Below are 117,982 nucleotides of genomic sequence, written 5' to 3' on the forward strand. Positions count from 1 at the left end.
ACCTCCTGCAATTTCCCCTTCCTTTCCACACTGGGAAGAGAAAAAAACTAAAGGAAATCGGGAAGAAAAAACAAACGAAAAAAAAGCCCCACCGAGTTCACGAAAGTTCACATCGAATTTCGGCTCCATTTTTCCACCCAAGCATGAGCGTGGTGGTGTTTTGTGTGTGTGTGTTTGTGCGCGTGTTCTGTGTCGGAGAGTGGGTCGGAAAATTCACGCCAAATTCCTCGGTGGCTTGAGTGGGTGGGCTCGGGCTAGGGGTTGCCGTAAACGTGAAAATCGATTGCATCTGTGCGTGTGCGGAGCGGTTAGGGACTGCTGGTCGCTCGGAAAAACGAAACGGCCGAAAGTGAGAGAAAGCGGGACGATAAAGCACAGGACATGCAGCTCCAAAGCAAAACTAAAGGCCATTTTCTCCGAAAGTGGAAACCGTAGGGAAATTTGAGCCGTGAGAAAGCGTAGCCTTGCGGGAGGAGACAAATTCGATTGTTTACTTGGCTCTTCGGAGAAAAGAAAAACATAATTCAGACGCTGCGATAGGGGGTTTCCGTTTGTTTTGTAAATTTGTTCCACTGCATTTAGATAGTTTAAAATTGTACTCAAAATAATTCGATTCAAATATGTTATCGAAGGGCTATAACTAAACAATGGAGAAGGAAAATGCCTTCGCGGAAAGTCTTCCTGGGGAAGCGTTCGACTCCTGCGAGATTCCTTTCCGGAGAAACGTACGAGTGAGAACACGAGAGCGTAGAAGTGAGAAGTGAGATGATGCTGTGGAAAGTCTACTTTCCCCATTGCCGGTGCATTGATTCCTTAATGTTGCATTGATTCCCCCATTTTCCATCGTTGTTATTATAACTTTGTTTTAAAAGATGCACTTTTTTGGGAGGAATTTAGTCGGGCTTCCTTTCAATGTGGAGGTAATAATAATAATATTTGTTTTCCAAAGGACGTGCAATCTAAAAGTCATCTGGTCATTGTGTGTATGAAGTGCGTCGTGAAACAAGCAGTGGCTGAGTGAAAATGTGTCCTTAAAAAAGGCATCCTAGATTAGCGTTTTGTGCGCTGAAGTGCTGGCGAGCCATCAATGAGTACTAGTGAGCGCAGTGAGAAGGAAGAAATGTGAGCATTTATATCCTGGTGAGTGTTGAAGGCAGGAGGTGTTGGAGTTGTTCTTCGTGTTTTTCGTGTTTCCCGCGGGTGATACTCGGCGTCGGTTAGTGCCTCTCCGGTTTGACAGTTACATCAGTGGCCACGCTAATAGGATTAGACGGGCGAGGGAGACCGTAGCGGGTGGGGAAAAGTCTTCGGCTGGTGTTTCCACTTTTCCGCCTCTGCACGTGTTTTCGGACGCGCCGTGACGAAGCCGAAGCGAGTAAGTAAAACAACACTGTTTTCTTTGGTGAACTAATGGGATTTTAACGCACCGGAAAAACTGAAGGAATGTCGCGCGAAGCAAACTGTTTGTAGGAGAGTTTCTAACATTCTTTTAAAAAGATTACCAGTAGGCTGTTTATATCTTTATTTTACGAAGCCAACGCGTTACGAAGGATCATGGTAAGGAGTTAAAATATATTATACACCAAGGTAGTAAAGCGTAACCGAATACTCCTAAGCAAAACAAAGGCTTTGTGGGTTGTGTTGTGGAAAAATTGGAAGGAAAACATTTGGAATCCAAACGAATTTTGAACGGCATAATGTTGGGACCATTCGTTTCGGTTATTTGTTTGGTATTTTTTCTTGTTTCCTAGACGGATGTATGTTTTAAACTGTTGTTTAAGGAGAGGGTCAAACGAACCTGGAGAAACGGGTGGAAAAACGATGTACAAAAAAATAATCGGGTTGTAAAAAGCATCCCATCGATCCATCCCATTCCTGGGGTGGCCGGGGTAGGCTGAGGAAAAAGTGTAACTTATAACGAAACACGTGGAAAACCCTCGGACTGCTGACGGATGACGCTCCGGTCAGACCAAAAAAGGTTTTCCTGTTCAGCCTTGATATTTTTTTTCTTCTTGTCCTTATCCTGCTCCCGCTGATTTGTTTCTCTTGCTTTGTGTGTGTGTTCATCTGTGTTTTGTTTGTTTTTCTCTGCTCCATATTCCTCGATGGGTTCGTGTGTTAGGGTTTTAGCTCTCGCTTGGGAGGAAAAAGCTTTTACCTTAAAATTTTCCTACCGTGTACAACGGATCGTAAAATGGGAAAAGTTTTTCGCTATGCTTTGCACTTGGTCGATCGAACCGCTTCCAGAGGGCTTGGGATGGAAACGAGACAAGCTCAGCTGGGATTAGCAATGTAGCGTGAATGTAGTTACTTCCGGTGTGTTCGTTTCCTATGGCGATCTATCATTGTAGTAATCGTTGTTGAAATTTACTTTGAATAAAAACATAAGAATGTAAAATGAAAAGATAAAATATATTCAATGTAGTGAAATCAGTTACAATTATGGAATAAATTATAAACAACTTCATCCAATCAGTGGCCTCTAAACAAAGTCATTAATTATTATGTTCTATCCACTTGGTTCGTTATAATTTTCACCTCCCAATTTGAAGGCCATCGTATTCCAGGAACATCGATTTCCACAAGAAGAACCAACCTTTGGGTTCTCCTCAGCCATACTAACTTCCGGGAAGGTCAACATTTCTAATATTGGCCACCGCTGGATCATTGTTTGTTGTGCCCAACGAATCTCCGTATCCTCGCACTCGCCTAAGAGGAAAAGTTCCATTTTGCGCCAAAACAGCGCCCTAATGTTTATAGGCAGAGCCATTTTTCCAGAAAAAATGCCGAGCTCGAGATCGACCCATAGGGTCAATATTCGTTTATGGTTGTGCCAACACCGGGACGGGGGGCCAATCAACTTTAGCTGGGAGGTGGGTTTCTATTGCACAAATTTCAAGCTCGAATGAGTTGGCTTAATTTGCGTGATGCGTAAACAAGGGTGTTTTCTGGGTCGCTCTATGAAAAGATTTTCTCGGTAACCGAAGGCGGCAAAAATAATTCCAATTTGGTTGAGTGAATATTTTTATGGCGAAAATAATATAGTATTTACTGTGTTATTTTTACCGTGCGGCTCGTTTTAAGCACGTTGTTTTCGGAGTTTTATTTCTTTTAATTATTATTTTACGACTTTCTAATTTTGATTTATTCGAAATAGCATATTTAAATATCCTTTTACGAGATGGTTATGCTTTAAATGCCATCAAACCAATACTCGGTCAAATCTACATCCGGTCGTAACGACCTTCCTTCTTCGTTCCTGTCCTTGGCGTCCTTGTTGCAATCTATCTTTCTGTTATTATTTGTCCTACCTTACTCCCTACTCCCCGTCAGGCGATCCTGGTGGACTTAATAGGAGCCTGTTAAACGCCCTGATGGACTCTACCCTTAATTAACTAAATCAATAAACTGCCACGTGCCGCATAAATGGGGTCCCGCTTTGGGAAAGGGAAAACCCAAAAATGAGCGATCGTAAACAGACATAATTCTTGCCTGTTTCGCAGTTTCCGACACCGAGATATACACAAATGCGCGAAAGGGAGAAATAAAACTCGAAGCGAATCTCACACGCGCGAAACAATGTGTCGGGAAAAGGGAAAAGCGCACGAAAACGCACCGAAACACACACCGACTGCACCAACATCCATCCTGGCCAATCAAGGAGTATTATCAAGATTAATGGGGCCGAAAGAGGATGGTGCTTTATTTTGGCTTCATTCTCGTTTCGCGGCTGCATCTTTCGTGTATACTATTTTCGAGGATTTTTCCCCCTACATTTTCCACTTGAAAGAGGAAGAAGAGTGGAACATTGCCTGAAGGCTGAAGGCCTGTCCTTCCCTCCTTTGCGGCTTCTGGCGGTGGCGGCTTCTTTTCCTACTCATTGGCCGGAAATGATAATAAAATTTATGATTTATACGCGGTGCTACTTTGCGAGCAGCAACTCAACCGGCCACTTTTCCCGAATTTTCCCGCAATTCGCAGCGCAACCTATCCGAATCCTCGGTTGGCTAGGTTTGTTTTTCCGCCATCCGCGCGTCATAGATTTACTGCAGCTTTTATACGAACGACGGGAGGAGAAAGGTATGTGAGTTCGAATTTTCCGAATTACCTTCAACACCGGTATACATGCGGTTCGATGGAATTTTTGTGAAAACGAATCAAATCTTCGTCGAAGCAAAAAACAAACCTAAAAGGACATTCGAATTTTACGAGCTTCCCATTCGTTTGGTTTTCTGCAACGGGACGCGGCGATCCCGTTGCGTTGCATTTGTGTGGTTTTAAAAAATTGTATTTTCAACTCCCGGCCCGGCTCCCGGCTCTAAGCTTTTTCTTCGTTACGGTGCCGCTCGTTCGGCCTTGAGCATGAAGAAAACCCCAAAATAAGAATTAAATGAACAAACATTGATCAAGGGGACGAAATGAAAAACAAACACGAACGCTGATTTGAGATTCGCAGCGTTCCCGGAGTGTTTAGCCGCAGGCGGGTTTCGCGATTTCATTCGTTTTTATCGTCGATAGCACCGAAGTTATCGAACATCGATCGGTGGAAAAGACAAGCTCGCTTCGAATAGGAGAGTCGCAAAAGTTCCACTAGTTTCGATACAGGATTGGAGAATTTCCCTTTTCAAAATGCGCTAAAAATGCAGTCGCAATTAAAGTTTAAAATAAACCAAAGTTTAAAAGTGCTTTAGAAGCATAAAGGTGCGTTGAACTGAACCATTTCTTTCAGTATAATGAGAAACAGTAGCTCGAAATTTGGCAACTCTACTGTTTGGCCGGAAAACACTTTGTTAAACCTTGCATACCGGACCTGTAACCTAAAAGTTGATGTGCTCCGGCGCTGATGTCGATGTTGTGTTGAGAAGCTACTCTGGCCCGAAAAAAAACTTAACGATGTACATAAGAACAACAGCGCCCCACTTGTAACACAACCAATAAATTGCACCGTTTACATGGCAAGGCACACCCGTTAGCGAGGTGGCATGACCCGGCCCGGCACGGCGTGGGACGCTTGATTGAGAGGGGGTTTTCCAAATTTATTTCTCCCCGTTGCATGGTTGCAGTTGACTTTTAGCTGCCGCTATGCAATCTTCTTGCGAGTGCTGCATGATATTGGGTTGTTTTTTACTCGTTATAAATTGCTTAAACAAGTATCGTGCAGTTCACCGTGCCTTATCTAGCGAACGTTTGATTTTGTTGATTTTTGCTGGAAAATTATGGATAACAGTCAAGTTATTTGTTCGACAGAACGGAACTGAAAAACTACATAGAAAGGAATCTTTGGTATTTTTAAAGCAATATAACAAAATAAGATATGCATACGAAAGAAGCATAAAGATAGTCAAAGGATTTTATTCTAAAAATATTCGGGACGAGTCAATGAGAATGTTTACTTGACAAACTTTGTCGAACACAAAGAAAGTCCTCTAGATTCAAAATTTAAGCGGTTGAAAGCTTCACCGCGTTTTTGTATAGACGTATGTTTAGTTAGTTGATTTCATTCCTATTGACTTTCTGTACCAGTTTCTTGTTTTTACTGTTGTCAATACCACTTTTTCCGAAGTTTTCGTATAAAGCATAAATACAATGCTTGCCCGAAAAGCGAGTTTCTTCCCAATGCACCGCATTGCACCGGACGGATGCAATTTATATGCGAGAATTTTATTTTGTGTTTTGCCAACCCTTACTCCCATCGTTCATTTGGTTCATTTTTCAGACAGTTTCCACGAGGCGTTGCATTGCGCCAGAAAAAGGGGTTTTCCTTTGCGACCAGTGTGTTTGCAAAAAGCGCCGGAAAACCCTCGTCGACGGCATTCGATCGCTAGAGAAAGGTATTTTGCTTTACAAAACGTTTCACGTTGTCCACCCGCAACGGGAACGAGCTTTTTTCATAACTCACTTGTTTAAAAGTTAAAAGAAAGAATAAAAAACAACAACACACTAACCGAACAACATGTCCACGTGTCCAAGAGAGTGTGTGTAGGTTAAAAAAAGGTTGATTTTCACTTGGTACCAGGACGAATTGGCAGCCGGGAAAAGTTTCGCCGATTGTCCGCTCGAGGAAGTTGAGTTTTTTGTTTCCGAAAACAGCGTAAGGGCAGTTGATGTTTGTGTTGTCCAAACATTTTGCACATGTTTGATTTGATGTGCTGGTCATTTTTGTCATTGAGGGAAAAGTATGCATGTTTCCTTAAAAATAATTCCAATTAACTTTAGAAAGAATCTTGTAATAATCTATTCAATTTCCCATTTAACTGATGCTGTATTTCACTTTACCTTATCTTTATTTCCAAATAAATTTACAAAGGATATTGCTTTAGAACTATCGAGTTTAATTAATATGCAGTGTACAGAGTTTCACAATAACCATCGCATGTACCAGCTTTGGTTTTCCATTTTAAATATTCCACAATTCACACAAATCTCATCCGAAGCTATGCGTACAGGAAAGCAACGGTCATTTTCTGAAACTACCCTCCGTTTTTTTTGTAGGAAAATACCGGCCAACAGCAAAGAAGGGAAAAAATTAGGTTTCATAAATTTTCCACTCGCCTCCAGAGCACCCGAGAATGGTTTTGCAGGCGAAAATTCGAACCACACTCCCGAGGGAAGCGAGCGCCGGAACCCTCCACCGCTGAGAATTTGGTTTGCGATTTTCAATGAATCGCGAATTACAAACGAAGCGAAGAAAAAACATGATTATGTCTTTGGTGGGCTAACGTAATTAGCATAAAGTTGTATAAAACTGTGTAAAGTTGTGTAGCTTCACTTATTTTCCGACCAGCGCGGAGGTCCGTGCGTCCTTCGCCAGCGGAAGTATTTTGCACGGTGGTTTTCTCGGTCGGGTGGCTCGATCCGATTTCCCACCCGCATGCCCAGGGAAAAACTACGCGCTAAACAATCCAGCTCGGGCCGCCGTGTTTCGGTCCACCATCTGGTACGATAAATTTAGTCATTTGCATATTTCTCGACAACTCGAAGTACACAATTTGGACTGCGTTCGGCTCCTTCAGTTGACACACGGTGCTTCCTTCTTCTACCATTGTTTTTTGCAGTCGTTGACGTGGTTTTCCCCCCGAGATAGTGATCGTTTAATTTCCTACAGTAACAAACCGAACGCCCAAAATGATCTCGGATACTCTGGAGGACCGTCTCGACACATTCGGATCCACTAGGGAACTCTTCTTCTTGATGTATTATTTATGGGCAAGTTAATTTTGTTTTTCAAAATATATACACACATACACACAGACACCATCGCGATGGCCGACACTGAAAGGCACTCGGCAACATCCTCCATGATCAAAGGCGGATATGGTGATGGAATTCTTTCTCCTTCTCGCCGGTCGACATTTGAATTACAAAGTGTTGTAAAACTTTTTGGTGAGTTGCTGCGATGGTGTTGTGTTCGTTTCCCGTTTTGCTGCGGCAATTTTTTTTACATGTTTCACATTGTTCTTTTTCCTGACACTAATCCCGTCGATTGGATGTGGCTTTCGTTGCATCGGTGAAAATGGTCAACTATGATCAAAAGGTGAATATGATCAAAAAGAATATTCTTCAATCGGTTATATATTGTCTAGATGTCTGTTATTGCCTTCGAAGTAAAAATACTTTGGAGAAATTAGCTGTTATTTTTAATCAATCTATTTCGTTAGTCAAAATGATTCTTCAGTCGAAATGTTGTAAAAATCCCCCTGTTTAATTTGTATGGACCACTTTTTATTGGACTCTACCGGTTCCAGAGCTAGTTGAGTGTACAATCTTCACCTCACAACACACATGTGTTATGTGTTTGCAAAGTGAATCAAATTAACGAAAATGACAAAATAATATCGTTGCCAACGGTGCAATTATGGAAGCACACAAATAATCTGAAGAGAGTGACGGAGATAGAGAGACGTTAAAAGTGGAGCCGAGAATGGATGAAATTCGATCGAAACTCGGTTATGAATATTTTAAGCTAATAATGTGCCACCCGGGCGAGAGTGGATCGTTGAAAAATGATTTTCTCGTGCGCGTCAGTCGGTGCCGGTGGAAGCGCGGTGGAGCCTGGGGTGAAGCGAATTAATAAAATAATAAACTTATTATGGCCGAGGTATCCAGCTGACTGGGTGTGGATGGCCAGCTAGTGTGTACGCCAGTAGGGATGTTTTAAGTTTTTTGTTATATCTGTTGTCTTTTATTTTGACTTTTATTGGACGAGCTTATCCATGAACGCCGAATGAAGATATTTGGATGCTCGGTAAAGATCGGTGCTCTTTTCAAATTCAGCGAAAAATAAAAGCGTAAGAAACTGTTGATGAGCTCGATGTAGTAGCGCTCAAAGGAGAGTTGTAACAATATTAACATTCAAACGGTGTTCACATTGATCACACTAGACCGAAACCCAATTTTAAATGTTTTGTTTGACAAGTGTTTAAAATTGTGTCGATCGATACGCCATGCTGTATATTTTCTTGCTAATTTCAAAGCCAATTTTGAGCGGCTTCTCCGATGAAATTTTAATAAAGCAATTGAAAGGAGTTAAGTTGCCATTGCTTCATGGTAAAAATCAATTCGTAGGGAAGCAGATCTGTTGCCTTTTCTGAACAAATTATATTGTTCTACTGTTTTGACAGGATTTCATGATATTGCTTTCAAAACCAACAAAAATTAACACCGCAAATTTGAAAGTAATTGGACCGTTGTCCATCACAACCTAAAATGAGCGAAACTATGAAAAGAGATACAAATTTCACTGAAATACTGCATAAAACAAAGTTGAAGAGAAAATCTGATAACCAGAGCAACTTAAAGACGTCCACTTTAAACAAAAACGGTTTTGTTAATTTTGGTTTGTTTTTGATATAAACTTTTATAAAGGAAGTAACATGAAGTTGGTATCATGCACTTTTGTTTGAACATCTTTTGACCGGCACTGACTTTACATTGCAATATTTTATTTAATCTCGCTCCTTGGTTCTCGGCGAGATGATGCATTGAGTGCGCTTCCATCACGCTTGTTCGAGCACGAGAGAGTTCTTGTCAAAAACCCGAATGTGCAAAGCAATCAAACTGTATGCACTCTAAAGAGTTCTCATGAAAAATATGAGGATCCCATAGACGCCACATACAGCACATGAGTGCGGGATGATTTTGAAGAATTTAAATAAAAATAAAGGATGTAAGATGTCTTCCTCGGTTGTCGGTGTTGACGGAGACGGACGTACGGCCATCTCGCTGGTCTCCGCGACGGAAAAGTGCGCGCGAGCAAGTTTTCACGCAATCCCCCCGTAGGGAATAGGAGGAAGGTGGTCCAACCCGGAGGGGGGGCGCAACTTTTCCGAGCGTATGACAAATGGAAGCGAAGCTTTGCGCACAGTTCCGCGGGAAAGATTTATTGCCGTGGAGACGCCGCCGGATTTCCATTTCCTTTCCGTTTTACAATTTCATCCTTTTATTTGCACCCAGAAAAGGCTTATTTCACATCCGTTCGTTTCTTTTCGTACTCTCGCGCTTCTGACAGCCGGCTTCGGGGTGGGGGGAATAAATTGAGATTTTTCTCCCTTTTGTGTCTTCCTGTTGGCGGGAGAAATAGGGGTTTTCCATGTATAATGCAACGGGCGCGTGTGCATATTCCCGCAACAACAACTGTACATTGTGATTCATTTTTGGACTGACGTAAATTGAGTAATGAATTGCATTACTGGGCGTGGCGGAAAAAAAGGGAGAGGCAACAATGGTAGCAGGTCGTCGGCAAGCACATTCAAGGAGAGTGTTTACTGTGTCAAATTGCAATCGGAAAATCATCGCAATAAATGTCGGAATTCTGGTTTGAAAAAAAAAACGCAAGCGAAAGAAAACGAAAGGTGAACGGAACGAAAGCGAACGAAACGGATTCCGCATGGTTTCCCCCCTCGAGCGAAAGATATGAACCGCATGCAGAACAAGGCACTTTGCAAACGCTGCACGCAAAGTATCCTCCGACATCAATGTCACGGTGACTTCGTGAACTTAATTTGGAGTCCGGGCTCGAGGAGATAAAGTGACACGTCACCCGGCGGGGCATAAATTCCGGCGCCGGATCTAATCGAGTCCGAACCGCCTTCCGGGGGGGACGCTGGTCATTTGGACCGGTTGGTGGAGAGGGATGATAGAACTGGGTCATCCATCAAAGAGCTGAGGTAGAGCTGGGACGGATGGCAGTCGTGACTCGTTCGGGAGCGTGCGAAAATGCACGAGAATATCTATCCATATCCTTCCATTCTCCGGGAAGGATTTCTCGAGTTTGGGAAATTGGTTCGGAACTGGGAATGTTTGTGCCATACTCTATTTTTCTATTGTGACCGTTCTTTTGTGCATGGAACGCTGAAGCATTCCGACCCGAATGAATAGAATCATCTTCAGCTCGCAGCCCGGGAAGTCGTTTCGGCGACACGATCGGAATTGCTAATGAACGAAACGGTGTCGTTCCGGTCGCCAAACCGGAACGGAGGACCCGCGTGATGGCTCTGTTTAGTGCCGTTCCGGTCCGACCTCGACCGCTGGAGGTCAGTATCGAGCTGTGGGTGACATTTTCCTTTCTCTGTTCCACCAACGAACGGTTCCCGCAAGGACACATTTGTTTTAAGGAAACTTCTGCCATAATCAACAAGAATATTTAACAATGGCGTAAAAGTGGCGAGTTTAGAGGTTGTAAAAATGCGGCGAACACGGGAGGAACGCGCTGGGTAGCGTCTTATCTTAACAGGAGTACATAAAAACCTTCCCAGAAAGAACCGACTGGACTGGCTTTTGTGGACACTCTTGGGCCGACGTTCCCGACGACGAAACCGCGATCGTTTTAGCGGATCCCGTTGTTTTACGATCGGCGGGTGCTTTCGGTTATTAAAACGTTGTTTTTCATTTCCATCTGGCAAACGGAACCGGCGGATGGTGGTGGTAATGAGGTGGTGAACGTTTTACGAACCAAATCCGCCCTTCCATCCACCCCTTTTTCCGTAATCCCCGTTCGATTGGGGAAGGGTGTCATTTGAAATCCTTCTTTTCTGGCTGAGGGTTGATGAAGGATGCGAAGTGATTAGTTTCTGCCGGGTACTATCCTAGTTCGCCGGGTACTATCCGGGTAATTAATCTGGTGTTTATGGAGAGCCCGCCCGTTTTGAAGATATCTGGATTCTGGCCAGATCAGTTTGGAAGTAGTTTCGGTTTTATGAACTTCATTTCACGGTGGGATATAACGCTTTAAGTTCTCCACCGCATTAAACTTTGTTAGCCAGCCAAAGGATGTCGTGTTCGGCGGGGAAGAGAAAAACTGAAAGTGTCGAATAAATCGTTGGTAAATGCAAGATAAAAATAACCATGATTGATGTTTCATATTTTATAATGTATATAAAATATGTTTAAGTTGGTGGTAAAAGATTTTATAACGCGATAATTGTTTTCAAAGATTTAAGAACACAACGCGAAGTGCAAACACAGAATTGTAAGCTTTAAAATGTTCTGTCATTCTGAACTAGCTTAAATATCTGTCTATTTCGTCTGTCAAAACAATTTGCGGTAGAGAAATGATAAAAGTGTTGTATTTGTTGGTTTTTGTATTTATAACACTGTTTTTTTTTATGAATGACTAATAAAGCTACAAAACCCGATAAGAATGCGCACTGCAACTAAATAATGCTGGAAATAAAGATAACATTGCCCATATTTGTTTGCACTTCTTCTTCTTCTTCTTGGCGTAACGACCTCTTGGTCATGCCTGCCCGTTAAGGGCTTACGAGACTTGTTTCCCTGTTGTAGTACGTGGATAGTCAGTCCTCTCGTACAGGGGAGGGTCCGGTCTCGGTTGGGATTCGAACCCACGCCGTCGAGGTGGTGAGCCCCGGCGCTCATGAGCCGATTTTCTAACCGGCGCTACCGCTCGGCTGTCGCGGACCCCCAATTTGTTTGCACATTAGGTGTTAATAGTTTATGCTGTTACCCAAAAATGATAAGTACCAATTTGACTTTTATCATATGCAATTGTTCATTTATCAAAGGTAAAATATTTCGCTTGGGATAAAAGTAGTTACCACACAGAAATGAGTTTCCTTTTGAATCGTATTCTTGCTTTCCCTTTTACGACGTATGCAAAGATCAACCTCTTTAAAATCTCTCTTAATCACATTCATAAGAGGCCACTTATCTTATCGCAAAGCTGTTGGTGGCACGATGTTTGCGAAATCGGGATGTAAATTTTCGCGTTCCTGCGATGTCACCTTTCCACTGGTCATTCTCTGTGGCAGGTGTTGCGTACACTCGCCCGTAAAGATAACCCCTGAGAGAAACACCTTAAGAACCGGATACAAATGACAGCCGACAGCGCGACAGGAGTCTCTGATTGTGGGCTTCACTTTGGGGGATATTTTTATTTGTTTAATCAGATTTGACTTTCGATACATGACCATTCACCTTTCGGTTGGCTTGATCGGTTAAAGCTAGAGGTTCTTGGTAAAGTGCTATCGTTAAAAGTAATTTATACGCAAAACAAAAAATAATTCCCAATTCCTTTCCATTTTTGCAGTCAGGTGATGGCATAAATTTATTTTTTAATTTCACCCACCGCAAAGCCTCTATATTTTCACAGTTGTCTTATTGTCATCCTCCATGAAACTTGTCTGAAGGGAGACTTTGACGTGTTTTGATTACTTTTGTGTTTTATTTTTTGTTTCGGTCAGTTTGCAAACAGTCGCAGATAGTTCCTATCCCCCGGTTTATCATTTTCATCTGGTGACGTACGGCTTCGGTGCGGGCAACAACGGCGAAGCAACAAGTAGGACGCGTCTCGATTATTGTCGCGCTGATTTCCTTTTAAAGGCACCGTCTTCTGGACGGGGGGGGGGGGGGGGGGGGGGGGGGGAATCGGGGGCGCACCAGGTTGGCGTTTCCTTTCCTGGCTCGTCTGTCAACGTTATTTCTTGTGCCATCTTTTTTTTTTATTCATTATTGAAGCGATAGCAAAAATCACGATCGCCATCGGAATCGAACTTCACACCGGTTTCCCCTTCCCTTAGTTACCTGTGTACTTGTTTTTCCTTCTTCGAAATGCAATGGCACGGCATGTGCACGTGCAGCAGAGCTTCGTCAGCTTCGATAGCGACGAAGATGCGCGAAAGCGGATGAATTCAAGAGAAAAACGACGCACACACCAGTGCGACTGCTGTAAAAAAAAAATTCCACCAGCTTCCGGCGGCGTCCAGCGATTTTTAATCGCCAGGGTGGAATCTTAAGAAGTTTCCAGCCGCCGGACGACGGCGTCTTCCAACGACGAGCGGTGGTCGAGCCACCTACCCTACCGACTTTAAAAGACGCTCATGCCGAAACGTGTAACGAACTGTGAAGGTGGTTTCCTTTGCTGCTTTATGGGAAATGTTCAAGTTAAAAAAAGAAACAAGTAAAAAATTAAGATGGAATATAAAATATTTCCCCAACACAGAATTATTCGATTTTATTTCGCATGTTCAACAAATCACGCCAATCGGGTTTTTATGAGTCCTTTCGGTAACATTGAGGTCCGAGCTTTTTGGTTCGAACACAGCAAGTGGAAAAAAAAGTTCATAAAACCAGCTTGATGCCTTTTTTTATCCCCACATTCCTGCCAACGATCAGCAGTTTATGCTTATTCACATTCGGGTTTGAAGTTGTCGCACGGACCTCTTTTTCTCCCCCAACAGCCCTCCCCCGCTTGCCGTGGTCTGTTTTCAATCGATAAAAAGAGATTTGATTTCAAGTTACGAGATCGAAAAAACGTGAACTGCCGATTAAGGCGAGCTGGTTTTCGGCTGGCCAGACGACACCGTCGAAACCCGGTTTGGAATGATACTTTTCAGTGTTGTTTTTCGAGAAAACGTCAACAAAACCCCAACATCACATTTTGAGAGGATCTTTGGTACTGTTGGGTAAGGATGGTGGAAAACAAGAAGATGCTTTAAAATCATAAATCAGCATCGACAATTTTACATTCCACTGCAGGGGAGAGACAAATACACGAAAAGACACACACGCACACAAGCAGCGATCCACTCGGATCAACATTATGCTAATCACGCTCGTCCTAGCTAGATGGCTCAATATGTGTTTGTGTGTGGTTTTCCTGTTTTTTTTTCATTCTGTTTTTTCCGGTTAGTATTTTGTTAGTCCCCGGGGAGCCTCGAGCAGGCCGGCCGGCTTTAATTGATTTATTTCAGCCAACGGCTTTCGTTTAGCGTGATTAATGGACCGGCCGAATGGTTGCATAGATAATTTAATTCGAACAATGAAGTGTTAATTTTGTTTAGAGTGCAAATTTTCAAGCGTCAAGTAGGAAGATTTAGTTTCGTTGGTTCAACAGGTGCGGTGGGACGCTTGGTTTTTTTAAATCGTCGCAAGATGGGGTACCGGTTTTTTTTTTTAATTTAGTCATTCGGATGTTATATGTTTGAAGTAACTAAGAAATAAAAGAGTTTTTTTAGACACGTTTTAGAGATATCAGTAAAATATGTAAAATTGATAAAACAAGCAATACTTTGGGGTTTTTTTCAAAAATAAGTAACATGTGAAATCACTAGAATTAAGTGTTCTGAATTTAATTTTGATTCTTGTTTATTTATTTTGTGTTGTTTATACAACACGTTTTTTCTCCAAACAACATACTCCTATAATTGAATTACTACATATTCAGTTTAATTTATGCAAAGTTCAGTAACATACAAAAACAACATTTCGTCAGAACAAATTTATACTTAGCGAGTAAAAACGAGTCCCAATCCGTTTAATAAATCAGTAAAGATGATATCTAATTAAATTAGTTTTCGGAAATGGTACAACAATCAAAATGGTTTATCAATTAGGTTGTAGCGCATTAAATTCCCCATTTGTTTGTTATTCTATCGATACGATTCGATGCAATTAAATCCACCAAATTATGCTTGTTTAAAGCGCAATCGATTCCGGGCATAAATTATTCTTCGCCCGCTGAACCGACGTTATAAAATCATAAAACTTGTGCATCGCTTGCCGGCTCTGCGGCGCATGTTAATTTCGAACGACATGAATAAATTATCGCCCAGCTGTGCGCGCGGGGCTCTCGGGTTTCGCTCTTCAATTTCTTTCTATTTGCGCTCCCCACCGTCGATCGTGCCCGGCAGTATTAATCAATCAGATCGAACCGCCCGGGACGCGGGATGGCGACGAGATTGGTCGGGCTGGTCGGGGTTTCGGGTTTGGTTGTACATTAAATTTACACCATTTCGAGTGCTAACATTTCAATCGCCGATAAAGCTGCCCATCGGTGCGGGAGATTAATTGCAATCGATTGGCTTTCGCGTGTTCGCTCGTTACTGGCCTTTGCGAGATGGCTGCACGTTAGATAATTCCCCGTTTCAGGGATGCTGCCGTGATGTTTCCACTCTCGGTAGGTCTATCGATCTTCCCCAGGTCGAAACGGACGGATTACAAAAGGGCCCTCGAAGCTGCTCGATCTAATCAACGCTGATCGCTTCGGTTGATCAGGTTCGGGGGTTCTGACCTTGAAGGCCATATTGTTCCGTTCGGTCCGGAGTTGCCGCGCGAGTCGGTTGCTATTTGTAGGCAGCGGAAATTAAAATGCAAACGAACCGGTTTTCGAGCTCGGGCGACCCGACCGTGGATTACAGCAAAATGGACCTTTGTTGGTAGGGCCTGTTTGGAGTGCCTGTTGTCGGCTTGGGACAAAGTGGAATGCAACAGTTTGACACTGTGGACTAGAAGTGGTGGGCTACCTGTCGCCATTAGCGACCGATGTCAAAGTGTCAATTGCATGAAGTGAAGCCGCCATGAAGGGATGACCGTTCAGGTCTGGTTTGGTACGCAAACGATAAAATTCGAAAAGCTTTTTACCAACGAAACTGAATATTTAAGAGTAACTTTTTCATTTCACAGTGTGCAGCAAAAAAGGAACACAAATATTATTCGTTGAAAAAATTAAGTACTAAAACTTAACATCTTACTATAGGCCTAGCCCATGGAACTGATTGAAATCTCCCAATTAAGAGCTAAAACATGTGTAGTGGTGTTAAAAGATCCCTCGATACAGATAGGTTCTGACAGCTGATGGTCAGGGCACGACATGAATTCCCGGGCTAATTCTAACTTGGAACTATCCAATTGATGTTTGAACCCCGCCGAGACAGCAGACACGTTCATATCCACAGCTGACAGACAATTTTGTTTGCCATACAGGACTTACAAAGGGCACTCTAGGTTAGTAACGATACTGCGGCACGCAATGGTGGCCGATTCTAGGAATTCGAAAAAAATCTGAGTTGCTCTTAAGAGAAATGGCTCTGTTATACACAGATTCTACAGTTGGCTTGAAATACGTTTGGTTGTGCTTGCTTTGTGTTTGGCTTATTTTAATCATCTAAGAAGTAAGTTTTAGGCATGTTATATTTTTTCGCAATGTTTGGTATGCTTTTACACCTACCGGTTGCACAGTTTTTAACGTGGGAACGAAAAATAGCGCGCAGCTCCCACAATGCTAAATGGCGAGCAAATTGCTTTTGAAATACTCAAGAGCAAGTTTTTCATCATGGGCGACGGTTACGTGGGTAGCGTTCCACGCCACATCTTCGACTACGCTTCACCTTCTGGGCGGATTAGGGACCACTCCACAAATCCACTGTAGAAAAAGAATCGATTAGTAAACGCTTGCGTAGCACAGGCTGAAGCGGTTTGACATTTGTAGGTTTGTTTACCTACAGTCACCAGCGAGTGTCAGAAAGGGAGGGGCGTACAAAGTGCGTAGGGTTGTATGAGTCGCAGATGATCAACTTATTTTTCACCACGCGTGGGACATCGCTGTGGCTTTGTACTTGCTCGTCATTGTTGGCATTTCAATTTTACAGTGACATCTGGTTTCGTAGGACGAGCTTCCATCAGTACTTTCAACCAAAAATGTCGTTCTCCTGTCGGGAGGGAGGAGAAATAAAACAAGGACACATATTGCTGACCCAAAGATTTTCGTTGTTAATTATTCATAAGTAACCCGTTTTCAGCACCCTTTGCACTTCGGCTTTTGCAGGATTAGTGTGTCTCTGTGTGTCTTTGCAAGTTTCGGAAGTGGGTCATACACTATTGCCAGCGTTTCAGGCCAAATCTGCGGTAGTTTTTTTATGGACGACATTTGGCGCAAGTCCGTTAGAAAAAAAGTTCGCCAAGGCACATTCGCCCAATTTAATACTATTCACTCCCCTAGCATTTCACTGCGGCTTTGATGCATAGTTTATCCCGAGTTCCAGACATAGAGTGAGAACGAAAAATGCCAGCGAAGGCAAACTATAATCCCTTTCGCGAGGGAACTGCATGGAAATTCGCTTAGATCCAACCTATGGCTTTAATTTTATGCACTGAATTGATGAATATGTTAAAGAGAATCTCGGTCAGCCACAAATATGGTATGAACATTTTTCCAGTGGCCTTGACTTCTTTGAATGTTTGCATTTTTAATGTCTAACCGTTTTTATTATGTTGAAATTTAAATGTCGACAGCTTTAGTGGGTTGGCTTTGGTGTTCCGTCTTACCATGTCATATTGGAATTTTTTTTTTTTTTTTTTTATGTGGCACGACATCCCCTAGTGGGACAAGGCCTCTCTCCGAAGAGAGTTTGTGTGACCGAAAGACGGTATATTATAGATCGGTGGTCAGCCGTTCGTAATACCGGAGGGTGCCAGACTCGAGATTCGATCCCACACCTGTGGTGTGGTGTTTCCTCGCGCTACCGCTGCGCCATGGGCACCCCCAACGAAATTACGAGAAATAAAATCCAGGACAAGCTTGTTGCCTACCATTGGCTGCAATAACACATTGATTAGACCAAAACAGGCCTCCCAGTAAGATTCAACGTTAGAGGATCCAGGATTTCAGAGAAAGTTCAGTTTCCTTATGTGAAGCCAGTCGAAAGCAACGCTGTTCGATCGATGGCAATGCCTTATTCCAAGCAATTGGTTTTGTACGACTTCAAGCGCCGTTTTCTCCGCCACAATCGTCAGAGAGAAGCCTCATTATCCCGGCGTCCATTATCGCATCAACGCATCGGCAACTGCCGTCCGGCAACACACATTCGTCTGCCATTCTGCGCCGTTACTTTCGTTTGAATCATTATCATCACCATCGGCAGCAATCGAAAGTAATCTTTACATCGGAGACTACCGACGCACAAGACAGTACCAACATGCGATAAATCATTTTCGCACCGACCTTCCCAGTTTTCCCACCTGGGCGTACTGGGTTAGGTGCAGAGGTTAAACCGGTCGGGTTGGATTCCGCCAGTTCATGGTAAAGTAGTTAGCGTTTTTCCTCGCCATAGGAGATCCTAAAAGAGGGAAGGAAAGAGAGACTTGTGCGAAAATAAGTGCTGATCCTAATTGCGTTTGTGGCGCGTCATTGTTTGATGTTTGGCACACTTTGGCTTAACCTTCTATCGCCAGGAGTTAGCTAGAGATGAGATAAAATTATTTGTAAATTGTCGATGTTAGCAGGGGCATCACATTTTGAGCGATTTCGGTCGTCACAATGTTGAAATATAAGATCTTTTCGTACTATATTATGAAGGACAGAAGTATTATTCCTTACCGTGAGATAACTCATTGCACAAGAATTATGAAAGAATATAACTATGCTTCAGGAGTTCAGCTAAGATTGAATCATTGTTATCATTCCTTTTCGTTATGAGTTAGCTTTAATATTAAGAGATAAAGCTCCAAATTTTAATGGCTTAAGTATAGCCGAGTAGAAATATAAGCATCTTCTGAAATCTGCTCGAACCATAAAAATGTTTTTCGTTTTTTGCCTTACCCTCTTTCCCGTGAAGGTTGACAAGCACAATACGGTTTTCAGTGTACCAACGTCGTCCATCTTGATTTTCATGTCTGACTTTGTTTGTTTATTTCCTTCTTTGTTGGCGAAAAAATAACGACAACCTACTGTGAGCTGATTGCCGGACGTGTAGGCCGTCTGATGAGGAAAGGTGTCACGCGCATGGTCAAGTGTTGTCGCTGACTGTTCCGGTCCCGCATCGGGGAGGAGGAATTTGTTTATTTTCTGCAACGGTAAATTTGCAACAACAGCTGCAAGCGAAAACACACAATTTTACTTCACTTTGGAACGCCGCGGATCGGTGTTGGTGGTGGTGTTCAGAAACAAAATCAACTCGCGATGGTGAATGCTGAAGCCGGTGCATCCATCTGAATTTCCCGGCATTCTGGCCGGAACGAAATGGGTAATAAAATTTCTAAATTAATTTCTCATCTTTTTTTCACGAAAATGCCAACGAAGTGAACCGTTAAGTGCATGATCAAGTGAGATCGAGAGAAAAAACACAGCTTGCCGGAGCATCGCATGGTAGAAAAATAACATCGCACCGAAATGTAAATAGTAGACGGCAGAGGTAGGGACGGGTGTAAGGGCAAGCGACAACAACAACCGCGGGGGGAAAGGGCAGAAAGGAACAAAAAAACAAAATCGATGGAAGCGAGAGAGTAGTTTACTTTGAAGTTGTCCGAACAACGGCACGGCATGATGGCGTCCAACAGCTGGGTTGGTGAAAGGCCGCAGCTAAAGGCCGTTGCTGGCGCGCTCTTGACCTTGGTCCGAGTGGTTGTGAAAGGTGCGGAGGGGGAAGGGCTGAAGTAGCCAACCAGCGCCGGGTTGTGGTATGCTTGTGTGGGCGAAAATGCTTCTGCGCTGCGTACCATCGTCTGCGTCTTCGTCGTTGGTGCTGTTGTTGGGGCAAGCTGTTGACCCGGTTTTTCCAACGAAACCGACGGAAGATGGTTGTTTCGCGCGCCGTTCCGTTGACCCAACGGGCCCCCACCGGTGGAGCTCGGAGTAGTTTCGATCGCTCCGGTGCCCGCCAAAATGGCGGAGTTAATGTCATTAAATGTCACCACACTCGGGACCGAAGGGTCGTAGCCGAAAGCAATTTTCCGTGACGGAAAATAAATATGTTCGTGTTTTCCTTCACCAAGTGCCTTGCGATCAATTCAATTACATGTTGATGGCTTGTTGTCGAGCGAAATGGTCGTGTACGTGAAAATTAGGTTAGGCATAGAAGGAGAAAAAAATGTGTTCAGTTTGTATCTTTACTGAAAGTATTTGAAATTGTACAACAAAATTCATTTGTTAACATTTTCTGTAGGTTAAATAAAACCGTCAACCTGATTCATCCACTTTTCCCAACAAACAACATAATTCAAACGACAACGGGTCGATGCGTAGCGCGTAAAAGATGCAGAACAAAAAAAGGCCCTCGTCATGACATCATCTTCAGCATTCACCCACCCAAGATAAATCGTATCGCGGATTTCCTCCCTCTACCCATAACTGATTCCCCTTGCTGCACCTTAGTCCATTCCTCAGTTGACAACTTTTCTTTGATTAATTGCAATTTATTTGTGCGATTTCGGTCACCGGTCCCGCGCCTCAAAGAAAGGTCAGAAAGTCAATTGCCCCGGCAGAGGCGATGTTAGCAAATCGCAAAACGCAGGTCTTGAAGAAGTATAAAAACTCATTAATTAATTGACGTGACCGGAGGATATCAGGGAACCGGCGGGAGGAAAGGGGAAATTAATCCTTTAAATAAGATTAGAATTAATGGCCTGATGAAGAAAGGAAGTAGAACAGAAAACTGATGAACTAGTTTTCGTTTGCTGATTCTAATTGTCTGTGAAAAATGCTATTTCGTTTTGATACATTAATTTTTCGAATAACTTTCACTAAGAGTAGTTGTTAAACAAGTAAAATTTTATATCTTTTTGAACAAAAAGCTAGTCAAGTTGTACAGACATGAGCACCCGGTACTTAAATTCTAGGAATATTCGTTGCGTAATAGTATTATTGATTTATATCTGCTCGCCATGCGAACTGGTTCACAAAGTTTCCATTTAACGACCACCTCCACGTTCCATGTCGATGATGCGATCAATATTGAAACCCTTGCCAGGGCTCCCTTCAATAATCGGCACAAGAAACGATGAGTTGCTGTGCGGCGAATATTTTTGCTGCATAATTTATCCTTCTTTGGCTTCTGGTGGACTTTCTTTCCGTTTTCTTCCCGCAATTTCAAGCAGGCGTAGTTGAGGAGTTAGTGTAAATTTGAAGCGCGAAATTCGATTAAACGGATAAAGACGTGCACATCTTCTTCTTCGCCCGCCTGCGAGAGTTTGGTTGCGAGACATTGGGATTTCTCGCCACTTTTTCGCCCCGGGTCGTCCTTGCCGGCCTTCATTATGGCGCTGACAAATGGGATGATCCGTCAGTTTTAATGAATTTTCAAGTGGAAATAGCGGTGCGGTTCATTTCCTTGCTTCGGCCGAACACTTGCCCTGCCTTCTCCGGGTTTTCTATCGACTCAAAATCGTCAAGATTTTGAACCGACACACACACGCACGCACACGTCATCGCACACTTGATCACGGTCGCTTGTTTGCGTTCCTTTTCGGTAGTGCGCCACGGGCCACGAATAAATACAATCAGCGGAACAATTTTGGCATTAATTATCCATCGGGAGGAGCCGTGAAAACGTTTTGCGCAAATGCTCCAAGAAGCGCGACCAGATGAAGCGGATGACGGACGATGAAAGACGACGACGATGAGGATGATGCCGCTGGTGCTTCATTCTTCTGTGGCGATGCTTTGTGGCCGGGGTTTTGGCGGCGGCGTCCGTTCAAGTGGAGGACGAAATTAACACTTCACTTTCGAGCCTGGCATCGAATCGCACTCGATGACGAATCGCACATTTTAAGCCCCGGGTATGCTGGTGGAATGCTGCAAAGGCGGGCGGACATTCGGAGAGCAGTGTTCAACCCGATTCAAAATCCCCAAGTGGACAGCGTAATCATGTTTCTTTTATTCGCAAGTAGTACATCAATCATGCCGAGCGGGACTAAAGGACGGAGCTTCTCTTATTTCTTAATCTTCCTTCGAGGCGGTCACAATACATTTCATTTGATTCAATAAACCGCCTATTTCTATATAGCCGCTTCCCGGACATGGATTGTGAGATGGTATACCCGAACCGTGGTTTAATATTTAATGCTTGATTATTATTTCCATCGGATGCGGTCGGGGTTCCTTCTCGGTTCCGCCGCCATAAATTGGCTGCTAATTCGTCCGACGCAATAAATATGCCGTTCAATATGGAGCTGGTTCGAAAAGCTTTTAGCCCAACCAGACGCCACCCGGTGTTGGTTGCCAAATTAGATTTGTCTCTGGCAAAATCCGTTTGGTTCTACGAACGCTCCGGAGAGCAGGGCGTGCCGAGTGTCGGCTTCAACTTGAAGCTTCAATCCAATGGTCGGTGGCGTTCCCCTTAGGTACTCCAAGTCTGGTCCATGTTGGCGGCTCCGAAGCAATGTTTGGTGGAGGCTACCGCTTTCGAACGAGCAAAAAGAGGAAGGTTTTGCTTTCCGCAAGCGTAGGTATCTTGTTATTAATAAATACGGGCTCGAAATCGAGTTTGTCGCCGACGAGGAGTAGACGCCTCCATCCGTCTGTTTTCCTTTCCGTGGGAAGTTTTCATTTTTCTGAAAATAGGAAGATGTCCTGGGCTTGAACCGTGCCGATCGCTGCAGGGGGAAAAATGGGCTTCCTGCCGGTTCGAATGCAGGCCAGCATGGGATACGTTGGGGTCGTTTGTTTGCTTTTCGTCGGCAGCGTTATCTGCCGGCTCGAATCGACTCTTTTCCTCAGCCTTGTTTTTGTTGCTACCACCTTGAGCAGTTCTTGGACTTGGGGTATTATTTATTCATGATCGCGATCTTACGATTTCCTTTCCTACGAAAAACCTTTTGGGCCGGCATATTGTCGCGCTCTCGGGGTTCGTATGTTTATTCTCTAGCCGGGGAAAAATGGCCCTAGCAAAGCAGGTCCCGGGGTGTAGTATTCTTTATCTTTTCCGGATCCCCAAACGATCGTCTTTGTCTAGGGTCGAATGCCGGCGAAGGCGTCCATTAGCAGCTGGCCGCCAGCTCCGAAGGCTCCGGGTGACAATCTTGAGTACTAATTTATTAATTTAGGACTCGGTGAAAATGGTCCCGCCGGCTGCCATACGAACCCGGTCCGGTTTATTGTCTTTTCATTCACCGAAAGCGTACCGTAACAAATCGGTTTTTGCTCTGTCTCCTGTCTTCGTGGGCCGAGTCGTACGGGCATTTAATTTTTTCCCGCTATTTCTCCGTGATAACACGATAAGGGAGCGTCCTGTCGTGGGGTGAATCCCATCTTCCATCCCCAGAAAACGTGGAATATATCTGCATTTGTTTCTGCTTCCTCTCCCATCGATTAATCGTCCGCCGGCACTTCGACCGATGTTGCTGCAAATTTATTCAAAGAGAAAGTTAATTAGGGACGATATTTACTGCATTTAATTAGGAAGATGATGTTGTTAATGGCGAGCAGCGCCGAGATGAACGTGCGAGATAGCTTTATCTGCGCGTGGGGCCGGTTTAGTTCTTTTCCGCCCATTTTTTTTCCCGACCTTAATACTTAAACGGACCACCGAATGGTAGTGAACTTTGATACCCGAAAATGCTACAATGGGACTGATTTTGAGACAACTTTGGGTAAACATTGAATAATCGATAAATAATATTTAATATTTCCGTTCGTCTTGTTCCAAAATCGGATTAAAAAGCCTTTTTTCTTTTTATTCTTCACCATGTATAGTTTTTATTTAACATTTCCAAATTTAGACTCTGTTTGTTTCAAAGTCACCTCCTTTCTGTGCCACTATGTTGCTATTTTAATTTTGACAGCTTGCCAACGCTGTAAACAACCCACACGTCAATCTCATGTGGCACCATTTGTTGGGATTGGCCCAATCGATTCGGCCCCATTTCATCCGCCGTACGGTGTTGTCAGAAACAACGTCTTCTGGTGTTTTTATAGCTCTGCATCTGCTCCAGTCCGGTGGTTTGTTGGCTCAGTTTCACATTACCACCTCGAACGCAGCGACGAACACGAAATGACATTAAAAGTATGACATCCATACACTGGGTGCCACTCGGTTGCCTATAAATAGCACCTTGGCTCAGTGCTTCGCTTACTCCTTTTAGTACCCCTAGCAAACAACGCTTTCGCTTTCAGCACAATCATTAATATGTAAAGTAAGTCACAGTGCAACCTCCTCAGCCTCAAACCAAGTTCCAGACAAACTGGGTGCCACTACCCACTCCACTTGGAAAGGTTGTAATGATGTTGTTGATGTCGCCGCTCGTTACACTACAACAGTGCATCCATGTTCCCATTGTAGTGGTGTTCTGCAGTAAACTTCCAACTACGGGGTCATTTAGGACAGTAGTGGAGTTGATAGTTCATGCTCTAAAATGGGTTTCTTAGAGTTTTTCGAACCTCGTTCCATGGGCATCCAATCCTTCCGTCCATCCTGGTCCAGAATTCATGTGACATAATGGTACAACACGCCGGTCGTGCGGTGCAGTTATTCTTAGCGTTAATCATTCCGCATCGGTGCCATAAATCTAGCCTTCCGGTGCGCCATAAAGTACGACTCGTTAGAGTTCGCACGCCGGCTGTGCGCGCATCGCTTTCTTGTTGTCTTTACGCTTTTCGCCGGTGGAAGAAGGGAAAAAAAGATCCACTTTGCGCTCTTCTTGGATTTCCCACATCGATTTCCTATACTCCGGGTCTCAGTTCGCTCACCGAGAACTACCCCGGGAGGAAGCCATCAATGGTTTCCGATGGGTTGATAAAGATTTATATCGCATCGTTAAAACTGTCACCGGCCACCAGTAATGGCCGCAAGGTGTGGCCGGCGTGTAAGGGCGAGTCGGTCCCGCCGTAACTTCACCCCGGGTCGAACTCGTTAAGGCCCGTAACGATGCGGATGTGTACCGGTTGGAAGACAATTTTATATCGCCTGTCAATCGCTTCGCAGCGTGTAGGTTTGCACCTCGCAAACCTTCTCTCGCTGTCAAAATGGAACGAATGGGGGTTTTTGAGGTTGCCCGCCGGTCGGGAAGCCATTGCGGGTTTTACTTTCTTGGATCCGTCAACAACACATGTGACTTGTGACCTTCGCGAAACCGGGTTAGGAGACAGGTCTTAAACCCTCCTGAAGATGTCAGCACTGTCCGTGTGTCATTCAACGTCTACGCTCCTGAAGAGGTGCACTCGACAGGGGTGATAAGCGTTGGTGCATGTAAATCTGTCCTTCCATGCCATTACACCTGCTGCGGACAAAACTAGATCACACCCTAGAGTATCATTAATTTGTGTTTCTGTGTGCACGGCGGATGAAGGCGCCGGCGATAACACGGGTCTACTAAAGCGAATGACACCTGCTGTCAAAGGTCCGCACGGGGTTACGGAACCTTGTCGCGAACGTTACCATTATGCAGCGTTACTGCTGCAACGGGTTCTCACGTCAGCCTTGTGTGGATCGATGCTGGACGACGGAATGCACCGTTTTCGTTGCTACGAGCTCGAAATTTCTTGGCCCGGCCTTGTGGGAGAAAATTATTGGCTTCCAGTAATTGGGTTCGCGGTGGTAACGGCGAAGGACCGACCCGACAGCGTTGTTATATGGTGGCGGTGCTCCAGGTTCTGATTTTACATTCAAATTCTGACATACTCGGTGTGCGGCAGTGTACCGATTGCATGTTGAATTGTGTCACGATGTTCCAAATAACCTCTGCTCCACGTTCGCTGTTTATACGTGGGTCCATTTGTGAATATATTGGGTCGTGTACCATCGCCTCTTATGGACGAAAGCGTCATAAAAAACGACAGCACATTTAACGACGGTAGATGTAAGACGATACATTACTCTATCGTAGCGCAGTGTAAGGAGCCATGTTTTAGCGGAGAAGATGAACGACCGGCTGCACGCCTTCCTTCACTCTTGACTCTCCCCCATTTGTGTGCTTTGGGGCGATCGAGAGGAAACAGCCCGTTTCTGCACAACCAACCGTTGTCCAGCGGAATGCAATTCCGAAGAAAATAAAATGTAATTAATATCACATCTCCTCCAGTTTTGCCGTTTCAAGCCACCGAGGAGTTTGTTTGCTTTGGGGATGCAAATTATTTCCCGATGAGAGCCCCAACACCCGGGTGAGCGCCTGGGACAAATATGCACTCGTAGGGACGAACGGATTTATGGCGCACGGAGGAAGGCGTAACGGCTTCGGGGACTGGCGGGTTGTAATGGCGATTTATTTTCTCCTAAACCGCAACCATATACACCGAACTACCGAACCGAGTGTAATGGGTTGTAGGCGCTGCCTCGAGAAGACTCTGTCCCGGGGAGGTCGGTTTCGGAAGCTAGGTAATTGAATCGCGGGGTCTCCGGCGGAAAGCGAACAACCGTTTGTGGCAACAAACATGCAAACAGAAGCAAAAGTTTGATCTGCGGAACGGGGAGGTAGTTCCCGGGTTTCGGTTTTGCCTCATTAGCGCTTGAAATACGGTTGGACAACGCGCGTGATATGTGTTTGTTTGCGGTCGGCACTTGGAGGCGTTGTTTTATGACACACGATGCCTATCCTCCCCGAAGGAGAGTATTTTAGTGATGAAATATACTTCAACGATCATTCGATATTACCATCATTATCAACAGTCAAGACGTTTTTAAACAAACCAAGGAGTTTGTTTGGCGTTACAACTGTATCTGATTCACCTTCACCTCACAACAAAACGTTCAACATCCCGTCCAAGGGTTGAAAGCTGGGCCATTCATTTCATCATAGATAAATTGTGGGTTGCTTCCATGGATTGTTTGAACGTTCTCCATAATTAACACTCAACTTTATTAGGAAAAACCTTTGTGTGCTTTGTCCCTAGCCTAAGAGTTCGTTTGAAGATGCGACGAGGCTCCCAAATTCCCGAACATCTTGATTAATGTAACCGATATGCAAATTGAGGTCAGGTGCACGCACCCATGTTGCTCCAATAATGCGGTGACTATCGGAGGGTACCTTACCCTCTGAGGCCCGAGAACTCAGCTGCATCGTTACGTCCTGCTGGAGCGCTGGAGCATTTGGTGCAAATATTTCGAGGATCCATTTTCATTCAGCACTCCACAAACACGATGTTGAGAAAGAGAGCGGGTTGGATGGAGGGTCCTGCATTGTTAGGGGGGAGGGTTTTTCCAGCCAATGCAAACGGGCAAACATATTCATTAGACAGTGTCAATATTTGCCAGGGTCACCAATCCATACTTGCACGCATAAATGTATGTGAAAGCCGAAACGTACACGCACCGAAAGCCGGGGTTTGCTGGCACTTTGGGGAAGTATACTGGCATGTTCTGGCTGGTCGGCGAAGGGAGCGGTGGTTCCGGTATCCTTTGTAGTGGCTGCAGGTAGGATGCTATGCCCGTTTTCCCCAGAGGATGGTACGATTCGACTCGTTCGTTCGTCCTTCCTCCAACCGGCAGCACTAAATAGGACCTAAAGCCGAACGTTGGTCGATGCCACCGGTCGCCCTGGATACTCTTTGGCCTCGTTTACGGTGACTCCGGTCATAAAGCGTTCTCAGTCAGCCAGACCCATCGCCGGCGTCGGAGCTCCTCGTACCGGGGAGTTTGAGTAAACGTGTTTGACTGTCTGCTTTGTTTACGTAGGCACGAGGACCTAGGAGGCATCCTAGGAGTGTTGGCCCTGTTGTGCCCGCAATACTATTTGATCAAAGTGATGGAGTAGTTTTCTGGGGTTTTGGGGCCGGACGGTGTCGATCCGGTGCCGGTAGAAAGATTCTCGACAGCTGACAAAACGGGTCTCCCTCCCTCTGACCCGCAACTCCGGATCACCTTCTCCGGACCTGTCGACGAACCTGCCGAGAGCCCGACGGAACATCTCTATTCATGGGCGGGCGAGCGTAATCATGGCACCGAAAATGAAATTATGGTCAAATAGGTCGTGTCAGACCGGAGAAGCTGCTGAGTGGGAGTTGGGGCCGAGGGCTGGAAATAGACAACAAAAACCATAACAGGCAACCATAGCCGTAAAAACAGGAACCATCAGTCGTTGTGGTGAAGACTTTTGCGGTCGGAACTGCACGGATATACGGAGTTCACAACTTCTGGTCACAGCTGGAAGAGCGGGCGGTGAGGTCTCAACTGAAGTAGGGTGGAAATAAAAATAGAGTTCTGACGGAAGAAAAAATGGAAGAAGGTAAGCACTGGTGAGTATTCACCCTCACCTGCGTTGGAGGTTCCGTTCACTGGGCAATGGGCCAACTAAATCATATCCCCAAGAATCGGTGCGGAAAATCAGCACAAACCCTCGGGTGGGAGTACTTCTTCTAGGACACAGTACTTCTTCCGAACTGCCCTCAGCACCGTGCATCATTCCAAAGTGGCTCTGTCATGTAGGACGTCATGTTAAAGTTGTGCTTTTATTTCGCCCCATTTCCGTCCCCCCCACTGACGCATCTTCGACGCGGACGAGAAACCGACCGTGTAAGAACTTTCATCATCGCCATCATCATAGTGGCCACCAACGCCGCCATCGGTAGTCGGTCGATCCTGTTGTCCGTTTGGGGCACGAGGTAAAATCAACCTGCATAAAGCTGGTACTCAGCAATCAGAAAGCATGTCACATCAGCGAGCAATAGCCGAAGAATAGGGAAACAGGGCGGTAGGGCGGTGTGTTGAGAAAGATTGGTGACGCTTCTTGGTACGACACTGTCACCCGTGCTATGTTCCACAACCGTAGGGCCAGTGGTTCGTGCTGTACGGTTGACGATTTCCGGCGCACGTAGAATATAATAAAATAAAGATAACGAGCAACGCGGTGAAGCAGGCCAGAGGAGAAACGGGAAGGAGTAAACACATAACACGAGCTAGATGAGGCCTGCAACATCTACGGAACGCCGGAGGCAATCGAAGGTGAGTCAGAGAGTCGCAGGCGTGATGAATGAGTCCGCCATACGAGCTACACGTGTTACGGTGGGCACATCGATGGAAAAAAGTAGTGTCTCTTATTGTGTGGCACTAGTTGGATTTGTTGACCACTATCGAAGCGGCACATGGTGCTACCCGGGACAACGATAAGAACTGGAGGGAGAGAGGGATGGACCGGTGATTTAGATGCACTGTGGTTAAATCGGTGGGAAAACAACTAAGTCTTTATGCAAATTCAAGCTTACAAGACTACCGTAACGAACCACATATTCTTCATATTGTAAATTTTAAGGGAAACGGGTTACTTCGGAATCGTCGTCATATTCAATATGTGCTTCTTGCATTACAGTATGTCCCATAAAAAATGCGAAAATTTTCAATGCTTATTTTTGGGTAGCTTTAAACGTTATTTTTACCGTGGTCATGTGTGTGTGTAATCATCTGGTCGTATACTATGAGATGATGTAATCAAAAGAGTGATTCTCGAGCAGTAAAGTTGATAAAACTGTACGTTAAGGAGATTGTGACTAGTTTACTGCTCGCCCAAAAGCCCGTAAAACAAATTGTATCGATCGCGGGATGCCACCTGGCTACTGTTTACCGTATCCAACGATCACTTCTTGATGGACCACATCCCACAAAGCCAGGAAGTGGCCATCCACGGTCCACTCGCACGCCGAAGGTCATTAGATCAATGAGAGGATGAGTGAGACAAAATCGTAGCAGATCGATCCGGAAATTGGCTAAGGAAGCCGATATTTCAAAATCTACCATGCATGGGTTGATCAAACACGACTTGAAATGCTCGTCTAGAGTCAAAGTAAACCGTCATCTTGCACCAGACCAAATCAAACAAGTACGGCTGTAGTTCTCGACACGTTTGGTGTCAACATCAAAACGAAAGAATACCGTCATCATATTCTTTGATGAAAAAAAAAATTATTTGAAGGGTAGGAAAAATGAGCTTTTCAAGCAAAAAACATTCATTTCTAGTTTTCTGAAAATTTCACAGATCAATTTTGCTGATTCCAAAAAGTTCTACAGTGTATTGAAATGTATTGAATCGTCACTTAACCTTAAATCGCTACATTGTTACGAAATTTTTAAGAACACTCTTATCCTCGAGTTTTTTAAGGTGTAGGACAGAACTATGAGATGAGCGAGTTCAGTCTTACACCAGGGACCTGGAGAATCAATAATCAGATTCTGTTCAGTAGTCGTTCACTAACATATTGAGATACTTGATGAATGTTTCCTTGATGGCAACATCTCGTATCAACGCTTGTTATTTTTACGATGGTCGTTGAAATCTTCCATATTGTCAAGTTGATTATTTTATAAAGTTTTGTCTCCGTTGTCAATAAAGTGAAGTCAAGACAAATCCGATGTAGTTTGGTTCGAAAAATCCACAATATCTTTAGAAAAACTTTAAAATAAAGACGTAGGTCTAGTTTAAGTATACATTTCCAAAGTTTTTCAAACATCTTTAATCCAACCTTGAAAATTTTCCGGCACGGTTGGGCACTTTTTTCTATCTTTTCCTATACGTTGTGTGTTTCACATGGCCTCGAAGGATTAATTTAATGTGACGAGCAATTGCAACATTTTATGACTCTTTTTCAAGTCATATTCTGTACCACTGTGCGACAGTGTAATGGAGCAGGCAACAATGTCGTTTTGCCTTCTTTTTTTACTGCGCTTCGGTCAAAGAATGCCGAGCCAGTCGCGATTCACTTCCGGCGCTTCCGTCGCCAGCAGTACAATAGAGTCAATCGGTAGCAACAATTTCCCTGCCCATCGCCGTAGCCCTATGTAAGGTGCAACAATGTCCCCCGAGGCCATCTTAAGCTCTCCGCCACCGTACCCTGCAGCTCCGCATTCAGCTGTCCGAACTGATTGGACGCACCTCGGGCACCTCGAGCATTACGTAAGCACCGGAGTGTAAAGAAATAATTTCATACCATCTCCACCCCCAGGCTTCACTGCCGCCCCCCTTCTGTCCTGACGACATCCCCACGCGCCGTGTCACGCTTATCGCCTCCGGTTAAAGTTCTTACTGGTGGCGCGCGCGCGAAGGTAGAAAGCGAAACGGTTTACTGGACGACGATTCCGGTTGGTTGTTGGTTGGATGTTTCTTGTTTTGCTTTTTCCTTTAACGTCTCATTCTCAACTCAATGTTCTCAACGGGTTACTCGTTCGGTCCGTTTACCTTCCCCGGCCTGCTCTTCGGGGAGAACACCAGCCAGCTTTTCCAGCCGGTAGGTTTATCCCCGGCGGAGCTTCCCCGAGAGGAACTTCCAGAGGATGGCAGAAGGTAATTATCAGCAACCGCCGTGGGACTGCAGTCGACACGATGTTATTTCTGCGACGCTCGCTTCGTCGGCGGAGTTCGTAATCTGCCAAGCTCACGGCCGTCCGCGAATGTTCGAGCCGTGAACATTGTTTCACGACATTGGCAAGATGTTCCGCTTCGCAAACAGGTTTAGCTACGGACCATTTCGCATTGCGCGAAAGTGGTTTTTAATTGAAGCCTCGGATGTCGTTCAATTTGTTTTGATGGCTCTGTTTGCGTCGCTCGCTGCGAGAACGTGCGACCTTCTTGCCTGCCTCCGGGAATCTTGTCCCGGGAAAACTGTCCCTGTCGCTGGACGCATGATTTATGCCAACCGATCCGGTTTAATTGTCGCCTTCGGTCAGTATGCGCTCCTTCCTTGCCCTCCCGTCGGTTGAAACATCTTCTTTCTCTCCCTGAAAAGGTAATTTGTATGATTATTTATGGATAAGCTAATTTTTCAACCAACGAAATGTGCCGCCCGAGCGGTATCTGTCATGTTCTTAAGTGGCGTAATAATTTTTCCTAATGACTTTAATGTCGCTTTCATGCGTTCCCAATGTTCCTGGATGAAGTCCTTCGAAGGGCAAAAGGTTATCTTCTTGTCACCAAGAAAAAAAACCGGTGGTCAGTGTTTGTAGATCGTCGATAAACCTACCTAACCCGCTAAGATTCTTTTCTTGTGGTAGTAAATTTCGAAAAATAACCAAAAAATAAGGTAGCTGCTCGGACTGGACCAATAGGACTCCCGGGGTACGCAATCTCGGAGCTTAACCGGCAATCACGGGGTGCGATAATCGACGGTTTGCGGGTTCGCCGGTTTATTATTGAACGCCACCGGGGACCGAAATCCACGTCTTGTGGACCTTGGAAGGTTTTCCGTCGCCACCTTCAAGGTTTGGTTAACGAAAGCACTAGTGAGTGCTTGGGCGGTGCTAGCGGTGGAGTGTATAGAATTACTTTAGAAGGCAACCTTGCTCGAGGAGACCTTTTACGATTGTCCTCGAATTTCGAGATATGGTTTGAGGCATGGAAAGTATGTGAAGGTTGTTTTTTAAATTATACTTAAACCAATTTCAACCATTTCAAACGCCACCCACTTACGTTTATTTCACTTTACACTCTAGTTTGGTAAATTGTTGTGTTGCTCTGGCATTTTTGACACCACAGAACTATTTTGATTCTCAGAAAAATTTTCTGTTTTGCTGTTGTATTGTGTTTTTATGATAGTTTTCAGATATTTTTGATTACCTCTGATTATTTTCTAGTATGCTTGAGTTTAACTGAAACTAAATTAGGAAAGTATGTTGCTAGCTTACTTGAGAAATTTATAGCCCAGAAATAAAGCCCAATGCAACTAAGCTGCATGAAAAAAACCAATTAGTGAAAGTTGCCATAATTTAAGATTTTATAGACCACCTGTTTGTGAACAAGTTTTTTTATTAAAAAAAAATAGTTTTAAATATGAAAATAATTTACCTTCAATCGTTTTATGAAATTTTAAGCACAGTGTATCTCAGATGATTGGAAAATACCAATTAATGAAATTTTCCATCATTTATGTTTTTATAAACAATTTGTTTATGAACAAGTATTTATATTTTTAAATAGATATAAATCTTTTTTTAATTTTATCAATTCATCTTCATTTTTTTAAATAAATATAAACATAAAAACAATTCTCTTTTGATTGTTTTATTAACCTTACTTATAAATTTATCAGTTACTTTGTTCTAATGACCACAGCCATACAAGATGGAAAAGTTTAGCCTGCTCAAGTGCGTGATTTTCGCTGCTTTTATAATCTGTACCATGACATTTTAACACGCTGATATGATAGTAAAACGTACGACCCATCGATGTACGCCTTAACACTATCGCAAAACATAACGCTGTTAGATGTGATGGGTGAATTTCATGGACCCTTTAAAGACGGCATGTCAAACCGGGGTGACAAACCCCGGGCGTACTTAGCGCTCCGTTCCGAAGAGATCAAATTCAATCCACGAAACCGAAAGGAGGCCGACGGTAAGGTGTCATCGTCGCTCGTAAACGTAAGGTAGGTGGCGTAGCCATTTTCGCGTGAGTTGTGCCACCCAGCAGGGTCACGCGGGAGTAAAAGGTTGATTGCGTGCCGTTCGCCCACTTTTACGCCCTCAACCCGGGCGACCTCATCGAACCGGGCCCGTCAAAAGCCCGTCGGCAGCGTTCATATTGATGGATGTGTAAATGAGTGTTGGCTACGGGAGAGAGATTCAAACGTCTTCCGTTCCAACCCGCGAGAAAGCCGAGGGTGTTGTTGTGGAGGAGTGAAGTTATTGTTTTCCCCCCCTTTCCCAAATCCCATCCCATGTGTGTAGTGTTCACCCTTCATTTTTTTAACGACCAATCCATATTCGGCCTAAGCAAAGCCGGAATATCGTTTGACTAACCCGGTCAAACTATCACTTTGCCGGCGAAAGGAGCGCGCGGATGAGATTGATTATGTTGGCGCACGTGAAGTTCACGCGTTTTAACGGCTGAATAAACGGTAACGATCAACGGACGCGTCGCTGCAAATCACAGGTTAACGAGACGTTTACGTTCGGTGAACATTTTCGTGCGGAGTTGGTACAAACATAAATCTATCTTTTCATTAGAAACGCCGCGCAGTCTCGGCAGTGTAAGTGAATATTGTTATGGGCGCATGAGGCGCGAACCACTTTCCGCCACACAGATTATGCCAAGTCCGACGTTATAGTCTGGTGCTGAAGTTAATAACATCCTTCCGTTGGGATAGGAACAAATTGTGACACGAACTTTAATCATAACCTTCTATCGAGCAGAATTCGTTATCAAGTTTCAGCTGAACGGGGATAAAAACTAAGAGTCAATTGAAATCCTGAGCATTGAAATCCTGAATAATTAAAGTAATCCTTAGGAGCAGCTTACATCATATTTCAGTTGTATGTAGATGAAGGTTTATTTATTAGGGTTTAAAATTGGTAAGAATTAAAAATAGAATAAAATGGAAATTTAATTGTGCCATGATAAAAGAGACTTTAACTGTTTTTAGATTATTTTTCAACAATATGTACCGTAAGATATGTAGTTGCAAATTGATTTTAAGTTCATGTTGATCTATGGATATTTCGATGGGAGTTACTTCTAGTCATATAACAAAAACCAAACGTTTTGTACTTTAGCTTAATAAAGTAATATTTCAATACGTGGCTAAACAAAAATAATATTGATCTTTTCTATAAAAATCAACAAAATAGTAATGAATTTTATACAGAACATATAAATCGACGGATAATCATTTTGTCTAAATGATTTACACAAATCTCGATCCATAAGAGATTGCGCTTTCCCAGAATCCCCACTAGAAGGTAGAGAAATGCACGCATTTTCCACGCATCGATTAACATCGTTTAATCGAAATTGATTGAACGTGAAACCGATGCGCACGCCATTTTGTTTGATGTTCCCGGCGATGGCGTTGATAAGCCGCGGCACGAACGTTGTGTGTTCCGGCGCCGTCTCCCGTTATTTGCATCTACACAAATAATTATTAATTTGGAATTGTTATTAGCGCCCGATGGGAGCCCGTGGAACGGAGGGAGGAGAGTAGGAGGACCTCGGTGGAGAGAAATTATGTTAACTCGGACAGGTCGCTCGGCTTGAAGGGAGAAATTATTCCACCCAGAATCAGCCTTTCCAGTTGAACATCAACGCCGAACGCGATCGCGTGTGTCCGTGTGTGCGTAAATTACCCTCGTACACCCAAGGATCGGAACGGGGAGCAAGGGTGAAGGAAGCACTGGCATGCTCGTACAATTCATAATTGATAAATGACACACTCCGCGGATCCCCGGAGGGTCCAAAACCGTTCAAATGGGGCCACATTAGCGCACGAAGCAGATACTTTTTGGTGTATCAAAACTATCAATTAACGTCCGCCGGTTTCGGAAAGCCCTTGACGGCTCGCGCTGATTTTCGGGGAGGTTAGAGCACGCAGTTTTACTTTCCTCGTTTCAGCTGAAGACCCTCATCAACTGTTGCGTTAAATTGTGCCCCACGGGAGAAACGTTTTTAAGGCTTCTTCTGTGATTAACTTGCGTTAACTATTTCTTAGCGTAAAATTAAAGTGCGATTAATCTTTATCACTGTCAAACATAGACAACAAGGGAGATTAATTTGTTGTTTGTTATTTGCAACTATAGATTGACTCTAAATAAAAGTTTTAAAATCAAGAGGTTTATATCTCATGACATTCAATTTAATATTAAAAGCAAACATTTTAAATAAAATACAATTCCATGGATTAATGCAAAATTCACATTCGGAATGTTAAATCCGTTGACTGCATCGCATTGTCACACCGACGACGGCCACGTGCCATTTCATAAACGTCTTGCACACTTACGCGTCGTTTACACATGCTCCTAATACGCGGTACGGATGGCATCAGCTTCTCCCCGGTGTGCAATTTATGCTGACTAATGCGAATCCAGGTGAGCGGAATCGCGTCCCCGATTTGCATCTGCATCCTCCGCGTCAGCCGAATGTCACGAGAGAATAAACCGACCCGCAGATGGCGAGTGCTGCCATGGCCAGAGCATAATGTTGTGCAACGCGAAACGGCCCAACGCCCCCCCCTCCCAGGTTCGGTGTGGCGAGTATGAATATTGCACACCTCCATTAAAAGCTGCATACATTCACACCGAGCGCGGCGGCGGGTGCATCTCGTTGCAACACTAAACTTCGCGACAAGGTACAGCATTTTGCAGCGCATCCGCTTTGGCGTCCGATTTTCCACACAGGCAACCGGCGCTGCCGACGGGGTTTTCGGGAAAAGTGTAACGGAGTTCGTACGGTGCGCCATCCGGAGCTGCATGCAAGCACACCTTTTAGCGGGAGAGAGTGAGCGAGAAAGCTTGATGTTGTGGTGCGGCCAACATGCCGTTTACATTTTGAGCGTTTTCACTTCTGGTCAAATGTGTAATAAATTGATAAACCCGGCCCAGCGTGTGGTGCTGATGAATTTTTCCCTCGGGTTCGGGGCGCCACTTGTGCTGATTATGCGAAACGCTGCGGGGATTATTTGACAAGCACGTGAAATACAGGTGGCACATATTTAGGGATTTTAATTATACCGTAGCAGAAAAAGCATGCCAGAACACTGGAAATATAAAATGATTGGTCTATGTTCATTGATATATTCATGAGGAATTATCTTATGAGTTTAAATTATAAAATGTTGAGTTTTTGGTTCTTGAATTTGTTCGATTTTGAATTTTTGATTCTATTTAATCTTGCATATTTTCTATCCACGTTTCAAGTTAGAGTTTAAATTAAGACATTTAAAAAAAATTAGGATGATCGAACAAATGATTAACTAAAGCAAGCAAAAATGCGCTGAGGAAGAAATGAACTAATGTAACAATTTGACTCATAGAATGTCAATTTCAAACATCTTATTTACATAAAAAATCACGCAAGAGGATAATCGGGAATAGGTAGACATTTCATTCAATTTTCTGATCAATTAGTTTGAATTTGTTGTTCACTAGTACAAAAATACTAGCAGTAAAATACCACTTGTTTAAGTGCCAGTTGAAGCCGGTTTCAAATATCTGATTTTCGAATATTTTCCTAATACCTATAAATTTAATTATAGCAATATTCACTATAAGGTAACATTAAATAATCTAGGTTATAGTCGACTAACGTTTCTTAACGCTGATTCTTCATACTCTACATGGTATTTACTACATTTACACTTCAATTCAACTGAAAGCTTCAGATATAACAACTTATATAAGCAAATATATATGGAAAACTTTAAAAATATAGAATAGAAGAGCAGTACAATACTTTTTTTTAAATAAAAAACGAATGCTAATGCTTGAAGCAATCTAATGAGGAGATATCACAATCAAATACCGTGAAACGTTATATTTAATCAAACTAGAAGGTTAAGTGAAATAAATATGGCTGTTTTAAAACATTTCAAATTACATTACAAATTATTATTACTACACAAAACGGTAGCTTGCGTTTAAAAGTGCTAGTTTAAAGCTCAACTAGCAGTTGGCAGGTAGAGTTAAGTGGAATTAGCTGTTAAACAACAGCTTGGCTTTGAGAAATAAAAAATAATGGGACTGTATCGGTTGATCATTATTATTTTCTTCTATTATCCGAAGCTTGAGAAAAATTCTCCAAAGTGAAGATCGTTAATTTTCCTGGTTGCCTCGCTTGTTAGGGTGCATATTTCAACCGCAGCAAGAAAACGAATTTCCCAGCGACTACCAACGACACCTCGGGGCCAGGTAACAATGCCCTCCCGTCGGCCCATTAGTGGTTTACAATTTACGGCGTATCGACGCGCGCCCCTCCCGGCCCCCAACGGCAAAATAAACAAGCAACCGATGATACAACACGCGCGAGGAAGGAAAAACTGTTCCAACAAACCATCCCTCATCATAATCCCAATTATCTGCTCGCCGGGACAGTTGGGGTCGGTGTTTTGGAACAGCAAAGATTTTCCTCGTGCCCGGCAACTCCGTAAGCCACAACGCAAGGAGGTTGTTATTCTTCTAAACACTCCCCGCCTCCGACAAGGAGCTCGGCTCGGTGGCTTGTTACCTGTCAGCGGAAAAGAAATGAGATCGAGCAAAAATATGATGTACACGAGCGCGTGTTTTCCTGCTGCACAATCTCGTCGCGTCGCGAGAAAGTGTGTGCTGCGTGTCAATCCCGGGGAAAATGGGTTTCCCCGTACCATCGTGACACGCGCGACTTTGTAATACGCTCTCTCTCTAGTGCTATTGACGCGTTATTTATAGTTCATCCTTTTCCACCGGCCTGAAGATTGTTCACGAAAAGGAAGATTAAAGAAGCCGGGAGTGCCGATATGAAGGAACATTTTTCACCAGTTCATTTCTGCCTGTCGGTTACAATCGTACGTCAGTAGAGCGCAATGGAAACTCTGCTGAATTCCAGAAGCCTGCGGTAATGTTACTTAACCCCGGTTGAAACAAATGGCCGCGGTTTGGCTCCTGCCATCCCTCCGTTACCCGCGCCGCATGCCACAGAAAACAATGGCCCGCGAATACAGGATCAGCGAAATGCGTATTATTGATTGTGGCATCGAGTCCAACGGCGCGTGTAACAATCGCTAAATCAACTGTCATCGGTATTGTTCACGGATCGTCGCCGGTCCGGAATGCGGCGACGCTGGCGATTATGCCTTAATTTCGGCAAACATAAACGGCGGGAAAACGGGGGGAGGGAGTTCCCTCCCGCTTTGCGCGGGTGCAATGGCCGGAATGTGATGTGATCAGCACGCAATTCCTCAAATTGGCATCGATATTCGCGGAATGTTAAGCAACAACTGGCACGATTTCGATGTGGCACGGTGGTTGAGCTTTGCCGGTGCGCGGCGGGAAAATCAATTTCCACCTTGGTGCCATTCATTCATTGGGAATAAATCATAGATTGATAGATTGTAATTTTCGACGATTTAGCCGAACTGCTAAGTGGCGTTTTGTATGCCCGTAATATAAACAAACAGAATGATTTGTACAGTGTCAAGAAAAATAAAAGAGATAATAAAGCGGAAGCAATACAGTTTACTTTATTAGTGAAGTAAGCAGAAGCGGCTAAGAGTATAACTTGAAGCTCGTAGTCTAATTCATGAACCGTAGAATCGATCCGGAAGGTAATAACATTGTAAACAGTAGACAGTACAGTAACTACAGTAAAAAGTAACCGGATATACTGTGGCCTAACATTGACCAGCCGACAAGAAAAAAGAGAAGAAAATATGACATTTACAACTCACAAGTCTTGATAATTTTTTCTTTATTTTCTTTAACATTGTGGAAATGTTTTATCTGAGCGGCAGAGTCAAAAAGTAGCTTTTCTATCAAATCGATGTCTATTTTACATACTATCGACAAGTGATTATTTTTCAAGGATGTCCTTATATTCATTCATTTTTTCATTTTTTTGTTGTTTTTCATGCAAGTTTGATTGCTTTTTGGAATTTTTGAAAAATTTAACTTTTACACTGTTTTACTTACCACCGACAACTGATTATTTTTCAAGGTTGTTCTTTTCTTCATTATTTTTTTTTATTTTGTTGTTGTTTTTCATGCGAGTTTGATTTTTTTTAGTTACTTCAGTATGTTTCGTATTGATTAATTATTTCTTGTTGTTTTCGAGATTCTTATTCTCTATACACTAAAGTTTCAACAAAGAAAAGGTGCGACAAACGCAATTAAGTAATACATTGATATTCACGAAATTTGTTCAAAAGTGGGTGCTTTTCAACAGGAAAACAATCACATTACTTAATTAGTTAAAGAAACTTGATGTTAGTCTTTATTAATTTGTATTATCAGTGGAATGGATTTGATAAAAGCTAGGCAAAAAAGGGTTGTTTGTAAATGCTTTTATTGGGCCTGTTCAAGTTTTCCTTTTCTTTCCATAAAGACCAGGAAATCCCCGGGTGGCTTAATCAATGCAACAATTGTAGTGTGCTTTGATGCATTATCCCGGACAGCTGCCGCCTGGCCGAGGGAAATGCGGAAAGCTACAAGTTATCAAAACATCGATGAAGCATCATCCGGCGTGTTTTGGGTGCAGCTGGTGTAAAATGCGTACGTGTGAAGCTTGCGGTTTGAAGCAAGTGCGGGAAGTCCGGCGTCAAAGAAAGTGCATTTACAAAAGTGCACCACGACGCACCAGACGAGGCAGTGGGGCCCCGGGACGGAGGATGGGTGGGAAACCCGCAGTTATGCAAGCACTTTCCCTGCGTCAGATGGTGCAGGTTTTCGTTGCAGATTATGCTGCAAGGATGCAGAATTTTAACACACCCTCTGCCTCCCCGGTCATCCCTTTCTCCTTAAAACATCCTGCTAAATTTTACGCCAGTGTTTGGTGGAATTCGTGTACGTGTCAGTATTTCCTTCCCATATCGGCCCGCTCCCCCCTCCACTTTGCGTTCCGAGGGATAAATAATTTGCATCTGTCGAAAGGCACGGGGCGCATCAAACGCGGCATTTTCCACCCGAACCCCGGGATTGCCGGAACGGCATTTTAGATGAGCAGGGGTTAACACATTTAACTGCGCCACTAAGCCCGACCCCGGAACGGTCAACCCTAGGCTTCTCCCCATCCCCCAAAAGGATGCAATTGCACTTGGTAGAAGCGATGCGGGATAGAGTTTTCGCACCCCGCGCGAGTCGGGATGGTTTATGATTAATCTAGAGTACTGCACGCTGTCGTGCTGCGTGGCGTGGATGGATTTGGAACGCTTTTCCAGGGACTCGAAATTCTTGCACACCCTTCCCCCGTCCCCCTCACGACACGCGCGCCACGCTGCAAATGCTGCCTGGGAGTGTTTGTGACATCAAAAGAATGTCAACGTCAGCCAACTGTTAGGACGGATGGGACCGTGTGTGTGTGAGTGTGTATGCAACGTTGGAAAAGCGAATATTCAAAGCACTTCCCTTCATCCGGTTGCCTTCAGGAACACACTGCCGGTGTTGTGTACTTCCCTCTTCACGTTAACGTGTTTTTCCGAGCGTCATCATCTGAGCTGTCGACGCGGCGGTTTCTGTGTGTGTGTGTTTTTTTCGCTTCTTCTGAATTGCGATGCAGCATAAAATCGTTTTTCTCGCAAACATTTTAGTTTGACTTTTGCACCAGGACGGGGGGAGGGGGAGGGGTCTGCATAGAGCGACGAAGGCGCGTAGTATTTTGAGCGTTTTCTTTTGCTTGTTTAATGGATTTGGTTCAGAATTAATTTTGAAAGCTGTTAATTTATCAACATTTTTTTTTTCGTCGGTATAAAAGGAAGAAAATGTTGGAAAAAATCGATTGATATAATCATTACTCCAAAAGAATTAATTTGGAATGTCTTCCGTTCTGAACAAAGCTTACTATTCGAGGTAACACGAAAATTATGTTGTTTTGATAAATAAGAACAGTTTGCTCGCTTGCATGAAAGTCGTTCCGCTTTGATGTTTGACATTTGATTCAAGCAGAAAAAATTACCCGAACCGGTTGGAAAAGCGCTCGTTCACCGAAATCGGTTTGCTCGAGGGATTAAAGGCCCTTTGTGGGTGTTTTTTTCTTCTTCATTCTTTGAGCCATAACTAATCATACGTGGTGCTGGAGGAAAAAGTCCTAAGCTACCATCCTTTTTTGTCCGGGGGTTGGGCCCAATTAATCATCGAGCAAGGCATTTTCCATTGCTGGATGTAACTCACTCCGTAATGCCCCTTGGTTTAGGTGGGAAATAGTTGAAACTATCATTTTGTGCACCCCCTTATGATCTATGTGGTGTGATTGCCTTCGGTTGAAACGAGAGATAACGGGTGAGATAAAAAAAGGACTCGTTCGCTCTAATCTAGACAAATTTTATTCTAAAACGAAGGCGTCCGAGCTGAGCGGAGGGATTTGGTTACCAAAATGGATGAACTGAACGCTGCAGTACCTTTTGCACACACTGACCTCGCCCCCTTAGCTAGCCTATCAGTTTTGTGGTGTTTTATTTTCGATGGCTGTGAATGTTATCCAACATCGTCCGGGTTTTTGCTTCAAATGGGATTTTTGTTTTTCCTACGAACGGATTATTGCCCCACAGATTGGCTTCAATTTGAACCCGGTATTAAAAAGTATTTTGAATCAGCAATAAAACTGTCAGATTTCCACCGCACATCACGGAATGGAGATGGCGTCCGGAAAGGGCCGCACCCTAGCGGTTTGATTTTCCTTGCGGAGGCTGACGAAAAGGTCACCCGTACTTGGGAAATGTATAGGAAAAAGATTTTCATCTTTTTTGGCCTGGAGCGTGTTTTCCGGCCCAATGCCGCAGCGAAATCGCATTGGCGACAAATATTTAACCGTGCGCGTTTTGTAAACACTTATTTTCATTTTCCCAGGATAAACAACGCCGTGACACGTTTCGAAGTCGTTAAATAAATAAGAAGCGTGAGTTAAAGTTAAATTAAAGTAGCCTGAAGAAAATGGTTGTATTGTTAACGTTTGCCTTAACTGTTTTTAAATGGAGTACGACTCTCGCTAAAGCTGTTAATTGACATGGTTAATAAAGTTTATTTAGAAGTATTTAAAGTGTGAAATCATCCAGAAAGTAAAGTATAAATTGACAGTACATCATAAAATATCTTTTAAAAAGTAGAACACTTTGCAAAACATTTATGCAAATCAAGAAACGGAACGTGAACGCTGTTAATTTTTGCTTTCAAAATGTATTCTTGTTTTCTCCTTAGGAAAATTAGTTTAATTGAAATTAAAAAGATTTTTTATTGATCTACTTTTTTTGTTGATCTATTGATTTTTTTCTATGTGGTTTTGTTCTCAATTATAGACTAACAAATAAACTAACTGAACAATTTGAATTCTGTTTTCACGAACGAATCTTAAACGCCTAAAAGTATGCAAAGAATAGTTTCAATAAATTAAATTCAAATAAAACACACAGTAACGGGTTTAAGGACTTCGGAAGCACTAAAAATCGGACAGCAAAAATACACCTTAAAAGATATTCCGGTTTCCGGTAGCCAGTAACAGTTTTTTCCCTCGGAAGGTCACCGTTTTTCCAAACCCTGATGTCCTCGTTCCGGTGACTTACTGTCGAGAGCGTAAGCACTAACATCACTCCCTCGTGCTCGTGGCCGGGAAGGTGTGGTTTTTGCTGGTTTTCTTTCTGGTACCGCACTCGTTTGTCATTTTCTCCCAGTGGAAAATCAACCACCCGGTCATCCCGAGCCCGCTGCTAGCTCTGTGGGACGTATGCAAATCCCTTCGGGTGAAGGAAGAAGTTATAATTCGATATAAAAGTGTGAACAACGCTTCGGCCTACCGGAAAGCGGCACCGGGGAAAGAAGTGCAGAATGCGCAATATTCGCGTCCGAATATTTTCCAGGCGATACCCTGTGGACAACGGAAAACATCGTGTCCTGAGCACCCACCAGCATTGTTTGGACACTGTTTTAAAAACTTTACTGTTTCCTCGGCGCTACGCTGGGTGGATGAAACGTGAAGTGGGTAGTTTATATTCTCTCGTTCCAGGAAAACGATTTGTTTCCGCAGTCACTTGCGCCAGGCGGTAGCTTTTTGGAGGATGTTCCGGAAGGATTTCTCAGTAGTGTGTTGTGGTTTCCGTGTACGATCAAAGCGCCAGTAATCTCCAGCTTTTCGGTGAAAGGCAAATTTCGTTTTTGCCTTAGCTACCAGTTCCGGGAAACACGTTTTGGGGAAAATTTCAAACGAAAACAACACAGCCAACCGTTTCCCGTTTTGACACCTGTAGGGGGAGAGATGGCGCCCGCTTCCGGGTCGCACCGGTTAAGGAAAGGACGAAACTGGTCGTAAATAGTGCAAACTGGTCCGCTCCCGAAGTGCTCTCTAATCCCAGTTTAATTAAAAAAAGGAGAGGCATTTTTAACGCGCTTTTACCGCGCGACACCATTTCCGGGGGAGGCTTGGTTTTCTTCCGGAATGAGCGAAGCGTGCGAAATGGTGCGGTTTCCGCCCCACTGGTAAGCGTAGTTTAACGACACTAAATAACCAACGCTTCTGGTTGGCGGTTTGCGAAACTGTTGTCCCCTTCGACGGGGAGAGTGAGATGTGCACCATCAAACTTTTCCAAAAGTCCACTTTCCGAGTTTGTGCCGATATAATGGAACCCGTTGGTCGTTTTCGGCGAACCGAGCCGACAGGTGAGTTATATTATGTCCCCTGAGGGTTGCCTTTTTTTTCTGCAGACAACTTCAACAACTTCCAGTGCAATGAAGGAGTTTTAAGCTGTATGCGGCACTGCCACAGGCAAATATTGTTTTGATGTCGACTCGGTTTTTGTTGTGTGTATAATGTAACACTTTCAAATTTTTATTATTTTTCAGGAATGTGAAACCTAGGGCGTTGATAATTTCCCGAACGCTTCATGCATTCTTCTCGAAGGTCCATAATTTTTGGAATTTAATATATTCACCCGCATGATAAATCACGTATGAAACCTCCATCCCGAAAACCCTGTTTTCCATGCAGATTTTGAGAAACCAACAAGCGTTCAGTAATTGTTGCTTGAGATCCCAATTTCTTGCAGCTCTCCAAGGAACGTTAATCTTTCCGTAGGTGCCGGATGCAACACTGAACGATTTTCCACCGCGGTTTCGCGAAAATACGTGTGGAGTTCGTTCGAGAAGCTGTCAGCGATACGGTGCTTTTTGTCACCGAAACGAAGCACATCAGCTTATCGCCGTTGGAGAACTTTTCCGGCACACACGGCGCGCGAGTTTGAGCGATGGATGACGGAATGCAGCAATGAAAACTTTTTCCCATCCGCTGGCTCGGGAAATTAATCTTCTTGCCAAATTGCACAGGGAGAGGGCGTTTTGGAAAAGATGTAGAGATGTTTTCGCTCGGTTTCGTTACATTGAAGAAAGGATGTTTTGATGAAAGCTGATGACGATGATGAGGATGATGAAAGAAGGGAAAGGGGAAGAGAGAGAGGGAAGAAAATAACTTCAGATACATGAGATGTATCTGACTCCGTTTCGAGAAGGGTGGGTTTTGGAAAACTTTTCAACAAACAAATCCAGCCAAGAAAAAAAAACACGCACATAAACACACAGAGGCAGAGACTGAAGTCAACTGGGAAAACCATCGTGAAAAGCTCCACCGGCTCCGGGGTTGCAGCACGGAAACACGATGATCGTCTGATGAGAATTTAATGACGGCGTAAGACAATTTTGCCGCTCCGAAAAGTATCGGAGCATTTTCCTTTTTTTCCGGAGTAATGTTACCGCTCGAAAAGGAAAACAAAAGCAAATACCTGCTCTCACGTTGCCTCGGGGTGGGGAAAAACTTGAGATCAAAGGGAGGTATCGCGCGCTGGGAAAATGCAGGTGGAAAAAGAAACATCGCCAGGCAGGCAGCGCGAAACGCGCGGAATAATGCGGAAGTAATAGGTATTTGCAAAATATTATGCGAGCTTTTCAGCGATTTCCCGAATGGGGCGGAGGTTCTTTTACATTGTTTTTCGTGGTTATGTATCGGTATTATTAGCAGAATGTTTCGTTTAAATTTAAATTCCAAATTTTGATCCACAAACAATGACCTGTTACTCTATTTCTTTACAAATCAGAAAATGAAAATGTGTGTACATGGAAAATGTATTTTAATGGTACCATAGAGATCTCGTTTCGGTGGATTGAATAAAACATGCACCCGCAAATAAATCAAACAAAGGATAAATTTGATCGAAAGTCGATAATCAAATTGTTACAAAACTAATTTCCATCGAACAAACCTCAATGAAACAACACATAATGACATGGAGGAAAAATAAACCTTTCCCGGCCCCATTGAAGGCGCTATCGTTCCCATCGGGTGTGGAGCATAGTTTTCACGTTTAGCATGCTTTCCAACAATGGGACGGTGAATTCGAAAACGGGTTCAAACGGGTGGAGCTAGCAACAGCATTCCACCGATGTCGTGTGTTCAGATGCGGGGAAATCAAAATCCAGCTGAAAGTCGGGATGATTGTTCGATGACATTGCACGTGTGGTTGAATTTTCCCCTTAAAAAACCCCTTCCACTCACCCGACGCACGGGCTATCGAGCATCGATCAGTGGGGGTGGGGGGAAAATGCAAAGGGACATTCCTTTTCGAACGTGGCGTCACCCGGACATGAAAGGACTTCTGCTCGAACAATGCAACCGTTGGACGGAACTTTCCCGGCGCTCAAATTCTGTTCGCATGTTTTTGAGGGTCGGTTTTAGGGATGCTAAATTCCCCCCCCTCCCCCCCTCCTCTTCCAGTGGGAAAAGCCATCAGTTAAAGCTGATGCACGGGCCTGTATGTGTGTGTGTACTTGATTTGCGAAATCAAACCATACCGTAGTCCTGAATAAACACCCGAGTCCATTAACGGGTTACATCGTGGCCGTAAGAAAAAAAAACGGATAACATTCAGCAGCAAGTAGGAGAGGAAAAACTACATTCACCGACATATTTCACCGGCACGCCGGCAATGGCAAACATTTTGCTCGGGAAAAACGAACAACACAGCCGGGGAGCCGGAATGGATACGGAAAAACCCCGACGTAGAGAGAGATCGGTACTTCTGTAATCAAGTTTTCCTCTGCCAAAAAAGGAACCCCGAATAAGTGGGGTTTGGTGCCGTATGTGTGCCGGTGGATGGATATCTCCCGAGCGTTAATGGAAATGGGCCTCAGTCAACGTTTATTGAAGACAAATTAAGGGCCGAGATGAAAAATGTAAGCTTAGGCGGAAAATTTGTACGGAGGGCAGTAGCAGATCGTTTTTGGCTGCGTGGGGGTGTCCGGTTTTTCCCAACCCCCTCGTGTGTTTAAATATCATTAGTTAAATGTTGAAGGGAAAATGAAAAATTGTTACTCATTACTTTGCGGCTTTGATAAGGGATGTCGGTGGCGTTCGCTTTCCGCTAGCGTTCTTTCGCTCAAACATGGGCATTTTGTAACACATTTTGAGAAAATATTGTGTTATCCACGCCGGGTTACCTGCGGCGGAGGAAATTTTAACCGGCTTGGTCGATTACGAGCAACAAAATTACGTTAATAAAATGTTTGAAAATTAGTAAAACTTGCAGAGCAAACTATTCAAAGAGCGAAATTAAAGGATTGCTTTCTAAAGGAGGAAAAGTGCCCTCAAAAGAAACAAATTTCATTTTCGTTATTTTTTCCACTGTTTCTGAGGGGAATTTTCCACTTGGAAAGGATTGCATGTCCTTCAATGCTTTGGATCGCGTTTTGTTCTGTAGTCAACCGTTCGTGTCTCATCTGTTGATGTCAGTCCCGGGAGGTTTCCTCTTGCTTGGAAAAACCCCTTTCTAGCAAACCACTTCACGTAGTAACGCGAAAGCAAAGTGCGCTAGTGCGCGCGGCAAAGGTGAAAAGTTCTCCGCTCATCTTCGCGCGGAAAACTTCGAAAGCACGAGCTGTCCTTGACACAGACTCAGCTCAGCATTTCCCGTCCGGGGCCCAGAGCCACTTGGAGTGGCTGAATTCATCCTTGAAGTGGCTCCAGCACGCTCTCGGGCGCTCGTGGAACAACGCATCCCTTCTCCTAGCTCGCCATCTTGCTTTTCGCGACGGGTTTTCCCGGTGCCGTACGGCTGAAAGTTTCAATTATCATAATTTTATATTACCTTTTCGGCGTTTTTGGGCTCCGTGTGGCGCTGCGGCGAAAGGTTTTCCCATGCAGCCGAGCTTTCCCTCTCGCGCCCGAAGACAATGCCGAAACGTGTGCCCCTGCTTTACCGCAAAGTCCACATCCCTCGCCGCCACTCGGTCGCCACTCGGGAGGAAGCTTTCACTGATATTAAAGAGATTCTTTTATCGCGGCGCACGAGAGTTTTCCATCGGTTGCTTAGGCGAGAAAAAAACAACCACCGCCCTTATCCGCGGCGAGTGGGCTTGTGCTTGTGTTCGCTGACTCATTTTACCCCCTCCCCACCAAGGGCGCTGGAGAAGCGCTTTGTCCTTGATTCACTTGTGCGAGGCCTTAGGCCCTCGCTGGCTTCGCCGAGTAGTTTTTCCCGCTTGAAAAGTTTGTTGCGCGCAACGTAAAGACGAAAGTTGCGGGCATAGAAAATTCACCCACCTGCTGGGAAAATCCATCCCACCTCGAGGAGCCATCGGGAAGAGCCCGGCGCTCCGTAGAGCGGCTCGAGTGTCATTCAGGGTGCTTTCAGGGTTTTTGTTTGTATTGCTTACTTGTCTTGTGTCTTGCGAGAATGAAGAATATTTTTTCGATTTAATGAAAGCCCACGGAAGAGGAAGTTAATGCCAGTCGGGGAAAGTTTCCAACTCTGCCCGTCCAGTGGGGGAGGCCATTATGGTTCAAAAAATATAACGCAAAGCGATTACTGAATGGGGTAGTAGTCTAAAGGAAAGTTGCCCAAGCGAGCTCTAAGAGAGCTCTTCTTTCTTATCAGCGATTCAATTACAACAAGCGCTAACAGTCGACCTACTTATGATGGAATGGGTGTTCTGTTTGCATTCATATTTAATATAATGTGATAAAGTAGATTTAAAGGTCCCTTTTAATACTCATATTAAAATAGGGATCATATTGACAGCAAAGCATTTTTAGAATTTAATATCTAAAACCAGGCTGAATATTTTTACAAAAAAAAGATCTTTCTTAAAATCCAAAGCTACATTTAAAACAAAAATTTCCGATTTTTTGTTCAACCAGTACGTAAAACTAAGCTGACCACCCCTAAATTGCTTTTTAGCGGTCATTTTGACCGCTTTTTTAACACTTCGCCATTTTTGAAGATTTTTCAAATCTATAACCTGCTATTTTTTATTATATTTGTTGACTATCTATTGGCGTTTTTAGTTTTTTCATGGTCGGTGGAAAGCAAAATAAATGCAATTAAATGGAATTTGAATCCCTTTCATGTTTTATTTTTTTCAAAATTTAAAATGTAAATAAAGAAGGAAAAAAAGGAAGCTAACATACTAAACCATTAACCGCTTCACAGTTTTATGGATGGAATTTATACTGCTTTTTTTGTCGCACGTTTCATTTCTACTTTCGTTGCGCGTCGTTTATTTCGAGTGTCCCTGCTTCGTAAACACGTTCTAACATGTTTGTTAACTTTTATTCATATAATGAACACTAATCGATGCAATTCAACCAAATTTTCGCTTATTTTCGGCAAATCATTGCTTATCACTATAACAAATAACACACAAGCAAACTGACCATCATTTAAACCAGGGGTCTCCAAACTTTTTTTAACGCGGGCCGCATTGGGTGGAATAACCGTAGCGTTAGGCCTCATTTACCCAAGGAGAAGAGGGCCGTAGTTTGGAGACCCCTGATTTAAACAATAAAATCCCAACAAAAATTGGAATATTTAATTTTTTTATTTGGTTCTTTACCAAAAACTATACAAAAATTAAAAAAAAGTGTGACAATTTTTTGAGCCAATTTCTCAAATTGGCCAGACTGTGAAGGAGTTAATGAAAAAAAAAATTCAAATTTTTTAAGAACGCCCAAAGATGGTCAACAAATATACTAAAAAGCTGACGTTTACAGATTCGAAATATTTTCAAAAATAAAGAATTTACAGCACTCTAAAAAGAGTAGTCAAAATGACTGTTAAAAGCAAAATTCCAAATTCCAAAGCAATGTATTCTAGTTTTAACCTTTGACAAAATCAATGTAAGATAGATCCACATTTATTAATATCATTCCTTTCTTTTTTCTTACAGGAAAAATAAAATTCACAAACAAAATTGGTAGCAAACAAGGACGATCAACAACTCAATGTCAAAATGGCCTCCTGGAGAGCAGTTGTGGGCTATCGTTAGCTGGAATACAAGAAACTTAACCAGCGCAACAAAATACGAACAAACAAGTGCGGCTTCAATTCGCTGAAATTTATCCCAAAGTTCAGTGGAAAAAGTTACAGGACGATAGGCGAACGTCGCAGTTCGTGTGGTGTCGTGTTCGAGACAGAGACAGGCTTAGCCTAGGCACCAGTGGGAAGCATGGTGGAATCGGGCACCATCAGCCGGACGAGCCCGGGCTCGGCGTCGATCGTGGCCACCAGTGCTGGCGTCCGGAGCGGCATTCTGGAGACGCGGGTGCGCGGGGCCTGGTATCGGGTGTCGGTCAGCCTCGAGACGGAGTACATTTCGGTCAGTCTGGACGAAACCTGTGAACCGATCGACCATTCCACGACGCTAAACGGCACGCTAGGGTAAGTTTAAAAAACGAAGATGCTAGGATGCATCGTTTGTTACATACATTTGGGCGTAAATATTTACCAGCGATTTTGAAGGGAAAAATTAGAATAATCACAGTTCTGTGAAAGCACAATAACAGAAATATTCCTGTGTGCCTGCGGCTGCTATTGTTAAATCAATTTATGTCTCCCCCGTAGCAGTAATGGGTGAATTTATGTGCGGCCAGTAATTACCATTTAAAATGCAGTTTGAAACCGGACCGTGGCGGTATTTAAAATCGGTTTGAGTCGCGTTTCACATAATTTATCCGCCAGCACGGAGCACGATAATTGCTGCCATGCGTTCCCGATTGCAAAACCTTATTGGCTCCCACAACAATGGTTCCCACGAATCAGTTAAAGGGCCCGTCCGAGCGAGCCCGTTTTTGTAGTTTTTTTTTCCGCTGATCGTTTCAAATTTTCCGTTACTGCACACGGTGGTTGAAATTATCAGACATTACTTCTATCACGCGGTCGGTCAATTTCATCCATCAATGCCGTGTGATAAAGCGTGGTCCACACAGCAACCACCACCCACACAATGGTTGGTCGGTGCAACATCGGGTGGTTCGCATCCGCGTCCGTGGCTTTGATTGACTGATTGATATCAAATTTATTAATGTGGCCAACCGTATCGTCACGTTTTTGCTGGTCGTTTGCAAAACTTCGAGCGGCTGCTTGGATCGTTCTATGGCGGTCCAGTTGGCAATGACCAATGACGGGAAAGAGCGGGTGCAGCATTATGCTGACGTATGGTCAATTAAACTTGATTACGAAGATAAAAACCGATCGCGTTACGAGTGGTTTGATTTTTCCGTGACCTGAGGTGCGATTGTACTTTTTTTGTTATCCCAAATAGGAAAAGTGCGTAGGATAAATGATACGCGTTGTACGGATATGGCACAGGTTACGATCATTAATTTAACAGCAAATTTATTATTGAAATATACAGTTTATTCAACCGCGTGCAGGTTAAATATTAATTCAACAGATTTATAAAACGTGCGTTATTGATTGAAGGCATAAATAAAGCTTGGAAAACCCTTGGTTTTGACAGCTGTTCATTTTTGTAAAGGTGGAAAATCTATTCTTAATACATTTTCAACAATAGAACAACACGACACACATTGCCAAAAACTATGGAAAAATAACCTGACAAAAATGGGAAAAGAACCACGACGAATGTTTTGCGTTGCTTTTCCCCGCCATCATTCGATTTGCAGGATTGCATTTCGGTGGTCAATTCCGCTGGCTGTTTGCTCAAGGGAATGCCGCCCGGAAATGGAAAAATTAGAAGGCCACAGTATTGGACAGTTTTTTCCCACCCGACGTTCCGACGTACCAGTCGACGAGCAATATGTAGGCACGTCACCGTGACGCGTCGCTTGCTTCCGTCGTTTATCGTCGAGCAATCGGCGCAAATTGATGCCGCACTCGACACGATTTTGGGCAGAAGATCTTCGGCACCGGTTCGACGGATGCATCGGTGACGACGACGAGCCGTACCCGACGTTTTCCAATAAAGCTGATGAAAAACGCAAAATTGAGTGTTGTGTCGGGGTGCGGACTCGGGTGGGATGGCGTATAAAAATGGCCCCCAACATGGGGACACTTCCGTACGGTGAACCGTTTTGCGGAAACAAGTTTGGTTTAATTAATCCCGGTACGGGTGCCTCGAAAGCACACACATACACACACACAGCCAGCGAATGGTCCCCGTCAACGGCAGGGCGTTTTGTGAATGATATCTTCCGAACGTATCCGGTTCGTTGCAGGCCACCAAAAGGACCGCCGGGCAGGACCCGATTCCGGTCGACGTCTCACCAGCGAATGTCTGGTTTGGATGGAAAAACAAAGCAACAAAAAAAAAACGACGGGTTGAAAGGCAGTGTTTTGATTTCGCAATCCGAAAAGACGGACTGAGGTTCCGGGCACCTGACGTGAGCGTCCGGCCATCGTACGTAATGATTCGAAGCTTAGTTTAGTGGAAATGGTTTCGTTTTGTGATTACGTAGATTGCGGTCCGGGTGTATTGTGGAGTGAAATAATGTTTTTTTTTTATTTCTCTTCTTTTGCAACGCTCGATGTTGCGGGGACGTGTTCTGTGGTTTGACGGATTCGATCTGCAGCGTTCGTTGCATCACGTGTTGTGTTTGGCCAGGACCAATGCAATCAGTTTACCGATGGTCAATTTTGAATCGATTGTAGATGCGCTACACAAAATCTAAGGAAAATTTATACTCGAAATGATGTTTGATGGAAAACTGTGACAATGTTTAAATAAGCTTTAATCTAATAAACAGGAAAATAAAGAAGAAAATAAAATAGTACAAATGAGAGGAAAATTAAAAAAGAGGTAGTGTGGATAAAAGTTATTTTATTTTACTTGGTAAAAAAAACATGTAAAAAAACATGTTGGATGAATATATTTTTTATAAAAGTGGATGTTTGATCCTCTATATTGCCGCTTAGTTTTCATTCGAAAGTGTCATGCCAGCTCTCCGCTACTTTGCCGGGAAAACTGCCAACAAGTTTCTCCTAATCTTGTACCAAACGTTAAGGCCACGCCGAGAGATGAATTATGAAAGTAGGCGCCCCATAATGGCACGATAAAAGCATCCGTCCCCAGGTGCGCCCGCAAATGACCCAATAAACCACATCGATCCGAAGGCAGAAAAGCCTAGCAAAGTGGAAAGTGGGTCGATATTCTCTTCCCGACGGGGGGAAAAGGTGCAGCTATTTGGTTGGCGCATAAAGGAGGGCTTTAAGGAAAATTTTGCGAGGATTTTGGGCGCGATTTTCTTCTGCCGAGGTGCCGGAATTCGCCACCGGCGACTCATTTCTGGGTGCTGCTTGTGTAAGAAGTGAACAACTGCTGCCCGATGCCCGTTAAAAGCCGCCATCATTCTCACCGGCGCATGCGGTAAGCAATTAGGGGTGGCCATTTTCTAAACCACAAAGCTGCTCACACACCCACACATACATATACGCACCCTGGTATGACGTTTCCGGGGGGGTTCGGTTCCGTTCGTCGTTCGTCTTTATGGGAGCTTTTGAATGTTATTCTTTTTTCCACAACCTCCGAAAATGCACATCAGTTGGTTTTTATGAACGTTTGAAATGCTTTAAGAACCTCGAACGGCGATCGCTTAATAGGTTCCGAAGTGCGATGGCAAAATTGACTGCAATTCCTGGCCGGTTCGGGGGGCTTAGTCACGTGGCTCGAGAAACTTTCACAAGCTCGAATCGGGCGGAGGACGGCGGAATTGCAGGTAATTGAAACTAATGGGCGATAAAATGTGTGTGTGGGTGGTTTTTGGAAATTTTGCGTCAAATTTATTGCCGTTAGAAAGCCTACAAGAAAAGCGGATGGCGGAGGAAAAGGGCGAAAAGGTTCAAAGGCTTATGGCTATTTAATAGAAGCAATTAATGTGTCGGGATATTTTTTTTTATTGAAAATCGGAAACAATTGAAAATTTGTTCAATAAAAAGGTGGGTCATTAAATTAAAACAGGAACTTTTAATTTTTTGGTTTTTATATTACGAGGCTTGAAAACACGTTATGATCGTTAATCACATCACCATTGGAACGTTTTTTTTATCGCTAAGAAGACATTTCAAAACCAATTTCAGGTGTTTTTAGTTGTATTAAGGATATACTGTTTTTTTGTACAATACTTCATTGCTTCAATATAAACCGTAAGTTTGATGTTCATTTTTCTGTACACTACCTTATCAAATAACAAAACATAATACAGTCAGAAAAACAAGAATAACACCACTCAGATTTTTTGATATTTTGTAAATTACCATAAAATTTGAGGTTTTTCTCGTTTGGGATGATACTACATTCAGTTTCAAAACTTATTAATGTGGCCTATAAACATTTAAGCCGCATAATTTTTAAAAGAGAGCATCGAACAAAAAATAAATTACGATTTAATTAGTTTAAGAAAGCACGCAATTTTTAGTGGAAATAAGATCCCAAAATCAAAAACGCGTTCATACATTAAAAAAGGTAAAGTTTTAACCTATGTAAAGGAAAATGGGAAAAGTTCCTCCATCCAAAGGCTTTGGTGCGAAGCGCTTCTTGCTGCATGGAAAACAAACACGGAATGGAGCAGTATTTATCATATCAAGTCCAACACTGAAACTGCGAAGATAAGCATCTTGTCCCGAGACCAACCAAGACGATGCTACTTATGGCGGAATTAATTGAAAATGCTTAAGAACCATTACGCCACGAACGTCCACGAGCCGGAGTGCGATATTGCGCACGGAATTGAATTACGCATCCTTCTCCGAAGAATCTCGCTCGCCCAAATGGCGGCAGGAAGAGAAATATGCGGACCACGTCGTTCGCTTTTCGCGCGCACGTTGGCCGCCTACCCCCTAATTTGATTCAATAAACTGATGACGCAAGAAATACGGGTACCAGCAGCGGCCCGGCGCAGTTTCGCTCGTTCGCTCGAAACAACATCCAACGTCCAGCCGCCCGTCAGGAACAGCTCATTTACTTATAATCCACACTACAACCTAATCACGTTTTCATAGACTCGAGCCGGGGTGTGTGTGTGTGTGTTTTTGTGTGCTGTCACCAGTGGGTCCTTTTAGGTGGCACATTTTTTCCCCTCCCAATCACGTTGGTGGCACTTTCCACGACTAATTTCCATTCATCCTCGGTGTGGCAACCGTCCGGCAAGGAACTTCATATGTCGAACGACGAGCGAATGAGTATAAATGTTAATCAAGTGCACTATATGGCCGGGGAAAGATGTGAGCGCTTCGCATTCCTGAGTAGCGTGTGTTGAAGAGGGCCAATATGCTTGGCGGCCAATAATTCCTCTTGATTCTGCACGGTGAGCATTAGTGTGTAATATCGGTGGACATTTTTATCTTCTTTGTAGATTTTTTTCACCTTGAGTTTGTAGAAGTAAAGGGAAAAAATAAAACGGAATTTGTGAGATGTTTTCAAATTAATTTATGGCTCTGCAGGTAGCCTAACTTCAGGCGCAATTAATTCTTCCTTTTTGGACTCATATTTTCAAATGTACTCTCGTTGTTCGCGGGCGGCGGAGGTTGGGAGATGTTTATCCTGCCAAAGACTTGTGCTAAGCCTATTCGCCCATCTCAGGAGCTTGGGAATCTCGATAGCAAACGGTGCACAAACACACACACATCCAACGTTGCGCTCTCACGTGTGTAACGAGTGTTTGTGCCAGTTCGCCGCTAATCACGCATAATTTTCTACGGCTTGTTGGGAAACAGTCAACCCGGACCATCCTTCCATATAGTAAAACACACCCTCACGCACATGGGCACACATACGCACACTCATACCGTCCGTTTGCAGTACTAATTGAGCCGTAGCCATCAAGAAACAACGTCCTGGAAATGGCAGAATGAAAGGCAAAGGAGAGAGGGAGAAGTAGGGATTGGTGTTCATGGAAGAGAAAAGATTAATAAATAATTACCGTCACTAATCAATTTTCCACCCAAAGCAACACGTTTTGCGGGAAAATTAATTGAATAGAGCACGCCAGCGCCGGAAGAAGGCTCTTCCCTTGATCCCACCCGAGCGCGACTTTGCCGGACGGTTCGCGAGGGAAAATGCGAAATTCCATAACATATTTCATGCAGCCCCCGGTACCACCACTAACTTCCGCCATTCCGCCGCGACGCACGGTAAAGATTTTCCATCCCCATCCGTCGTACATTTCCCATGGTTTTATCAACCGTGGGACCCGCGTGACTTCGATCGATTTTCCTCGAGCGCTTGATCAACTATTTTCATCCCTCAGCCGGGGGAAAATTGAGATGATAAGGCTTACGTGGAAGGGAAGCATATGAAAAGCTGTGAAAAGGTTCCTCGAGCTTTTCATTGAAAGGAGTTAAGGCCGGTGCTTTTGTATTGGCTTCGTAATTTTGCAGATGAAGTGTGTTGTAAAAATACAAGACGCTTTCTTTTTCAGTTCTCTTGTTGACAGAATATAAAAGAGGCCCTAGAACAATAGAAAGAGCCATATTTGAAAATAAGAAACTTCAATCAAGAAATGAAAACTGTTGTGCAAACTATAAATTAGTAATAATCATTGCGATTAAGTAAATCTTTATAGTGTAAAGTTGAATGTTAATGTAAAGTAATAACAGTGTAATATGAGCAAGGAATTGAATGGCAAAAGTGCAGCTATCGCATCGCTTGATTTCCGGTGCTTGCGTGTGAACGGTTTCATTTTGTCACTAACATTATCACATGCTCCAAAGCATTTTGCAAACCAGTTCCGGGCATGTGAACCACCCTAAAATGCCACCCCCATTTTCTACCGATGTCGTTAATTTCCACTTTCACCACCAGGATACGATCACCCAACACCCAATTGGGATGTGCTGTGAGAAGTTTTCCAACCAAGGGGTAAACTTTGGTCCGGGGTTTTGCCACGCAGGAGGGATCCTTGAAACCCACGAAACGATAGCTTTCTTTGAAAGTTTTCTTTGCCGGATACGTGTGTGTGTGTGTGTGTATGTGCTTTCCACTGGGTTGAATTTTGGCAATTGAGACGTGGCAAACCACGGTTAGGTGAGAATGATCCGCGCATTAAAAGTGTTTTTGGGCAAGTTTGACCAAAACCGGGTTCCGGATCTAACGTTGTGTTGGCAGCTGACATTTACAAATGTGTGGAAAACTTCACTTTATTCGCCGTTGACTCTTGCAACTTAGCGACAGCAGAAAAAGGGGTATTAAAATAATTCCTTCCACTTTCTATTTGCAACTCTGGAAATATGTTTTAATTAAGTAATCAAAGCTTTATTGACTCATTATTTTAAGTTAGAAATTTTGTACTATTTTAAGAATTATTAACTAATAGCAAAAGTTGCCTCCAGGGAATCAAACAAACTCAACCTAAAAACACACTTTCGTAACTGTCCAGGTTGATGATAACGTTAGAAATCACGTGAATAACAAGTGGTGTAAATAGTAACCAAATCAAATGTGTTGATTGAAATGAATGGTTTAACTGTAAATTTGGATTTAATTAAATAGAATTGGTAAACTGAAATTCTATCACTTTGGACTGAACCTATTTAAGGTTCCAATATCAATCTGTTCCATCGTAGAAGACTCATCTGTTCTGAATGAGATCGTTGAATTGCGTTCGTTAGACGATTTATATTTCGGAGCAAATTCTTCTCCCAATCGCAATCGATGTATCTTTTAATGGGTTTTGGTGCGCTTGATTATGTCGATGTAGTCTTTCCACAATGCTTCTCCATCATATCCTCTGCACTGCACGTTCGGAAGTGTTGCCGCGATGAGGCAAACATTTCCAAAGACGTCTGCATTCTCACGTTAAAAATCTCATAAGGATCAAAATGGGTTTTTCTTGCACAAAAGATCTTGCGGTTTAAGTGGGTGAACTTTCGAGGCGAATGGGGTTACTTGGCAGAAGGCTCCCAGTAATCCTCCGGGCGATCCATTCAAATGGAACTGCATGAGGATGATGAACGGAATTGCGCGAGCTGATGCCCAAGAAATGCATCCTCTCTACCGCACATCTGATTTGAATTCTCGAAGGAAGGCGAACGAAGTTTTCGGTGTAATTGATGAAAACCATCTTCCGCGTTTGGTAATCGAATCCAACCAGATTGCGGAGTGCTTCGTTGCCGGCTTCCCTCATTGATTCATATTTGATCATGGGAACCGTTCAATCTTCGTCGTGGTGCGGTTCGGTTGGTTGTGGAGTTTATCAAAAGCACGTTGTGGGAATATGCTTGAGGCTTACAATTTGGAGCGAGTATCTTATAATTGAAACGAATGAAAGCAAAATCGATTTTTCCCACTGTTATACGTAGTTTGACTCAGGATTGGGAGGATTTATGAATTAAGATAAATCACTCTTCCATCTATTCACTGTTAAAATGTTTTCTTATCATTCGCTAACAATCAAGTAAAGTGTGATATTTCAAATCAAGCGTCACTTAATTAAAAATGCAACTGAAAAAGTTTAGAGCAAAGTATCATGGCCCAATAAAGGACCAACTTTCGCACACGGTATTATCCAACCACCTAGTGATGGCCCGGGGCGAGTTAGGAATGATAATTCCAATGGTTAGAACCGAGTCCGATTGTCTCGTCTCGGTCGGTCGGTTAGTTTCACCACCGTACGCATTCGACGCCATTTAATGGGGAGAAACTTTTCCGTGAAACACAATCCTTCCACTTGCTCGTACCGATTCTAATGAACACACACTCACATGCTCTCTTTTCCTCGCCCTTCCCCCTCGTACGCAGGAGCAACCACAGTGGCAACAATGGCTCGAACAATTCCTCCCAGCCGTCGTCGGCCGGCGCGTCCGGTCCGTCGATCCACTCGTCGGAAAATCTAAACGGTGCCACAACGCCCCTCACGGCCAACGGGAGCGTCAGCCTGCCGAACGGTGGCCCCGGCGGTGGCCCGGGCGGTGGTGGTGGTGGTGGGGCTGCCGGAGGCGTCGGTGGCGATAATTTCCTCAATAACAACAACAATGGTAGCGGCACCGGAACCACCACGAACACCACGACCACCAGCAGCAGCAACGGGAGCGGCGGGGGCATCACCAGCAACGGAACGAACGGCAACACACACAGCGGCGGTCCGGTTGGCACCAACAACAACCACAACAGCAACAACAACAGCATCGACAATGGCATCGCCGAGATCTGCGATGTGCCCGACTCGGTGGCGAACCAGAAGCGACACGTGAGTAGCCCGACCGGTTCCGGCTTTGTCGCCTGGAAAACATATGAACAGTCCGTTGTTAGTTTTTGTATTGTTTTTCGCCCATTTTTCCCGCGTGACCCAATAAAAGCACTCCCTATGCATCCCGACCGTACACATACACACGCGCGCTTCTGAAACCTCCTTTTTTCGGTTTGGGTCAACCAACTCGCTCGGTTTGCGTTGTTCTGGAAAAGCAACTCCCCTGCGGGATAGAAATAGAAAGTCCAACCAAATGGTAGCATAATTCACCACGTTTTGGGTAAGGAACGTTTTATGCTCAGTGCAGAACACTGATTTTACAGTCAATCGAGTTTCGACCGTAAATTGTTTAGTTCCTTAACCATGGGTTTGGTTTTTTGCGCCAAAAAGTATGCAATTGAGTTTGCACCGTTTTCAATCTCAAATCTTTTCAACTTGAGATACGATCATTTTCACTTTTCACATCATCACTATAAAATAAGATAGAATAGAATTCTTTTAAGCGGTTTTTCGTAGGAATTTAAATTCTTTTCTGTTGTAGGCAATGGATTAGGCATGTCTGAAAATGTTGGTTTGAGTATTGAAACTGTATGAACAGAATATCGCAAAATCATCAAAGTTGATTGCTTTCGTTAACACTAAAATCCAAATAGGTCCTAAATTTGATCCTAAAGCAACTTTCGATTTTAATATTTCGAAAACGGTAGAATATTTTTACAAAAAAAAGACCACTTCGTGAAATCCAAACCTACATCTACTTTTTTCAGTTCTACAGTTCCGAGAACCAACTTGACTATCCCTAGAATGCTTTTTAGGGGTCATTTTGACCCTTGGTTTTAAAATGCTATAACTTTACTATTTTTGAAGATTTTACAAACCCATAAACTTTTACTTTCTAGTATATTTGTTGACTATCCTGTGACGTTTTTGGTTTTTCGATGCATTTCTTCATCATTCCGTTTGCTCGATGTATAGCAAAAACGGTAGAAATTGAGTTTTTTTAGATTTTATTTATTCAAATGACGCCTTAAATTGGCTTCAAAGATCGAAAATAACGCTAATTCCCATAGTGACGTATCCCGCATAACGCTTCGAAATGCTCGCGTACGAAATAACGGAACAAAGCATAGGACGGAAACATCTTATGGAATATTTTAAAATCCACATTTTGAAGGTGGAAATTAAAAACGTCAAAAGATAGCCAACAAACATACTAAAAAGTAACAGCTTAGGGATTAGGATTTTTAAAATCTTCAAAAATAAAATATAAGTTATAGCGTTTTAGAAATAGGGATCAATGACCCCAAAAAAGCATTCGGACAAGATTCCAAAGCAATGTATTCTAGTGTTAACCCTTGACTTCCTGTTTCCTGGCATGAGCAAATAGAAGGAAACTAATTGTACCGCCTTTTCCCGCCTACTCCACAGGTGCGAGTCATCAAATCGGACAACAACGGTCTCGGCATTTCGATCAAGGGCGGGCGCGAGAACCGGATGCCGATACTGATCTCGAAAATCTTCCGCGGCATGGCGGCGGACAACGCGAAGGGTCTGTACGTCGGTGACGCCATCCTGTCGGTCAACGGCGAGGATTTGCGCGACGCGACGCACGAGGAGGCGGTGCGGGCACTGAAGCGGGCCGGACGTGTCGTCGATCTTGAAGGTAGGTGAACGCGCCGAGTACGAGCCGCCGGAACACCGGAACCGGGTGAAACCGAACGCTGGACCGACTGTCGGCTGTCGTCGTGGCCGGATTTCCCGTCCCGATCGGAAGTGGAAAACAAGTGATAGTCCGCTTTTGACACTGTTGCGTTGGTTTCAGCGTTGGGGTGTTTTACGTTGGTGTGAACAGCTTCTTATGCCTAAGCTGCTCAATTCTTGGTGACCAGACGGTGTTCCGTTTCTCTTCGATCGATTCCTTCAAGGTGTTCAAAGGAGAAGACCATTTGATTCGCTTAAAATTGAGTTTTTCGTAGATGAAAAATATAGGAAATATAATAAGGCTTACGATAGTTCAAACTTAAGTTAATGAACAACCATCGGATTTGGTTTACATAAGCAACATTTTTAAATTGATTTTTAACTTCAAAGGGAAATATTGCAAATTGGAAATACAACGACATTGAAAAAGTCTACATTTAGGCGCGTGATACCGACTCCACACCCTGCACACGCTTTTCTGCCTTTCCGAGGCATCGGGGAAATCACGCAGCACCTTCACCGCGAGCATTTGCTACACGAACGCATTTGCTTGCTCGGTTTCGTTTCCGGTTGGCATAAATACTGGCACGTAGCAAGAAAGCACCGAGCGGAAGTGGCAGTCGCCGGGCAACAAGCAATCGTTTGCTGCAAAACGTCATGTCCACGTCCTGGCTGGTTGCCACCGGTACACGCTGGCTGCTGTCTTCTGTCGCAAGCATACCAAAAACGCCACCAACCACAATAACTGACTGCCTTCAAGGAGCACACGGTTGAAGAAAAACCGTTACAATAGAACAAAACGCTGTCGGTTGTGGGGATAACGAAAAAAAAAACGAAGGATAAAGTAAAATGGCAATATAGAAACGTCATGCCAGCAGCAGCACGCAGCACCCGCACGTCGGTCACGCAACGAGGAGGAACCGCCAGAGATGACGCTGCACGAAAGAACTGACACTGAAATTGGATTTATGATTTATAAGACCGAACCATTGCCAGATGGAATACGCAATGAGTGCGCAATTGCTTGACGCAAAAACGCACCGGTTTTCGTGTGCTGTAACGCGAGCGTCAGCTCGGTGCGTTGTTTTCTTTTCGCATTTCCCACGTCACTTGGACGGAGCTTCCAGAGCGTTGTCCAAACAAGCGGGAAATCATGTGAGGAATAAAGCAGTTCCAATAGCGCAGGGAACCAAAAAAGAGAAAACAAACACAATCAAACCGACCAAAGCTCAATGAAGCTGCTGAGCGGTACAATCCAAAGTGTAACCATACGGAATATTAAAACAACACTGAAATGTCCCTCCGTCGCTGATTAAGGGATGGATTTTGCTGTTTGTTTTCATTCCGCTCTCGGTTGCTCTCGTACCGGGAACGGGGAAAAAGCGTGTGCATTCTTCACGTTCGCAAAGCTTGTCGTACGCTGCAGTCTTTCGCTTCCACCAATACGTCATCCGCACGCGCCGAACGTTTCGAGGGATGGCAAAGAAGCGGATCCAGTTTTATTGTTTGTGACAGTTTATTATGTTTTTTTTTCTTTTCGTTTACCGATCAGGTTTCATTGTTTGTCCTGCCATGTTAGGGAGCGCGCGTACGTGGTAGAAACAATGGTGGTAAATTAAAATATTGTTTGTTTGCCGTACGTGCCCCGGCATCTCATTAGGGGTGGGAAGAAAAGCAATGATTGTTTCCGATGGAGGCGCCTGGTGGTTCACTCTCAAAGGGAAAACTAAAACATATACTTCGATTGTTAAAGGTAACGTTTAATCAGTAGTGAGCCGGTACGATCGAAAGGAAGTTTTGTCGAACATTTTCATTATCCCATTGGCTCATTTATGAGCTCCATCGACTTTAATTTCTATTCGAGTGTCAATAAACATTGATAACTTGTTCACGCGATAGTAGAAGCCACTGAAAATGGTTTTGTTTTATTGCCAACGCGCCAGACTTTCCCCCAATCGGGTAGGCCTTTCGTCTGAAACACCCATCAAACTACAATTAAAGCCATCAAATCGGACCGTTAACATCGACCGCAAGTATTTAAATGCTGTCGTCCTGCTCGCACACCGCTAATTTTGATAAGAACATTTCATTTCCCACCAACCAAACCAAACCAAACCAACGCTAACCGAGACGCTGGTACGCGACCGAGCAAAATTAAAATGTCGCCAGAATTGAAACATTAATTTGCGGTTTGGGAACGTGTTGGCACTTTCGGAAAGCGCGAGGGGGGGGGGGGGGGGGGGGGGGGGACGCACGAAGCAGTGTCTTGAGGAGCTCAACAGTTAGCCGCAGACGTGACCAAATGTTCTGCCCACCATTTGACAACGGGTGGCCCCGGACCGTAATAAATTTGCTGGCTCGAAATTAACCGCAAGCACCTTCTTCTTTTAAACGTTACGGTGGAGAAAGATAAAGAAAGCGAGAGGGGTGGATTTTTGCTGTTGGGTAGGCTAGAATTCTTCTTAAGGTGTTGAGATTTGGATCGCAAAGGCTCGTAACAATCAAGCGATCTGAAGAAAATACCAACAGCAAATTGGGCTATAGAATTTTAATGCAGTTGGAATTATTTTTGTTGCCACAAACATTTTATCTTTTTAAGAGCATCACCAACATTTCAAAACTCAAGTAGCCTTTAAACAAGTTATACACGAACCACATACACTGAAAACAAGTAACATGTAACGTCTTACATTTGAGTAGAATGTAAGCATCTAGATACAAATAACATCAACCAACATCATTGATATAATGAAAACATTTCTTAAGTCCATTTACTGTTAAGAAAAGTGTTGTACCATTTTGGTTGAAACGAAATTTGAAAATGTTGTTTAACATATTCGCCCCAAAAACGTTTTCATTTTTACATTTTAATTTTTCTTAATTTGTATAAGTATGAATATATTCTATACCAATTTAGCGGGTTATTAAAATCAAATAGGGAAAACCTGGGTTTTAAATAATTGCTTTTTACAACATAGATGGTTTTATTAATCACTTATTAATCCAGTCCGTCTATTTGACGTCATTTATATATTTTAAAAGCATTTTACTTTTTGTATGTTTTCTTTAAAAAATTAAAATCATTTAAAAAAGTTGAGTTGTTTTCAAGAAAAGTTTGTGTGACCAAATTATCTGACTATTCAAATTGCATCAAAATGTGTCACTCAGAATTGATGTATTATTTTTTTCCTCTGCGACTTTTCACATTGAATCTTGCTGTTGGAGGAAAACTTGTATAACTTTTAAAGAAAAACTAGGATAATAAGAGAGAGCCAAATGTTCCACTTGCTGTTGCTGCTTACTCTATTCAGTTATAAAGCAGTTATTTATGCTTTAAATTCCATCCTTTCGGTGCGTTTGTAATCACTACGATATGTCAAAAAAATATTTTTAAAACTTGTATTTCTTTGAGCAGGGACTTAGCCTTCACCATCATGTAACGACCTTAAACAGATATTTTAGGTAAAATCAACAACTATTTAAAATTGTTTTAATATTTTCTATACAAATCCATCGTTTATTTCATGAAAAACTGAACAGTACGAGCAAAATGCAAAGGTACCTGCTATTGATTTAGTTTCGATTATTCATACGCACATGGGTTCAGCCCCCCCTATATGCACACGTGCAGGTTTCTCTGGACAGTTTCGTCCCTTTTCCATCTAGGACGGGAGAAAACAGCGAACCACGGAAAGTAGTTGCCAATAAGCGGGAAAGAAACACGACGCAGGTGGCTGAAACGGGTCACCATGTGGAGAAGGTTAATTAAGCTAATCCGATAATTGCTTCCTAACGAGGCACGAAGGAGCCTCTTCCTGAAACGGGGAGAGGGGGAAACGCAACCGGAACGAACGGTGAAGCGAACGGGAATTGCACAAGTTCAACGTGCGTGTCGACGACACTTCTTTTGCCCTGCTCCGGTGTTCCAGTTTGCCGAATCCCCGGGAACCATGGTGACCTGTGACCCTTGCGCGGGTGTCTTTCTAATTGGAGCAAGAGGAAACACACGGGAGGTGGAAAGGAAAAGCCTTCACCAACGCGCCCACCTAAACGAATTACAGTTGAAGCTAATGTTTTACTCTTGGGCTGAGAAAAAAAGGGGGTCTCCACCTAGAAACCTTTAACTGCAAAAGGAAAATCAAAGAAAAACAGTAAGACACCACCGAGTAGGATGTAGGTGAGAAAAATTGCGCACACCGATGCAATCGAAAACAGTTATAAGCAAATAAAACCATCTAACAAATGGTTGGTGGCGTCAGCTCGGGACGCCCTTCCGAAAGGGGACCGACCTCTTTTCCTTCTTCTTAACCAAAGGCTTTTTTTCTGCGGTGCGTTCACGAGTGTACTCGTTAGTGTAGACGACCTTCCTACGAGAAAAAGGGGTTCCAACAAAACGGCATCGAACGACAGAAAACGGCACATCAAACGATCGTACGAGCCGAGCGTCGGAAAATGCCACTTTGGGGACGCTCCGACGGAAGTCTTTATCCATTCCGGCAGAGCAAGAAAAAAATGGAGGAACACAAAATTCGAAGGTGGAAAAAAGGGATTTCCATTCCTCGATCGGCGAAGGACATGAGGAACAAAAAGGTGGGGGGGTCGGAAAGGGGGTCATAGAAAGGCCACCAAATTGAATCAATGCCTCCCACGGACCAGGGCGGACTCTCGGAAGTGTACCGTACCGGAATGTGGGTGGAAACGGGGGAAAAAAAACCGAGTGAACCCTTGAGGACACTTCGAGGACTCTTGGCGAAGGACATTTTTGGCTACCGAAGCCGAAAGTGGGTACAAAACGCTGAGTAGGAGGCTTTCCACTAGTGGCGACTTTTTCATGTTACTGTTCGGGAGACACAAACACACGCACACACGCATAAATGAACTCTTAATAGTGCAGCATCCCCAAGGATCGCATTTGATGTTTTCCGGATGCGGTGCCTTTCTTTGCGAAAATGACGCAACAATTTGGAGGTTCGCAACAAAAAAACAAGGTTCATCCGCACACAAAACGTCCCCCCCAACCCCGGCACGTGTTGAAGGGGCGCTTGTGGGAAGAAAAGTGGGAGAAATGGGACACATTTTCCGTGCCTCGGTGTCCTCTTGTAGCTATTTTGAGATAAAAAAGAAGACAAGTAAGGACGAAGGCGGAGGGCGTGGAACGAGGCGGAGATCACCGTTATTAGCCTTGAGAACAACTTCCCGACCATCATTGTATTTTCTTTCCCGCCCGTAATGATGGTGGTTGGCTTTCCTCTAACGGGTGGAGCAAAAGGAAAAACACTTGGCAGAAAAACGAACACCTCCCCGGGATAAACTGTCCATTTCGGTAAATGTTTCACGCCGTTTTAGCCCAACCGGTACCGGTTTCCACCGCACCAAGTGTGTGGCAAGGGTAAGAACCGCCGGGCCTTTGTCGTCACACACACACAGACACAAACCAGGAAGTATCATCCGCCCATTTTCCGGCGCGAAAAGATGACGACCGAAATGCGGTGCCGTGATTTTATTACGTTACAATAAAACGGTGCATTTTATGGGAACCCCACCCACCCACCAGCCACTAGCGTCGGCGGTTCCCTTTTTCCTAGTGGGGAGAGATTTTCCAACTCCCGGGAAAACCGTGTAACCCAAAGTTTTCGGTTCACTCGGGCCAATAAAAGCGAACGGTGGAACGGGTTGACTGGAGCCCGATCCAGAAAAAGGCAATTGGGGGAAAACACGGTACAGTTCGTGGTGGCCGGCTGAATTTCCTCGGGAAACTCGGCCAGACCAGACAGCCACGACGACGAAGGCCTCAAAGAAAAAAAAAAGGCGTCGGTTCCTTATCGATACGTCGTAAATTATTCGCACATAAAATGTTACTGCTCGAGTGACACTGGGCGGGTTCGTTTTTAACGTCCGTTCTTACGAGCGAGCCTTTTCCTTTCCTCTTCCGGTGGGCGAAGTTTGGTGCGAAAAGTTCACGAGTTCATTTGAAAACTGCTGATGAAACTGAAGCTGGATGAAATGTGAAAACGCCTTGGAAGTCGAGTTGAAGAAAATAAATGTGCAATTTTATACATAAAGGGTGTCCCAGAAAGTATAAGCACGATTTCAAAATTAGGTAAAAAATAAAACCTATTCCAGAAACGAAATTTTTGTTTCATAAATTGTGTTTGGGTTCTGTTCTGGACTATTTGCGAAAAACAAAAATTTTTAAAATTTAATCGTATGCTAATGACCGCACTTTTGATCTGTCGCCTCCGATATGGCTCAGCACAGACTTGTCATGAACGGTTTTCGACACTTTTGAACGGTTTTACAGTTTTTTTTGAAAACTGTCGATGTTTTTCGAAGCTTTAAAATGTTTTCTCAAGTGTGCCTTCGTTAGCGCCCAAAATATCTCAATTGGTCTGGTCTTGGTCGACTCTTCGTCGAACTGATGCATGAGGGTTGACCACACAGCAGCTTGTCGTACAGCTTCCGGGCCCGATGTTTAATGCATGCAGCCTAATTTGCACTCCGTTTCGATTTCTTTTGGATTTTGTACGATTTTAAATTCAATCTTGCCTTGTCTCATTGGACGTTACTTTTTGACGTACCCATTTGTTGAGCCACATCGCGAATGGAACTTTCCTATTTTTGCTTGAATGCTTTTGCTCTTTCCCGGTTCAACTGTTGGTCGATAGGACCAGGTTTTTGACCACTTTTCGGCGTATCCTCAAAGTTGGACTCCTCCCGAAACTTTTGGATGGCGGTTCGTACGGCTCCGATACTCACACCTACCGATTTCGCCAATTTCCTTAGCGAAATGTAAGGAGTCGAACACCATTTGTGCAGAACGCTTTTGCGCTTTTTGACGGAAATGCCTCGCATTTTAATAGAAACGGTTGAAAAAATAGTTTCGATGCACTATCTAGTAGGTTTGAATGTAAACAATCAAACACCCGAAGAATCAACTGTTTGGCGTCATCCGTTTTCCAGAAACGTAATTTAGAAATCGTGCTTATACTTTCTGGGACACCCTTTATTACTAAAGCATTTTTACCTAAATCATTATATACCAACGATCTGGAAAGGTTCTTCTACAAAAGTTCCCAATTGCATCTAAATTTGAACGAATACATTAATATCCCTTCGTACTTTACATAAGTGGCTGATTTATTTTGTACAATTTTATTTTTAATCTGTTTTTGTAACCTATTGTCGTTTACTATTTTAAAGAAAAGAAAAAAAAAGAATACATGAAACTGTACTGAAGAAAATATTAAAAAAGGCTTTAACTTCAGCCGTCTCGTGTTACAACTTTGCCGTCATTGACCTTTACTTCAACATAATTATTACCGACCTTCTCCGTAAGCTTAACCAAGCAGGAGCGAGCTTTAAAACGTCCACCCAAGCAAATAAAGCTTATAAAACCCGATAAGATAAGAACTATAGCCGGAACGTGGAAACCGCGCCATTCAAACCGTTTCCGGCCCGGGAAGGTAATAAAAAAAACTTCGTCTTCGTCATAATCCAACAACGGCCAGTTGGAAGTTGGAAAAACGTTCCCTTTTTTATCCTTGGCTCGATGACGCCTTGTTTTTTTTGGCTGTCTGTCCATATAATATTTTTCTTCTTCTCGCCCGGGCTCGGTTAACCGTTCGGGTGGACAGCTCGTTACCGATTTGCTGCAGGCGAACCCGGGCAGGAAAGCTGGAAAATTCAAGCCATTTGGCGAAGGTGACGAAAAGTGATGCTTCTATGAACCGTACCCGAAGCGCGCAACGAGGGAATGTGTTGAGGGCTTTTCCCTTTTTCCTATCTTCCGGTGGCGGCCGAATTGACTACCACCATCCCTTTACCTACTAAGGCTAGGTAAAGTTGTATGTGTGTGTGTGTGTATATGGGTATAAAATTGCCCATTTCAGCTTCATCTTCCAGCGGCGTATGAGCCAGGAAATAATAAAACCATTCTGCTGCACCCATTTATCATCGCATTATTTCCTTCCGGGTGGCGGCGGGCAGGACAAGCGGAGCCTCGAGAGGATGTCCAAGCTTTCGATGGTTTTTCCCGACGGAGCGATTCGGCAGTAAACTCGACTGAGGCAGATTAGGAACGGTTTCCCGAAAAAAACCCTGCTTCTATGTGCTCATGGCTTCGTGATGGTCAAAATCGACCTGTACTTAAAACACACGGTGGTCCATAAAAATCGCATATCATAGGCGTGGGTAAAAGAAGATGTGAGGACCAGCACAATGAAGGAGAAAAAAACACAAAAAGACTGAACAAACTTCGAACGTGCAGAAACAAAGCAGAAGATTGTGCGTGAACGAAGCAAAACTTCACAAACAGTAACGAAAACAGAAGACAACCGGGAATGTTAGATACAAGAAGTAAAAAGCAAACTTCTCCGCGACCGTTCCGAACTTCCAGCTCCAATCGTCATTCTTTGCGTTGGTTTTTTTTCACTCCTCCCCCTATCCAAAAGCCTCAAGAGATCTCATCCCGATTCGCTTTATGTCCCTCCTGTGTGTACGCCGAAGGACCGATTTTCCCAGGTTTTTCCCGGAGCTCCCGAGTCGGTCCACGCATCGTGTGTTCCGATTCCACAACCACACCCACACGCACACGAGGGGGAAGCAATTTGACCATCCTGAGCCGAGGGAAATTAATCATTTTATCACTTACAGCACGTGCGTCTCGGCTTTTCTTTTTGCATCGGTTTGTTCCAGGAGGGTTATTTCTTTTGCTGCTGAGCACGTAAATCACTTCCCATCGGGGGTGGGGCAGGGAGGGGGTAAAAAAACCTGCCCTCCAGATGGACGGCCCGGATCGATTGGATTTGGATTTCAGATTCTGCTGCAGCAGGATTTTCCACCCTTCGGGTCACTTCCGGAAAATTGACGCATCACGTTTTACGACTGCGCGTACGCAGCATGGCAAGGGAAGGTTTGGTGGGACATTATTCGAATGGAGTGTCCAGTGTGTCATGGCCATAAAGAAGGATTGTCGGGGATAAAGTGCTTGATCAGCAAATTTAGTTAATCTTTCGATGAAGCAAATCATAGCAGGGTTTACCCTTCATTTGAAGCAATGTTTTCGATGAATGTTTAAGAAACTAAAAATGAGTTAACTTGTACTCAAGGCGTGGAACTAAATTATGCCATGAGATATTTAGTAGTTGTTTCTGTCGCAGAGTTTTGTATGTTGGCTGTTACATGCCTTTAAACGTCTAATACTCTATCTTTCAAAAATGTTTTTCTAATGTCCTGATCGTTAGTAAAACCTACGTTAATTTATCCGTTCATTTAGAACAGACTCAGTTCTATTTTACGATTTTCAGTATACGGGAAAAGGTTGAAGTTTACCTTTAGATTAAATGTATATTAAATATATTTATAAAGTTCAAGTTAATCAATACTAAATTAGTAATATTTATGTCAATTGTTACTACATCTACATTGCGACAATTTTCTACTTAGCTTTTCTAAGTAAAAATAACAAACTTGCTTTTGAAACTATCCACAATTTTTCGAAAGAAGCATACAAGTAAAAACCAAAATCGAAAATTTATCTGGAAAAACACATGGAAGCACATGATAGAAATAAAGCCAGCTTCATTGGTTGCAGAATAGTGATTCCATTGTCTCAGGGATATTGTTTCGTACCATTTCGCTCCACATTTTCACTGGGGCAGTAATTTTCCCAAAAAATAATTACCAACGTCACCATATAAAAGGTGCAAGAAACAGGAAAGTTTTCCATTTGCCTGTCCTAGCGAACCGGAACCTAAGAAAGCACGAAGAAAACCAACGTTTCCTGGCGAGTAGCAAATTCTTATGCAAATTATTCTCCCACCGTCACTGCTCTCAGTAAAGTTACTATGATTTTAAAGTGTTTTGTATGTGTGTCTGTATGCGTGTCAGGAATCTGCTTGGTGTGTTGCCGCACAAAACAACCACAAAACAATGGCACGCCGATGCGCTGGCCCATTGCTCATCCTTTTTCTCGAATGGTCGTTTTTCTACAGCCGCGTATTTTTCTCTCCGCACCGGAAGTCGTGCACTTTTCCCGAGGGTGGCCTATTGCCTTGCAGAAGAAAATTGCATCACACCGCACAATTTTTCGCATAAATGGGATATTTTAATTTCATCCACCCTTTGCCAGCTTGTGGTTTCTCCATTTTGTGTCTTTCGTTCGTGCACCGTCCTTGCTCGGTTCGTATCCGAAGGAATTTTATGCGCAGCTAGTTTTTGTTCTTAGTTTTGGTAAGTGTTCATAACGTGACACATTTTACCGGCAGTGTTGCTTCAAATCTTTTGTATGCGACAAACTAGCGAGAAAAACAATAGAATGCCAGCACTGTCCTCACGCAAAAAAGGAACAAAAGCTGGCGGGTTAAATTGAAAGCAAGACAACCCTTCTCGAATGTGTGTTTCGCGCTAGAATTGCGTGCCGGGGAAATGGGAAAAGGTTTCCTCCTTTTTCGTTAAAGCGTGGCAAAGTAGAAAAAAACAACAACGAAACAAAATGAAAGCTATCGTGCCTTTCGTGCCGCATTCCAAGGCGCGTGAGTTGCAACGTGGCGCAAAATTGAATCGTAAGGAAACTACTCCAATTTTCACAGGTTATACGCCCGAAAGGGGTTGGGCGCTGTTGTAGCAACCACAAAACGAAGCTTATTTCGAAGGAAAATGTGTCTTGTCGCACATTATTATGAACGTTTTAGGCATCCTAATGCATGTTTGGGACGGTACGTGTTTTGGTTAACTGAATGAGGCAATTGTTTTCCGTTGGAAAAGTTATCGTTTGAAGTTGAAATGTAGAAGTATTAATATCATATTCTAGATTTGAACAGATACATTGTAAAATTATTTGCATAAATGTAAGGTTTTCTATATATTACCTAGTTCTTCTCTAGATACTTCCTATAATATACAACCTTATCCAACTCTACCGCTGCTGTTCATCACTCCTTTTTATATCCTCCTCTATAATATTTCAACGTTTTACTTGATTGTTCCCAACTCACATAAATTGGATGCATTGGATGGAACACATCGTTTTTCTGGAGAAGCATACAACAAACATAGGTGAATAAAATACTAAAGAATTGGTGTAAAACAATACGCTTTGCTTCTGAATTTGTTCGATTTGATGCATCCTCCGAAAATAAAGTGAAACCGTCCTTTTCCAAGTATTTCCTTGCGATGAGTGTACAGATTAGGTTAGAAAGTACTTCTTCTAAATTCTCAGGAAATTTCGGTTATTACTTCGAGTATGATTTCCTTTCGTAATACCATCTACTGGTCTCGATTTTCAGCATTTCCAATCACTGACTATTTACTTTAAAGCTCACTTCCAAAATCACATGCCTGATCCCATGCCTGATTCCTTCCGAGGGTCACTTACGAACGAATCTTCAACTGGCATGATGAATGGTCGATGGTGGCCGTCGGTACATAAATCTTTAATTCTATCACGACCAACCTTTTTATCCAATGATGGATGAATGTGTACTGGTCGGTGCGAACGTGAGACGTGTGCACGAAAGATTTCGGGCATAGTGTCGCAAACAGTTGTGCGGACAGTTGTGAGTGTCATCTTTTTGTTTTTGCTCTTCACTCTACTCCAAGAGCGACGCCGTCCGCACGGAGTAGGAAGTGGACGAAACTGTGATTAAATTCACACTACTCGTACATGACATCCTTGAGTTGTGCCTGTACATCATCATGTCCGTCGTCGGTGAATGGGGCACTCCGGGATCTGCGATAAAACGGCAGCATGAAAGAACGCTGATATCCATCGCCATCGTTGCTCTATTTACCGAACCAAACTTGGCGTGGCCCCGTCCCGTCTCTCGTGGGTAGAGTACAAATTTCACGACGGATCGCCAGCTGGAAGCCAAGTTGATATCTTTGTTTGTCTGTCCATCAAGCATCATTAATCACTCCTGGGGTTCGTGGCTGCAGCCCTGAAGGCCTTCCCTTAGGGACTTGAAACGTATTCAATGAAGCAATGCCGACTGAGGTTGGGAAGCGCAGGGAACAAGATTCTAAAACAAAACAAAACAAATGTTAAAAAATAGGCACATCATAAAAGGCTGGAAGGAAAACTTAGTCGAAGACAAAATAACGTGCACTTCACCGAGCGGTTGTTGGAGTTCCTCTTGAATAGTTTATGGATCCAATTGACTTGTAATGTGTTACACGAATTGTTTCAGAAACATTTATCAAATTTCATTCTCTTCTTTCATTGCAGGTAAGCTTTTTCCTTGTACGGTGCCACTATAAACCGAAATCAACTGTTCCTGCATCGAACGAGATACTAAAGATTGATGAATCTCCATTTGTTTGGCAACTTCGAAGCAAATGAGTGTTTGTGTTCCCTTCAAAATAAGGTAATGTCCCAAATGCTTTTACCAGAGGCGCGTCTGAACCACTTCTTCCGAGGAAAGGTTGAAGGTACTTTAAATTACCTTCTACTAACTACTCCTCCCAACGATCGTAACGGAACGCCATGCACCCGACTTTGCAAAAGCCTTCATGAACTTCGTTTGCACCGTGCACCGCTTCATCCATCATTTGCGGTAAGTTTTCCGATGGCGCTGGTATTCCCCCCTGGGGCGACCACTACGCCGCCCCGTCCGAAGGAAAAATCAATTCCGTGCTCTTGCAACTGCCGTCACGGAGCCACCGGCTGCGATGCGAGCAAGATTGATTAGTGACGCCACCGAGCGCCGGGTATACAAAATATCTTCCAACCTCCCACAGATAGGCAAACGGAAGTTTTTCCGTGCCTCGAGCAACGAAAGGGAAGCATGAAACGGGATAGTTATTTGCGATTGTGATCGATGGTACCGGAAGTCCCATCGGTAGGGTGGATTAATCCTTCCGCTGAAGCACTAATTCTGCGGGTTGTGGGTTGTGTCTTTGTAAGAAATTGAATCACCATCGGCCCTCCGGCAAAGCTGCGGAACAGTTTTCGACGCCATCTCACAGCCCATTGAATGATAAATTAGATACTGCCAGCGAAAGTTCGGTTTCGGGTAGCAAATTATGATGTTCAACGGTGGTTCTCTTTTGTATTCATTCTTTCACGTTGGATCGTATAAGTTTGGGTTGTTTACTTTGTTGCGCAAGTTAACTACCAGCTTTCTTTTGTTATCCACTTGCGAAACCTCCTCCCAATTCGTTTGGCAAAAACGGAATTTTACAGGAAGAAGGAGTTCTTTTCTGTTTCCCAGCACAATGTTTTCTTCTTCCCATTGAACTGATTTTTAACCCTGTTTTCATCATCATCACCACCACCATCATCATCATCATCATCCATGCTCTCAACCAGCTGCAGGCATTTTTTGGGAGCTGAAAGTAATTTTCTTCTCTCCAAAATCTCCGTCCATCTCGATCGACCAGGGAGGGGAGCATTCGGATGGTTTGCCGCGTTCGGTTCCTTCACTCGATGAAACTTAAATGAGCTAGAAAATTAATTGCCCACGAAGGAGTGAAATTGAGCTTTTGGGATTTTCCAAAACGGACACCACGACCGAGTGAGCCCGAATCAAATAAGAATGTGTCAAACGGATGTTCAGTTGGTTGTGAAATTAGTTCGCGTTCGGGGAATGCGAAGAACTTATTTTGTTCATTCGTTTCATAGCAATGATTTCATAGCAGATGATCGAAGAGGGAGAATTTTCATTTAATCGAAAGTGACGTAGCCATAATTGAATGGCGCCTGTGTTGTAATGCGTCGACAATGGTTTTTCGGCGAGCACAAGTTCTCCTGGGTGGTTCAACATGAGTTTCCAACTTCTTATTAGCTAACGGAACTTAAAAATGAAGAATTTAAATGTCTGCAAATTTAAAAACTTTCTCGAAATCACTGGTAATCAAGGGGTTAACAATCGGATATTAAAAAAAAAAAGTTGAAAAGGATCCATGATTTTCCAAATCCAAATAAACGCATTTAAGCGCATTGCTAGTTGAGAACAAACTGTAACTAGAAAGAAAATGAGTAATTCATTTGTTTTTTCCCATTGGAGAGCACTTTTTTCAGTTGATAGAACATTGCAACAAGGCATCAAGAGAATTTTGGGGTAACAGAGTTGAACAAAGGGTGCCATAAGTATCACTGTCATCCAGAATCGTTATCCTATGCTAAAGAACTTGTTCAAAACAAGTATGTACACCTCTCAGCGTTCAAGTGTGCAATTTACATACCAATTGTCCCTGTATGACAGCCTCAACACAGTGGATCGTCCGTTTAATCCCGTAAAACAGCACTCGGCGAATGCGGTGAAATCTGTAGCATTTTAGCAGCCGGCCTGAAATTTCCACTAAAACCAATTTTCGAGTCACGCTAGTTTACAGGCTCTATCCAAACAAAGCCCACGCCTTGAAGGAATTTGCCAGAGGATCCACTTCCAGCCTAACGGACTGAAACATGAAACTCCATAGCGGGAGTGTTTCAACAAACCTGAGCGCACAAGCGGAGCACAGCTTCGTTTGTTGAATATCTTTTTTGAGCTCGTAGTTCTGAAGGCGCACTAAGTCGCGATGGTTTACCAACGGCACTCGAGTGTGAAGGTGACGCGACACGTACGATAGGCTGCCGAAAAACAAACCGATGATCGGATTAGCCACTTTCGTGAGGATGCTTTGGATGGCGTGGTCGGTCTTCGGTGTAGTTTGTACAGAGAAAGCCACAATTCGGCGCGTGTATCCCTGGACGTGGCTTCGTTGACATCGTTTCCATTGCGTTGCTGTTGGCACGCAAGTGGTTTTAAGTGGGATCTGATGAATCCGTGGGCGTCTGTGTGTACGTGGCTTAAAATGTTTCGGTACAGCTTGTCCAGAGATCAATCTATTTTACACACCTCTATGCTTTGGTCGAAAGCAGACTCCAGAGCGTCCTCGAGTACGAGGAATCGTAGGCAAGTGTATTCGTAACCCAACCACTTGAGTGGTACGTTAGGATATACTAAAGTGAGTTTGGTTTTCGCTTGGCATACATAACCGGGGGGGGACCTAAGCGGCATCAAAGGCATTCCGGGAAGCTCGCTTCGCTGTTATTCTTTCCCGATCGAAAAGCTCCCGACCAAGTTCCGCAGGGTATTTAGGTAGCTGGTGGTCTGTTCCATCGAACAGGAAGATGCTTTTAGAAAACTCCCGGAAGCTGGTATGGGACACGAAAGGCATCGGGTTTCGTTGCCCAACCTAGATTCTTTGCGCGGGACGAGAGTATGGTTACAATACACCAAAGGAGGCAGAAACAGATCACTTAACAACCTTGCGATATATCCTAGGAGTTGGCTTACACATTCTCTTCCACCCCCCTCGAAGGTTCAACTTTCTTGTCCAATTCGTTTCCTCTGGAAAGCCGGAGGCAAAGTTGTAACAAGGTGGGATACTTTAAGGGCGAAAACTTGTGGCTAAAGTATGCGAGACCCGATATTCGACTTGCCATCGTTTTGCAGCATCCAGTTTTCTTCCACTTGTCAAGAATTTGAGCTTTAACCTTTGTGTCGGAAGTACGCAATATGAATCCCGCTTCAAGCGAGCTGTGGTTTTTGATAGCGGATGTTTTGTAACATTCATATGTAAGTGTGTAACCGTCAGGACGGAATACCGTGCAAGCCTGCGGTTGTCAGTAGACAGCTTTCAGGCTCAACTTCACCTCCTGTTTGCGATACCCTGGCTTTCCCGAAAGGTTCCGCCTCACAGCGAACGATAATTTTTACACTTGTAACAGTGTTGCCCACGAAACAGCAACATTTTCCTACGTTCCGATGGAAGTAAACCGATTCGGGAAAGCGAGGGAAACGCGTGGAAATGAGGGATCTCGCGAGAGTGTAGCGTACGTGAAATGGGTTGGGGTTTGAAAATTCGATTTTCCCACCAACCAAGTCAACTCCCAAGCAGCCGGTTCGAAGTCGTGCGGGAGTTTCACCGGAAACTCTTTGCCACCGGTGTTTTCCGTACATTTTCTTCAGGTAGATTACCTTCTCTTTCAGTCAATCAGTCAGCGTGGGACTGGATGCTGTCAAAATTCCGGTACACGGCACGTCTACCGCCGAAAAAAACTCAACCCCAACCATTACCATTCAATCCCTCCACCTTTCCTTCCCGAGGAAGCTACTCCGTTTCGGTGGTGGGATGTTGTTCGCATTTCACTCACTAATTGAATCATCGTTCCGGGACGTTCATTTGCTTCTCTCGAAGCGCATGACAGGGAAAGGAACCGCAACGCAACCGAACAGAAAGCTCATATGTCTGTGAGTGTAGGACTGTGGTTCACGAACGTCGATTGCAATGAAGAGTCGAATACGATAGCTGAGGGAATAAAAATTTAACTTCTATTGACAGTTTGGCAGTAAAACTGAATGATTGAGTTTTATTGGAATTCTAAGAATTTCTGCGATGGTTCTAAATTTGAATAACAATGACAGACGAGAAGTATGCCAAAAACTTACTAACAAAAACTAGACAACAATTAAAAGATGCACAAAACAAAGCAGCACATCTGGAAATATTACTTATTAAATCGTTGATGGGATGCAAGAAGCTTAAAGTTCAAATTAAATTTCAAAAATCATTAATTAGCCTTCTTGAAAAACATTGATCCTGTAGAACGTTCATGAATATCTTGTTGTAGTATGAAAAGGATTAAAAAGCAATTGCCAATAATATCTTCATTCCATCGAAACAGTAGTTTTTACTCTAGTAGCAGATGCACGAAACTGTAGATTACTTCAAAAACATGAATGTGTTACTAGCTTGTCTATATAAATAAGCTGTTTTCGGTGAACAGAACTAAATCATCTTCCTGCGTTTAGTTCCAGAGTGAGTTGGCAAGCTCTTCAAAATTGGTCTACCGAATAACTAATGTTTGTAACCTTAAGTAAATATGATCGATTTCAAATGAATTTCTATTGAAGGAGGATACTACGCTCTTTTAAGGGTTTTGTTCATGAATAAGGTAGTCAGAGTATTCGAACTTTCTATAAATGGCTAATGAAGAGAAAACAGATTTACCATTATCGAAATCAATGGAGCGTTAAGGATAGAGTAGGTCTTCTATTTACGTTGCAACCAAAAAGACGAAAATCTGCTCCATCTTAGGCGATGGCGTCGATAAATCATGGACGGCTTCTTTACGTCTCAATCTCGCAAACCCACACATACGCACTTCCACATCATCCCACACAGGCACACGCAGGTGCGTGAATAATTAAGAAAGGTAACCCCATGCCCGAGAGCAAACGCTAGCGCCATTAGAGGTAAACGCCACCACCACCGAAAGCCACCCACGAGACAAATTGCACATTTCGTTGGATCAACCCGGAAAGAAGTGGGGCGCGGTGATGAAAGGAGTCATGGCGTGTACCACTTTCGGAAGTCAAGCATCACAAGAGGTTTGGACTTTTTGTTTTCACCAGTAGCAGCGCAGGTATTCAGTGCTCCTGGACTGGAGGACCCTCAAGTCCTCTGACTTTGGCCGAAGGGCGCACCGGAATATGGGCGGATGTGATTTAATTTATGATCCACCGAAACCATCCCACGCAGACATTACACAGCCCGGAGAGCGCGAGGATCTACGGGACGATAGACTACGGGTTTGGTCCACTGTTAAAGTATTTGGTAAGCCCCTCGCAAGTCGGGTCGCTTCGGCCGATTACGTACGAGGCGTTGATGGTGCTGAAAGTTTACTCCGAACCCTTGCTCTTCGCACTGCCAGCTGGATTCTCACAGAAAAAAACGAGCGCAAAGGACCGAGATTCTTAGAGCACCTTCGAGCCAGTGGGCCATACTTAGGGCAAACAGTTCAGAACTTCAGAACCAAACTCTCCCCCCACAGTACTGGCCGTAAGAAAACTCGCTGTCGGCGAGCGAAGTTCTGAGCAATTCGCACATATATCATCATGCAGATTCCATCCCAAATTGAGTGTATCAAATGGCTGGGACGTACGCTCCCGGCGGCTGGGATTCCGTAAGGCTTCGGCGAAGCTTCTAGGTCCTTCGACTCGATCAGCCGGTGTGGACCTTGAGGTGGGTTTCAATTGTCGACCGCCCGTGGGCGACTGGAACAAAGACCAACCGATGCCTGCACCAACCATGACCGCACGATTCGGGTTTTCCGCTACCGACAACGCTGTTGGAGGATAGTGGCGGTGGTTGTGGTGGTGCTGTCACTTGCAGGGAGTACTACTCGAGCACTCGGGATGTTCGATATGGCGTAACCGGTCTTCAGACACCGTAGCCCATCCTGCCAGAAGTTGGAACTCATCCCTCTGACGCCGCACACACACCGTGTTACACTACACTCTGCCACGGACAGGTATCGTCGACGCGAAAGCTGAGCCATAAACGGTACCTTTGCCCGTGTGTGGAGCGATTGTTCCAACAGACGAACCTCCGACGAGATACCGTCCACCCTCTCGGTCGTACGAGAAAAACAATCTACATCGTTTAGGCGGAGGTTTCTTCTTTTCTCGAGTGCCTTGGGGAAATCACGTGTGGACAAAGCAGTCCCTACTCAAGGCGCTTGGCGGTGATGGTAACGTCCCCACCGAGCCATCTTCACCGAGGTGTGGGAGGCAATGGAGCGTTTTATTTCGGTTCGGGCCATTGTTCGGCCGAACATTTCTGGCTGGGAGACGGTAAGACGCTTGGAGCTCGAGTTCTCAGGCATCAGGCGATGGCGACGAATCGCTTGAGGCACATCGTACAGGGGATAAATCACGTTGATGACTATTTCTCACCGCTCGAGCGGTGCGCTTGGTACGTTTCTATACGAGCATTTCCATTCCTAACGTGGGAGGTTTTTAGTCGTACCTCGTGTAGGTTTTTGCAATTCGCTTCGTCCTAAAAAGGGAGCTTCTTATGACAGCATTTCAGCTGCAGCGGCGAGTAGGTGCATTCCTTTTTTTAGAGTTGAGATCTTTTTTCAGGCGGAGTCGACAGCTTCACATAATATTATTGCAAACGAGATTCTCCTCAGTCTGAAATGCTAAGATTAAGGTTAGATTCTACAAGGCATGCAGAGAAAAGGTACTTAATAACCATCTTACCTAGCAGCAAAGACCATATAGTAGAGGTGTTTCCTAGATGTTCTTAGCAATACACATTTAAGCTAATCGTTTATAACGTTCTAGGATTGCAGGGAAGTATAAAACATAAGAGTATTCCACCCAAATTGTAGTTAATGTCTCGATAAAGGATGCTCTTCAGTGTTTTGTGTAACCTAAAAGGAACAATTTTTCACTCGTAGCATATCTTTTGTTGTCCCACGTTCCACTCGCAACGCCACGCAACCTGTAACTCCCGGCTCTCTGAAGCTTTCGGACGGTAAGCTTTCGGGAGATAATTGATGGACTCGCTTTACCAACCGCCTGCCGAACGGGGACCGGTGGTGCTTATCCCTTACAAGCCGAACGATTGATACCATAAGACGCTCGAACGATCTAAGGTCGTCTCCAAGCAACGGTGATGTGTATCGCACTCTCAATCATCGTTGTTCCTCGAGGCTCTGGAAAGGAGGATTTCACGGGTGTTTTTATGGGTGGTTTTTTTCGTCCGTAACGAGGAAAAACGCCTTATGGATTCTTCGTTCGGTTCGGCTTGATCTCGTTCTTGTTCGTCGAGAAGGAGGCGTCGGGAAAAACGTAAACCCACTCGCAAACGATACGCCGTTTTGATGTACGAGGGGTTAAATGATTTACATATTTACCTCAGCACCCCTCCTCCCATCCCTTCATTTCGACACTCCAAGAAGAAAAACCACCCGATGTCCTGGAGAACCCTGCCGACACCCACATTTATTTGTACAGAAGCTTTCTACGACGCCCTCTACGGTAAAAGGCTCTTCCTACTGCTGAAAGTGGAAGATTTTCCAACAGCCCCGTTTGCCACAGGAGTGCCACAAATGTTTATCATTTCGTGTTCGTGTCCAACACGTGTGTGTGTGAGTGTGGGTGGGAGTACGAATGCAGCAAAAACGATGTATATGTATGCTAATGAAAAGCGGTACGGACAACTCAAGGCAAATAGTACATTAATCGGTGTGTTACTGTCACGAACATGTATGCAGGCTTTTTCACCAACACGTGTTGTAGGACGAGAGCGTTGCGGAAGGTGTGTAAAATTTATGCAATAATTTTAGCGAGTCCATCTGGCAGTTTGAAGGGTTTCTTTGGGGCGCACGGACGTGAAAGGATGTCATTTATTTAGGACAGCAAATATACGGGCAGGCGTAAAAGCATTTTCACATTTTCGACGTCGGTTTAAAGGATGGCGTCGTTGAAGGACGTGATATTTGGCACTTGTATAGTATAGTTATAAGCTACCCGTTCCGTTTTGTATGAAGAACGAACAGGGGCAAATAAATGCTAGAAAAAAGTTGTTGATAAACCATCAATTCATATGCCACGGGAAAATCATGCTCCTCAATAGAAGGTACAATGTTTAAATGTGCAGTAATTTTCCTTCGAAATAATGAATAAATTTTATGCCTCGTGACGGACTGCCGAGGTGAAATAAAGAGTTCATTATTTTGTCTCGCTTGCAAAAGCTCGTCTAGCGCGTCGATGCGGAGGTTTCCCCGGATACGGATTTTTACGCCCATAAAAGACAACCGGTGCCTTTTGTGACATTGATTATTTTCCCGCCACCGTGTGGATTGTATTTCGCAGCGAAACGATCCCATTGGAAGCGCTCTTGCCCGTGCTTTCCTGCACTTTTATGCGTTGCCTTCCTCCGTGAAAAGTGGGTTCTTTTTTTCCACCATTTTTAACCGTTTCCGTCACCCGTTTCCCCCTTTTTCGGGGTGGCGGAAGAGCGGATTTGGTTTCCCACTTTTGACAAGTGAGATGAAGTACGCTTAAATTAATGACACCCGCGGCGCCGGGTGACGACTGGTGGGTCGGAGCTTCGTGCCGGAAAGGCATCATCGGTTTACGCATGCAAGGTAGGAAAAAAGGTAGGGTGAGAAAAATGATAAAGCACATATAGCGATGGGAAAATCATATCATCTGGCGACACTGTATTTTCCACGTCGCGTCACGACACCCGGCCCGGGCACGCGCTGCATCGGCGGTAGGGTTCATTTATTTGTCTTTTATTTTCCCGGGATGAAGTTCCCGGCGTGTGGCGTGAAAAATATTTTAAAAATGCCTGCCGTGCCCTCCCGGCGTTCGCTCGATGCCCTGCGGTGTTTCCGGTGTCGCTTCGCCGCTTGGAAAAATGGCAAACAATGACGTGTGGGAGGAAGTGGACGAAGGCGCAGCGAGGTGACCCGTCGGCGACGGATGAGGTTCGTCAACATCGACAACACCGCAGCGACCCCGGGGAGTATCGATTGAGTGGAATCGAGTGCGCGCATAATGGGCCGACCGGTTGCGACAGTGATGGATTAAATTTGATCTCCCTGAAGTGTGGGAAGCGATCGTGTGTCCTTGTTTTATTTTCTTTTTTTCAACACTGATTGCTTCGGTCTGTGCTGACGGCAATGGATCGAACTAGCCGCCATACTTTTGTGGCCATTTTGTTTTTCCTCGTGAGTGATACTTTTTGCGTCACTCCTTGTTCCTTTCAATGGGAGCATTTATTTCTGAAGAACGCCTGTTATAGGCCTACCCAAGGGATGGCAGGAGGGGGCGGGGGAGGGACTGGTAATCTTGTCGTCGTAGAAAAATCCGATGAAAACTCATTCGAAAGGCTTAACGGCTTTTTTCAGAATAATCTATATTGATTCGTTCAGCATAAAGGTTTAAATAATCTTTCCAGGCGGATCAGAGATAAAAATTGAAGATTTCCGTTTTAGAAATCCCAATTCACATAATAAATTAGAAGTATTTGAAATAGAATGATTTACGTGTTTGTCTATGGCACAACTATTGAGTCACACATCCAACTTCGATAATCCTGAGACATTTTTCAATCATTATTAAACCCCTTAGGGGCCCGTACTTTTTGCCCACGTTTTTTATTTTTAAATTTTAATGTTATGAATTTGTGAATTGACTGTCGACGAAGGAAATTAAGGAAATAAAAATGTGAGAATTATGCAAATGTATTTTTCGATTTATTTTTTGACAAAGAAAGATCATTAAACGTCATTTTTTTGCGTTAGCATTTGGGATATTCAATTAAAAAGTAAAATGTGGTATTCGCTAATTTTGTATAAAACTAAACTATAAAACACAACTTTAAGTTGAATGTTTATCAGAGTTAAAATCAAGCACAAGAGATTAGAAGATGTATTTTTAATGGTACCTCAATTTACGTTTCAAGGATTATTTTGTGACTCAGGAAAACTGGTTACAAAGCATGACAAAATTAAATTATTTGGTTTTAACTAGCGTAATGCTGGTACATAGAAAATTGAGCGGACGGCATCATTTTCGTCGTTTAAATGTCGAAGGTAGAAACAAAATCTATACTTTTTTCAACATATTTTTTCTGTCGTCAATTGTAAATGACTACAACAAGTTCATTGTGAAGTACTGACTAAATGCAATCAGAGTACGGAGATTAAAGAAAATAAAAGTAATACCACCATCAAATTTTCATGAAATTGTAACATAATAAGTTGCAAAAAAACCCGTTTTTGAAGAGATAACTGATAAAAATGAGTGTGCAATATAAAAAAGCTATCGATTCCAAATTGATGTTGCTCAAAGTAACTACCAACAGAGCACAATAGCACTACCTAACGAAGATATTGTGAAATAATATAAGCCGGTATGGCGCACGCTCAACAGTCTCCCCCATAAAACCCTGGAACAACGTAACATTCGCCCAGATTCGGTCGTTACGGCACATTGTTTCACGTCGCAAAGAAAATAATAAAAAAAAACATCATCCCAAAGGAAGAAAAGGGATTCGCGGCTGGTGTTGGCGTCTCGCGCGACGGGAAAACACTTTCCCCGCTGACATGCGGGCAATTGTGCCAAAAAGAGTGGTTGGTCCGCCACTGCTAACCTTTTGCCCGCAGGCCGTTATCTCTTGATCAGCCAACGGTGGAAGCAAACCGATGGTCAGGGAAGCAAAAGCAAAAGCAAAAGGAAAATGGCAGCGAACGATCGTCTAATGAGTCCAGTAGAGCACGCGGAAAAGTGGAGGAAAAAATTGCGAGAAAAAAGGAACATGAACCCTACCGCTTTCCTTTTTGTTTGACGTTTCAACAGCAAGAGGATACCGGTGTTAGTACCCGGCGCAGCCCTTGAAGCTGATGTCGCACTGGACGAAGTGGCCCGGGGATCGTCTTCGCTTTTGCTGGCGTCCTTTTCGTTCGCCAGCTAGAAATTCAACCCTCTTTCATCTGGCGTGGCCGGTTTGCTTGCAGTATTCTATTTCAAAGCCGTAGAACAAAGTACGAAATGAAGCAAAATTACGGTTGACTACCAGCGAGAAACGTGATAGATGTCGGCAACTGGACACCGTTTCTTTTTTTTTTTTAAATGAGGGACAAGCAATTTCACCTTTTTCGCTTTGCGTGTTCCCTTTATCTTACCTTTTTTTTAGATTTCTGTTTTTTTTTGTGAAGTTGTGCTTTGTTTCTGTATTAATTTGTCAGTGTCGCTTTTCCGTTCGTTTGCAGGCTTCGATTGGAAACCTTCAAGTCGGGCGTTAGAGGTGTGCTTCTGATCCCTTTTTGATGGGCGGCCAAAGAAAAAAAGCACCTCATAAGGAAACCCTGGGACATGGCAACGGGACAGCGGCTAAGCATTTCCCCAATTTTCCAGCCTCCGGGGATGTTCTTTGTTGCTAGAGTGTTTCTTTTATCTCCTTCACTTTCCGATTCCCCCCAAGGGAAAGCTGAACGGTTCGTGCACACTACCGTTCGGTGGGCGATAATTGTTTTGTGTGTGTTTTTTACTTCTATTTTGTCTATGTGTGCGTCGTTCTGTAGCTTTCTTTCATCCCTTGTTTTGTCTATTATACGAAGCTTTTCCACCGGGCGGCGGAAGCGTAACGCCCACGCTTCGGAAGCAACTTGTTGTGTTTCTCTTATCGGTCTTGTTATGTTTTTAGCATGCGCTTTTTTTCTGTTTCCCTTCCTCAACGTGCTCCACTGTGCCAACTACACGCACCTTTCTTGAAGAGTTTTTTTCCAGTTCCCCGCCACCATCTCTGAGTGCCACCATAATATTCTGTGAGTGGGTTTACCTTTCGGGGTCATTATTACCGAGCAACCGAGGCGCACTGATTGTGTTGTTTCGGTGTGCTTTCCCACCGACAAAATGGTGGTTCGATGTGGAGACCAGGAACCGAAACAGCAGCAACAAAAAAAAAAAAAAAAACAGCAAAGATCAAGACCGGAACAAAGTGGGCTGGTGAAACGACTGTGTTTGTTTTGCATTAAAAGTCACAAGACAAAAGGGCACAACAATGGCACATTTGGATAAGGGAAAATGTTTACAGGGAGTGAACAGAGAAAAAAAAGGAAAGCCCGAACACAAAAGCCAACCGTGTAATTAACTGCAGTGCAGGGTGGAAAACACGATGGCGAAACGATGTCCACTCGTAAAGATACGTTGCCGAGATAGCGCTGGCCTATCATGAATCATCCGGTAGCTTCTTGGCACAGGAACGTGCTAGGATTGTGTCGGGTTGTAGCAGCATTTTTCCCTAGCCTGAAAAAATCTTTGATTTTCGACAAACTATTTTACAACAACATCTGGAGACTTTTATAACAAAATTTTACGGAACCTTTCAAGGGAGGACTCTAGTTGTTTGAAATTCCGACGAACTTTAAGAATCACACCCACAACCAGATACCCCAAACTAGCCAGAAGCACCTTAACGCTTATGTTGGCAGATCAATTATGCCGTGTTTTCCGTTCCTGGAAAATGGTGTGAGAGTTTTTCCTTTCCTTCACCCATTTGGTCAGTCAAGCACAGACGCTAGGAGCTTCCGGGTAACCGTGCACGAACCTACGGCACGAAAAGCAAGGTGTACATATTTACCTTCGAAAAAATCCCCAAACCCTCGTACGGCTTTGCCGGTGATGATGATGATGATGGGGTCTTTCTGCATTCGTGTGTTTTTCCTCCGGTTCCTTTCTTTTTGAAATTAAAATGCTCTCGAGCGTGTGCTGCTGCTGGCCGCTGCCTGGTGGCTAGCTGGTGCTGCTGAATATTTAATCAAAGAATCGTTTGAAGCATTCGGTCCTTTTTTTATTTTATGTCTTATTTCCCATTCCGTTCGGAATGCATCGTACCATCGAGGGAAAGGGCAATTTACGGACACGGTCAGCACGGAACTTGTTGCGCATTTGAGGGTATGATGTTTTTCTTAAAGCGCTTCGTTCGATTCGTGACCAAGATTCGATGTTAAACAAATTTGGACCGATGCACAAAGTTGAAGGAAAACCAATTTTAACCTGAATACACGGATTCGACAGTGAAGCACGATAAAATAATGTTTTACCGTTCCAAGAAAAATACTCATCGAAATGGTTCAAAATGGCTGTTTTGCTGGAAACGATCCTTTAAACATAATTCTTGAAAATTTCTATTACACATCACGGAAGCCTCTCATAGCAATTCTGTAAATGAATTCATTTGTCCGGTCGTACTTGCTCCACCAAGTCCACCGAGCAGCCAGTCGACACCGTGTACAATTGTTGTGGCTTCCCTTTCAGCAGACACGGAACGTGGTAATGCAGCACTCGGAAAAACGCTGCACTCCCCCATCGTGCCCATTTCCACTCGAACGAACGAATGATGCTGTCGGCCCTTATGCTTCCGCCCTTCGAAGGCACCACACCGGAAGGTTAATGCGCTCGCCATTATTACAGCACTAAGCAATCAACTTGCGCAGGTGCACACTTCAGGCGAGGTAGGATGGAAAACATGCTCTGGAAAAATAAAAGGCTCGTACGCCCCGGAGGTAGGTTTTGGCTGGTTTCTGTTTTGTCTTCCCTCGTACGTTGGTGCCGGTTCGGAAAAATAAAATAACCTTACGCTTGGGAGCGATCTACGTTACAGGATGAGGGAAAAACAAATAAAAATGGCAGCCTAAATTTTCCTCCAAAAACATCATCTCGTTTCGTAGAAATTGCTCGCTTTCGTTGCAATCATTGCATTCGGCGTAGAGCGCCGGAATAGGCCGGTGGCAACCATTTTCTGTTTTTTAGAGAGCCACTTCTTGCTGTTCGTATGTGTTTGGCCTCCGTTTGCCGCAGGGCAGCATCCGACAGCCGCACAAGATGGCAGTGTAAACAAACGCCCAAACAAAGCACACAACCAAACCGAACCGGAACGGATAATAAGCAGAAACAGCGGAGGGCTACAAATTTATTACTTTGACCGTTGTTGTTTATTTGCCGGCCTTTCTTCGCTGTTGTGCAAACCGTGGCAAATAATAACCGTGTATTTTAATGTTAGCCGAAGGCTTTGCACTTCGTTGCTGCTGAACAACTCCCGGCGGAGTTGCGATGGCGATGCGGTGGCGAACGGCTACGCTGGTTCGATATATTTCTTCTGCGTTTTGCTTCGACCGACGGTGGCGAAGTGCTGCAGCCATTTGTCGTGTTTCTCGCTACTCAAACATGTAATGGAAAATCAGCCAGCCAACACCCAACGGACCGCCGTAAACATTAATGTTCATTTTCATCATTGTATTGATTTTCGCTGCGGTGAAACACAGCATAAAAAAATATAATGTTGAAGAAAACATTCGGATTTTTCTACGATTTGTATATGCTACTGATTATGCTACTATTAAAATTAATTAGCAGCATAATTAGCAATATTTTTTCCGTATCCTTATAATGTTGTTAACTACGCCTACATTTATACTCAATTTCTCACATTGAAATTGAAAATTTCTTACATTTCACAACCAATTATTTATAAAAATGTCAAATGCTTTTAAGGTACTAACTTGCATACCTCTAGGGACTTTTTGTTCACAGTAATTGATTTTAAGTCAATTAAATCCTCTTTCGTTTTTCGCTAAAAAAAAGGTAAAATATCGGACGGACTTCGAAAACTTTAAATCAAATTCTTTCCAAGCACTAACGACGAATGAAACTCTTACCATCCCCACACTATTGCACACTCCGCCGCCATTACGAGAGCGCTCAAATCGGCTCAGTTTATAATACTCAATATGGCCGCCGAAGTTTTTAAGCTGCCTTCAAGTTGACTTCCGTAAAATCCTCCTTCGGTTCCGGTTTCCAGCGTTCTTCAGTTCCAAGCGTACGCTTCGAGAGCGCTGCCCCATCATTCGTCGTGAAACATTTGTCGTACTTCGATCGACGTATTTCTGCCGACCGGGAGAAAGTGGCGCGAACCGTTAAAAACAATCTTTCGCTTTCCAATCCGGCGGCTGGGGGAGGGGGATTCGACGTTCCGTTCGGGATGAAGTATTTTCTTCCGTGAAACGGAAAACGATCCTCCTTATGGTGCTTTAGTTTTCTGAAAAACAAATCGGCTTTTAGCAGAAGCGCAGAAATAAGCATCGGGAAAGTGCCATCGGAACCCTCGGGTTCGAAACTGTTACAACCGTGTCGTGCTTAAACACTGATCGAGCGCTTTAAACTGAAAGGTGAAGTGGAAACGCTTACAGCTTTTTGTTTCGGCAACCGATCCATTTTTATGTCTTTGCTAAGCGTTCCACGAAGCAGAGATCCTTGTTTTATCGATCAAGGTAAATTGGTCCACTGGCAAGTGGCTTTCGTGAATTTGCGACCTATCTTCTTGTGAGTTGTTTGTTTGTTTGTTCATTTTCATCTTGAACATCACATGCATCCACCCCCTTTCCACTCTTTCACACAGGTCGATAAAAATCACAACGTTTGGTGGTAAATCTGGTGACTCCGAGATTGAAGAAGAGCGGCTGAATCTGGCTATCGTGCAACGCTCCGAGATCGAAGAAGACAGTGTCAACTAGAGTCCCGGGGTAACGTTCAAACAAGTCAGCACTTGTTCCCCGTTTTCCATTCGGTCATATTTCATTCCACTGCCGTTCCGGTAATCGAACGGACGCCTGTGAATTTATGATGTGACCCAGGCTAGCAGTGGTGCTTCAATGAGGTCACAAAATCGAATGCTTTAATGCCCGGCAGGTACTTCAGTTGCTGCACTGCACTGCGGACTTCAGTAACAGCAAGTTGCATCATGCACTCCGGGTCCGTCTCTGGGCATTCGGGGTAATTGAAAACAGAAATCATTTGGCACCATTACGATCTACTAGGGGCTGGTCGAGCTATGTCCTGAAAGCATACAGAGTAGGACACGGAAAACCTATAAGATCTGGTGGAATCCTTTTGGATGCTTTGATAAAGTTATTGATCCCAGTGCTTACCTTCATCTTACGATGCGCTGTGTAAGTTTTGCCACCCGAGGGAGAAGGCAAACAGAGCTCGCTCGACGTAAATGGACACTGATGAGTGGGAACTGCAGGGAGGAGTGAAGAAGTATGGAGGACGTGTAAATGCAAGGCAAACCCTTACCGCATCCGGTTCGATAAATTCTTCCGGTAGTCCTGCGGTTCTCCGATATGTTTTCCAGTGCTTACCAATGCAAAGTACTCCCGCTCAAAGGGTACACACACACACACACACGCCATCTCCTCGAAAGGCAAAGGAGACCCGGCCCGGATGCTCCGGCAAGTGGCAAGTTGATTTATTTCATGCGGCCGCACCCATCCGGTGTCCCTCGTGGAGTGTGCATTTGCATGTTTTTGTTTATCGTCGATGATTGAATGCGGGTTGCAAACGGGAAAGGACGACTCAATGCGAGAGAGAGTGTCCCTTTCCAGTGAAGTGAATTATACAAAGGCACGACAAAATGCCCACCGTGTGATCGATGGAGTGTTTATTTCCATTTTCCATTCCGGAAAGTGGGAGTAAATAAATGCAACATAAATGTGCAAACGTCCAACGATGCCACCTGAGCCGATCGGTTGATCTTCTAATTACAGTTTGTTTGCGTAAAACGAGTGCATTGCTGCATCGATTTCAATTGCTACGGATTAGTGAAGAGGTGCGATAGAGTTGTTTCCCCTTGTATGCGTTTCCAAGGCTGGACGCATGCAATCTAATGAATATGAGATTCGTTGTAGTATGATACTGCTCAAGAAGAGATCTTCAGCTTTTATCAACAGCACATTATTTCCTTTGATTTGGAAGCCTGCAGGGAAGAGTTACACATTCAAGACTTCATCTTTTTGCAAACCACAAGCCATTAACATGTATTTGTTCTGCACAACACGTAGTTGAAAAGTCACCGTTTAGATCCGTCTTGACAACGCTCATTACCAGTGCAACATTTCTGCAAAACCGTTCGGTGCAACCCAACTCACGTTTTCTCAAAGCTAAATATTCAGCACGAGTGCAAAACGTAAGCCTGACATAGGCAGCGCGGGTTGGCGAGAAAGGCTACAAACGGCCAACCGGAAGTTTTCCGATCGAAGCAAAACACGGTCTCGGTGCGGAATGATTTGTCTATCTGCCAAAAATTCAAACCAAACCCCTCGAAACAACCAGACACGCGTTGCGTTCCGGTGGGTATAGGGGGGGAGGGCCAAGACGTGCCGAAGTCTACCACCAAAACAAGCAATATGTTTGCACCGTGTAATGGCCCCCCCCCCCCCCCCCCCCCCCCCGTTTCGGTGCTGGGACGCAAACGTCACGCCACGTTCGAGGGAAAACTTGTGCACGAGTGAAAATAGTTTTCGGAACGATTCTGGCGCGGTCCCTTCGGTCGGTCGGGAAGTGGCATAGGGCCCCGGTTCTGAAGCTGTTAAGAAAATTTACCCAACCACACAAACACAAGCAATCGAACTGTAAGTTCATTTGGTTTGCCCCGAATCAAGCTAATAGCAAGTGGGCGTGTGGTGTTTGCCAGAGGGAGGAAAGAATAGAGGTAGGACCGATGAAGGATGGCCGGAGTTTATTGAACACGTTGTTTGGAAATGCCGCAAGAAGTGGGAGCAAATTGCTTCGTTGCTCGATGCAGAACCGATGCAACGTTTTTTGCCCGGTCAGGAGTTAGAGAAACTGATGAGTTTTGCTTTCCCATTCAATGGTTGTTTGAAAGTGTTTAGGAAAAATTTTGCTAATGGAAGAGCAGGAGGAACTGATTCCTAACTCTTGTGCAAACATATTGCAGCAGACCTGTTCTGGTGTGTGTATTTTTTATTATATTCCCTTAGTGTGTTCCTAAAGATCCTGACAGCACCCCACTTAAAACATTTTTCTGAAACACTCTTGCTGATAACACACATTTAAAAAGTAAACCCAACCGTACATCGTTCTGTCGAAAAGCAACTGAGTGCCTTGAAGTGAAAACTTTTCGGTGAGGTTTTTACTTATTTTGTATTCGTACTCACGTATGGAAATGTTTAGGTAGCTTGTCTAAACTATAACTTTTGAGAGACAGTTATTTTGGTGAAACAAATCCCTGCTAACGAGGTGTTGTTACATTTTCATATGCATACGAACGGAAAACGGAAGGTACGTTCGTTTCGAAGGATGACTTTTATGGGAAGCACTAACAAAGAAAACATATAATGACGTTACCGTTGACATGATAAGTGGCTTTTTAACTCGCGTCTAACATGTATGCTATTAACTTGTTTGACTTTACATGAGAACCTTCCCCAACTTTATAATTGTGTAAAAACCTGGCTTGCATTTCATGCTCTCCTTATCAAACACATACTTCGAGAGAAAATTAAATCCCTCTATTAGAGTTGTATGCTAAATAATATTTTACAAAAACACTTAATTTAAGGAATGAGGTCGGTGCAAATCTGCACAACGCCTTCTTCAAACACACGAAAATGAATCCTATTTAGTCAGAAGCAAAAAAGCACACTAAAACAGAAGAAAAAAGCATACGAGAATACAGCACACGAAAACCCCGCTGCGACAGAAAAAAAAACATACTTATCTCCGATTTTACAGCACCATGAACATTTATGCTGCCTGCAGCAAAAGGCAACCATTTCCATCATCATGTGTGAGTGTGTGTGTCGTGTGCAATCGTTGCATTTAAGCGTTGCCTCCTGGCATCGTGTGAAAACGCCATGAAAAGGTCATCACGCTTTCATTCATGCAGTGTTCGAGGGAGAACTCACTTTTTTCGCGGATTATCATTGTGCTAAACAGGAAAATGGAAATAGATATTCCGGTGGTGTGGTTAGTACTTGAAAATATGACTTCATGAGGGAACTTTAAGCACCGCGCTTTGCAGCCAGTGGCAAAGTTAACAAAATTACAAGATGGTTATCACCTTAAAGATCCATACTTTATGGCGTCTTTTGCAAAAACTGTAAGCGATTGTTGGAAATGAACTTTCCAAGTGAAACAATAAACGGAGAAAACTTGTAACTTTAACTAACTCTCCAGAAAAATCTCAAAATGTATTGTATTGTGCCCTTCGTCCCAAACTCTCGGAATATGAACTAACCATTAGCAAGAAGGCAAGTTGTCGAGTGCAGCTAGCGAACACAAACTCTCCTAATTTTGCTAACGAAAGTTCTCTGGACCGAAACCGATTAGCCGGTTTTGCGGTCAGTGGCGAAGAAAAGCGGCTGATAAAAACTTCCACCACATTACGTCCGAGTGCTTATCGAATTACCGTCGCTCACTTACGGTCGCTGGCCGTGTTTTTTCCAGTTTGTTTCTCTTCTCCAGGCACCAGGCGTTCATCATTAACCTCCGTTGGTAAATGGTAGTTTCTTTAATTCTTCCCACCCGGTTTTGCCTTTCGTTTCAGTGAAATTCCTGCGCGAAGTGACACCGTACTTCCGGAAGGCGAGCATCATCTCCGAGGTGGGCTGGGAGTTGCAGCGCGCGTTCCTGTGTCCACTCGGCCCAAGTGCTTCGTCCCCGCCCGGCGTTGCGCCCCGAAGCCCGCCCCGTGCCGACACCCGCTACATCCCGCTGCAGCTGACCCATCTGGCCCGCAACCTGAAGTACCACGATCCCGGTAAGTGTGGTTGAAGTGAGATTGAAACTTCTGTCGCACCGCTTTCGAGCAGTGGACAACTGTGAGGTTATTAATTGTGTTGTCCATGTTTTCCTTTGGGTTTCCTTCAAAAGATGTGCACAAAAAAAACCATAGTACGTCACTTATACCTGCTCCAACTACTTATCATGATGGGGCTAGCTTCGTAGGTTAAAACGATCCAATATACAAATGACTTGAATATTGCTTCCCACAGAAAGCATCATTGCAATAAAACCACATCTCGACAGAAAGCAGTAACGAGAAAAAGGGGGGATAGTGAATAATCTGAAAATGCATCACCGCAGTTGACTTTCGATTCGACAAGTAAAACAAGGAAAAAAAGAACACGATCTCATCCCATTTACATCTATCGGTGTTTTGTGACTTAGCTTACCGGACTCTAGCGGGCTTGGGAAAACTATAAATATTTATTGCTACTTACGTTTTGCCGCTGCACAAACCCAAATCTCTCCGGTAGCCCGGTGGAAGATCTAGAATTCATGCTGGAAATAGCACTGAAAGTTTCACCTGCTCGAGTACGCCGCCAACTATTCTCCGCCCCGGGGATGAATGTTTTGCATCTTACGACAGGATAGTAACTACACTTGCCAACCATCCACTGCTGGTGTTTTCAATAATTTCACAAACTGGCCGTGGGCGGGGAGCGAAATATGCACACGACAGACGGAGCTGTTCAACGGAAGGTGGACTGCATCGAATGCACGATGTTTCTTGTGACGCTGCCATCAGAAGGTGACTGTTTGGAGTCGTACCGACACTAGCGTCTACGGAATATGGTCCAGAAACATTGAAGCTCCCGGAAAACGAATTGGTTCGTATTTGCAGATTTGATCCAGCTTTGTCTGCAATAAAAAAACAACGATGGAGTTTCATCGTCTTGCTCAGAGTCACATGAAGAATGTTGGTTTACTTTAAGCAGCTCCGCGCGTATATACACTGCACGGAATTAAACCACAATAACTGCTTAAAAATGCACAATATATTCTTGAAACTATGGCAACACAGAATTCACATCAAAAAGTTTTAAAAAGCTAAGCATAACTTTGTTTACTAAAGCTGACACTTAGAAACGCGTGGTTAGTCTGTTTACAACGGGAACGGAACGGAGTTACGAACCCATCAAGTAGAGTGGGTTAATTTCAAACTAAAAACAGGGTGACCAGAAACTTAAATTATGTTTTGATAAAAACGAAATGGTTGAACAGCACACTAAGTTTGCCATCAATAAGCATCCCAAACGTTCTCCACTGTGCACCCGGAAAAAAATTGCACTGGAAGGAGGAATGTTTCTACCAGCAATCTCATTTCATGCGAATAAATATTTCATGCCACTGAAGTTTGTCAGCTAATTGAAAGGCTCAACTGCAGCTGAAACGAGCGCGCCGCCGGATGCTCCAACGTTGTTCATGAGCCAAGTGCTCATCAGCAATGTCACTGGAGTTGGCCGGATACGTTGCCGTTGACCGAACCGGACTCCTAAATGGTTTCTGCAGCCATTATGCAGCAATGCAGCGTCAGTTTGCGCATCATTTCGCTCGACCTAACGATCCCGGGGGCAGCGAAGGTCTCGGAATGAATCTGCATCACCTCGGGGTGTCTGGGATGGGTTTTTCTTCCCCATTTTTTCTTTCTTGCAACCCTCGCATGAGCAACTTAATTTTGCTACATATATCCCTTACTGGCCGGGGAAAAGCACACCCGTATTGCACTCGGTTCCGGTCTGGCGGACGGGATTCTTTTTCATTCCGAAATTCGTTTGCATTTCGTTTTTTGATGGCCAACTAGCTTCTTATGATAAGCAGTTTTCCGATGCTGGTACTTTTTCGATACAGAGCAAAAAATACCGATAAACTTCTTCCACAAAACGTTCAATGCACGCATCCTACTGGCTGTTCCGGAAACGTTATAGCACAGTCAAGAAGACACGAGCTGTGTCAGCAAATAATCTAAGCGGAAAACGAACTTTCTTGCTTCCTGTTCGATGGTTCTCCCTCAACGATTGTTCTTGTACGACTTTTTGCTGATCGGGCAGCAGGAATCTAATTTTTTTCCCAACTAGTCAGATTTGGTTTCATTCCTCGACCTCAACGGTATGAGAAAAGTGCTGGATGGAACTCGTATAGAATCGATCCATTGTTAGCTACGGGAATGGACATCGTTCCGGCCATTGACCGACTTGTTGGCGGCACAAGCTAGAAAACGAAGTCCGTAAAGGGGCAAATTCTTCATGGATTTAGGTTTATTTTCCTTCGTCTCGGAGTAGTGTGATTTGCATACGTAATAAAGTTTGGCTATTGTTTAGTTTCGCCTGCAAACATCTTTTATCCTTTAGATAGAATGCCCGTTTGAGTAGAATTTTACAACCTATATTTGACTTTTTCATTTAACATCATACACCACTCTTTTCACGTCTTATTCAGTGTGCGTATAACTTACCCAATGTCATAACCCAAGAAATCTATAGCCCAAATCGATATACATGACTTCGTTTCGGTTTTTCAAAAGCAGACCACCTAATCTTACGTCCCAAATGGCCTACTCATTTGCATTTCCTGCACGTGCAAGCGGCAATTCTTGGTTTGCTGCTGGCGAATGCAAACTCTCTAAGCAAAGAAAAAGAAAATACACACGAGCACACATCTCCAATCAGGGCTCCCAATGCTTTCGGTATTTTATTTCCATTCGGTTTGTGCTAAATATTTTAAATCAACATTTGCTATTTATTTAACACTCTGGACGTCCCACACTTCCGTTTTAGTCCTCTGTGAGAAAGATTAAGAATATATTCGATCTTCCCATCACGAAACAGCTTGACGGCTGGTCTGTGTTGACATTCATTTTCACCCAAGAACTTACAGGGCCGGTACGGGCTGGCAAGGGCAGGAAATGTCGTACGAGACCGAAACTGTGTGCTCAGAGCGAGTGATAAAGAATCCTTTGAAATGATCCGACTTGAGCGTAAAAACGGATTTAAGTTTGTTTGCCCTTCCTTCGAAATGTGGCACTTGGCAATGAGGAAAGGAAATCGTACTTGAAACTATACCAGACAAGCAGGAAAAGCGTGCAAAAGAACAGCTTTACAAGCCGATGAACGATCGATTATCCGACAAACCAATGAGCTTGATAACATTTTCCTACCGACCTGCTCGGCCATCTAGTCGAGGAACATTTCTACTCGACATTCCCAGCAGCGAGAGTACACCTATTTCCCTGCATGAACGCTTTCCGTTGACAGACAGTCCTTGGTGGGCCGTTTATTTTCCGGTTCTTTACATCCGTAGAGTCTCGGAGCTGTTCGAAACGATTGAAAGATAACACCAAACGATGAATGCTTTGGCGAATGCCATCGATACGGAGATTTTCCCAGAGACTCCGGTGCAACGTGAAAAATAAACTGTACTTACTGGTGTACGGGTGTGGCTAAAATTCAATAGAAAAAGGGAATGCTAGGTGTCGAGTGAATGCCCAAGACGATTGACTAAACAGAGCATAAACAAATGGGTCTCCAAAGACGAATGTTCACAGATTTCCGTACGAAATAGAAAATGTATTAATTATTCCAATTTTATACAATATAACTTACGAAACTTTTACATAAGATGAAGTGGTATATAATTCGAAAGTAAATATTTTCATGACGAAGGTATTTGGGTTAAATTATTCCCGCTTTATTTTTCTAAATTTTATAGCATTATTTTTAATTTTATTTTATAGCATTATTTTTAACATCAATATTTCACAAAACAAACAATGTGTAGGTGAGTAAAATATAAAGTAAATATGAATTATTTCAAAACAAAAACTGCTCCTTTCTCCTCTCCAAAACGAGAGGCTTCGTAAATTCACATCGGATGCTCCAAAGGAATACTCATAACCAGCCCGTTGCAGTGCAGCATCCGGCGTCCCAATCATGTCATGCTCAATTGTTTACTTGTGCGTAAATTTATGATGAAGTCATCTGCCGCCTCACGCTTCACGGGGCGCTGAGCACTAGCAGCAATAGCAGCAGTAGTCATGCCTAATAAAATGCTTCTCCCGGCCGCTGCACACCCTTGAAACCCGGGGGGTGAACATTCACTTGGCAGGGATTTGGTTTCGGGTTCACTCGTCCGTAGAGATTCCCATGGGACCACAACGTTGCCGTCGGTTTTCGCTAGGCGATAGAAACGGGCTTGGTTTTAAATAAAACATCAACTACAACCAGCCCAAACAGTAGGTGGAAAAGTAAAAGACCAAACGATAGAACGAAGCTGAACTGCAAAGCTACATTTTACTTTCTTCCCTACGACCCGGAACACCGAAGAGACAACAATCCTTACGGGGGAAAGGAGTTTATTTCTTACAGTTTTCTCAGCCCAGCGAAGAGACTTGCGAGATAGTGAAAAGAAATGGAGAAGAGTCCTGCCAGCTAACCGGCCGGAGTTCCCCGGCCAGGGTTGGCAAGGATAAAGCAAATAATAAAATCTTGAATAAATCACTACTTTACATGCACTTCCTTGCACACGGAAGGGCAGTCCCTATCAAGTTGCTCGACGTTTCCAGTTTATATCTCTTTCTTTTTCCTATCTGCATTCTTATGAACGACGATGGATGTTTCCCTTGCGAAACGTGTTGTCAGTGTTTATATTTTGCAGCATGGAGTCGCTGATCTGAGCGAAGCTTTACGCTACCTATCTAGCAGTATTTCATTCCTGAAGGAAAAATGAGGTGGGGAAAGTGAAAAGGTAAAAAGATACAAACAGTATTAAATGCGAACCCGCGACCCATCGGTAAGTAAACGAGATGCCTTGGTAAAGGTAAAGAGAAACACGCCTTATTGCTCACCGAGCAGAAGGTTGGATGTTTTTCACGCTCTTTTAAATTGATACGATAAGTAGCGATTCACCTTTGGGTGCGTAAAACCGATATGCACACCAACCCTTTATTATGGTGGTTATTTATACCATCCACCAGGCGCCTCCATCACTCTGTTCGCACGAGTGACCATGCGCCTCCATCGAGTCGGCCTCATCACCATGTCGAACTGAACCACCCCTACGCACGCTATTGAGCTGTCAAATAAGCTTTCGAGTGCTTTCGATAGTTTCAATTTGACGTGCCAAGTGCAGTTCTACATGGCTGCTAACGAGCGTCGAAGCTGGGCGGCCGTAAACTGTTGCCCGTAACGGTAGCTCGATCCATTCTCCCCGCACAGCTGGTGGGTGCACGAACGTCATGCTCAGCCGAGGCTAAATTAAAACAATTTTCAATCGATTGTTCGGTTCTGTGTCTCTTTGTCCCGAACATTTGGAAGGTTAGGAGTTGCGTGCTGACGATAGGACTAGGCACTTAATACGAGGCTTATCCATCAAAAGTCGTTTGAAACTTCGTGCGCTGGCTCCACTTTTAATATGAATTAAAATGTCATTTTGATTGATATATATTAGAGAAGCTCATAAAAACACTACAGTTGAAGCACGATGAGAGATAATTTTCATGTAGAGTATTTCCGTAGAATAAATGTTTGAAAGTTGAGCAATGTAAGACGCAAAGTAATATTATTTAAGTATTTTCGCTACTGAAATTAATAACTTTAAAATTGTCAATTTAGCCACTTGAATATTGTTTTCAAGAGATAAAATAAAAAGAAAGGTCATTTTTATCAGAAAAAACTATTCCACGGTATTTTATGCTGCCACAAAATAACAAGCTATATTCAACAGTCTGTTCCCTACATTCGCCACAAATCGTTTCGTGCAGACAGAGACAGAAACTTTTCACAATTTCAATTTTTCATCGTCCATCTACCGCCTGATGTATGGTTGATGAAAAACGAAACACAAAAGGCAGCACGACAGTTGAAACTACGCCACTAGGGACTGATCGGAAACATATCGCACCGGTTTCGGAAGGCAGGGTGGAAAACTTTGTGGACGATGAAACTTTCATCCCCCCGTCTCGATCTGCTTTGAAGTGGCCAATATCGATTTCAGATATTGCGGTGCGTGTTATGAAATTTCAAAACTCCTGCTTCATCTGTCGGATGAACCGTTGTGGTTGGTTTTTTCGTTCTCTTACTTTTCCATTTCTCTCGTAGGGAATCGTTAGACGTTTGATAAACTGTTTGCTGGATGCGTATGAATTTTGTTTCCATCCGTTTGCTTGTTACAACTAGTTTTTTAGTTTTTGAAACATGTTTCAATAAGTGTGTCAATGGAATTTCTATTTTTCTCAATAAGTGCTTGATTTGAAAATGAGTTAAATACTTTTCAACCTTTTTATAAGTTTTTAATCCTTAAAAATCATGTGAACTTCGAAAAGGTAAAAACTATTTACATAATTCTTTATTTACTTATCCGTGAATAAACAATCCCAATTTAATTCCGTTGAGTTATGAATCAGTTTTTCTCGCTGTTTACAAATTCGTTTAGAATCGGCCATTCGGTGGTGGAAAATTTTACTTTGCCCACCTGTAGGAAATCCCCGGCCGCCCATTTGTCATAATCAGGCACCGATCGCGTAAGACCACAAGAGCCTTATGCACGTTCCGTCGACGGTCGTGAGTAAGTTATTATTATTGCATCGGCATTGGAACGGGCGTGCACGGGTGGTTCTGTTTTTTCGCTGTTCCGAAGAAAACGCGGGCGCGAATTTTCCGGCAATATACCGGGCGCACAAAACGCAATCGGAAGCAATGCGGGGACGGGAAATCTCGGCGAATGGATTGGCTCCGGGGATTGGCAATGAATGAATTCGGTCGGAATCGGACCCTCCCGTTGCGTTTCTTTCCGCTCGCCAAGCCTTTTCCGGCTTTCTTTATGCTTCGCTCATCCATTCCGGCGGCTGGCCCCGTTATGAACTGCCGGAAGCTAGGGGATAAAAATTCAACCCTCGCCTTAAGTTCGCCTGAAAACTCCACCACCTCTGCCCACAACGAGCTATTTCCGAGCGGCGAAAAAAAGGAAAGAAAGAAACACCCTCCAAGAAGGGGATTTCGTTCTTCCGGGCGCAGGATGAAGCAAAAATGTAAAGCCACGAGCAGAGAGGAAAATATGATGATAGAAATGAGATGGGGTAATTTCCGGTTTCATTTTTATTTTCCATAAAATGCGTCATTTCTGGGCCTCCCTTCCCCTTCGACACCCCTTTTCGCAGCGGGTTTTTCTGCGTCGGTTCATTCCTTCCATCGGTTCGCTATTTTCCAAGCGTCTCACCGTGATTCCATTTCCCGTACAGTCAAAGCGGAAGGATTTTTGCTCTCGACAGGTGCTTTTGTCGGTGGAACTGGGGGACGTGGGGGAGATGGAAAATCACGATCGTAACGAACGACGTCACCTTGCGCAACGAGAGGAAGAAAAATTGTCGGCAACGCGCTGTTACACACATCTCCTCCTGGTTTGCGTTAAGCCGATGATAAGCCGAGGTTTTCTTCGGCTTTCCCACGCCACCACCAGGCGGTTCCTTTTCCGCGCGATGTACTTTGTGGCCAAATAAAACAAACGACCGCTCAGGACCAAACGTGCTGCAAGAACCTCCGACCGGGCGAAGCATTTTCCATGCAGCACTCTACGCCCAGCCAGAAGTCGGACGGTACCGAATTACATCCGTTTGCCGACACTCCGGTACCTTTGTACCGCGGAAAGCGGTGGAAGAGAACGAAAGTGAAAGCAAACCTTCAGCTCAACACTTCAGCCGCAGTCAAAGTTTCGACTTTGGCTCCACCCAAAACCACGTTTTGCTGCCTAGCCTCGGAACGGAGGCACAGAAAGACCGCACCACGTTTGTTTTTCCCGGCTTGTTTTCGAGCCGAGCGCAAGAAAATTACCTCCATCACGATCACGGCCCCCGGCATCAACATTATCATCATCACCATCACCACAAGCATAATGTGATGCCATCATGGTATCGCCTCGGCGCTCGCCTTGCCGAGATCTTCTGGTTCAAGAGAGATCTTCCCATCCATCGTGCGGTCCACCGTTCGTCCTTGAGGATGCCACAAACGGAGCTCGTTTTGGGGAATCTTCAACAAGCCAAGAAGTTTTGGTGATTGTTTTGAACATATGTGAGCGTGTTTGAGCAGCTTGAAACGACTCTATCTGCTTTCCTAAAATCAACTTTCTACTTATTTTTACCATCTTTCATTCCGATCGGTTGTTAAAGTTCGAACCAATTTGACAAAGTTACTGTTCGAAACCATACAAAACAAAAACAAACTACAAAACCTGTTTCCGGGAAATCATTTTTCGGCTTACCAACTCAAAAACCAACACTTGATTCCGATACTTTATCCGTTGTGTTTTCCTTCGCGTCGCTTTGGTACGAGGGGACAAACAGTTTCCAGAAAGTCGTTCATCGTTCCACCGAACGACTGTCGATTTGTTTTGTGACAGAACAAACAAAAGAACAATGTTCGTAGGCAAAAAAACAGCATGAAAATTGTAGCACACATATGGGAGAAAACTTTCCAATCGGCATTGGAAGAGAAGCGTTGTTTGAAATGGATCTTCGATATGAAACGACTCCTGGGTGTCGGGGGAGATAAAAGATTCTTTTCGTGCAAAATAAAAATAAACACAGCAAACGACTTTTCCTTGGATCTCACTTTATCGTTCGGAAAATAATGGGTGCGCAAAACGTAAAGTCGGTATGATATTTGCCCGGTTTAGTCGGCCGCCATTGTTTCGCTCGTCGTAAATTTATGTATCCCTATGCGCGCGATACGAATGCCATGTTTAGAGCGGTGCAGGCTTCTCGAGTGCCCATTTTTTGTTTTTTTTTTTTGAGACAAAAGCCCCCCCTTGGTTTTTCGGTAGTGAAATGAAATAAAACACCAAACATTATGACCCATTTACGGCCACCCGACAATTGTTTGTGTATTTTCCTCAACCGTATTTACGCGCGTCAACGGTTGTCGTGTAGGGGCAAACACAGCAGCTCAAGATAAAATCAAGATAATCCAAACGCCCTTCAACAGCACGTGCCAATCGGGCTCCGTTCCTGAAGCTTACGTAATCGGAAGGGGGTTTTCTTTCGGGTAAAACTTCAGGAAGCTTTTTGCTGCCATTCCTTTACTTCAGCTGCCAATCAACGAACCACGAAACGGGCCAATGGCATAAATAACATGATGTTGAGATTTTATCAGCATTTCCTCAGCTACCGAACGTTCTGGTCTACGATTTCACACGTTTCTGGAGACCCTTTTTCATGGGGAAATTTATTGTAAATCGAATTCGAGCAAACCCAACACCAAACCAAACCATGAGACTCCGATTCCTGTTGCATTTCCATTTGATAGAGATTGCAGAAGATAAAGAAGAAATTTCTTAGAGTAAACTGTTGAAATCTAATGCATAAACGAGATGATTGGAATAATCAATGCTAAGCATTTTGTTGAACTAGATACAAAATTCCTCCTATTTTCATTTCATATCATTTATCATTTGATCAAATGTGATTGTATGATCAAAATGGATATTTCAAAGATGTTGCAATCGACATAAATATCAAGAACTCATATTGACCGCCCGGATGAATTTCATGCACCATTCGGTCACGCCCTACCAAGGGAAAAAGGTCCCAATTTCCCTGTTCGGTACACGAGCAATTTACAATAGATTTGTGTGCCATTACATTATGTCACGGCACAACCGTGTCGTAAATGGCCCATGGGTCAGCTTTCATGTCCACGAGCGTTACACCGTTTCAACTCCGTGAGGGTGTCCAGTGTTGGAGGCAAAGGGTGGGGGGGAAGACGGTAGAGTCTTACTCCCACACCACCGATGTCTATTTTTCTCGGCCAACGCAAGCCCTCGGCGGGGAGTTAATTACTTTCTGGCGAACTTTAGCGTTTGAACCGCATCCGATCGCAAAGTTCACGCCAGGATCCCGCTGGTCCATTTAACCCAACTAACCTTCCGTGGGCAAAAGCGAGGGGGTGGGGGGCTAGAGAGAATGAAAATCCAACCGTCCTAGGACGATGCCTTACGGTGGCCGCTCACGCAGTAATTCCATTATCCAGCCTCTCATTAGTGCGATTTCCATTTTATTTTCGTGACAGTTTAATTTGATCGTGGAAAAGAATTAAGTCAATCTGACACCTACCCCCGCAGTCAGTTCGGAGGGGGAGGGGGGAGGGAGCTGCGGGGTGCTGGTGGGCCAAATGTCACGCACCAAAGGTTGTAAAATGTAATTTTAAAAAGAAACTGCCCGGCCTTTGTAAGCTTCAGCCATTTTCTGCCTCGGGTTCCGTACCTGTTATTATTGTAAAAAACGCTTTTTTTGCAGCATTGTAAAATGAACATCATCGAACCTAGTTTAAAAATTAAAAAAACAAAATTTGATATTTAGAAGAAAACATATTCAGTTGTTTTTTCTTTTGTAGGACTATTTTTGAACTTAAAATTATAATGTTGTAGTGCAGTGTGTTCAATGTTTATACTTATATTTGATTCGTTATCTTCTCGGTTTTTGAGTGGTTTTCATTGAAATTAATTGAAATAATTTTTAAACACTTGGTTTTCAAAATGGTTTGGTATTTAATTTTAATTACAAACTTGACTTACTTGAGTTCTCTTGATCAAAAGTATCTTTTTGTTTCTACAACTTAACAAAGATTTGACCTTATTTTTCTCTACTTCTTTTCATTGAGAAAATAATATCCTTTCGCTTCATAACCTTTCCATCGCATCCGCAAAAAATGGGAACCTCTGTCTTGGGCAATTTAATCTGCTGAAGAATTCATTCTCTTCACATCGCTAACCCCGCTTCGAGCATAATCACTTCCGATAGGCCTTCCCCAGCAACTGCCCCTCCTCATGGTTGAGCCCTCATTACAGTCGGATCGTTTCTTATGGTTCGGTTTTTCTCTCCCTTTTCATTTCCAGAAAACCGCTGCATAGAGCTGCATTCGCCGGACGGCATCCACTCGTGCATCCTGCGGGCGATGGATCCGCAGGAGGCGACCACATGGTTCAACGCGCTGCACTCCGCCATCGGCAAGAGCACCCAGAAGGCGCTGCTCGATGCGAACCGGGCCTTGCTGGCGATCATCGGCGAGCTGAAGCACATCGGTTGGCTGAGCCGGCGGAGCGGAGGTGAACAGGTGAGACGAACGAGGCCGAAGAGAGGGCTGCAAGGATCCGGCACGGCTGGGTGGACGAGAAAAGCAAAAGAAAAACCACCCCGCCCACCCATCGCCGCTAATTGAAACAACAGACATTGCGCGCTGTTGAAATTGAGTGAAGCTGAACGGTGGATAGCGCCTGTCGGGTAGGCAATCTGCATGGCACCACCGGCTGTTCGCAGCAACGGTTGCTACGTTCCCCGATTAGCTCCAAAGAAGATGCAAGTTTACCCTCGGTCGCTCAAAATCATCGAAGCTTCGATTCGATCGAGGCAGGCGAGGTTTGCTTTCGTTTTTCCTTCCCTGAATTTCTCGTTTGAACAAAACCAAAGCACGGAGCCAGCTAAAGGTAAAAAACAAACACAGCCTCCCCCAGCCACGAGTATCGTACGACGATACGGGTTGAAGCGCTCGAAACAGTCGGCCTTCACAGCCGGTTGGAAAGTTTAATTATGCTTCGGTGTTTTAATTGGCCGCCACGTGTCTGTCTCCACCGTGAACTCGTGTCGAGGGCGTTAAGATCAAATGGAGTTTTATTTTTTTGCGGGTGGCGAAACACACAACCCCTAATTGAACGGGGTTGTTTTTCCGCTGCCAATGTGGATAGCTGGAACGACCCGGGTTGAAACGGGTGTTTAAAGATTGTGTCGAGCGAAGTGGAATGCATTTTAATTCGTTGTAGTTTGTATAATGGAGGTGTAAAGTTAGGTTGTGGCCGTCATTTTAATTCGTTATTTAAAAAAAAATAACACAACATTTCTAACTAATCTTCCGCGTCTTTTGACACGAGAATACATTACTTTAGAATCTTGTCCGTATGCTATTTAGGGGTCACTATTTTTGAAGATTTTTCAAATCCGTAAACTGTTACTTTTTAGTATAATAGTTGACTATCTTTTGGCGTTTTTAATTTTTCGATGTACCACTTCATCATAACGCTAGCTCGGTGTAAATCAAAAAAGATCGATGAATCGATTTTTATTCCTTTTCAACTTTTATTTTTTCTAAATTTGTCATGTAAATCCAGAAAAAAGTGTGCGCTATTATGCTTATGTATTAGGCCACCATTAAAAAATAATCTCATATAATATTTAAGATAACAAATTATTTTTATTTTCCATATGTTGTTTCCGTCCGGTGGTTTGTTCCGTTTTTCCGAACGCGAGCATTTCGAAGCGTTATGCGGGATACGTTACTATGGGAATTCGCGTTATTTTCGATCGTTGAGGCCAATTTGTGGAATTATTTGTAATTGTAAAAATATGATTTTAATTTTGAAATTGTCCTCAACATACTTACTTTCGGGCAGAGACTAATTTTCTAGGTATTGAATTTTGAACAAATACATGCTGAAAAAACTCTATAAATATAGCTATAAATATAAAGAGCTATAAATATATAAAGAGCTATAAATAAATGCATCGAAAAACCAAAAGCCTATAAAACTAGTCAAAAAATAAAAAAAAAGTAACAGTTTTCGAATTTGAAAAATTTTCACAAATAGTGAAGTTATAACGTTTTAAATTAGGGATCAAAATGAGCCCCAAAAAGCATTCTAGGGATAGTTGCAATGGATTTTAAGAAAAGCCTTATTTTTTATTAAAAATATTTAGCCGTTTTTGAGATAATAAAATCCAAAATTGCGTTGGGGTCGAAATGACCCCAATTTGGATTCTAGTGTTAAAGGCGTTCCATTTCTCTACAAAAGCATATTTTATCCATGCTAGTATGTGCAGCATCTTCTCTTCCCTCTTGTGACCCCTTTTTCTCAGCCGTTCAGCTTTTCTTTCCCTCCCCCAATCAAACTGTCGTTCGTTATCGGTGCCATTGACTTCGATGTCGGCCGCAATCAGCTTTAAATGCGACCCGATTTGCACCGCACGGACACCATTGTTGGTTGAGGGTGAGTTAAAGTGTTGCCTGAAAACACACACGCACACACGCCGTCGCTCGACACATCCATTTGCTGAAAGTGCATTATGGGACAAAGGACTAAGAAGAAAAGAATCGCTTCGAGGGAGAGAGGGGAAAGAAAAAACAAAATTCTCCGCTGGAAACCACAATCGTATAACAATCAACAAACGATGCGGTAGAAGGGAGGGCTATGGAGGGATGGCAACGGGAACGCGCGGTTGATGGAAAAGGAAAAATTCTCCGGGGTGCAACCCGAGGGTTGACGCCAAGGACCGAGGAGGGGAGGGCGAAAACTCATCAACTTTTATCTTTGCTCTTATTTGACCATCATTGGGCAAAGTTTTCATTGGACTCTTTCTTATTGGCATTTCGTTCCTCTTTTTCTTCGTCTCCGTTTTCTTCTTCTCCATTTTCGCCGGGCCGGTGTTGCGCGTGTTGCACAGAATGGACGTTCCAGTTCGGAGAGCTCCGACGAGCTGGACAAATGGCAATCGATTTTCGTTGCAGTAACCGATCGTGAACTACGGTAAGTAAAAACCATTTCCAGGATTTTGTTGTCCGTTCTGTTGGCCTTGTTCCTTCTGTTTTTTTTTTTTACTTTTAGTTGCCTTCATTCCTTCCCCCCGATCAGCTGCAGTTTTATTTTACGATTTTATTTTATGTGTTTTCCGACCAACTTTGAGAATTGTGCTTGTCAGTTTGTGCTTTCCCGGAGTTTTCGGGTTGCTTTTTCCTTTTTTCCTAACGCTCACCGCGTTTACTTTTCGGGCGCAAGGTGGTGGCGTCGAAGGAAAAGTAAATTGAAACTAGGATAAGAACGCTTTCTCGTGCATTACTTCGTGCGTCGGTCGGGAAACGTGAAACGTGAAGTTTTCCATCATCACACGTTCCCGCGTACCGTTTGCCGGTTCTACCACTACCTTTCATCGACTCCTCTTACCAACATCTTGCTCCAAATCGTGTGTAATGGACGGGTGGAAAACCCACCCATACACAAACTCCCCCTGCTACGTTCGAACCATTATCCCATTTCGGTCCATCGATGTCTTAAATGTATTTTCTGGGAAATTTACGAGAAAACCAGAAACTGCCAAAAACACACACTCACCTAAACATACACCGCAGCGCAGCGTGAAGATAATGTCAGTGGATTGTTTTTCGGTCGGAAGGATGGTTACTTTCCACCGGGCCCTAAGTCTGCTAAGGGATAATGTCAGATTTACTGCGCGCCGGGAAGACATTCGGCACTAAAAGCATCGCTGACCAGCTCCTTCCACTGGTATCGTTTCACTTACACCGGAATCCATGTGTAGGGGAAACTGGAGCGTTAGTTTTTCGAACTATATTATGTTTTAAAATACGCAAAGTAGTAAAGAGCAGTAAAACCTTCTCCTTTTACTTTAAACATTTTTGATCTCGTCTTCGTTTCTTCTACAAGATTAGTTATTCGTCTTAAGCTAAACTTCTACTTTAAACTAAAACAAGAGAACTGTACCATTACACATTTTCAAACACTTTCAAAAATGTTATTGAAAAGATGGAAACTGTGCAATCTAAAAAAAAGCATCAATTTGGCATTTCATACCATTTTAAATTACCTTAAAATAAAATACAAAATTTTCTGTTTTAAAACATCCGCTTCGATTGTTCTATCCTTCTTCTATGGGAGGGAATATTTATCGTGATAACTAACTTTTAAAACACGAAATTAAAATGTTTTTTCTACTTACTGTTTATACGAATTACTAGGAAATAATTGAAGCCTAGAGAAACCCTTTTAATTACACTCACAGTTTCGTCCAACCGGGGCAGTAATTATTTTCCTTGGATTGTACATATTTCCCCATTCTACCTTGTTATGTTGTTTTCCATTATTCCACACGATGTTTGTTTGACGAGTTCTAGCAAATGATGATGAACGTTGGTGTTTTTTTGTAAATTGTTACGCAAGCCCACTTTTGTAAAAATTGTTATTTTCTCTTCTCCGGATCAAACTAACCCCGTTTCTAAGTTATTTGACGTAACACATTGTCTTGCGTTATTGTCCGATCGGATAAGCTAAACTGGCCAGATGCATCATTTATTTCCCAACACACTGTACGCTCGTCAGAACGGAATCCCACTCGCATCACAACCAGCAATCAATGCTGTCTTGGATATGAACATGGGCAAGACTTTGAGCAACTTCCGGTTCGCTCGGACAAGACTTCCCTGAGCCCTTTAGCTAAGCTCCCTGCCATACGGGATTGGGCGTCTTATGGTTTCGCCATGGTGGAAAACTTTCACCGGAAATCTCACACAGACACAGACGTATCAAAACCGATGCTTCTAATGCTCTGCCCTGCTGGCTCGGACACACGACGGTTGTCGCGGCGGCCGACGGTCGGGAGGGGGGAATGAAAGTTGATTCAACGCATTGTTTGGTTCGCAAAGCGAGGCAAAAGTCAATTCTGAAGCAGATGGGGAAGAGCGGGGTGAAGCGAAGGGGGGAAAGCCGTTTGCGGATTTCGGTTGGCCACAAGTGAAGAAATGGGAAAGTCCGGAGCAGTGTGGGTCTAAATAAATGCGAACCGCTGATGATCCGTTGGCCGAAGCCGAACTTCGTCCTGCCGTGTTTGGGACGAACTTTTTTTTACCGTCGGAAAAGTCGTGCTGCCACGAAAACACGTCACGTTTTGCCGGCGCATGGTGAAGGGTGCCGCTGGGCATGGACCGAAAACGCAAACTTGCCCCCGGAAACAAAACAGCACATGTCTTGGAAAACTCACGCCCAAACCGAAGTGGTAGGTTTGGATGGGATGGGGTTTCGAAATGAAACTAACAAGTCGTACAAGTCGGGCTTTCCCGTTTGGCTTCGCGTCCAGTGGAGTACGCCCGGCCCAAATCCTACCATGAAGTTCGAAAGCTCAAACACACAGAAAATTCTCCCTCCTTTCGACATCTTCCCCGAATCGTCGTGTGACCAACCTCAAACAGAGAAAGCGAACAGACAGTGTTGCCAAACCCGGGCTTAGCTTCGCTTCGGCTCACGTAGAAAGTTTTATCTAACGCTTATCTCGCATTTCATTTGCGTACCGTCTCAACATGGCAAGAGCCACTTCCCACCAGCTCCACGGCTTCGGCGGACAAACTTCGCCGAAAACGCCGCATGCGATAAATTACGCATAAAATCTCGCGGTTAATAAACGTTGCTGCTGGAAGTTCAACAAACCGCCCAGGTCGCCATCCGGTTTTCCACCTTTCGAAATGGGTTCGAGTGGAGCGGGAGCGGTCGAAATAGAGCGAACGAGAGAGCGAGAGCGACTAGGGAGGGATGGGTTGTAACGTTTGTAATTTTACAAACACCCCTTTCCGATCCACGCTTTTCACTTGTGAGCCGCGTTTCCACGAATTTCCGCAAGTTCCCGCGAATAGGAACAACCCACGGACAAGAGTGCCTGCCTCGCTGCTCCAACCCTGCCATCTCCCCTCCCCCTTCTAGGCACCTTGCAAGATGCTCCCGACCGCCGGAACATAATGGAAATTTACATTCCGCTCGCCCCGAAGGATGTTGTAAAATGGAGAACTGATTGCCACCGGGATAAATCCAATTACTCATGCCCGGCGTTCGTGGGCGCCCGTCCGTGGTTTACACGTGGCTTACAGCACTGTCACATTCAGGTCGTTGTGTGGGTTTAGGACAGAACGACCTGGAATCGAGGATGGCACCACCACCGGTCGAACAGTGTTTGATCTGTGGAGCTGAGTTTAGCTATAGTTTAACTCAAAGCCAAAGTTAAGATGTGGAACTTTTTGGTAAATAAGTGTAACTTTGTGTGATGTTTATAATTTGAATCTTCTTTTTTACACTCCTTCTGCATGAAAACGTTTGTGTTGAGTTTTACTTAAAATTCACAATTTTTAGAAAAATTTAAAAATTAAATTGTTGTTTTTATTACTGAAACATTAAGTTTTATTTACTGTTTTTATTACTAAAAGCAATAAGTTTTCAATCAATAGATTGAGAATACCTAAACACTTCTTCTCATGGTGTAAAAACTCTCTGAAATTGTCCATTCTTATCCAATTTATGAAAAATATTGTGATATACTCATTAAAATGTATTGAAACTTGTATAGTGTTAGGTTATTTTATCATTAGACGATTAATTGTTATAAACTTTTCAAGATATTCATGGTGTCCGAAATATTCTCATACAAATTCAAACCAATTAGTTAACAACACTTAGTTGGATTTTCTCGCCCTTTTTAAATTAAAACCCACAATTTATAAATCATTTACAGAATATGTTTTGGCATAACACAATTTTTTTCCAACCCATTCCATATGCCACGCACGGTTTTCATTGCTATTTTCTCTCAAATTCGATGAATTGCTACATTGAGCTGGGTCAAAGTTGATATATTTTCCTTTTTTATATATTGTAGAATACATGGACACTCACAATAATTCATTGGATAGAGATATGGTGAACTGGAAGGCCAGTTTTTCAAGATAAAAAAATCACTCAAATGTTACATTTAACAGATATGATAGATAGATAAATTTAGCAGTGTTAAAAGGTGTTAGAACACCTTATCAATGATTTTGGATACAAACAGGCGATACTTTGGGCCATTTTTGAATACTAACCATAATGAAACAACAATATTTATGTCTAGAGTAAACACAAGAATAGTTTTAAAATATGTAGAAAGTGTATGAACTTTGGGTCTACATGAAAAATGTGAATGAGAATATATTCGAGAATGTGAAAATGTAGATTCGAAGGTTATAACCGCTGGAGGTATTTGCTTCGATGATTAACAACAAAGGAGTGGATGTTTTACCACTGGAACCAGAATTGGTAATGAAAGTATTTGGATTTCCTACTTAAGGACAAATGAAGCCTGAACTCAAATAAAGTAACTGTACTGTATGAAAAATTATGAAAAAACCATTTAGAAAAATACCAACGTATCTTACATATCATAGCCGACCCATGGAATTTTCTCCAGATTTCCAGAGACAGGACGACATTGCATATTCACATTACAACACAGATCAAGTATCGTTTACTCGTCTTCTCTCCGAAGCCATTAAATATCGCTACAAGAATTCGTCGCTTACACAACCCTCCACGACTCGGACATGCGACGAGGCATTGCCGGGATTGTTTTGTGCAGTTCGGTTGAGCTCGCTGTAATCCGTCCCTAAATTGCCGGACATATTGGATCCTAGAGCCCGGGCATTATCCGATTGCCGATATGCAGCCACTTGCGGCATCTAGATCGAGCCGGCCCACACAGTGGATCGCCGCGGAGGGTTGGGAAATCCTCCCGACCGCAAACATCCTGTCGCCTTTGGAGTACATCCTGCTACTCTCGAGGGCATGGACCTTCCAATTCGTGCGACGGAATTAGAACGTCAGCATCACGACATTCCCAACTGTCCCCTCCGTCGTGCGGCTCGAGTCGAGTGGATGTAAACGGCCCTTCCTTAGCTAACTTATGCACCGTTGCTGATCTCTAACCCCTCCACCCCATTCCGGACGGCTGCACCCGAAGACATACCAAACGGGGAGGAATGATTCATTTGATTTATCATCACTCAACCGCCGTCCGGGAACTCCCTCGCTCGGAATGTACCCGCCATGACCACAAGAATGCCTTCATCTTGCGCGCTTCCGTCCTCCCACTCGAAACCAAACGGATTCCTAATTGACAGACGAAATGGAATATCACTCACATTGTCAGGAATGCCCCGGCGCTCGGTCGGTGGTGAAGGGCCACGACAACGACTCCACACGTCGCGCCGGATCGCGATCCGATGTTTGATAATTAATACAACCTCAGGTTAATCTAGGGGTTGGGAGAGAGATTGTGCTCCGTCTATACAGGATAGCTACAGGAATGCGCGACAAATTTCCCCGGATGTGGTTTTGAAGATGGCATTCGGGTTATTGATCAATCGAAAACGTAGGCTGGAGCATCGCTTGTAAAGTCATCAAGAGGACTTTGGGAGAAGATCTTTGGTGATACGTTTTAGATTAGATCTAGAACTTCAGTTCTTTACAATGTGTTCCCTGAAAAAAGTAGTCTGCTTTAAACCGTATCTTACGATTCGTCCCAAAAACACGATGCCGATTCCAATCAACACCACGATTACCACGACGACTCTAAACAACACGCACTTCCTGATCTGATGAAGCGTTGGTGGGTTCTCTTTCGGTACCATTTCGTGTTCGAATGCAATTCCTTGCTTGTTCGGGATGACAACCGATTGCCCAAACGGACCGGATAAATTGTCATCCAGAACCGTTTGCAGAAACCGCAAGTTCGTGTTCCACAACCAAGCTCAAGCGAATACCTTTTCCAATGGTTTGAATTTTAAAAGAGTTTGTGGAGATCGTTCGGCCAAACGCGATTATTGCAGACGGCGAGTCTCGCATGTCGTCTTCTAGGCATGAAAAGTTAACACTACGAAGGGTTTGATAATGAAACGCTAGGCGAATGAATGAATAATCAAATATGTAAATAATTTCTCTCCACAAGCAGATAGGGGATACATTTTCGATGTCCGGAACCAAGATAGAACGGGATACACGCACTAGGTTTTAGGGCGTAACTGCATTCCTTATAAAACAAAGGTTTGTTAGGTTCGAGGTTGAGGTTCGTTTTTATTAATGTGGGAAACAACGGGGGAACGACTTACGATTAGTTGAGCGACTTGAAACTTGTTACTTTCTTTTGGAATTCTTGAATCAGGAATTATTTTAAATTAAAAAAAACCTCAAATAAGAAATCTATAGAAGTTATTCAACTGGTCAACTATGGGACGCTTTCATCTGTCAAAACTGTTTTTAGGTCGGTGGGTAAAAATTTATTTTGCAAAAATCTTCTCAAACAACCGGTTTGTATGGTTATTAGTTTGTTTGTGATATTTTAATTACAAACATGTCGAGTTTTCAACGGAAAAATGGAGCCGCACCGCTGTTTTGCTAATGTTTGACGAGTTTACGATCCACGATTTCGTATAGGACTAAATCCGTGTAAAAATAAAACAAAACGATCAATTATGTTAGATCATAATTTAACACCAACAGTCTCGAGAGTATATCCTTTCTTTGAAACATTATTTTTATTTTTCATTCCAACATTCCTCGAGGTTGTAAATCACGATGGACAATCTATTTCCCCAGACAGTATTTTCATTCCACTTGCTTTTCCCGACGATGCATTTATTGCTTTTATGTCAGTAAGAACAACGATTCCCTGTGGCATAAGTCGCCAACGGTAGTATCTTTATGCTATCGGCTGCTTGTAAAATGCTTCATTATCTGTGAAGCAAACGGAAAAGAAAACTGCCCTTTTTCTTTATGTGGAAATGCTTAATTTTTTCTGCGGCACTTTTCTTTCCTCTGCTAGAAAATAGAACAAACTTTCACTCGGATTCTTTCTTAATTACTGTCAACATAAGTATTTCGTTTTGTTGCAGTTTTCAAGTGGGATTTCTTTTCTCCCTTTTTATTTATCATTTTACTTTTCATTTCCTTCTCAACACACAGTAGCAGTGCCGAGCGTCGGCATTCACCCGAAGTTCGTTCTCGTCCTTGCTTTCCTTTGCTCGGAATGCCATTTCGTTTGGGAATGTTTTTGTTTCGAATTTTTATTTTCAACGCTCTTACCGTCCCTTCCACTTTTCTCGGGGTGAGTATCTTATCTGCTGCACTGCTCAAGAGCTTTTCATTTCCACGCCAAGGTGCAACGTTGTCCTTTGGGGAGGCTGTAGAAAAAGCCAAGTGTAATTGGGAGTACAATTCGACAGGGTTGATGGTACTTTCGCTGCGCTGCAGCAGCTCCAGCAGTTGGTTGAATAAATGTTGACCATCGTTGTTGTTTCCGTCGTTCGCGACGCAACTGAACTTGGTGTGAACGCTAAACGGCGTGGTGGGGTAAGTGGGCGATGCGATTCAGTCGCTATTATTTTCACCGGTGTCTTTACGAGTGTCCTTTTCGCCAAGTGATCACTTTACACTTTGTTCTTCTTGCTTATACCATTGTGGGATCGGGTAGTTGGAATTGGAGGAAGGTTATCAGTATTAAAATATTTCTTTTTCGTTGATTCTTATATTCCCAATAGGAAAAACTTAAGAAAGCATAAAATATCACGTTGTACCCTTTTCTAATATCAGGGATATTTTGCTTTAAAAATAAGATATTTCTACTTGATTTATTTTTATACATTTATTAACTGCTTGTGGTTATTTGTTCTATCTTTAATACCATTGGTTCTCAGTTCTTAAAATTTTCCCTAATTATTCACTACATTGACTGTGCAGCTCTCCTTCAAAAAATTGTTAAGTGCGTTATGATGGATATCTCTTACTATTTATGACCCTCATCATTATTTCCTTTGTCCGAACTGCTACTTGCAGCCTGTATGAGAGCGCCCCGTGGTCCGTGGAAGCTTGGAGTAGACCGTTCGAGAGCTGTCCGCTGGTGGCCACTCGGCTGGCCGGTGCAGGCAACACCTCAACCGTGGGTTCCAACTCGGTAAGTCATACGGTTCCCTCCCCGACCGACCATTTTGTGCTGATACTAATTTATGACATTGAATTTGTTACCAATGTTGCTTGTTGCTCTACACTTTTTAATGGTTTGTTTTTCATTTTCCTATTCTCCATGCCAGCAGAGTACACACTCGAGCGTGTTCTGCATCCGGTGCGGTACGACACGGGGCGTCGTTAGCCATTGGTTGCGCTCGGAGACGAACCGGGATATGGCGGCGTGGGCCCGGGTGCTGGTGCAGGGCTGCCATAATGCCATCGTCTGCCAGCGAGAGTTTTCTTTCCGATGTCTGTTTCAGGTAAGTGTACCTACGGGAAGCTGCAGTAACGATGCAAATTTGAAGAAATTAAACCATTCGAAGATGACAGGATGTTTGTATATTGCATACATTTAGGCGCATTACAATACCTTTTTAAAAGATAGCAAAAGTTTGACAAAATAGGGTTTCTTTCAGAATGTTTAGCTTCCTTTCATTTTTAAATAAATCTTAAAAATACTTCTACAAATGAAGCAACCCATCCCAATGCATATATTCAATTTGGGGTTTAATTATACGGCCACGCTATAATTTAAAATTTTAATCGAGTTGTTACGGTTGCTATAATACTCAACAAGCTAATTGAAAACCTCTACTGAGTAGGATGTTGTTATTTCATTCAATAGTTAGCACTCAGTATAAAACCATCATTTGTATGAATATTCCATTACTTTTATGCGCCTTGTTAACGAATCCGATGAGCCTCGTTGGCACAAAATGAGATCTCTCAGTCATCGCATCTACTAGACACTAATCGTTACATAAAGCGTGATCGATTCTACTTCAATCCGACTCCGACAGCATCGTCTACGTTTTACCATCCGTTCACGGTTTAATTAAAACACTAACCCGGCATAACAGGCTACGGTGAGTCGTCGAGCCGCACGAAACACCTGATCCGGCGCAGTCCGAGTGCTTCGTGGGAGTTTGGAGGAAGGGTATAATTGGGATTGGCACCACCCGGGCTGGCTGGTTCCCGTTCCGCCCGGGTCGCTTTATTGACACGAGCGCGATTGTGGCAGTGTTGGCAGCGACACCAAACCACAATCCTCCGGTGAACGGTTTAAAGTCGGCATGTATTGAAGCCCACTGTTTGTAACCTTCTTCAACCGCGAACAACGCTTTCGAGCGAAAGAGCTTAGCTAATCGCCCGTTTCCGACCCACCCACTATCGAAAGGGAATGGTAGCACGGCACACAAACGGACGCCAGTGTTGCCCGCGACCCGGCAAGGCGAGGGAAAAGCGGATAGTGAACCGTTTGAACCTGGAATCGAATTTCACTCGGGCACGCCGTGGATCGGGTGAAGTTATTAATTAACGGCGGCAGCAGAGTTGCCCCAACACGGGGTTGATCGTCGATTTTTCCAATGACTCCACACTCAACATCTACGACGTGGGACGGAAAATCCGCAACAACGATAAGTATTTTTCGGCTCGTTCGGTGAACATTCGCTAAATCGCACGGACAACAACACTTTTCCTCCCGGTTACCTTGCTGGCTCGCTAGTAAATTTCTGTTTATACCACCCGGTCGAATGCGGTTTTCCACGGGCGGTGAACGTTCACCCTGCAACGTGCGTGCGTTTTCTCCGGATGCACTTCTGCTTTTCGGCTGTAATCCGATCCCGATACCTCGGCCGGTGCGGTTCGAGCAGTTTTGGATACAGTTTTACCGCCGGCCTAAACCGATTAGGCCCCCCCCGGACGGGGGTGACAAAATACGGCAGCTAATCGAACCAATAATTGAAGCCCGAGCCACGAGCGGAGCTGGATAACACGTTGCTTAACGGCGATTGCTCGCGAGCGAGCTATCAATTAGCCGTAAGTCAGGATTGATGGTTGGTGTAAACTTAGGGCGTAACTTGTTTTTCTAGCAAATGTTTATCCTTGACAAACGTAGGCTGTAAGGTCGTAGGTTGAAAACTTATTTTGGCTAGAGTTCCAAACCTAAGGTGTCACTGAATTTAAAATCTACGAAGCTGGAGTAATTGGTTCGAAATCTATTAGTTTTTCAGCTGTGCATACACATTTAAAAATCTCTTCCTAAACAAACCTGATTAAGTCCAAAAACGGCACAAATATCAGAGTGTAGTAAATAAACATAAAAATTTCACAGGAAATGCGTAAATTTACAAAACAACGCAAATACTTTGTGGAACTCGTACAGAACTACATATACAACAAGCAGAATAAGCACAAGTGTACCAGTAAAAACTCACAGAAGAACCATTCGGTTGGTTTTATCTTATATAAAATTCGGTACACGTACTTTTGGAGGTTGTTCTTAAAAAATCTAGTTCTAGAAGGTTTAGGGCATCAGTCTCAACCTGAATCAGTTTACCATTAAACACTGCTTGTGCTACCGTTTTTTCTATGTTTGGAGTCCTAAAAACAGGCAATGCAAGTGGTAACAATATTACTCTCCGTAGTATGACTCCGAATTTCGCCAGGGGAGCTAACGATTTCCAATTTGGACCGTTAGAAGATGAATCTCATAGACTCACATAGCGTATCGACACACTATATCAAACAAATGACAAATCCGACTATAAACATATTAGATGAGAAAAAACAACAAATGAAAAAAAGAAAACTAGTAACAAAGCTCTGAAAAATCTTATCCAACTACTACGAGAAAAAAAATAAAACGTTGGAAAAATATTACAAAAGCAATGCAACACAAAAAATGCCGCAGAACAAATATAGTAACACTCACGATGTTGGCAAATAACTCAAAAATGTAGCAAAAAATAAAAAATACTATAAATATCTTATGACCGATAACTAAATTTATCACCAGAAAATTGGAAAAGGATCTATGGTATTATATTGATAATTTTCAATAGTTGGTGTAGATCATATGAATCCATTTTCAAATTCAAATAAAAGCTCAAGCTTCAAAGCTATAGTTAGACAAAGCAGCATCTTTGGCTAGAGAACCTGAGTACGAATATTATATTTGTTTGGTTCGGCTTTAGCAAATCGATGATAATACCTCAACATGATTCTAAAACAAAGTACGAATATTTACATGTTGTCAAACGCAAATTCAATCAAATCAACGAAACCCGAAACGCACCCACGTGTGGATGTCAAATGAAATGCCAGCCAAAATCCTCGTAAGCTGAACGACTTTTCCTTTCTCCACTTTTCTCCTCCCCAGGGACGGCCATGTCAATTAATTGTGCACCTGGACCGTGGATTCACGCTGCTGGACAGTGGGCTCGGGCCGGCCTCGAAAGCCCTCTGGTCGTTTCCGTTCGACAAACTGAAAGGTTCGGCAGACGACGGCATCAAGCTGCTGTTCCTGGACTTTTCCGGCACGGAGGAGGGCGCCGAGCTGGTAAGAAGACACGCTTTCCAAACGCTATCTCTCTCTCACGTTAGATGACACTGTCCGTCTCATGAGTGTAATCCCTAAACTCTTGGCGTCGCGCTCTTCCTTTCTTTCCCGAACAGGAGCTGGACATGGAGTGTTGTCCCAAGCCGGTTGTGTTCGTGCTGCATAACTGCCTGTCGGCCAAAGTTCACTCGCTAGCATAAGGTGCCAACGTTGGTGGTCCGTTTCCGGCAGGAGTTTTCCGCAGTCTCGGCGTCCTGGCTTGGTAACCTGGTTGGTTTTCCCCGGGAGTCTTTCGTGAAAACTCACCCGAGAGACTTACGGCTCGGCAAACGCCGGGCTTTACTATTTACCATACCATTTACCAGGCGTGTAAGGCGAGGCCCAAGGCTTGCAGTCGTCTGCCAACGTAAGGAAGCGCAACGGTCAAGGCTGCACTCCGGTGCTCCGCTTTTATCGCTCGGGAGTTTGTCGAATGACAACGGATGACGATCGGTAGCGGTAGTAATACGACTAGCGTTAGGGCTCTACTCGACGTTGACGTGTAAGCTGTAAATATGGTTGGCCCGGGAAAAGGGAACGACTTCTGAAGACGACGCTGTGCGACACTCTAAGGCGT

The 117,982-nt window shown here is 43.7% G+C and overlaps 1 protein-coding gene across 1 annotated transcript; it reads left to right on the forward strand.

Moving 5' to 3' along the window:
* The first annotated feature begins 49,796 nt into the window (after positions 1–49,796).
* On the forward strand, positions 49,797–117,566 carry LOC131287467 (beta-1-syntrophin). The gene is made up of 10 exons (XM_058316516.1): positions 49,797–50,008; positions 58,323–58,770; positions 60,199–60,433; positions 92,167–92,379; positions 103,284–103,501; positions 105,880–105,962; positions 113,853–113,970; positions 114,110–114,283; positions 117,187–117,366; positions 117,483–117,566. The coding sequence occupies exons 1-10, from the start codon at positions 49,797–49,799 to the stop codon at positions 117,564–117,566; spliced, it is 1,965 nt and encodes a 654-aa protein (XP_058172499.1).
* Positions 117,567–117,982: the final 416 nt, after the last annotated feature.

Source organism: Anopheles ziemanni, chromosome 3 (assembly GCF_943734765.1).
Source record: "Anopheles ziemanni chromosome 3, idAnoZiCoDA_A2_x.2, whole genome shotgun sequence".
Lineage (NCBI taxonomy): Eukaryota > Metazoa > Arthropoda > Insecta > Diptera > Culicidae > Anopheles > Anopheles ziemanni.

Bases quoted from the DNA above. Each gene is read 5' to 3' on its own strand.
- LOC131287467 (XM_058316516.1), top strand. From the start codon at position 49,797: ATGGTGGAATCGGGCACCATCAGCCGGACGAGCCCGGGCTCGGCGTCG. The intron at 50,009-58,322 runs GTAAGTTTAAAA...CCTCGTACGCAG, and splicing joins ACGCTAAACGGCACGCTAGG to GAGCAACCACAGTGGCAACA. The intron at 105,963-113,852 runs GTAAGTAAAAAC...TGCTACTTGCAG, and splicing joins GTAACCGATCGTGAACTACG to CCTGTATGAGAGCGCCCCGT.